This window comes from Chionomys nivalis, chromosome 23 (assembly GCF_950005125.1).
Source record: "Chionomys nivalis chromosome 23, mChiNiv1.1, whole genome shotgun sequence".
NCBI lineage: Eukaryota > Metazoa > Chordata > Mammalia > Rodentia > Cricetidae > Chionomys > Chionomys nivalis.
In genome coordinates this window covers 1,902,622-2,024,739 of record NC_080108.1, presented here as the reverse complement: position 1 = coordinate 2,024,739, position 122,118 = coordinate 1,902,622, and the positions used below count along the sequence as shown (strand labels likewise).

The following is a 122,118-nucleotide window of genomic DNA, read 5'->3' as shown; positions in this document are numbered from 1 at the left end:
TCAGGCAAGAGCTCCATGGTGTATCTCACTCCGCCCTTCTTCCCAGCATTCAGTTCTGTCTTCTCCGCCTACCTAAGTTCTGCCCTATCAGGCCAAGCAGTTTCTTTATTGATTAACCAATGAAAGCAACACATAAACAGAAGGACCTCCAACACCACCACTCCCAATAGCCTGTGCCTCCAGCTACAGGAGATCCAATGCCCTCTTCTGGCCTGTGTGGGGACCCTATACACATGACATACTCCCACACAAACACTAAACAAAAAGAACTTTAAGTTAAAAAAGCACAGAGTGCTTTCCAACTTTTTTTTTCTTACCAAGACTCACCATGAACTCTATTCCTGTCTCCCACCTCCTCCTGTTTCCACCTTCCCTGGAGGAGCTGGAAACAATGGGTGGGCTCCCAACCAGAAGGCACCCACTCCAATCTATCCTTTCCCCTTCTTTTCCTTACATAAAAGGCAGCTTATGGTGGCTATGGTGGTTTGAATGACAATGGTCCCTGTGGTACTAATTCCAATTGGTATTAATAATAAAAACTCAGAGTCAGATATTATGGGTGAAAGCTGAGAGGTTGAGAAACAGTGCAGCCAGCCACTAGAGAGACCCTTTCCTGCTGTACCAATCCTCAGACTGTACGGCCAGATTGCCTTGAGCTCCTATCTCCTCCCACCATATATTCCTCTCTCCACCATATCACTCCTGTCTCCACCTCTCTAGTGCTGGGATTAAAGGTGTGAGCCACCACCACCTGGCTCTGTTTCTCTTTGAGACTGGATTAATCTAGTGTAGTCCAGGGTGCTCTTGAACCTACAGAGATCTGTCTGCCTCTGCCTCCCGAGTGCTGGGAATAAAGGTGTGTGCCACCACTGCCTGGCCTTTATGGCTATCCAGTGGCTTAGCTCTGAACTCTGACCTTCAGGCAAGCTTTATTTGTTAGACTGCAAAGCATCACTTTAGGCCCCCACAGGCTCAAGAATTTGAATACTTAGTCATCAGAGCGGGACACTAATTGTAAGGGTTAGGAAGAGCAGCCTTGGAGGAAGTGTGTCTTTGAGGCTGGTCTCTGATGTTTCAAAAGCTGAAGCCAGGCCCAGTGACTATCTCTTCCTGCTGCCTTTGGATCTGGATCTGGATATAGAACTCTCAGCTACCATGTCTGCCTGAGTGCTATCGTGCTCCCCACAATAAGGATAACAGGATAAACCTCTGAAACTGTAAGCAAGCTCTAATTAAATGTTTTTTTAATTTAATGAAATTTATTTATTTTGCATCCTGACTATAGCTTCCCCTCCTTCTTTTCCCATTCCCTCTTTCAACGTCCTCTCTGCACCACCCCCAATCCATTCCTCCTCCATTTCTGTTCAGAGAGGGGCAGGCCTCCCAAGGGTATCAACGAACATGGCATATCAAGTTGCAGTGAAACTAAGCACCTCTCCTTGTATTAAGGCTGTGCAAGGCAACCCAGTATGAGGAATAGGTTCCAAAAGTCAGTCAAAGTGTTAGGGAGGGACTCTCACAGATAGACCATGCTACACAGCTGTCACATATATGCAAAGGGCCATACAGGCTCTCTGGCTGTCAATTCAGACTTTGTGAGCTCTTATGAGCCGAGGCTAGTTGGTTTTTCTTGTGATGTCCCTGATCCATCTGGCTGATACAATCCTTCCTCCCTCTCTTCAGCAGGAATCCCTGAGCTCAGCCTAATGCTAGGCTATGGGTCTATGCCTCTGTTTCCATCAGCTACTGATGAAGTGCCAGGGACCACAAGAGCTACAGCAGTTGACACTAGTATCCAGATGTCAGCCCATCAGAGGAATGGTTATCTGATAGAGGTTAGTCCTGTCCAGACACTCTGCAGGACCATCAACTCTGGAAACTGTTGTTTACTTTTGTTAAAATAGCTTAGTGTCTCTCTAATGTCTGTATTGTAGTGTGTAATCGCACGTGATGTGTATATGTAATCTCATGATTACACCTTAATCTTATGGGTACATATATCTGCGGGTGGTCAGGAAGATGATCTTTTCTGGGTGCATAATTTTGATATATAGAATATATATTGAGACATGTTTCATAATTGGATCTATTTGTCCCACAAGGACTATGGACACTTAAAAGTCTGTCTTGTTCTTTTATTTATTGGATGACTTTTCTCCACTCTGCGAGACTACCAGTGAGAGAATTTAGTCAGGCACTCAAAAACTTTGGTTCCCATAGTCAAATCTCTGCTCCATTTCCTGAGATAAAACTTAGAAGCCAGCTTCCTATAATTATATTTTATTTGGCAGGACATTTTGGTCAGTAGAGGACTCTTTCAAATAAATCAAATTTAGGACCTTTAAAGATAGGGGTGCGGCACATTTGAGCTTGTTTGATTCATAGTCCTTTATGATAAGGAGACTGGATGTCCCAAAGTCTCCCAGAGTTGACTTGGGAACGTGTCCACCTCAGCTGACCCCCAGCCCTAACCCTAAGACGACAACAACAACAACAAAAACTACTACGCTCCCTATACCCATTCTTACCTCAGTCTATCAATACAGGGTTTTAACCTAGGAATATAACATCAAACACAAACTCCCCTTCTCCTTAAAATTTGAAGCCTCCTAAATCATCTTTTTTTGCATCTGAGCGCTGCCTGAGTGCCCTTCTAAACATGCCTCTCCAGGGGCATAAAGACGCAGGCAGTAGTGTCATTTGGGACAGTTCTTATTTGCTTTCTGACCCTGAAAATTCAAGCCCTGTTACTTGCCATTGCCAGAAAATTGCCTTTGTATGTATGTGTGTGTATAAACTGGAACCCTTACAACATGGGCGAAAGAATAAGAAACACGATTTAAACAGTACGTGTATAAACTCGCTCAGTACTTCTTAGACCAAGAATTGTTTAAGTCCTTTCACTACACTGAGGCTGCTGACCTAACCCTTGGTAGGGGATCAGTTAGAGCTGGACTCTATTGGCCCCTGCTAATGAAGACTCTCTGATGACAATTGGGGCAGGCACCAAGCTACGCATATAGCAGAATACCATTAGGCCGTCATTGCATTGACTTTTTTTCTTCCTGTAACCATGTTTGGTTCTATTCTAGGTCTTTGGGCCATCTGTCCTCTGGGTCCTGAAGGCAGCATCAAGGGTGGGCTCACTCTTGTGGCATGGGTTACAGGCTGGACCAGTCGTTGTTTGACCCCTCCCACAATCTCTGCTCCACCCTAACCACAGCACATCCCATAAGCAGGACAGGCTGTATAAAAGGTTATGTGGCTGGGTTGGTGCCCCAATCTTTCCACTAGAAGTCTTGCCTGGCCACAGGAGATGGCCAGTTCAGGCTGAGAATCTGCTCTTGCTAGGAGTCTTAGCTGGGGTCATCCTTGTAGACTCCTGGGAGTTTCCCTTGCACCAGGTTTCTGCCTGATGTGGAAATGCCCTCCCCCGCTTCCAGTCATCTCTTTTAGTTCTCTCCCCCCCCATCCAAGTCCAATCTGATCCCTCAAGTTCCTATCCCCACCTGGCCCCAATCCATCCACGAAATCTCTTCTGCTTCCCTTCCCAGGGAGATACGAGCTTGCCCTTGCCCTCCTGGAACCTCCTTGTTACCCAGACTCTCTGTATCTGTGGCTTGTAGCATAGTTATCTGATGGAGGAAGGTCATTGGTTAAAAAATAAAAGAAACTGCTTGGCCCTCATAGGTTAGAACATAGGTGGGTGGAGTAAACAGAACAGAATGCTGGGAGGAAGAGGACATGAGCTCAGACTCCATAGCTCTCCTCTCTGGGGCAGATGTGATGAAGCTCCGACCCAGGATGGACGAAGGCTAGAATCTTCCCGGTAAGCGCACCTTGGGGTGCTACACACATTATTAGAAATGGGCTAGTCCAGGTGCGAGAGTTAGCAGAGAAGAGGCTAGATATAATGGGCCAAGCAGTGTTTAAAAGAATACAGTTTGTGCGTTGTTATTTCGGGGCATAAGCTAGCCAGGCGACCAGGAGCTGGGGTGGCAGGAACACAGCCCGCAGCTCCTCCTACTACAGTTATCCTTTGGTTTACAGCTGATATCCATTTATAAGTGAGTACAAACCATATTTGTCTTTCTGGGTCTAGGTTACCCCCTCAGGAGTTTTTTGTTTTGTTTTGTTTTTTTGTCTTCAAATTTCATGATGCCATTATTTTTAACAGCTGAGTAATACTCCACTGTGTAAATGTACCACATTTTCTTTATCCATTCTTCACTTGAGGGGCATCTAGGTTGTTTCATGTTCTGGATATTACGAATAAAGCTGCTATGAACATAGGTGAGCAAGTGTCCTTGTGGTAAAAACCAGTAGCCCTTTTATGTACAAATGGTAAACAGGCTGCTGAAAAAGAAATCAGGGAAATAACGCCCCTCACAACAGCCAGAAAAAAATATAAAATATCTTGGGGTAACTCGAACCGAGCAAAGGGAAAACCTGTGCAACAAGTCTTTGAAGAGGTAAAGTGGAGAAGACACCAGAAGATGGAAAGATGTCTTAGCCAGTGTTCTACTGCTGTGAAGAGACACCATGGCCACAGCAACTCTTATAAAGGAAAATATTTAATTGGGGTGACTTACATTTTTGGAGGTTTAGTCCATTGTCATCATGGCGTGACATTGTGGTGTGCAGGCAGACATGGCGCTGGAGAAGTGCCCTACATCTTGACTTGTGGGCAATAGGAAATAGTTTAAGACACTGGGCATATATGAGCGTAGATGAGACCTATAAGCCCGCCTCCACAGTGACACACTTCCTCCAACAAGGTCACACCTCCTAATAGTGCCACTTCCTTTGGAGGTCATTTTCTTTCAAACCACGACATTCTACTCCTTGGCCCCCAAAGGCTTGTAGCCATATCATAATGCAAAAATGCATTCAGTCCAACCTCAGAAGTCCCCATAGTCTATCACATTCTCAAATTTATTTCAAAGTCTAAAAGTTCAAAGTCTCTCCTAAGATTCATGCAACCTCTTAACTGTAATCCCCTATAAAATCAAAATCAAAAAGCAGACCACATACTTCCAACATATAACGCACAGAATGTGCATTAACTTTCTAAAACATAGGGAAGAAAACATACTGAGGAAATACTGGACCAAAGCAAAGCCGAAAACCAGCTGGACAAACTCCAAACTCTGCACCTGCAGGCCTGACGTCAATACGCTCCTCAGATCTCCAACTCCTGTCAGCTCTGTTGACTGCAACACACCTCTTTCTCTTGGGCTGGTTCCACTCCCTGTGAGCAGCTCACAGCAGGTTCCCACGGCTCTGGTATCTCCAACATCTCAGGATCTCCAAGGTAACTCAAGCTTCCACTTCCCAGTGTCATGTGGCCTCTACAGCCCTCTACTCAGGCACACCCCGACTCATGCCTGGCCTCAGCAGCTTTCCTTGGCTGTGGAGACAAAGTCTGTAGCCCCTTTCTTCTATCCTTAACCCTAGGACCATGAGGCCAAAGCTGCCAAGCTCCTCTGTCTTTTGCAGCTGGAACACAGCCTCCTTGTTGAATTCCATCTTCATCAATTTTCTGCTTTCGATGGTTTCTTTCACTAAGCCTGGCCACACTGCCCCCTCCCATGCTGGTGAAAGAGTTCCCTCCGCCTGCCCTGGGAGCTGCATGCCTCAACTTCTGGTCAAACCTGACCAAGGTTTGGCTCCAAGGGCCAAGGACTCTGGATGTAGGTGTTGTGACGCTACAGCCAGACTTCCCTCCACCAGAGCTGCTTTGATCATTCAGATCCAGTGGGCCATAAATATCCGTCATCATTTATAGGGGAAGGTTACAAATTAATATTGGTTAATGTATAAAACAAAACTACTGTTGGTCTCAAATGTTTCATACTGGTACAGGATTTTATGTGATGTAAGTTTAAAGTTATTTTTGTTATAGTATATGCACGTTTCTGTTCTTACTTATAATATTGTAGCCATACATCATATACCACTGAGGAAAACCACAAGAAAGACTTCGATAAGAGATTTCATATTGTCTAAAAAGCGAGAGAGATTTTGGTATGCTGTCTAAAAAGCAAGAAAGATTTTGGTATGTCGTCTAAAAAGCGAGGGAGAAAGCAGGAGACTAAAGAAATAAAGAGAAAAATGGATTAAATGTATATAAAAAGTTGGCGGTGGTGGCGCACGCCTTTAATCCCAGCACTCGGGAGGCAGAGGCAGGCGGATCTCTGTGAGTTCGAGACCAGCCTGGTCTACAAGAGTTAGTTCCAGGACAGGCTGCAAAACCACAGAGAAACCCTGTCTCGAAAAACCAAAATAAATAAATAAATAAATAAATAAATAAATAAATAAATATAAAAAATAAAAAGTTATAAAAGGTCAAAAGGGGATGTAAACTATGTTTGTTGTGGTTTCTCATACATGCAAATACTAAATATGCTTGTTTTGTTAAAAAGTGTGTCTATGTCAGTTTTTTTGCAAGCATGGAGCTGAGACAGAAATGGTCTATTTGTGCTGTTATGGGTCTGACTTCAAAACTTTATCACTGAGCTCTGATTATTAAATTTGGGTTAGCAGAAATTCAGACGACTTTTTGGTATAATGTTAAAACTGCTATATGCTGTTTTTTAAAATTGTATTATGGCTCTTCTTCTGTTAGACCCGTGTTTTATTTACTTAAAATCTATTCATGGGTAATTTTAAAAAATCATAAGGCATAATTCCATTTTAAATTTTAAATTGCCACTTTATTTTGCTAGAGTTAAAAAAATGGATGCCACATGATTTCACTGCCATCTTGATTGAAGATGACTACGTGGAGTGGACCTAATTAAAATACACCTCAATGTTTTTGTTTTTTTTTTTTTCGAGACAGGGTTTCTCTGTAGTTTTAGAGCCAGTCCTGCCAATCCTGGAACTAGCTTTTGTAGACCAGGCTGGCCTCGAACTCACAGAGATCCGCCTGCCTCTGCCTCCCAAGTGCTGGGATTAAAGGCGTGAGCCATCACCACCCAGCTAACCTCAATGTTTTTGTACTCAAAATGTACCTTGTTCTGCCTGCTAGACTTTGTTAAGAGTCACCCAGGTGATAATGGTTATAAAGACATAAAGGGATCATTAAAAAAAAAAAAAAAAAAAAAAAAAAAACCAGCTAAGGTTTACAAATGTATAACAGGACTAGAGTCCCAGAGAATATACAGTTGCAACAATGGACCTTAATAGTTTTAGAAGTGCCAGTGCCAGGTGATCATCACCAGAAGCACCGGGTACAGTGAAATGGAGCAGGCTGAGATCTAAAAGTCAGGCTATGTATGTGTTGTCGAGGATGGGACCAAGGAAGTACTACTTTATTTTTGATATTGCAGAAAAACATTTAAGAGATTTTAGGTTTTAAAATAAATTTATAAGGCTGTGAGACATCTGTGCTATCAAATATATTATATTTTATATTTTTAGGGTTTAAACTATTTGGATAAAGTGAGTCATAGATTTTTGTATTAATACTAAAAGGTTTAGACCTCCTCTTCTGGGAAAAGAATGCTGTTTCTATGTCAATCACTCTGGGGTTATTAAGAGATTCAATGGCCTTGCTAATGATAGAAAACAGAACGCTCACACTGAACGTAAAAACTTGTTCAACTGGTCTCCTCGATTAACAACCCTGCTTCCAGCTCCAACAGGCCCCTAATTAGCTGCTTCTTATCAACAGACCAATGGCTTCTGTTCGAGAACAGGTCAATACTGCTCAACTGATGGTACTGAGGTTCCAGTATCACCCGCTTGAGCCCCTGGACAGACAGGACCCATGATTGAGTCCTGTCACTGGTACTTGTGAAGGGGGAAAAATGTTGGGCCCAGGGCAGCTTTCTCAGGTCAACTCGGTACACACCTGCTAAGATGGGTTCTATAGATCAGCCGGAAGGTAGGCCTGAGTCTCAGTTTGCCCAAGGGCAATGCCAGCCCTTAGACTCCCTCCTGTTCCCATATCACCCTGGGACCTGTTCCTTGCCTTTGCAGGAGACAACATTAATAATTAGATATAAACTTGTTCTGTGTTTACCCTTGGAATGACTAATTCAGTTTCTTTATTAGGTTTAATTCAAAGTCATGACAGAGTGTGGAGTTCTAGCCTTGTAAAAGCTGCTAACTTATTATAGACTGTCAGAAAATACAAGTTAGTCAGTCATCTTTAAAGTACCGATATGATTAGTTACAGAAATAAACCTTATTTAGTTCCCTATATATGTTTTCAAAATCAAACTTAAAACAAAAACAAAGTTTGTTTAATTAGACATACCTCGGCAGCCCTCATACTTCAGAGATCTACTGAATATGGCATTACTTCCTTAGCAATCAGGAAAATGCAAATCAAGACAACTTTAAGATATCATCTTACACCTGTCAGAATGGCTAAAATAAAAAACACCAATGATAGCCTTTGCTGGAGAGATTGTGGAGAAAGGGGAACACTCATCCATTGCTGGTGGGAATGCAAACTTGTGCAACCACTTTGGAAAGCAGTGTGGCGGTTTCTCAGGAAATTCGGGATCAACCTACCCCTGGACCCAGCAATACCACTCTTGGGAATATACCCAAGAGATGCCCTATAATACAACAAAAGTATATGCTCAACTATGTTCATAGCAGCATTGTTTGTAATAGCCAGAACCTGGAAACAACCTAGATGCCCTTCAATGGAAGAATGAATGAAGAAAGTATGGAGTATATACATATTAGAGTACTACTCAGCAATAAAAATCAATGACTTCTTGAATTTTGCATACAAATGGACAGAAATAGAAAACACTATCCTGCTAAGCCAGACCCAAAAAGAGGAACATGGGATGTACTCACTCATATTTGGTTTCTAGCCATAAATAAAGGACATTGAGCCTTTAATTCGTGATCCTAGAGAACCTAAATAAGAAGGTGAACCCAAAGAAAAACATATAGGCATCCTCCTGAATATTAACCTTCATTAGGCGATGAAAGGAGACAGAGACAGAGACCCACATTGGAGCACCGGGCTGAAATCTCAAGGTCCAAATCAGGAGCAGAAGGAGAGAGAGCACGAGCAAGGAACTCAGGACCGTGAGGGGTGCACCCACACACTGAGACAATGGGGATGTTCTATCGGGAACTCACCAAGGCCAGCTGGCCCGGGTCTGAAACAGCATGGGATAAAACCGGACTCGCAGAACATAGCGGACAATGAGGACTACTGAGAACTCAAGAACAATGGCACTGGGTTTTTGATCCTACTGCACGTACTGGCTTTGTGGGAGCCTAGGCAGTTTGGATGCTCACCTTACTAGACCTGGATGGAGGTGGGTGGTCCTTGGTCTTCGCACAGGGCAGGGAACCCTGATTGCTCTTTGGGCTGACGAGGGAGGGGGACTTGATCAGGGGAGGGGGAGGGAAATGGGAGGCGGTGGTGGGGAGGAGGCAGAAATCTTTAATAAATAAATAAATAAATAAATTAATTAATTTTTAAAAAAAGGAAAGTAATGAAATATAAGCTGATATTTCAAGTCTTGGATAAATAAAGGCTAAATTACAAATTAAAAATAAATAAAATAATAATTAAAAAGTCTATTATATTAGACAAAGACTCTGAGATCCTAGCATTAACCCAAGGTCTCCAGAGAAGATTATGGACACCATGATGTCTCCACCTGGATTATGACGACGCTGACCACTGGACGAGATGTCCCAGTGCAACACCAGCTGCCAGGACCCTGTCCAGACTGTGGACAAACAGCCAGACCTTGGAGAATTGATTGCACCACTTTTGCCTAGACAAAACAAGGTCCGTCTTTTCCATGTCCCTCTTCCACAGAAAAGGAAAAATTCACCTTCTGGCTTAGATAGTTGCTGTTCTGGATATTTCTGTCTCCAATGCTATGGAGACCTGGCATGACTAACCGTATATGGACTTTGGTTCCTGTCATTTTTAATAGATTTAAAAGCTATTATTTGGTCTGTACTCAGATATACTTTATTTATCCTTCGGAGATCTCTGATAGTATTAACAGCTAGGGCAGTTATAATGTCAGTTTAGCAGCAAAAGGTATCCAGATTCTTCCACAAATCTATAGCCAACTTGTAAGCTCATTAAAAAATGTTTTAAGGCCTGAGGATATAAAAGTTCATAAGCTTTGAGAGTCTAAAAGAAATAACTTAAGATATGAAAAATGTTTCTAATTCTCCCCATGGGAGTTCTAATAAGCTAATAGAGCAATGACTACTTACTGTGTGGGTCACAAGCTCAAGATTTTAGACCTATTCTGGTTGCCATTTAAATATGAACTTAAAGGTGTTTCTCACTGGGCCAAAGACATCCCTGTCAAACCAGACATGGTTCTCTGAACAGCAAAAAAATATACATGTTTCTAACCAAAATCTGTAGTTTTTGCTAGGACTCAGGTATGAGTCTATTCCTTCTGTTTAAAGATACCCGTTATCTGCTCTTTTTCTACAATATCGGTTTTTTTCTTTAAGTTAAATTTTAACTCTGTTCCCAGTTTAAACTTATCTCAATTGGCTTCCACTTGGCTGGCAGACGTGTCTAAGCATCAGTTGCTGACTACAACGTGCTCTGAATGGTGGCGAGCCCTGGACTTCCCGAAAGCTGATGTGGACCAGTCCAGCTGATATGAACACTCCCTGTTCCTTCAACGAAGTCTGACGAGTGCCCCACTGCCTAAATGTCCCCCGCCCCACCTTTGGCTAGCCTTTCACCTGCTTGGGCCTGGATAACAACGCCCCATGTCAGCTGTGGAAAGGAACACATCGTTCCATACCCACTGACCAAAACAGGTTGAAAGGCTGAGACAAGGAGAAACTCCCTGGCACGGGGGACAAGATAACTAATTTAAGTGGTTCCATGCCTCCTTAAAACCAGGGGCAAGCAGGACCCAAGACTGGGTCCTATCATCTGTGCTTGTGAAGGGGAAAATGTGGGAGCTAGCCATAATAAGCAGGTCTCCCAAAGGAAGTTCTTTACTTCCAACCATCATCACCTGCCAGCGTAGAATTCCAGCCACTGGTAAATTTAAATGGAGGTCTGGGTCTGAGTAGCTTACCCTGAAGGGGTGCCCGGTTGCAGGAAGGACCACAAACTGAGATTACCTGAGCACCACCCAAGGTCAGACCATCCACAGGAAATGCCTTAACATTCCAACTGCTGTAGACTGGACCACCTGCCAGCACACTCACCAGGACACCCTAGACAAATGTCAGTCAATCAGAGGCCCTAAACCTCAGAAACTCCTCACCCCCACCTTTAATACTATAAAAACCTATTCTAATTGAGCTCGGGGCTCTCCATTTATTTCAATACCTTCGACATGCGGAGAGACCAAGTTTGCAAACTTGATTAAAATAAAGGCTCTTTGCTTTTACATATGGGACTCGGTCTCCTTGTTGGCGTTTGTGGGGACTTTGTGGATTTGGGCATAACAGAATTTATTGGCACAGAGGATGACTTCCTGAACAGAACACCAATAGCACAGGCACTAAGACTGACAATTAATAAATGAGATCTCATGAAACTGAAAAGCTTCTGTAAGGCAAAGGACTCTGTCAATAGGACAAATGGCAGCTTAAAGAACAGGAAAATATCTTCACCAACACCCCCATCTAATAGAGGACTGATTTCTAAAATAAAGAACTCAAGAAGCCAGACATCAAAATATCAAATAATCCAATTAAAAATTAATTCTCAACTGAAGAATCTCAAGTGGCAGTGAAACACTTACAGAAATGTTCATCATCCTTAGCCATCAGGGAAACGCAAATCAAAACGGTTCTGACATTCCATCTTACATCTGTCAGAATGGCTAAGATAAAAAAAAAACAAAACACAAATGACATGCTAGAGAGGATGTGGAACAAGGGGAGCACTCCTTCATTGCTTGTTGGAGGGCAAATTCATTGTTCATTTGAATTAGAACTGCCAAATCTTGGGCCAGAGGAGCAGAGACCTGTTCCTGTGCTCTTTTGGCAACATGTACTTCCCTCCTGGGGAATCCCTTTGCTGTGTTCCCACAATGACATTCCCTGGCAGTGAACCAAGCCACCTGTCCTATGGCATAGCCATTCTCAAATGCCCACACCTCATCCCCTGCTCATGGATGGACTGGATGCAGAATGACCTTTGCCACCGTGCCTGGGCATCTAGGGCTGTGGAACCAAAGTCATAAGGGGCGGGGATGGCATGTTTGCTCAGAGTGGAGTTTATGTCTGTGAGATCTAAGTGTTCATTCAAGTTTAAACTTTGCCACCTTTCCCAATATGCCAGTTAAAGACTGTAATAGTTAGGGATTTATTTTTTTAGTTAAACGTATTTATTTAGTGTGTATGTATGTGCCATGGCACAAGTGGAGGTCAGAGAACTTCCTGCAGGAGTTAGTTCTCTTTCGATTACATGGGTCCCAAGGTTCAAACTCAGGTCATCAGGCTTAGCAACATGTGCCTTGACAGACGATGTCATCTCACAAGCCCAAAAGAACAGATTTAAACATGGTCACACTCAGAGAATGAACAGAGAGGGATCTGATGGTCCCTGAAGCCCCTTTTGCACCCTGGCATGAGCTTTAGACTTAAATAAAAAAGGAAGAGACAACATTATCTGGCTGATTGTTTTCTCAATCCAGGCTCTACACGATGGCCCAAATAGGGAATATTTGATCCCACCACTAAACGGGAAGATCCGGATAACAATTAAAAATGACAAATGGATAGCTTACTTTAATTGAAATTTCATTTTATTTTTGGCTTTTCGAGACAGGGTTTCTCTGTGTAGCCCTGACTGTCCTGGAACTCACTCTGCTTCCAGGCTGGCCTCGGCCTCACAGAGATCCGCCTGGCTCTGCCCCCTGAGAGCTGGGATTAAAGGTGTGTGCCACTGCCACCAGGCCTAACTGAACATTTAAAACATCTAAAGAAAAGGCTGAAATTTTAATTTACAGTTAATAAGAGTTTTAAATCTACATCTAAGATAAAGAAATGTTTAAAATGAGTAAGAAATCAACAAAAAGTTGAAAGATTGTATAAGAACTAAAGATAAATTCTAAAAAAAAAGAATTTAGTCATTTTCTCCAGCTGTGTTTTCTGCTGACTTTTCCTTCTTTACCTTCAAACAGAATGAAATTTTCTATGGAAAAAAAAAAAAGAATTGTGCAGCCTAGAAGAGATCCCATTCTAAAAATTTCCCATCGTGAAGGTGACCTCTCTTGATTATTAACTCTTAAACAAGAAAGGAAAATAAACTAATCTTACCTTACAGCTTTACCTTGGAACTGTCTCCTCTCACTAAATCTGTGTCATGGTAACTGTCTTCATGCAATTCCTTTGTCATTTTTCATTCTGAGGAAGAACTTAAACCTGTGAGCATCTCATTTATCATTTAAAAACCTTTATTGTGTGCTTCTCTTAGTACGACTAATTTTGTTTTTAAGATTTATGTTATGTGTGCAAGTGTTTGGCCTGCATGTACGTAAGTGCACCACATGTATGGCTGTCACCTCAGAAGAGCCATTGGATCCCCTGGAACTGGAGCTATGAATGGTCATGAGCACCCATGGGCGCTGAGAATTGAACCCAGGTCCTCTGCAGGGGCAACAAGTGCTCTCAGCCGTTGAACTATCTATCACTCCAGCCTCAACGCCAGGCTGGATTTAAATGTGGGTAAATATGAATGTGTGAGAGACATATTAAAAGGCCTGAAAAATACATACTGCCTTATGATAAATATAGGTACTCCTAACTCCCTGAGACCTACTAAATTGTATTTTTTTGCCTATCAAATGTTTCATGAGCCCTCCAAGTGCTATTTGCGTCTATGAAATGAACACCATCCACGCATCACAGCGTAGAAGCCCTATTAAGTCATCACACGGGACGTGCCGATTTTAATAAGGACTGTCTTCCAAACTGGTACTGGAAAAATTAAAACTTTATTTTATTTTTTAAAAAAGGTCAAAGGTAACAAAAATAAAACAGCATCAAAATGCTTTATTTTGACCCAGTTCTTTGGACGCTGTGTTGAGAATTCTGTTGGACTGGCTCCTCCTACAGGAGGGCTCCTACTGTACAGTGATGGATGTAAGACTTTCAGTGAGGCTGAGACACATCTAGAATGACGCACAGATTTGCCAAAAAGCTTTAACTTGAACTTCCTTTCCATAATGAAAATTATAGAAGTTACAATATCACCAAGCAGTAACATCAGACTGGGTATACTTAATCTGTGTAATAAAAAGGACATATTATTAAGTCTTACCAAAACAGGGAAGTCTCCCTTATTGTGGTTAGAACTCAGTGCACTGCTACAGTCTTACTTCTCTGGCGATCCTCAGCAGAGACAACAGACTGCACCTGACAGGGCATTAGAGCTGTTAAAGACGGGCACTAGATGTGTGGAGACCGGATACAGCCTGTGGGGGTCATTCTAAGGAAGTGGCACCAGTGTCCATGAGACCCAAGTCTGCACAGCCTCAAGAACACCTTGAAGACAAGGCCCCCTACTCCTAAGCTAGGAAAAGGCTGAAGGACTTAAAGGATCTCTCCAGACAACAAACGGGATGCTTTCACTTTTTAAAGGCAAAGATAAACTCTATTACAAATCTACCAGTAATTACAACTGTATGTTTTGCTTTTTTTCATTATTTTTCTTTTGGCACTGCTGGTACTCAGTGGTTACAACCCATAATATCTATCCTCTAATCTATTCTACTACTGGATTTTTTCCTAAATATTTTTTTTTTTGTATTTTACCATGATCTCAATATATAACCATCAGTTGGGATTTTTTGTTTGCTTGTGTGTATATGTGATTTTGTTTTGCTCTGTTTTTCAGCAGTCTAAAGTACCATACCCAGAACAATTTACACAAGCATAGCTTTGGTTTTCATGACTCGGGTCCCTCCTGGGGCCACTTCTGGTATAATCATATTGTTCTTGCACTGACAACTTTTCAGAGATTTATTTACTTTAGGTGTATGGATGTTCTGCTTGTATGTGTACCATGTGTGTGTCTGGGGCTTGCAGATGCCAGAAGAGGTCGCTAGAGCCGTAGGAACTGCAGTGATGGAAGGTTGTGAGCTACCATGTGGGTGCTGAGAATCAGACCCAGGTCCCCTGCAAGAGCAATTAGTGCTCTCAACTGCTACACCATCTCTTCAGCTCAAATTCTTGCATTTTTAATCCTGTACAATCTGTGTCTTCTAGGACATGACAGTTTCAAACTTAACTCATTATGATAAAGGGATTTAAGTCAACCCCCACAACAAAAACTCCAAAGCCTCCTCTCCAACCAACAGAAACGACAGGAAGAGAGCTTTGTGGTCTCTCTTTGGCAAGGATTACACTCCTCATCAGCACACAAATTACACAAAATAGACTATTAACCTTTAGCCCCTCGGAAAGTGTTTTGGGACCACAGCTCTGAAGATGGGGTAAAGTGAGGTAGGCGAACAGGAAGTTCTAGAGGCAAACAAACAAAAAGCAACCCCAAGGAAGACTGGAAACCTCTCCAAATTCGGTATATGCATAACAAAATAGCGTGCTTTAAAATAAGCCCTACCTCTCTAATTGCCAAGAAAGATGGAGGCTCTGCTGGCCAAGGACCTTTGCCAGTCCCATTCCTAGTGAAAGATCTCTATTTCCATCACTATCCATGTGTCTTTGGTCCAACTCTTGTTCCAGGACACAGGAACCTGGGCATCTCAGCGGGTGCACTCTGGACTCTGACCCATGCCTACAGCAACAGTACAACTGAGGTTCTCTTAGATTATGTTTTGGCATGTCTTGCTTTCATAAAGGTGTGTTTGTTTAATGGTCATCTGGGAAACATTTTTGGTTTTAAAAAAGTACCAAGACTACCTAATGAAAAACCAAATGCTTTTTGTTTGTTTGTTTTTTATTGTTGCTGTTTGTTTTTTTTGAGACACAAGTCTCCATAGCCTCAAGAACACCTTGAAGACAAGGCCACCTTTACCTACAAGCTATTAGATTTATGTTTTGGCATGTCTTGCTTTTATAAAAGGTGTGTTTGTTTAATGTTGGTCTTTAAAATGTACCAAGACTACCTAATGAACCAAATGCTTTTTGTTTGTTTGTTTGAGATCTCACCTTGAAGGTGTTCTGGAACTATGCAAACCAGGCTGGCCTTAAACTCACAGAGATTCGCCTGCCTCTGCCTCCCGAGTGCTGGGGTTAATGGCGCGCATCACCCTGCCAGGCTAAGGCTTCTTAATGACTATTGGAAAAATGGGAAAGTTGCTTTTATCAATTTTGCATGAGAAAAAACCCCTACTTTTCCTATGAAACCTTAGCTCAGGATGCAATCAATAGATACATGACCTTTCATTTCTTGTTTGTGACAATCAATTCAATTTCCTGACACTCAGACTAGACCTATCTGCCTCCCCATGAGACTTGACTGCTATTACTGACTTTTAAAGTTTTAGATGCTGCAGAAGTTACAAGTCAGCACTGTTTCAATACTTGTATTTCTTCTCTCAAAAAATGAAGGAGCAAATACTTTAATAAGCTTTATGCAAAACAGGGTTAACCCGACACATGTGTCTGGGTATAGCCATGACCTCTCTGAGAACTAGAAAATACTGCACAATGCAAGAAGTAAAAAACGCCCAACTTTGCCTGGTAACTTCATTTAAACTATGCTGGCATACAGAATATGGGTAGGCCAGATCACCAGTTAAATTTGCTAGACGCAAAAATAATAATAACTTGAAAATCAAAGAAAGCAAAACAACAGACTTTAACTGGTGAAAGACAGGAGCCCTGAAAGAACTCCCAGCAGGATGACAGCCGGCCGGCCCCTTGACTGGCTGTGGGCTCGAAACAAACTGGTGGAGGTGAGAACAGAGCCCACGCACTGGCAGGTCGGAGTCTGCTTACAGCGGTCCAGCTAGCACCAAGGCAGACAGTGAGGGGCTACCCAGGCAGCTACAGCCAGGGCTTTCTTTTCCTTTTTAACATTAAAAAACCACGTGAGGTTAATATAATAATATAAATCAAAGCTGACACAGCTAAGTACTGGCTCACAGTCAACCATCTGGAAATGGGATTTTGTCAGTCCTTAATGACTTTGTTCAATATTTAATCAACAATTAGGAAAGGTATAATTAACATGCAACTCTTGTAAAAAAAGAAAATAAAAAATAATAACTTTTTCCATGAATGACCAGCACAGACTGTTACCTGTTAAGAAACGCCCAACTTCTCCCACTCCAGAATATAAATATACACCCATCAGTTTTTTTGTAAGCATCTTAGGTCACAGACAAATGAGATAAAGCCAGGAGCTAAACAGTCAACAACCTGATGCTCATTCTGTGCGGCTGAGTCATCCAGCTCTTGTGACGGGCATGGTGTCTGAATGTGCACGTCTTTGGGGACTTCTGGACCATCTTGCCAGAACTACAGCAGGTGCTTTTGTTTCCTTGACAGAAGAATTCATCAGTGTTTCCTCTGAGGTTCAAACATGACCATGGGCCAGATCCCAAAGAGAAACTGTGGAGACAGGTGAGGACAGGATGAGAGGAGAGGCTGCTCTATGCCTGAAGAGGAAGGAGGATTAACACATCCTGGCGTCTGCATGGTAACACGTGTTAGGCTGTTAGTATGAGCAGCCTGAGCACAGCAAGGGCCTTCCTGACATCAGCTCTCAAAATCTACTTTTAGCTCATCTATGCAAATGAAGTAGGCATGTAATCTATGTAATCTGTAACTCCTAAAGGAACTGGGGGGCAGACTTGTGTGCACACACACACATGTGAACACAGTGCTTGTGCAAGTCAGAAGAGGGCACTGGGTCCCCAAAGCTGGAGTTAGAGGTGGTTGTGAGGCATCTGACATGGGTGCTGGGAATGGAACTTGGGTCCTTTGAAAGAACAGGACATGCTTAACTGCTGAGTCATCTCCCCAGCCCCTTTATCTTCAAGTCTTAAAATAGTGCTGTAATGTAGCTACCAACAGCTCCATTGTGTTGAAGTAACTCAGGTTTAAAGAAGCTGCCTCTCTAAGATCACAGAGTAGAAGATGCAGAGCGAACACTTCAGAACTGATGTCTGCTGCCCTCTACTGCTCCATAGCTCTGCTGTCTCTCACACCCACTTCAACTTCTACCAACACCCTGCCTCACAACAAGACTTACCTTCACTTTTGGCCTGTATCTCAGGTAAAGTGTTCTTGTATATAAACTGAAAGAAAAGTGGAAAAATTTCTTAGACAAATCAATTCATAGACTTTAACTTCAGGTGTCTGTACTTTAGACCAAGCATCGCATTATAATGCCCCACGTGGCTGGTATCACAAGTCCACCTTTGCAAACGCAGCTGTAAGCATTAATTAAATAAAGGCATGAGAAACCCAGAGAGTAACAGTTTCGTTGGTGTCTGTCTTTAAAGTGAGTCTTAATTAAATAAAGGCATGAGAAACCCAGAGAGTAACAGTTTCGTTGGTGTCTGTCTTTAAAGTGAGTCACTGCTGGAGCTGAGATTAGACCAGCAAAGCAGAGCACACACAGACACTGGGCTGTCAAGAATACACCACAGTTTTATGTACACTACACTATTTAAATGCATTGGAATAGTGACAAAAATACAAAACATAATTTTCTAATATTTCTAATAAGAATGTAAACGTTGCAAGAACCTACTTGTTAAATTTGTAAAACTTAGTGTGACTATGCTACATTCTCCTGCACACATGAACCCCTCAGTTTTGTTTCTCGTGCACCTTCTGGTCTTAAAGAATACATGATTACATGATTTTCATTCTGTAGTCTGACCTTCAACCTCCATCATTTGTCCCTCAAGATCAGACCCAAGCCACCATGAATTTCTGGTTCAAAGAAACGTTTTTTTTTTCTTTCTTTTCTTTTTTTGGAAAGTTCTGGTTGTCCTGGAACTCACTCTGTCGGCCTCTGCCTCCTGAGTGCTGTAGTTAAAGGTGTGTGCCACCACCGCCGAGCTTCTTTTTCCTATAAACATTTCACTTTGTTCCCACAAAGATTCTGAGGCTAACGTGCCATTGGTGAAGACATGACCACGTACACATTCGTTCATTAAAGACATACACTGGTTGCTGACTACACATTAGGTGTTATTCTCACATCTGAAAGGTGGCAACGGATGAACTTATACCCGGCGGGGAGGAAGATGAGTAAATACAAACGTAACTCATCATAAACACTTCGAGGGGTAACAGAGACAGCTCAGCACTGATGGCTCATAACCATCTGCAGCTCCAGTTCCAAGGGACCCGATGGCCTCTGCTGGCCTTTGCAGGCACCAGGCACACACGTGGCACACAGAAATGTGTGCCAGTAAAACATAGTAAAATAAATTAAAAATATATGTGCAGGCAAAGCAAAATAAAAGTTTTTTTTTTTTTAAATCAACCACAAATAGATGATTTGACGGAAGATAAGGCCTAATAACTGGGGAAGGATGCTATGGAGGTGTGACTTGTCCATTTTTGCCAAAAGTGTCTAATCATAAACAGTTTCAAAGAGAACAAAGTGATAACCAAGTTATTTCTGGAAAAGGAGCCTTCCATCAGAGAAGGTCTGGACTGAACACTCTAAGAACACACACCCTCACACCTCTTGTGGAGACTTGGGTGTGAACTAGTCAGCTGTCAGCCACCTACTTCTGGAGTACACGAGAGAATCCCCAGCTACCAGCTGCTCCTGCCCTCATGCACATGACACACACGACATAATGTGAGAAGGGAAGGAAACTCTTTTTTCAAGGATTTCTCTGTAGCTTTGGAGCCTGTCCTGGAATTAGCTCCTGTAGACCAGGCTGGCCTCAAACTCACAGAAATTCGCTTTCTTCTGCCGCCCGAGCGCTGGGATTAAAGGCGTGCGCCACCACCATTTGGCTGGGAAGGGAATTCTTATGGTCACCCAGTGGCAAAGGCAGTGCTGAAATGCTGATTCTGTCTCCAACATTTTATATTTACACCTTCCTTCTTGAAGCATAAAGTCAAAAAAAAATAGGCAAAACTCTTCCAATACTACATCAAAAAGCCTTTATTTCCTACCTGAAAAGGATGTGAAGATAAGAGCCCAGGCCAGTTAAAATATGCCACCATGCATGAAACTGTGTCGTGACACCAAGGATAGGGGGCGCTCTCTTTCGAAAGTTCCTGCGTGGAGAAGGGGGAGGGCACTTTTATAACTGAAGATATGTTACACTTTGAAATATTGTAAAATATGGAAATTATCTAAGTTCTGTACAGTCACTGTATTGTTTTCTAAAAGGGTATTGTGGAACAAACAATATTTCCAAAAGGTTCATAAAGAAATGACTCAAATTAATGTAGAAGACAATTTATTGACCTCTTATTAACTTTAATGTATTTAATTAATTAAAGGTTTTGAATAGTCTTACCCAGAATGCATCCTTCTGTTCCAGGTAACCACTAACCCATGGAAACTGTTTTTGTTTTTAAGTAGTACTCTATTAATACTTAGGAACAGCTATTTTCTGGAACTCACTTTGAGAAACACGAATACAGTTAGCTATCTGCTCAGGAAAGAACACACACGCACTTCCTTTCATCTCAGTATACCACTATATAGCTTATAAATTCTTTTAATATCTATGGTTTCACATCTAAGTGCTTTTTGAGGAAGTGGGCATTAGCAAAACTATATGTGGCAGGAACTTAAAATCTGTAGATTAACATAGTTCCCCAAGTAAGTTACCTGAGTCTGGGTGGGTCTCAAATTCTTTTGATTAAATAAGTATATATCATACTAATATTCACTAGAGAAGAAAACCAATGTGGAAAGCCAACTTGAGGCCACCATACGAGTTAGTGGGTCACACCCAGGGATGGCTACCCGCTCAGCTCTCCTAGGCATGTTGCTGGATGTTTCTAGTTCAGAAGCATGCATCTAGATCTTAGTTTCCCAGGGTCTCAAGTAGTCTAGGCTGGCTTTCATGTCTTGAACCTCCTACCTAGAGTGCTGGGATTATGGGCATTCACCACCATATCCAGCTTGATCTTAGTATTTAGTATGTATTTATTTGTCTATATTCACATAACTTTTTAGTATAGGGATTTAAGAAAAGTATACACTTACTTATCTACATTTAAAGTTCCACATGTACATATAAAATGGGAATTATAGAGAATCTCAAACACAGGCAAAGGTATGCAAAGTAAGAGCCATATGTGGCGGTGGCATCTGCTTGTGATTCTAACACTGGGAGCTGGAGACAGGATGTAAGGAATTCAAGACCATCCTTGGTTACTTAGTGATCTCAAGGCCAACCTGGGCTGTGTGAGACCCTGTCTCGAAAAAAACAAATCACCCTCCTCAAAAGTAAGCTAAATAATGATCCTTACAACCCAACTTCAATAATGATCCAATTATGCTAAATCCAAGTTCAGAGAACCTTCATCTATGTCTCTCTCCCACGTTACTTTGAGGAAAAGTCTAGACATATTTTATCACTAGATATTTCAGTATATGTCACTAGAAAAACTTCTTTAAAACATAGCTACAATACTATTTTCATATCTAAGATATTAGTAATAACCCTCTAGTATAACAACTTAATTATTAATCAAGTCCAATACTTGTGTTCATGTCTTCATAGTGAACCAAGACCACAAAGGCTAATAATGACATTGTTAACCACTGGCTTTGGCTTTTGGTGCTGGTGACCCAGTTCAGGGTCTCGTGCATATCAGACAAGCGCTCGACCATCTGAGCTGATGTTAGCATAATATCTCTCTCAAGTCCTTTAATCTTAGGCTATACCTCCTTCCTTCTCCTTTCCTGTAATAAATCTGCAGAGACCAGGCCACACAACTTCCAGGTTTCTAACAGTCTAAGGCCTTGCTGACTGACGCCGTCCTTGGCAAGGTTAACATGCATTCCGATGCTTATGTTTACTTCATGAAGCAGATTAGGCCATTTCTTTTCTTTTTTCTTTCTTTTTTTTTAAAGACAGGGTTTCCTTGTGCAATAGTCCTGGCTGTCCTGAAATTCACTTTGTAGACCAGGCTGGCCTCGAACTCACAGAGATCTGAATGCCTCTGCCTCTCAAGTGCTGGGATTGAAGGCTTGTACCACCACACCAGTTTTCAAAGATACAGTAAATCTGTGATTAACTGTATAGTTTTTGATACACAAAAGATTATAAAATATTCTGAGGTTTAAACTTTCAGGCAATGTAAATAGGTATTCCCAGAGTTTAATTTTACTGTGCTATACAGTGTCAACACTGGTAAAATTCATTTTAGGACACTAAAATGCCTACAAAATTCTCTGCTAAATATAATGCTTCCAAAATTATTTTCTAGGAATGAAAATATATCTTACCTCAGTGAATCACAGAAGATGTTATCTACATTCCACAATAAAAATCCCAACAAAAAGACAGTCAAGGACGTATAGCCCAATCCTCTAAGCCATGGATAAACCCTGCAGGGAAAAGAAAAGCAAAATGACAAGTCTTCAAGTCCAGATCATGTGACAGCTGGAAATCATCATTTTTATGAGAAAGAAAAGTCCTCAGGAGACGAAGAGCAAACCCATTTATTAATTTAATGTCTTTGTCAAACATGTATTACATACTTTAAACAGATTTTTTGAGGAGAGTCTTGCTATGTTCAGGCTGGTCTCAAATGTCTGGGCTCCTGCAGTTCTCTTGCCTCAACCTCCCAGGAGCAGCGACCACAGCAGGTTCACCACTGTGCCTAGATAGTTGCTGAACGTTTAGCTATTTAAAGGTTCTGAGAGCGAATGGTCCATCAAGACTGTTAAGTATATGAAGGAGATAACCCGATATAATTGCCCAACAATTTTTCAGTGATGGGATTTCTTACTGATGGGAGAACTATTAACATTGAATCACATTTTCTGCCAGGCACTGAACACACACACACACACACCTACATCACAGAATATACTAATACACCTGGAACTGTTTATGTGAACTTCTTTGGCCTGCTTCCCCAGTGCTGTGATTAAAGTATTCACTGTTATGCCCAGCAAATACCACATTTTTTACTAATAGCCTGAAAATATTTTGATTGTGATTTTTTTTAACCTGTAGACAAAGCTGGAAAACTGACACCTTAATGATACTAACTTTTCTAACCTGTAAGGGAGTATCTTTCTCAGAAGGAGCATCTTTCTCAGACGGAGTATCTCTCTCCATTTACTTAGAACTTTAGTTTCTCAGGAAAATACTGTTGTTTTTAATGCACAAATCTGGAACACTGTCCAAGAATGGAGTTGTGTGACAAGAATTCTGAGTACTTCTGAGAAAACAAGACAAGGGTCTTACGAGCTCAGTTTCTTCAAAAGCACACTGTTCTTGGAATGTGTTTCTGTAGCCCTCTCTGGTAGTAGATGGGAGTGAGTTTCCTCCAGAGCACTCATTACCACTGGCTACTACTGTCTGTTTACATGTCTCTAGGGAACAGCATATCTTCGCCATGGGAGGCTTCTCCTGTGACTGTACACTTTACTATGTGACTCTTGTACACGCTTGTGTTAGCCTCAAACACCATGTTAGACAGGACTCCCATCAGCACAATTCTGAGTAAAATGGTGATACTATAATAACCTTATTTTATTTTAACTACTATAGGAATTGAAAAAAAAAACCTCATTTTAGGTATGCTATATGCTACAGAATTTATAGGCTAAGAAAATTCCTTTTTACCACTAATTGGTAAGCTCTTTTGTTTTTAGATTGCGAACATGTATTGAATTTTACAGGACACTTTCTGTAAATCTACAGTTATGTAGTTTTTACCTTTTATTTTTAAATATGGTAAATAGTAAGAACAGATTTTTTAAAAAGATTTTTTGTTTTGGCTGTAAATATTTACATGTAAATAGTGATTTTTTTTTATGTTTTTACCTATGTTTTGAATTTTTTGAGGCAGGACAGCCATGTAGCTAAGGTTACCCTGGAACTTATAGTGGATGACTTTGAACTCTTGGTCCTCCTGTCTCTGTCTACCAAGTGCTAGGATTAAAGGTATGTGCTACCATCCCTGGATCAATGGTGTTTTTCTAAACTTACCATAGCCAATCAGCAGCTCTCACGAGTAGTACAAAGCAAAATTCTTCAGTGGGGTGAAATGAATGTCTTTGGTTATTCAGGCAGCAGGGCGCGAGGAGAGAGCAAGAACTCTATCAACACATGATCCATGCCGCTCAGTACAGACAAGGTTCTGGAGGTACACTACCCATACAGCTCAGGGTATGAGGATAAAATACATAAAGTTCCCAGAGTATCTGTGTCTGATGTCATAGGCTTTACGTTCAGCCTGCCTGCCTGTGTAAGCTATCATCTGAGAATGGCTTTCTCTTCTCTCTCCCTTAGGAACTGCCGTCAGCTCTCCCCTGGGTTGTTCTGTCTTGAATCCCACGCTTTCTTCCTTTTTCTACTGTTCTTTTTTTGGTGAAACAAATTTTCTAATAGGAGAGTAGTCTTGACCAACAGTTTACTGGATCTAAATTTCTTTTGGAAACTTTAATATATGAAAACATACTTTTCTCCACACCTTACTGATAGTTTGATTGATTATAGAATTCCAGGTTAGAAATTTTTCTTCAGAAATTCAATGGCACTGGTCTACTGTCTTCAAATTTCCAATGTGGCTTTTGGAAATTCAAAACCATTCTGATTTCTAGTTATGTTTCTCAAATATTTCCTAGACTGTGTGTTCCTGCTACTTGTCTGATACTTGAAAACATGAGCTTCTTGGCTTAGGATGTTTCTTTCTAGGTTAATTTAATGATGTTAGTAGAAATCTATTTACCTTCCAGTTTTGAAGGTTTTACTCAATCTTTTCTTTGTGCCTTTATGCTTTTAAAATAAAGGTTTCTATTGTAGTCCTAGTGCAGTGCCAGGTAGAAGCAAAGTAGATGTCAATACCTTTAAATACCATGTGCTTTGGTATTTCTATCATTCATTTCCCTTCAGGTTTACTATAATCATGATTTCTAGTTTGTTGTTTTGAAGCAGGGTCTCATGTAGCCCAGGCTGGTCTTGAACTTGCTATGCAGCCAAGGATAACACTGGACTCAGGATCCACCTCCCAAGTGCAGGGGTTCCAGGTGAGTGCCACCACATTGGGCCTTTGATTTCTAATTCTTGACATTGAAAGATTAGTTCAGTACTTCTAACTGCCCCCATGCCATCCTTTCTGAGCTGGGTTCTCACTACACAGTCTTGTTTGGCCTTGAACTCATAAATACTCCTGCCTCTGCCTCCCAAGAACAGGGATTAAAGTCGTGTGCTGCCAAACCTGGCTTCCCTTCTTTTTCATTTTGAGAGAGGGTACTGTTAGTAGCCCAAGCTAGCTTCAAACCTGCAGTCTTCTTGCTTCAGTAGAGGAAACTTTTATTACCTTCTTACTTCACGTAGAGAGATTCTGATCAGCTCCTTTAATGCACGCCCTTCACTGTGTAAGTAAGCATTACAGACTGACGGAGATCTACCGATGGTACCGTTCATTCCCAGGGGAATTCTGACCACAGGGACTACGGACCTGGCTTCCTAAGGCACTTTGACCTCGATTCTATTTTGTCTTTTCTTCCACATTTTGTTAAGGAGGGGAAGGCAGTTCTTGAAAAATCATTTAAATTTCTACCTTCTAAACTGCACAGTAAAGCGGATATTCCAGATGAACAGTGAGTACCCTCTTGCAAATTATCTGCACAAAACTGGACAGTGTCTACCCCACTTGGTAATGTAGTATGGGAGCAAACATGAACAACCAGCCTCACTACATTTCTTCACAAATTCTCAAAGGAGTCGTGTGTGTGTGTGTATGTGTGTGTGTGTGTGTGTGTAAAACCTAAAACTTTAGACTGAAAGTTACCACCTTCTTTTACTGGAGGGCATTTGCTTTTAGTATCTTTCTGGTTCTAGTTCATGTGACATGGTGATGGAAAAAGAATTCAAATTATCCAGGTTTTTAAAAAAATCATTGTATATGTATTTATTTTGTGTGTGCATACATACAGGTGTACACATGCAATGAGTACCAGGGTATACATGCGGAGGTCAGAGGCCAATTCAAAGGATTTGGCTCTCCTTTTCCACCATGTGAGATGGGGATTGAACTCAAGTAATCAGGTTTGGCAGCACATGTGAGATGGGGATTGAACTCAAGTAATCAGGTTTGGCAGCACCTTTACTCGCCAAGCAATCTTTTAGGCCCTCAACTAGAAATCTTTGTTTTCTGTTTATTCTGAGGCTCTTGATACTAAAGATATCAGTGTGCTAGCATCTTCCAGGGCCTTCAAGCCAACTATTATACACACTCATTTATCTCTACAGCTCCTTCTTTGAGCTTGATGCTCTGGAATTCTTATACCTTTTTAAACTAGATACATTTATTGTGTTTTATTCAGAACTTTTTAGTGTTTTGTTAATGAAGGAATTTTAAGATCTCAGTCACATTTGAAAACAAAATTTGAGAATTTCTATTTGATATTAAGAACCTTTACACAGAAGTATTTTCCTGGGTTCTAGTGATTATCAAGTTAACTAAGTCTTAAGAAGCTCACAATGAGCTCAGAGGAGGGGGTACACTCCTTTAAATGCCCTGAATCCCAGCACTGGAAAGGCAGAGGCAGGCAGATCTCTGAGTTCAAGGCCTGCCTGATCTACAGAGTGAGTACCAGGACAGTCTTGGCTACACAGAGAAACCCTATCACGAAAAACAAACAAACAAAACCCACCACCACCAACAACAAAAAACCTCATAGTGTAGTCAGGGACAGGTAAGGAGAAAATGAACAACACTAAATGAAGTCATTACTAAACAGAGATACAAGAAAGAATACTTGCAAGGCAGATAAAAGATTATTTTATTTCATGAAAATTGTTACAAGTAAATACTTAAAAATCTTTTTATTATACAAAGGGGGTGGGTCTCTCTCTCTCTCTCTCTCTCTCTCTCTCTCTCTCTCTCTCTCTCTCTCTGTGTGTGTGTGTGTGTGTATGTGTGTTTTGTTGGCACCTTGGCATGTTGCTTTTGGTGGTTGGTTCTCCCCTTTTAAAAGTTTAACATGTTGGTTCTGAGGACTGAACTCAGATCATCAGGCTTAGAGGGAAGAGCCTTTACCAAGCCCATCTGGCAAGTCCTTTTCTAAAGGTATCTGTGTTTCTCAGCATGCCTATATCCTGTCAGACTGAAGCTGTTTCATGTCTTGACATCTCCCTAAGGCACTCAGATTACAAACAGAATAAAGTAGAGACTTGTGCTTCTGCAAAAATGGAATAAACTGAGTTTTTTCTATTCTTTCCACTAAATTCTGCAAAATCGTGTATATTACATGTAATATTAAGCAGACATCAGAAGACTTTGAAAAGTAGGGAGAAGGAAATAGGCTAGGTATGGGCTCTGAGACCTGGAAGATGATAGTGGTAAGCTCCCTGTGCTTTCTTTTAAAATTAATATTTTAATTGACACATTACAACAAATTATGATTATATATATTTATGGGACACATCCTCGTGTTCTCTGTATACAATGTGGAATGACTAAATCAGGCTAATTAACGTCTCTATCTCATTTGCCATTTTCTGTGGTAACATAGTTGACATTTACTCCTTTGAGCTGTTTTGAATGCACATCACTAACCACTGCAAACTTGTACAACAGAACTCAAGAACCTCTTCCTCCTGTCTGACACTTCGCACCCTCCCACCAAGATTTCCCCCAATTGCCTTGCTGCCCCACCCCAGACTCATACAACCACCATTTATTCCACACTTTCAAGAGTTCAGCACTTTCAGTTTCTGCATGTAAAAAAGACTGTGTGGTATACTTGGTATTTTTTTAAAAAAAAACTGATTTTGATGTTTTTGGGGTTTTTTTTTTTTTGTTGTTGTTGTTTGTTTGGTTGGTTGGTTTTTCAAGACAGGGTTTCTCTGTAGCCCTGCCTGTCCTGAAACTCACTCTGTAGACCAGGCTGGCCTCAAACTCACATCTGCCTCTGCTTCCCGAGTGCTGGGATTAAAGACATGCTCCACCACTGTCAGGCTAAAACTGATTTCTTAAAAATCACATTTATTATTTACTTATTTATTGTGGTGTGTGCACGCAGGTACCACGGGGCCCATATGAAGGGCAGCTCACAGGAGTTGGTTCTCTCCTCCCACCATGTGGCCCCACAGACAGAGCGCAGATTACAGTCTTGGTGGCATTTACCTTTTACTTGCTAAGCCATCTCACCAGCTTGAGTGGTATTTCTACGTAGGCCCGGCTTATTTTATTTAGCACAATACTCTTCAGATTTACCTACCATATGCATTCTTTTTTTGTTTGTTTGTTTGGTTTTTTGAGACAGGGTTTCTTTGTGTAGCCCTGGATACCAGGTACTAGCTATGTAGACCAGGCTGACCTCGAACTCACAGAGACTCGCCTGCTTCTGCCTCCCAAATGCTGGGATTAAAAGTGTGGATGACTACTACCCAGTACCATATACATTCTTTTGGGCTAGCATACTCTGGACTTGGAAGGGAACTAGCCAGCATGTGAAGTCTAGGCACAGACAGAAAAGTTCCCAACAAAATCTACTTTCTACAGTCAATAAATCATGAAAAGGGCCAGCCTCACAAGACAGAAAACTTAAAATAATAACCACCTTTTATAGTCATACATCACACACACACACACACACACACACACACACTGTAGTTCCTTCCCAAGCCATTTAGCAAATTGGAAGTTCAGATTTCAATCCTTATTAGGTATCCAGGAAGAAGAGAAGGATCACAAGTTCAGGCCAGTCTGGGCAATATAACAAGACTATCTTGTCTCAAGTGACAGAACCAGAAAACATATTTCCCTTTCCTTGAGTTTTTAAAGAAAATGTACTACAACTGAGGCAAAAATCATAATGTTATCTGATGTGGTTCTAAATTTATGTAGAGAAAATATTTTAGGCAATTATATTTTAAATGGAACAAGACATGTTAAATTATTCTCGTCTCCACCTCCAAAATACACTGAATCCCTACCCCTAGTACTTCAGAATGCGACTTTATTTCTAACTAGGGTCACTGCCGATATCCCAGACGAGGCTAGACTGGAACAGACCTGTATTTTGAGAAGACAGGTGTCCTTACAAGAACATGGCCATGTGAAGACACAAGGGGAAGACCAAATGACAGCAAAGGCAGAAACTGCAAATGAAGTAAGGCCAGAGTTGCCAGCCAACTTCCAGAAGACAGGGTGCAGTGGGATGCACAGAGATGCCTGCAATCGTAGTCACAGGCTCCAGACCCGAGACGCAGCAGATCCCAAATGTCCCCAGTAAACTACCACGGGCACAGAAAGAAAGGTAAGGCTTCTGCACCACACTAGAAATGGACAACATTAGACCTTAGTGGGTTGTATACACACATGGAGAGCAAACAGAGCACACTATAGAGATGATGGAATGGAATCTAAAAAATGGCCAGGCTATACATTAGCTGGCTTTTTAGAGCCAAATCCCTATGGTGGGATACCTTGTTCAGCCTTGATATAGTGGGAGGGGCTTGGTCCTGACTTAACTTGGTATGCCAGACATTGTTGACTTCCCAAGAGAGGCCTTACCCTCTCACAGAAGTAAAAGGGTGGGGGAGGGTGGGATGAGGGGGGGAGTGAGGGAGAACTAGGGCTGGTATATAAAATGAAAAGAAATTAAATAAAAATAAATAGACAAATAAATAAATATGGCCAGGCTGGGTGTGGCACACACCTTCAATATAAATATGGCCAGGCTGGGTGTGGCACACACCTTCAATATAAATAAGGCCAGGCTGGGTGTGGCACACACCTTCAATATAAATAAGGCCAGGCTGGGTGTGGCACACACCTTCAACCCCAGCACTCGGGAGACAGGAGTAGGACGAGCGCTGTGAGTGCGAGACCAGCCTGGTCTACACAGCGAGTTCCAGATCAGCCAAGGATACAGAGCAAGAGTCCATCTCAGAACAAACAAATAACAAAAAGGAAATCTAAAAATATAACATCAAAATTATGAATATCTGGTTGCTAAAAAGATTCTGGGGGCTGGAGAAATGGCTCAGCAGTTAAAGCACTGGCTGTTCTTCCAGAGGACTCAGGTTCAATTCCAAGCACCGACATGACAGCTCACACCTGTCTGTAACTACAGTCCAGGGCTTCTGAAACCCTGACAGAGACACACATGCAGGCAAAATGCCAATGAACATAAAGTAAAAATAAATTATATATTTAAAAAAGGTTCTGAAAAGAATATGTAAGACAAAGTCAGATTGTGGGAAAATATTTATAAATTATATATTTGACAAAAATCTTAAAACTTGTAAACACAAGAAAATACCCTTGTTAATTCTTGTAAATCCAAGAGAAAATGAGCAAAGGCACAACAAACATTTTACTAAAGAGAACACACTAAAGAAAGAATATAGGAAAATTTAACATGATTAACTATTAGGAAATGCAAATTAAAAGATACTAGTGTGTATCTTCATGCCTTCATGAGATAAAAATTGTTGATGAGGATGCAGAGAAATTGAATCACTCATACATTATGGGCAAAAATGTAAAAGCCATGCTGGAAAACATTTTTTTCAGTTTTAAGAAAAACTAAACATACAATTACCACACGGCCCAGCAATTCCAGTTTCTACAAAAACACAGATTCTCACAGTAGCTTTACAACAGCCCCAACCTGTAAGTTACTCAACTGGGGTACATCTACACCATGGAGTACAGCAGCAAGAGAAAGTTCACACTACCATCCAGAGATTATACTGAGGGTACACGTTATCTGCTTTTATTTATCAAACTTTCTTGGACTGACAAAACTATAAGAAAGGACTAGTAACTGCCGGGGGTGAGCGCAGGGAGAAGTGGAGAGGGGTAAGGGCACAGCACGCACCCTTCTGCTGATGTGCTCTGTATCTCAGCTGTGCCAGTGTCAGCTCCTGGCTGGGATACTACGTTATACATGCATTTCTACATGATCTCAAAATAAAAGGCTTATTTTAAAAACAAAAACGGGAAAACTGCACAGAACAAACCACTTACAGAGCTGAGCGTGGACTGTATGGTTAGGGTCAATTTAAGATAATCTCATGAGTATTATTTAATTTTAATATATATATGCTCTTAACCTCTGAGCCATTTCTCCAGCCCTACAAACACATTCCTTTAATGTAGCACTTTTCAAGTCTTTAACATCCTAGTCAATAATATACATATTCAAGCAGATATCTCATACATAGTTTCCTTCAAATTTCTTTAATTTTAGAACTCTTGTTTTTATATGATGCACATTAGTAAGTATATGTCATAAATGTTGGGTTACAGTTTCCTAGCACTGTTCTGCTAGAGTTAGGTTTTACTGTATTCCAATTTAGGCTATAGATTTACTGTTATAAGCCTGAGTTTATTTTTATCAGAATGTTGGTGGTAGTCCCAAACTACTTACCACGTGACAATATAAATAGAACGGAGTACTAATGTAAAGACCAACATTCCATACATGACCTGAGTAGGAGAGAAAGAGAAAGTGGTCAGTAAACTCTTCCTGCCTACCTACCCATCCATTCCATCCATTGTACGTCTGTCCATCCGTCATCCATCCATCCATCCATCCATCCATCCGTCCATCCATCATCCATCCATCCATCCATCCATCCATCCATCCATCCATCCATCATTCATCCACCCATCCCGTGGTGACAAAGCCTGGACCAGAGCCTCACACGTACTAGGGAAGTGTTCTGTCACTGAGCTACTACAGCCTCAGCTCCCATTTTCTTTTATTTCACACAAAGTCTTACTGTGTAAATTAGACTGGCCTGGAATTCTGGATCCTCGTGCCTTAGTCTCACAGGTGCTGGGATTATAGCTGTGTGCTACCATGTCCAATTTAAAGTCAGCTTTAAAAAGACGAAGAGTCAGGTGCGGTGGTACCCACTTCCATTACCGAGTACTCCCATCATGCAGGAGGCGCAGGCAGGAGGTCATTAGTTAGACGGTAGCCTGGACTACATTGCTAGACCCTACCTCGAAGTCAGTCACCAACACACAACAATGATCTTTCTCATAATAAAAGATTCCAAAGTAACTGGACACCAGAGTATCACATAATAATATAGGCTGTGAAATAAAAAAAAAACACTTTTTTTCTAGCTTTGCCAATAATCAGATGAGGAAAAGCAGACCAATCATTTATCCTTTCAAACTCTCACTATTTCATTTATAAAGAAAGTTTCATTTAGTATGACACTGGTTAATCCAATCTGCATAATATGCATGAACAGATAGCCATACTACATGTGTGTATATTTATATACAATGTAGCATATAGTTATATTTTCAAATGTGCTTATCTTCCTTACAGTCCTAATTAGTAATAAAATGTATAAAGAAGCATAATAGAAAAAAATTTAACTCAAAATGCTTAGTCTTGCTTTTCACAATGTTTACACAGTGTGTTTTTACAAAGCCTGAGGGTCAAATGAGAAAAGACAAGATTCCGTGCACTGATGTACTACACCTGGGAGTCATCTGCAGTGGAAATCTGTCAGGAAAATGTAGTTACCGGGCTCCTTGAGACAGCAGAAGGTCTCTCTCAGAGATATCAATTTGCTGCTAAAAGGCTTCACTGGCGTCTTAGGCTTTTTTTTATCTACTCTTATATATGCTTTTCTTCTTGTTCCCTTGCTTTAAGCTATGTTGGTATATCTAATGTGGCAGTTATGTAATCAGGGTATTACCTTATTTTGAAAGACCATCAAATGTGGGCTCTCATTTGGAGATTTCTGGGTCACCTTGGACTTAATAGTGAGTAAGAATTGTTATCAGTACTCTCCTTCTCAGGAAATTCAATCTGTCTAGCAGACACCTTTGGTGTTTATTAACTCTTTCCTTTTAGTTTTATTGTGTTACTTATCTCTAAAGCTAAGTTAAATATCTTTTAAAAGTTTTTCACCAACTATCATGGGCAGGAATTTGTATGTCATTTGACATCTTAATACATAGTTTGTAACATATTCCTTTATTTTTATGAATGCACATGGTTTCCTTGTATGCATGTGTATTATGTGCATGCCTGGTGCCTGCACAGCCAGAAGAGGGCATCAGATTGCCTGGCACTGGAGTCACAGACGGTTGGTTCTGACTGCCACGTGGGTGCTGGGAACTGCACCCAGTTCTCCATCAGAGCAGCATTGTTCTCACCCACTGAGCTTCCTCTCTAGACCTGTGCATGGTTAGCATCAATCTGATTATTAAGCTTGCTGAATACAACCACATCGTTTTCACATGACACTTACAAAAATGATACATTTGCTTCAACACTTTAAAATGCTTGTAATTTATTGTTGTTGGGTGTTTGTGTGTGAGAGACGCAGGCGAGCAGAGGTGCCCCCTCGTCATGAGAACCAGGGGCTGAATTCAGTAGTCAGGCTTGCACCGCAACAGTGTTTACCTGCTGAACCATTTTGCTGGCCCATTTTCACTATTTTTATACATCAAGAAATTAAAAGATTAAAGACTGAAGAGATTTCTGATGACTTATCAAGTATCAAGAAACCAAGACTCTTAAATTTCAAAACTGGTGTTTCTTTAGCTAAGACTGCTGTTTTCAAATAATGGATAGTGTGTCACCATCAAGAGACCAGACAACTCGTTCACTGTTCTCTGTTTCTTCATGCGCTAGGGACTGAACCCAAGGCCTTCTGACTGCTAGGCAGATATTCTCACCGAACTCTCACTCCAGCCCCATTAACCATTCATCTTAAAATTCAGACATCAGATTCACCAGAAGACACCATTAGAAGAATGAAAACAGGCGGGTGTGGTGTACACATCTACTCCCTACATCTGGAAGGCTGAGCTAGAAGCTTCTCCAGTTTGAAGACGACTTGAGCTATACAGTGAGACCCTCTCTAAATAGAGCACAACCCAGAACAGACAGTGAGAACAAGTGCTGCAGAAGAGAGGGGGATCAATACCACTTAGCACAGCTGTTCCCAGACTCGGCAGCAGTCAATACTCTGCCTCATTCTCTGTCTGTTCCTCCCTTCCTCCCAACTCCCCTCTCTAATTACTTACCTATAACTAAACACTAAAGATATTTTATTATATATCCATAGTACAAACACAAGGAATTACGATAACCGTGGTATGACACTAAACAGCCTTAATCAAAAGTTACAGTTGTCCTAATATTTGTAATAGGCAAAATCCAAACACAAATAAACCAGGCATGGTTGCTGATGCCTTTAACGCCAGCACTCAGGAGGCAGAGGCCAGCCTGGTCTACACAGTGAGCTCCAGGTAAGCTAGCACTGCATTATAAGACCCCGTCTCAAACAAAACAAAACAAACAAAATATTACACGGGACATTAAAGATGCATTCAGTTATCACACCTCTCAATTGTGCTGGCCAGTTTTTTGTCAACTTGACATAAGCTGGAGTCATCTGGGAAGGCAGAAACTCAATTAAGAAAATGCCTCTGTAAGATTGACCTGTAGGCAGGTCTGGAGGGCATTTTCTTGATTGAAGATTGATGTGGGAGAGCCTAGCCCACTGTGGGTGGTGCAACCCTTGAGCAAATGGTCCTAAGTTATATTAAAAAGCAAACCAAGGTTTTCCGTAGTAGTCTCCATCTGTTGCAAAGGGAAGGTTCTCTGATGAGGGGTGAATACTACACTTATTTGTGAGTATAAAAATAAATGTTCATAGATTGCCATTAGGGATTAGGCTGTGATTAAGGCAGTGGGTGTAGATTCTCCCTCCTCCAATAACCACAGCCAATCAAAAAGGCAGAGTTGTGGATCCTAGTTCCAATGGATACATCGACAAAACAATTCCCGCACCTAAGGCTCAGGGAATATTGCACAAGAGATGGAAAGACTGTAAGAGCCAGAAAACCAGGGAGTTTGCTGTGAGACTGTCTCTCCTGGTAGTATCAGAAGCTACACCCATAAAGTCTCACCAACATGACTGTTCAAATATGAGCTAGACCAGGATGGCAGCAATGCACATGCCAAACTGGACGGAAAAAAGCTCATGAGGCCTGAAGCTTACACAAAGAACACAGGCAACCGAGGGAAGGTGGGAATGGGAGAAGCAGCGTGCCCAAGGAAGAGCTTGTCCGGTGCCAACTGATCACTCTGAAAACATATATACAGGGAGCAATATACGGACCGAATACGTTATATTTAGGAATATAATTGTATACACATATGCATATATGCATGCAGTAACAATTAGTCTTTCTTTCTCTCTCTCTTGGTAAAAAGAGGCCATGAATTTGAAGGAGTGGGAGGAGTATATGAGAGAGTTTGGAGAGAAGAAAGGGAATTAAATTATAATTGCTCTCTTTTTTGTTTGTTTGTTTATTGTGACTGAGTTTCTCTGTAGTCCTGGCTGTCCTGGAACTTGCTCTGTAGACCACGCTGACCTCAAACGCAAAGATTTGCCTGCCTCTGCCTCCTAAGAGCCAGGATTAAAGGTGTGCATCACTACTGCCTGCCTTAGAAAAAAAAAAGCAAGCTGAGAAATCCATGAGGAGGAAGCTAGTAAATCTTACACTCTCAGCTTAAGCACCTACCTCCAGGTTCCTGTTTGAGATTCTACCTTGACTTCCCTAAATGACAGACTATAAATGGTAAGATGAAATAAACCTTTTCTCGTAAGTTTCTTTTGGCCATGGTGTTTATTGCAACTGTTTGGTAGTTTATTATTAAAAAAAAAAAAAAAAAAAAAAAACAGTACAAAGGATGCAGATGAGAAAGAGGAGGTATGGCAGAAGGCACACATATTTTCCACGCCCAGCTGAGCACGCCACTGTTCCAGTCTCTTGAAGCATGTCTTGTCTTTGTATGTCTGCATGTGTGCACACGAGTGTGGCACAACCTGAGGACACCAAGTTATCCTGATTGTTAACCTCTGGGCCGAGGGTAAGAACCACCATGGGCATGGGTAGTCCACCTACTCCCACTTTTACCAGTGCACATTATTGTTGTATGTGGGGAAGAAAACCATAACTTCATAACCTCCTGATCTTCACAGGCCACAAGCAAGCATATGGTACACAGACATACATGCAAGCAAAAAACACTCATATAAATAACATGAAATAAATAAATCTTTTTAAAAATTACCTGATGGAATATAGGCTCTTTTACTTTTAGGTAAATCTGAAAAATATTATTAGAAACGTAAGTGAAGGAAGGGATATAAATCTATTCTAACCACTCTTAGACCCCAGCCCTCTCCTTCCCCATGTTATTCCAACTAGACCCCAGCTACATAAAACCAATCGAATGGAGGGCGAGCACCGACAGACAGCTTCTCCCAAGCCAGCCTAGCCACGGCCAAGGAAATGACTATTCAGTCAGAGGTGGACTACATCAGCACTGGTCTTTAGGTCACCACTAAGGAAGGTGGAGGATATAAGGTTATTCATGAAGGGTAAACAAATTAAACAATTATGTCGACAGTCTCTGTACCAGCAGAAAGAACACTGCAGTTAGGGATCAGAGTCAAATTTCCAGCTCTTCACTTACTTGCTCCAGGGTGTCAGCAACTGTCAATTAACTTAAAAGACTTGGTGCTTACCTGCAGAATGGAGGACGTAGCATGGAGAATACTAAGCTACGTGAAAGGATCTAGTGGAGCCACTTAAACAAATTCCTTGTACCCATCTCTGCCTCCCAACTATTTACTACCTAGATACACCTTTAGTTACACAAACCCAAGTTTCAGGCTCCCAAATCTTGTGGGTGTTAAGTTCAATGCTTTTGCAAGATTTAATATGCACATATTGTCTACAGAAGCACACTTCTAAATGACACAGTACAAAGGAATCAAAACTCAAACAACCCTTCAATGACTCTTGCCCCACCACAACCAAGTTCAGGCTCCTGTCTCCCTGCAGGGCCTCCCTCTGGTCTCCAGAGCAGAGCTGCTTTGATGTGCCGTCACTTTCAGCCTTCTGCATCTGAAACACTGCTCTTCACTGTTCAGAAATCCTCCACAACTCACAAGCACTTTTGAAAATTCAACACAGACTATTCCTCCTTCAAGTCTTTTCTGATCTCTTCCATTTCCAACAGAAGCCACCACTCACCACCTACCTATAAGCTCTGCGGCAGTGACCCTCAACACAGTTCCTCATGCTGTGGTGACCACCAACATAAAACTCTTCAGTTGCTACTCCATAACTGCAATTTTGGTACTGATATAAAATGTAATATAAGTATCTAATATGCAGGCTATCAGATATGTGGCGGTGACGACCCACAAGCTGAGAACTGCTACCTATGGCATTCTACTGGTTTGCTGCTTTCCCTGTAAGCTGATAATCTCTTTGCTATCTAGAACTGAGCTTAGATATCTTTACATCTTCATTTAATGTAATAATCTAATGAAATTTCATATAGTTTTAAAACTTAGCTAAAAATGTATTTCTGAAATGTTTACTATAAAAAGACTACAATTATTTCCTGTAAGTAGTCAAAGGGTTTTGACTGAAACATTTCCTGTTAACTATAAATTTAATGAAGAGAATGTGTCTAATTTGTGTCCTTTCTTCAAAATACTAACTGGAACTCATGTATCTTAGGTTAGCCTTGGGCTCACAACCCTCCTGCCTCTCTATCTCATGAGTGCAGGGATTATAGGTGAGCACCAATAGGCCAGGCTTAAGGATATGTCTCTTCAACACTCTCCTTTCCAGGCCAAGAATTGTGGAGTCCTTATTATGTGCCAGACATTAACATTATAGCTAGTATAAAACGTTCTATTTTATCTTTATTTTTATCATAAGAAAACTAAAGCGAGAGAGCACTAAGTAAAAATATTAGATTCAAACTCACATCCAACTGATTCCAAAGCTTGCTGGGTTTGCTTCTAATTATAACATCTCTTAGCTTACAAATGGGTCTAATCTTGATTTTGATGCCAACTTGCTAGATAAACTTAGCTAGCATTCTTGACTTATTTCCTCTGTTAGAACAACGGCATGCCTTCTTTCCATTTCTGCAATTGTAGGGTTCTTCCATTATTAACCAGTACAGAGTTCAGGCAAAGGAACACAGGACTTGGTAAACAGTGAATATTCTGTTTACCATCTTAACACCTGACAGTTTCCTTTAGTGGGTTATGCTTCCCTTTCCTTTTTCTTTATTTTTCTTTTTTTGGTTTTTCGAGACACGGTTTCTCTGTGGTTTTGGAGCCTGTCCTGGAACTAGCTCTTGTGGACCAGGCTGGTCTCGAACTCACAGAGATCTGCCTGCCTCTGCCTCCTGAGTGCTGGGATTAAAGGCGTGCGCCACCACTGCCCAGCTATGCTTCCCTTTTCTTACCTACTCAGAGACAACCAATAGCTGCTTTTGTTTTTACATTTCTTCATTGTATGCATATGACATCACGAGGTGAGGTCAGAGCGCAGTTTATGAGGGTGAATTCTCTCCTTCCATCCCATGGGTTCTGGGAGTTGAACTCAAGTCGTCAGGTCTCAAGGCAAGCACCTCACCTGCTAAGCCATCTTGCCATCCTCCCTGTTTACTGTTCCCTTCCAGAACAGTTTGTACTCTGTGACATGAGGCTTTCTTGTCTGTCCTGTATCTCTGGTGTCTGTTTTCAGTCTCCTTTGCTGGCTACAGTTCTCCATGGTCCTCAAATGTCTGCATTCCATAGGGTTGTATCTTTTTAGTCTTAACGGTGTGTTTTACTTTGGTACCAGTTCACGGGTCTCCGTATTTCTGATACAACCTACACCCCAAACAACTCCCAGATCTGTACCTTTAGTCCAGCCTACCTACCTGTTAAGCCTCCAGTATCGCTAATACTGGATACTTTAACTCAACATATCATAAACCAAGTTTATTCCTTCCTACATCACAGCATACGCTTACTAACTATCTTTCTGAACAAGATGTTTGTGGTTCAATCTGCAAAGCAGAGGACACCTTGTAGCTGTCTGCCATTTTGCTGGTCCAGTATATTTATTTTTTTAAAAACACATAGCCCAGGGTGGTCTTAAGCTGATTATATTATTAAAGATGACCTCAAACTTCTGATCCTCCTGCCTCCACCTGTCTAGCCTAGGTTTTGGGAATGCAGACATTGACCAAGACACTTGATTTTACTCAGTTCTGAGGACGGAATCTAGGGCTTTCTGTACACTAGGCAAGCACTTTACCAGATGAACTACAACTACAATCTTATTATCTTATATATATTTTAGCTTTTAATTTTAACATATTTTTTGTTTTGTTTTGTTTTTTTGAGACAAGGTTTCTCTGTGTAGCCCTGACCGTCCTGGAACTTGCTCTATAGACCAGGCTGGCCTTGAACTCAGAGATTTGCCTGCCTCTGTCTCCTGAGTGCTGGGATTAAAGTTGTGTGCCACCACCATCCAGAAATTTAATTTTTATATTTTAAGACTCATGTAGCCTGGCCCTGAATTTGCTATGTAGAAAAAAAAAATGGCCTTTAACTCATGATCCTCCTGCCTCTGCCTCCTGAGTGCTGGGATTATAGGCTTGTTCCAACATGCTGGCTCCATGTTTTAATTTTAAAAGAAGGTCTTGCTGTGTAGTCTATGTTAGCTTCAAACTTGGGATTCCATGCCTTGGCCTGCTAAGTGCTGGGACTACAGGCATGCACATGACTTACATGGCTACAGGTTCTGTCTTTGTTCCCCTTCTACCCTCTCTAGTCAATAGGCCACACATCCCAGACTGGGCACGGCTGCTTCTTTACATCCTCACCACAGTTACAGTACTTCAATCTTAGCCCCAAATTTTATGAAGTATGAAAAGTTCCTGTATTTAATCTCCAGACTCCTTTAATCTATCTTCTGTAACACATAATTTTTCTAAAACTTGTCTGATTACATGTTTCTACTTTATGGATCAATACTACTTAGAGAACAAATTTAATCTCTTAAGCACAGCACATATGGGACGTTATCCCCTGATAGACTGTCTCATTCACTAGAGCCATTTACTACTTCCCTACCATAGGGCAATTACATACATCAAACCTCTCTCAATCGTGCCCATGGTAACTTAATTAGACAATCAAGGCAAAGTATTCGTGCCCATGGTAACTTAATTAGACAATCAAGGCAAAGTATTCAGTAAACATCTGGCACATGGTAATTTTCAAAAAAGAGCAATTCACTTTGCTATTCTAAGGTCTGTGTGTATGGAAATACAAAAGACTAAAAATGCTTTGCCACACTGTTGCGCAGAGGCCTGAAAAAACCCTGCTCATAGTTAACATCTAACTTAGAGACTCCTCTGAAGCTTCCTGACCGACTCAAACAGTATTTTCCTCTGGTTCTGTTTTCCTTCCTCAGACACAGTCTTTTGACATAGCCCAGGACAGCCTCAAGCCTTCATGCCTGGTTCAGGCAGTAATCTTTGTTTTTGTTTTCTAAGTTCTAAGCTCAGAACAAAACATTACATAGCCCAGGATGGCCTCAAACCCATGTGTGATCCTCATCAAGCAGTATTTTTTTAATTAAAGTTATGAAGGAAGTGGGGGCATGCTGAGACAAGTCAGAGAGCGGAAGCTGGCCTAGAACACACGATGTGGCTCAGGATGGCCTCAAAGTTCTTATCCTTGTTTTAGGCTCCAGGTGTTAGGATAACAAACACACACATCATCTTGGCTTCAAGAGTAAATTAAATTTTAAAGCAATTTGTTTTTATAATGCTTAATTATTTGTCTGCATGTGCACACATGTGAACATTCCTGCACACGAGTGCAGGTGCTGCGAAGGCAACAGATCCATCTACAGTTAGAGAAACGGGTCTGTGAGCCCCTGACAGAGGGGTGTGCACGCTAACTACTGAGTCATCCCTCCAGTCCCACAGTTAGCGCTTACAGATGGCTCCTAAAGACAAAAGACACACATGTATGGTGTACTAAACGCGCTCACGTGGTCCTACCTGAGCCTCCTCTCACATCACTATAGGATGGGTCCCTTACTCTCGCAGTCACGATCTTTGATCCCTAGTAGAATGAGTTCCCTCATGGCTACTGAGGGCTTCTTAGTCACTTGTACTTCTAGTACCTGGCACAGATTTCCAAAGAAAAGTCATAGTATGGCCAACGGGGAAAACCTCACTTGTTGTTTTTAACAAGAAAGAGGGAGTAAGTTCATCCTTGGGACTGCAGAGGTGAGAGCACTTGTTGCTCTTACAGAGGATCCAGATTCAGTCCCCAGCACCTACACAGTGGCTCATGACCACCTGAAACTCCAGGGGATCTAATATCTTCCGACCTCTGCAGGCATCAGTCACACAGATGGTGCACAAACATATAGACAGAACACTCAAATACACACAAAAAAATAGAATCTAGAAACAAACTTTTCAAAGCTTTTTTAAATTAAAAGTAATTTTTGAAAAGGAAATAAAGGTGCAAAGTCTAAAAATAAGACATCCCAATTGCATAAAAACATCTCAGTCTGCATGGCTTGACGCAAACACTGGACGCTAATTACTCCAGTCTCCTACACGGCACACTTTACTGGAGATTAAGTATGACTTACCGTGGTTACTATTAAACTGAATAGGACTAGGGTAAAAAGCAGATGGTAGTTTATTGAGCTCTTTGTCTTGAAACATTCAAACCTTTAAAATAAGAGAGAAAGAAATTTACTTTACAATGCACAACCAGGAACAACTCTTGTGATCCAGCAGTACTCTCTGTCTCTACCTCCCACCCTCTGGGTTAGAAACACTGAACTGGACACAGACTACAAGAGGCTGTCGGGATCAGCAGAGTAACGTTAACTTTGCCTGAGACAGTAAAGTTCTCTCCTGCAAGTATGAAGTTGGGGAGACAACAAAGTCAATTAAGTAAAGGGGTCAAATGTGGTATCAGATAGTCTACAGCTGGATCTGGAGGCAGCGAGGTGAGCAAACAAGGGAATGAATGAGCGGAGGAATAACCTGGATGAAAAGAAAAATAAAGTAGGTAGAAAGACTTGGAGCCATGCGGAGAGACAGGATGAAGAAGACGGAGGCACAAAGACAGTCCTTTCCAGGTCTAGGGAGGCAAGGCTGGACTCCCTCTATGGGGTCACAGTTTCCTCGCATCCTGACAAAAGGGAAGTCTCTTTAACTCCAGTAGCTTTGTGTATTTGTTATCCTACAACAATGCTCTCTCTGAATGCAGCTACTGAGATCATTGTGCTGCTAGGCATGGTAGCTCATGCTTGCTACCCAGCACTCAGGAGGCCAGGACTGGAGGACAGTCCTGGGCTGCAGAGTGAAATTCTGTTGAGAAGAGGAGGAAGAGAAAAAGGCATTGCATTATACTTGGTTTTCCTATGTGTCTCCCCAACTAGACTGTGAATTCTTTATGTACGGTGATGAAATCTTACTATATCTGCAGACAATTACTAGGTCAGTGCCCAATGCACAGGAGATAGCATGGGGGGGGGGGCAGCGGGCTACCAGTAAGCACTCAACCTTTGAGGACTGCATTAGAACAGCCAGCCAGCAGTGCATTCTCACTTTACTCACTGAACTACATGCTTATCTCCTCCGTAAAGAAAGGAGACTGGAATAGGTCTCTATGCTCTGTCACCTTTAAATTCTATGGTTTTATGTCTCTGAACATACAAATATGAGGCAGGATCTTACTTTTAAATTATATGATTTTATAATTGGATAGAAAAGTTAGTGTATTTATGAATTATAGTTTCATTTTTGCTTTGTCTACAGCTGAGAAACTTATATAGAATGTTCTCAAAGGATAGTGTGAAGGCATCAGACGGCAGCTCACAATTGTCTACAATTTCAGTTCCGGGGATACAATGCCTTCTCGGTCCTCTACAGGCACACACGAGGTGCACAAGTCATACATACAGGCAAATCACCCATATGCACAAATGTTACCACTTTATTTTATGCACTGACTTTTTTATATATATCCAAGATTTACTGGATGGTTTCCACTTGTCTTGAATCAGGGTGCTTTCAGAACTACTTTGATGTGGGATTCCCCTCTGTGTGCTGTGATTACCATTGATTAATAAAGAAACTACTTTGGATCTATAGCAAGGCAGAACTTAGGTGGGGAAAACTAAACTGGATGCTGGGAGAAAGAAGGCAGATGCTGGAACTTTACCTGGTAAGCCACAACCTTGTGGCAAAACACAGATTAATAGAAATGGGTTAAATTATTATGCAAGAGTTAGCCAATAAGAAGCTAGAGCTAATGGGCCAAGCAGTGATTTAATTAATACAGTTTCTGTGTGGATATTTAGGGGGCCTCCTACAGCACTACTTCCTCCAGAAGGAGCACCCAACCCTTTGTAAGCTGTGTTGTCCCCTCTGGCTGCCAGAGGACAGTGGAGCAGCAAACACACAGACTGTGTATAGCTGAAGGTCACAGTGATTCTATAGCCTCCTGGGTATTTCACACCCGTGATGTGGAAACTCGGGCTCTTCCTCTTTTCCTCTTCTGGAGAGGGATGAAGGAGATCTTTACAAGAGGTGTGTCTTACATCACCACCAGGAAGGCTATCACTGCTTTCTGATCCTGGCCCTGTTCACAGAAGGTTAGTACTTGACTCTTTTGCCTTCTCCTTCCATGTTTACCACAAAGGCTTTCCAGCACATGCTTCACAGATGTAAGCACACAAGGCAAGCAGGTTTAGAAACAGCTGGAGGTCTAGACTGCTTTGAGTACTTGATATGGTCAAAGAACATCCTAGAACCAATTAAAACAAAACAAAAACCATTCAGAGTCAGAGAGATTATGGCCCTTGTAATTTTCTATCATGGGCTCTTTCCAGGGATATTTTAGTGTCCTTCAGAGACTGTGAACCTGTATAATATAACGTATGCCTGACATGCTTATTAATGAAGATACACTCAAATCCTTGAGCAGGTTGCTAAATTTCTCGTGCTTTACTTGTGTATAAAACCAGCTCAGCACCTACTGTCGTCATTAGTGGAAATCTGGAGACGGGGGGGGGGGGGTCACAAGGCCCCATCACGGCTAAGGAGCTGCTGGGAAAGAGACAGTCTGTATTCTTTAATGGTATGGCCACTGGTACGTCACCTGCACTGTCTTAGAGAAAGCCCCACATCCAAGAGCAGCTGATCAACACAAGTGGACCTGATAGGTTAAAATAATAATAATAACAACAACAACAACAATAATAAAAATAGAACATGAAACTGGGTAGTTAGGGAGATAGGAATAGATCTAGAAGAGTTCAGAGAAGGGGGAACAGATGATCAAATTACAGTGTATGAAATTATCAAACAACTAATAACTATGAGTTACTTCACTTTTCGGGTAAGCTTTTATCAAGAAACAGTTCATGAGCTAATGAAATGGTTCAGCAGGTTAAAGCAATTACAGTTCAAGCCTGAAGACAATGTTCAGCCTCAGTTTACCAGGCTGGGAGGAGAACCCACTTCTGACCCCGGCATGTACACTGTGGTACACACACACACACGCACACACATGCACACACGCACGCACACACTAATCAACAAGAACAACAAAGGAAACTGGTGCTCGCTCAGCCACTAAGAGTGCTCGTTACTCCTGCAGAAAACCTGGATCCAGTTCCTAGCACATGCGTGCTGGTTCACAACCCTCCATAGCTCCAGTTCCAGAGATTCAATCCCCTCTTCTGACCTTCTCATACTAGGCATGCACATGGCGTACAGACATACATGCAGGCAAAATGCTCACACACATAAAATAAAAATAATATTTTTTAAACGCAGTAACTAAAAAAGAAACCACTCATACTACAGTATAGAGAAACTGCTCCAAAACTTTCATGGCACAATTTGGACACATTCTTCACTCAAGAGAAGTCACAATGCCTATTTAAGTCAAATTAGGATCTATCTAAACTGGCATTTAGGGTTCTGAGATTACTGTAGCTTCCCAGAAACTAAACTCTCCACTAATGTCACAATTTTTTTAATCTTACGTATCCTAGTACCCACACGGAATTGAATTTCAAATGTCAGTACTCACATGCAGTACACAAATACACAGCAGCTGTAAATCATGGGGAGCTCATCCAACAGCTACATGAAGCAGAGAGACAAAGTGTGAGCATAGTACAGCTATAGTTATGGACGTCAAAATAAAATTCCTAGTGCTCAGTCCTGATTATTAATTCTTATTTAATTTCTTTTGCTAATTATTTAATATATGCACCACCATCTAATTTCCTTGTTAGTTGTTTTCGAACCATCAAAGTTATCTATTCATCCCTTCTAAGACAGACATCGAAGTCTGACTGACTTATCCCAGAGAGCAGAGTCCAGGCCAAGAAAATAATAAATTATAAATGTGCAGATTTGGTAACTATTTAGAAAGTAAAATAAATAGATATTTGTTATTAATTTTATAGAAAGGTAAGGAGAAAGAAGCTAAAAATGATACATCAAGCTTCTTGCCTAACAATTCAGGATACAGTAGTTCAGGCGAAGGAGGTTGTGAAAACAGAGAAAATGGCAAGAACCATTTCAGCGTTCAGACACAGATATTAGAAATGTCCATCAGGTAATAAGACGTACAGATCTGTGGCTCAGGAGAAAGGCATGGACTCCAGATATCTGTGGCTTATTTAAAAGGACTACATTTACAGAAATATAAATATTCACCCATTTGTACGTGTGTGCGTGTGTATTGTGTGCACACTCATGGAGGCAAGTGGTCAACCTTTAAGTGCTTTTCCTCAGGCACTCAAATCCTGTTCCTGACTGACCTGGAGCTTGTTGAATAGGGCAAACCTGATAGCCACAAAGCACCAGATCTGCCTGTTGCCTGGAATGGCAAGCATAAGCTACCATTCTTGGCACTTTTGCGTGGACTTTGGGACTCAAACCCAGGTCCTCACACTTGCAAGACAAGTGCTTTACTGACTGAAACCTTGTACCAGCACCTACTTACTTATTACTGAGCAGAGAGAGGGTACTGTTGGGCATGCGTGTAACTGCACACATGTGGGGCTGGAGGACAATGTCTGGAAGTTGGCTCTCTCCTTCCACCAAGAGGATCATGAGGATAAACGCAGGTGGCTGGGCTTGACAGCAAGCACCTTTCTTTGTCCTGTCTCACCAGTCTGCATCTTATCGCTTATTAATCTTTTTGTCCAGTTTTTAAAAAACATTAATTTTATTTGTGTAAGCATTTTGGTTTCATGTACTTAGTACCATGTGTGTGTTTTGAAAGAGTTTTTGGATCCCCTGGAACTGGAGTCACAGATGGCTGTGAGCTGCCATGTGAGTGCTGAGAACCAAACCTGGGTCCTCTGTAGTTGGTATACAAAATAACCAGGTCTGAATTTCAGAATGGCCAGTCTACACTAACTCTGCTTCGTTAGAGATGATAAGCCAACAGGTTCAAATGACTAGATAGATAAACTCTTCACACCAAAGACTGGAGGTACCTAAGAGTATGTTTTCGTGAATAGCTTACTACCTTTTAGAACACCTCCACCTAACAGCTAATGCTGTTTTAAAGTTATATATGTCTGCCCAGAATTGGCATACACAGAAAGCCATACTACTTCTTTATACAGTCAATCTGAGTCCTTTGACCTGAAGGGAAAAACTTCAAGAAGACAAGCCTCCCCCATCATCCTTTAGTTATGTGTTCTTTTCTCAATTTGGAGGTGTCTCTAAACTGAAAGAACCACTTTCTTTTGCCATTACTCACCTGCATTTCATACTTCAGAGTCATGTGGAAACACCAGGAGCCCATCCCCACCACTGAAATTAAGACAGGCAAATAAAAGGATTAGCAAGAAATTATTTGGGGGTCAGAGTGACTTCAGAAGACAGTAAGACATTAAGTACTAAGTCCTGAGGAAAACTAAGTCTATAAGTTCTTGTGATACAGGACACAGACGATGCTGAGTTAGTGCTTTGACTGAGGATTTTGGCATAGAAAAAACAAAAGTAAGCACAGTATAATTTTTCTAAAATTCTCCCTACTAAGTAGTTTACTAGATTAACAATACTCTATTTTTCTATAAAGTACTGGGTACGCAGGACCAGCTTTCATGTGCATAGTTGGTCAGCTTCCTTTAGCACTCTCTTGTACTCCTCTGATCCACAAAACCTAGCAATATAACTTAAAGAGCCACAATATCATATAGCTAAAACTACTGTCAGACACCTAAATGTTCTCTTTTGAGAACTTTCTTGAGAAAGTGTACTGCAGTCTCTATGTGTAAATAATTAAAATATTAACTCTGCTTCTTTCTGACTCACTCTAATTCTTTCTGTGGTCTATAGTCCACAGATCCAATGAGCCAAGGGAGCACCTCAGACGCTGGTGGCCGCTTTGGGCTGTCTCTCCTACAATAAATAGTTCTATGCACTCAAGTTTTATGCTATGCCAAGTATGCTGACCATTACAAATGCTCTAGGCCCTTTCGTCTTTACAGAATCATTATCAGTTACCATCTGGACTTCATGCAGTTAATTGACAATGAAGGTTCACAAATGCCATAGCACTATTAAGTAATAAGGAAGGAATTCTAACTCAGGTTCTTTTATAAAATATTTTATATACAATTTACATATCTAGGAAACAATTACAGAGCTATGTACAGAAAGGCATAGAAGACATTTTCAATGTTCTGGCTCAAAAGTGGACTTTGTAAGCCTAGCTAATAAACTTTTGTAGTTACGTAGGACTTTTATAACAAATATTATGTCAATAGTCCATATATTTTATTTCATGCTAACTGAAAGTCCCTCTTTTGGTAGTGCTGGGGATTGATGCAAGGGCTATGTTTATGCTAGGTAGATGCTCTACCCCTGAGCATCCCAAGCCAAAAGAAACTGTAGCTCAAGACAGAGCCTAAGTTGTGTAGGTTTACTTCACACTCTGTATTCAGGCAAGCTCCCAAGGGGCTGGAATTACATGTGTGCCCCACTGCACCTGGCCAGATGTGTAGCTCAATTTGTCCATCTTTCCTTACACCTGGATTTAAATCACAGAAAGCCTTTCCAAAATGCTGGACATAAATTCACACATTTTCTTTCAGCATTTGTAATATTTTGGTTTTTATGTTTATTATTTTGATCAATTGATAATTTATTTTTGTGTATGATGCAAGGTACATACAATTATTTAGCAATTATTTTTCTAGCATCAATTATAAAAATATTTTACCTTCGCCCTAATGACTGGAGATGCTATTTTATCAATAAGCTATGTGTCCAGAAATTTGTGTATTTCTATTTTATCCCATCTGTTGGAACATAACTATTCATAACAGTTCCTTATGACCAGGCGATGGGCACATCTTTTTCCCAGCACTCAGGAGGCAGAGACAGGTGGTTCTCTGAGTTCAAGGCTAGCCTGGTCTACAGATGGAGTTCCAGGACAGTCAAGGTTACATGGGGAAACCCTGTCTCAAAAACCAAAAACAACCAGAAAAGTTCCTTATGATTCTTTGTATCACTGTGTCAGTTGTAATTCATCTTCATTTAACTGATTGTATGCATTTGTCTCTATTTCATTGTTTCTTCTCTGGTCTTTATTATCTCCTTCCGTCCATTATTTTCAGGGTCTATTGTTTTTCTTTCTTAGGATGCAGTGTTAGGGTTACTTGAGCTCATCTTTTCTGAATGGCTTTTGCTGTTCCCTATAGGTTTCATATGCTGTGTTTCCATTTTATTTTCATTAATTCACTCTTTATTCAGTAGCATATACCTTAGTTTCTGCATATCTGTAGAATTCCTAACATTTTTCCTGTTATTTATTTGTAGTTTTACACCATTCTTATCAGAAATATACTTAAAATCATTTCAGTCTTGAATTGTTAAAGCTTGTTTTGTGGGCCAACATGTGCCCTGTCCTGGAGAATGCTCCATGTGTGGTGAGGAACATATGTGTTCTGTAGCTGTTGGGTGTACTGTTCTGTAAATGTCTGTTAGGTTCATTTGGTCTATTCTGCAATTTAGATCTGCTGGGTTTTTGTTGTTGTTGTTGTTGTTTTTCCTGGATAGTCTGACAATTGCTAAAAGTAGCTGCATTATAGTCTGACTGGTACATGCATTTGTGACTGTTGAATTGCCCTGTTTATTATTATGTAATGAGCATCTTTGCCTCGTCTTATAATTTTGACTCAAGTATTCTGGCTGAGCTCAGTGCAGCTACTACTTTTAGAATCCATGTCCACAGACTGGCTCAGCTGGAGGCAACATACAATTCCCAGTTTTGTTTCGTAATCATTTAGCTATTCTGTGCTTTTTAATTGGAGAGGTTAATCAATTTACATTCAAGATAACTATTGATAAATAAGTACTTGTTACTATATTTTAAGCCTTTTAGTAGTTTTGTATATACTTTTCTTCTAGTATTCTCTTTCTTTGAGGTAGTGACTTTTCTCTAGTATATTCTAACTCCATGTATTTTATTTTTAGTGTATTAATTAAGATTTTTTTGCTCTATGGCTACTATGAAACTACCAAGAATGTCCTACAATTATAATAGCTTGTGTTAAACAGATTAAAAACTCAGTTTGACCACATAGAAGGAAGCAAAAAAAATCATTTTGTTTGTTTAATTTTGTAGACAGGGTTTCTCTGTGTATCCCTGGCTGTCCTAGAACTCACTCTGTAGACCACAGTGGCCTCGGACTCTCCTGTCTCTGCCTTCCAAGTGCCAGGATTAAAGGCATACACCACCACTGCCCAGTTAAAAAAAAAAAAAGAAAGAAAAAAAAAAACTCCATATTTTAATTTTTCCCCTTCCTAAATTTTAAATTTCTGATGTCACAATTTATATTTTATTATCCACATAATTATTATAGTTACCATTACTTTAATACCTTTGTCTTTTATCCTTCATACTAGACCTAATTAACTTATAGCTCACTATATATCATAGGGAAATCCTAAATTTAACTGTATACTGTATTTGTGAGTTGTATACCTTCAGACGTTTAAATTACTCACTGATGTCCTTTTCTGCTGTTTATACAGACTCTCCTAGCACTTCTTTTTTTTTGTTTTGTTTTTTGTTTTTTGTTTTTTGAGACAGGGTTTCTCTGTGGTTTTGGAGCCTGTCCTGGAACTAGCTCTTGTAGACCAGGCTGGTCTCGAACTCACAGAGATCCGCCTGCCTCTGCCTCCCGAGTGCTGGGATTAAAGGCGTGCGCCACCGCCGCCCGGCTCCTAGCACTTCCTGTAAGGCAGGCTTGGCTGTGGCAAATTCTTCAGCTTTTACTAGTTCTTACTATTGCCCCATTTTTGTAAGATAGCTTTTCTTGATTGGCAGGTATTTTTTTTAAAAAAAAAAAAACATTCTAATCTATTACCGTATTCCCTGGCTTATAAGGTTTCTGTTGAAGTTCACTGAGGTATATTAAGAGTCCACTTTATGCTACTTACTTCTTTTAAGATATTTTGTCTGTTGACAATTAGATTATGTGTAGTAGAGGCCGTTTGTTTGTTTCCCAGCCACCCAGACTCTCAAATAACCACACAGAAACTGTATTAATTAAATCACTGTGTGGCCTGTTAGCTCTAGCTTCTTATTGGCTAGCTCTTACATATTAATTTAACCCATCTCCATTAATCTATGTATCACCACATGGCAGTGGCTTACTGGCAAAGTTCTGTCCAGTGTCTGTCTCTGGCAGGGTTACATGGCTTCTCTCTCACTCCACCCTTCTTTCTCCCAGCATTCAGTTTAGTTTTCCCCACCTAGCTCTGTTCTACCCTATCAGGTCAAGCCAGTTTCTTTATTAACCAACGGTATTTACAGCATACAGAGGGGAATCTCATATCAATTACATGTCTTTTGATATTTAAATTTGGACTGAATCTGATTTGTGATCTCCTACTTTCTTAATATTCTCTCTACAGATTTAGAAAGTTTTCTGCTATAATTTCTTCTCTCCCTTCTCCTCCTCTCTGTGTGTGTGTGTTGCTAAAGACTGATAATTAACTTGTGATTGTTAACTTGTGAAAGTTAAGTGCCCTACCTCAAAGCTACATACCCAGCCCTGCTATATATTTTTTTCTTTCTCTTTTTGACAGTCTCATATGGCCTAGGAAGCCTCAAACTTGCTATGTAGCAAAGGTGATCTTGAAATTTTGATCCTCCTACCTGCTGAGATTGTAGGCATGAGTCAGCATATCCGCTTTACACAGTGCCTGGGATAAAAGTCAAAGTTTGGGGCATGCTAAGCAAGCATTCTACCACCCCTATAATTTCTTACCTTTTATTCCCTGTCTTCTTCTATTCTTTCATGACCTCAAATAACTCATAAATGCTTTTTGATGTTATTCTACAAATCCCTTAAACCTTTTATTCCTCTTTAGTTTCCTCTCCTGACTGACTATGTATGTTTAAATAAGCTGTCTGATTCACTGCTGGTGTTCTCTACTATATGTTTCATATTTTTTAGCTGCATAATTTTTGTTTGATTTTTAAAGTGGTATTTCCATCTTTCCTTTAAACTTCTCTAATACATTTCTGAATTGTTTTTACTAAGGCTAGTTAAGCTTCCTTTAAAAAAATTGTTTAAGATATATTTATGTGTATGAGTGTTCTGCCTGCATGTGTGTCTGTGCACCACAAACATGCCTAGTGTCTGCAGAGGTCAGAAAAGGGTGTCAGATCCCCTGAAACTGGGGCTATGGATAGTTGAGAGCTATCACGTGGGTGCTCGGGACTGAAGCCAGGTCCTCTGCAAGAGCAACAAGTGTTCTATACCATGGAACCATCTCTCTAGGCCCCATGTCAAGATTTCTGACAGTCTTCCATTCTCCTGGGGTCAATCACTGACAACTTACTTTGTCTGTGGTGAGGTCATATTTCACTGCTTGTTTCTGATGCTTTGAGACATGAGATGTTGTCTTCTCTTGAAGAATTAGGTGTTGTTTCAGTCTCTGTCTGTACGGCTTTCTTTGTGCTACCCTTCTTCCCTTAAGCAGGCAGATGTATATTTCCTAAGTCTGTGACCACTGCAGACATTTCAGTACTCAGGGGTGCTCTTAGACTGAGGTGTTATAAGACTGATGGGGGAGCCTAGCTCTACAGATCTGCAGAGGACGAGAAAGTTTCAGAGGGACTCAAAAAACCTGTTGTGGTCGAGAAGTCCCCACAGCTGGGACAGTTCTGACCGCAGCAACAGGAGCTGGAGCTGACAGGGATCCCTTTGAGTAGCAGGTGAACCTATGCTGGTGCCCAGATGTGCACGCACCTCCCACCAGCTCCTCACAGAGTCTGGGCAGTCCCCAACTACAATGAGATCTACATCAGAGTTTTGAGCCAAGCAAAATATAAATTTCAGGTTCACTGTCAGGACCAATGTCAGAAGGCAGATAAACCTCTCTGCCACTGCTCTAATAGATGTGATTTCTTCTGAACACTCTGGCATATCAAACAAGCCCTTAGCGTAGGCCTGAACTCAGGAGCACAGCTGGGTGTGGGTGTGCACTCTCCAAATAATCCTTAGGTCTCGGGCTCCACTACAGTCGCTCACCTTCTTACCAACGCCTGAGGCTTTCAGAGAGACTCTTCTGTGGACAGGTGTTATGAGACCTCTTATTACACTTATGGGCATTAGCTCTCATATGCTACAGCTTTTGGTGTGTATTTATTCACCTGAGACTGTTCACTAGCGTACGGAAGACTATTACAGCACACCACTGTTGTCAGATGACGCCGTCTACGTACCCGTGAGCGCTAAGTAAGCAGCAATGTACCGCTTCTCCAGTCCATCTCTGATGCTCTGAACTGCGCCAAAGATCGGAGGTATGATCATAATCAGGTTGCTCACTGTATTCCCTACATGGGGAAACACAAGAAAATATTAGTTAACCAGCGACCTTAAGAACACATTCATTTCGTCTTTAGCAATAGTTAAATAAGGAACTCACTGGAAAGACTGTGATAAGATATCATCAAGGTACTACAAAAAAGTCTTTATTCAATACAAATTTCTCAAAATAATCAAATAAAACAAAGATACTTCTTGAAAAATGAACCTAAGGATGTTTTAGAGTATACCCACTTAAGGCGAATTTCTAAATTCTAAAAGCAAGCAAAGAAAGGATCTCAGAAAAACCTCGGAAATACAACAGTAAGTTAGGTAAAGCTGGAAGTTTATACTCAAAGTGTGGTTCTCTGTAAGTGAATGATAACATAAATTCTGATATTATAATATCACATAATATAAATAATTGGGTTATTTATTTTGGCCGTGGAATTGAAAAGCAATGAACTGAAAGTTTACATTTTATGTGTTTTTGTAATATTTCATTTTCCTTGTAGTGCTTCCAGGACGTGAGACAATAGATTTTTAAATTTTAATTTTTCTGTAATGCAGTGGATCTTATATAATTTTTGTTCTCGTTTTTATATTTTGAAAAAGTTCTCAGTGGGCAAAGGTGTGTCCCCAAGCCTGATGGCATTACTCTAATGTCTGGGGTCCATACATATGGTGGAAGAGCAATTCCTTCACACTGTTTCTGATTTCCACGTGTGTTCTGGGATGCATGTGCACACATGTAGATAAATAAATAAAATGTAATGAAAATAAAGTTCAAACATGAATAGCAAAAGAATAAAACCAAGTTGTAAGTTGTTAGTAAAACTAGGAAAGAAATGATAAACAATACAGTGTTATGATAGGCAGAGATGAGCAGCACATTTTCATGTTTCAAGTGAATGATTTTCAATATAGTTACTAACATCAAGATAAATTATCAGCAAAGTGAAAAAGGAGAATGGAGATATTTTCTCAAACAATCCAGGACTGAAAAAGTATATTTGCAACACGTCTTTTCTCTGGATCAAACTAGATAATGTAAGAAGCCAAAACGAGGACATTACTTATGAGAAAAGATGAGACAAAAATCTTAGAAACAGGGGCTGCAACACAGGAAAGTGAAAGACCAAGAGCTCAAGATATCAGTGATGACGCAGCTGGAAATAAAGCAAAAACTGCAGGAAGTTTCCAAGGAAAAAGAGGTAATTAATAAGTCAAAATGTTGGTAGGATATCTGATAAAAGTATTGGAAATCTGTACTAAGTTCAGTCAACCTGCTCTCGACTGAACCAGGCATCTGTTGCTGAATATTAGGCTACTTCAATTGTATTACTGTAAAGTATAACCACATACTGTTGGTCCTCCATATCTGTGAACTCTGTATTATTCTGGAAATACTGGAAATATTTTTAAATGTGAATATTTTTTTCTTTTTCTTGCCATTATTCCCTCAACAATAAATTACAGTAACTACTTACACAATATTTGCATTGTGTTAGGTATTGTAAGTAATCAAGGGATCATGGTGCATATTGAAGGATGCGCACAGATTATATGATTATATTATGCCATTTTACATAAGGGATGAGCATCTGAAGATGTTTGGAAGAAGGCACAGGTCCCCTGGAACTAGTGAGGCCCCATGCGGTGCTGGGCCCTGTGCAAGAGTAACAAGTGCTCTTAGCCTCTGAGACAATTTTCCAGACATATGTTTTAGAAAACCGATTTAGGAGCTAGGAATTTAGCTCGGTGGTTCAGTGCTTGCCTAGCAAGACCTGGTTAGGGACTCAGCTCAAGCGTGGGGAGGAAGTAATGGAACAAAAAAAAATGAAAAAGTTGATTTAAAAATAGATATAAAATTGCTCTTTAAATAGGAAATTATATAAATGATAGCAAAATAATATACATGATTGCAGACTTAAAACTTTTTTAAACTGCTATTGATCGGGTTCTAACCAGAATCGGTAAGCCATGGAGCAATTTGAGCAAGAAAAGTTTACAATAAAAATTGCTGAAGAGGGAGAGATGTACCTCAGTTGGGAAAGTTCTTATCTATCATGCATGAGAGAGACACTAGATGCTAGGAATTGACTTCCAATATCACACTAACCAAGTGGTGCATGTCTATAATTCCAGCACTCAGCAGCATGAAGATCAGACGTTTAAGGTTATCCTTAGCTACATAGTGAATTGAAGGCCAGCCTGGGCTACATGAGATTCAGTCTCAAAAATAAAAAATATTGGAGCTAAGTCACCTGATATATGTTGGGAGGCAGAGATAGAAGGATCTCAAGTTCAAGGACAGATCACTAATTAAAAGAAGGAAATGGAGTAGCCAGTAGGAAAGAAGCAAAGAGAACTCTGCAGAATAAAGGAATAGCAGGTACAAGGAGACCGTCCCTACTCACTGGGGTAAAGCGGTGAAAGTGGATCCCTGGGGCTGAGATGCAGACCAGCACCCGTGGCACCGCACAGTAGAGAAGCTGCTGTGTGACATGCTACCAAGCTTGCTGAGATCCACCACTGAAACCTGCCAGAGGCTGGGGGTACAGGCCCACTGACAGCGTTTGTCCAGCACAGAGCCCGAGCACAACTCCCAGCACTACATAAAGTCGGTGTGGTGGCTATGTCTATAATCTTAGCACTCAGGAGGTAGGAGAAACATCAGAAGTTGAAGGTCATCTTCCACTGCATAGAGAATTTGAGACCAGTCTGGGATACACGAGCCCCCGTTTCTCTCTCTCTCCTCTCTCTCTCTCTCTCTCTCTCTCTCTCTCTCTCTCTCTCTCTCTCTCTCTCTTTCTCTCTCACACACACCACACACACACACACACACACACACCTCTCACCATCAGAAAGAAAGCTGTCTTCTAAGATGCCAGCAAAAGCTGACTGCCCTGTGAGGGTGGGGAAAAGTTCCTGGTACTATGTGCTTTGAACTAACTTCAGGACCCGGGTAGAGAAGCTTCCTGAACTTGCAGGAGCACATGGTACAAGTTTCACCTGGACTTCAAGAACCGGCACCAAGACGTTGCCTGGTCAATATACCAATACCAGGATGGCAAAGTCCTTCCTCCTGTGATGTATCTCTAGTGCCCTCCACTGACACAGTTTAACTCCTGCTGGCTGTCAAATGAAGAGTTAAAGATAGTATAGAACGGAACCCTGAATTTGGAGGAAAGAGCAGGCCATAAGGTGACTGTGGCAGTTAAACTTTCATCGGCTGTGTCTGGACTCGGCTATGGCTGCTGAGGCGCCCTAACAACCACGTAAAAGTAGGAGATGAGGTGAAATCATGTTTTTTTCCTTTTCTTCTCCATATATTTTTATGTGGCTATGGTGTTTTGTAATTTAAAGTGTTAAAAGGATGAATGATACATAAATAAAGGCTAAATTACTTCTGCTAAAAATTTAACTTGGCTTGGAATTAATTCCTTGAAAATTATATAAAAAAAAACAGCTTAGTTTCTGGAAATAAAATACATTCATACACCACACAATATTTATTAAATAAAAAATTCTTCTTGGATATATATTTAAATGAATTTAAACAATCTTTTCAAGAAGGCTAGAGAGACGGCTCAGTAAGTGAAGTGTTGTCTGTGTAAGCACGGGGTCATGAGCTCAGCTCCCCATGAGCCATCGAAGGACTGAGTGTGGTAGTGTGTACCTGGAACCCCAGCTACTGGGGCTGGAGCTGACACTGCGGATCTCGAGCTAGCCAGGCGGACAGTAAGGTGGAGAGCAACTGTGCACAACCCTGGAGCTAACCTCTGGCCTGCACACCCACGTGCGAGGGTGAGTGAACCCTCTTACACAATGCACACACACAAAAGGAAAAACACATTTTAAAGATCTGAAACGTTTAACCAGTCTCTGTATATGACGCCATTTATAGGCCAGGCTGGCAACATTCTGGTACCTTCAGAATTGCTTAACAAAGTCATTTTTTTTTCTCAAGAAAGACTCATATATTAAAGTACGGTGCTATGATGAGAAGTTGAAATAGTTCCCCCACAAGCTCACGATTTGACCATTTGTTCCCCTGCTGGTGATGTTATTTTGGAAGGCTCTGGAATGTGTAGCTGGTAGAAACGCGTCATGAAGGGCAAGTCCTTGAAGGTTATGCCTAGCCCCTTGTTTCTGTCACAAACTTTGCTTCTTGGCCCACAATGTGAAGAGCCCCCACCGCACTCAGGCTTCCAGCTGACCCCGCCAGGGTGAGCTGAAGCTAGGATACATCTTCAGATTATGTCTGTCAAGCATTGCCGTCACAATGACCACAAAGCAACCAATAATACACAAGGGAAAAGAGAAAGACAGGAGGAAAATCAACAAACAAAGGTAAGTTTAGAAGGGAACTCAGACAGTAGGTGGAGCCAGAGTGCTCGCAGGCCCTGGGGTGACTCGATGCTGCTGCAGTTTAAGAGTTTAGATGAATCTGCAACTACATAACCATCTCTAAGAGCTAAGGATCAAATATAGACACATTAAAGGCTGCAGAAACAAACCCACTGTGCTTTACTGGTGCTTCCAAGAGCTCCTACCGTCAGCAGAGGAGCTACGTGAACACGGTAAAGTAACCCTGAACTCTCCCCAAATTTCATTTTGCCAAATATTTCATGAATGTCTAAATAATGCTAAAAACTCCCAGGACTTCAGAGCTGGAAAAGGACAGGGAGATCTGGGAATAATCTCTCCAGTTTATAGTAGGCAACACACTATTCTATGGGGGCAATTTATTAACTAACACCTGAATTTAAAAATGTATAAATAAAAATATTTAAACAGTTATATATCTAAGAAATACAATCAGATGATATGTATTCAGTCTCAGCATATCCAGTATCTTCTGAGCCATATATGGTGGTGCACACCTTTACTACCAGCATTTCGAAGGCAGAAGTGGATCTCTGTGAGTTCAAGGCCAGTCTGGGTCAGCAGGACCTATCTCTGGAGAGAGACCCTATCCCAAACCAAACCAAACCAAACCAAACCAAACCAAACCAAACCAAGGCCTTCTGACCTCTAAGGTACCTCACTCATGCACATATCCACATGGGGACACAAACAAAAACACATAGTTAAAAATGAAAAATTAAACAAACAAAATACTGCACCATGGCTTATGAGAAGTATTTTTCACATTTTTAAAAAGTTAAAGCCATACACTATAAAAATGAAATATACAATGGAAGCAGAGTTTAGGCTTGTGAAAAAATACAAGATGATGTTCAGTGGTTAAGAGCACTTGCTGCTCTTCCGGAGAACCTGGGTTCAATTCTCAGCACCTCCACAGTGGCTCAAAACTGGTCTGTAATGCCAACTCGAAGGGGAGCCAGTGCCCTCTACTGGCCTAAATAAAATTTGAAAAAAAAAACCAGCCATTATTTTAAATTTGTCCAATTAAAATTAACGAAGTCATTCTTTTCTCCAAATTTCTTTGGTGTAACAATTCCATACTTTAACTTCGTCCAAAGTTTTCATTCACTCTTCATTATTTACAAGAGGTGGGCAGTGGTGAAGAGAGCTGACTGCTCTCCCAGCACCCACAGCGGTTAGGTCACAACTATCCGTAACTCCCCTCCAGAGGACCAGGCACTCACTTCAGACTGCTCCTCTTCTGGATTCCTTAAGAACTTGCACTCACATTTAAATATGTACACAAAAATGATAATGCATTTTAAGTTTAATTTATAAGATGGGACTAATTAATATTGCTAAAGTTCCACCAAGGACACCATTCTTCTTTTTTTAATGTGCACTGGTTATGAGATCCCCTGGAACTGGAGTTACAGACAGTTGTCAGCCGCCATATGGGTGCTGAGACCGAATCTAGGTCTGTAGAAGAGCAGCCAGTGCTCTTAACTACTGAGTCATTTCTCCAGCCCTTACACCATTTATACTTTTATGATTTATTTTCACTAAAGTTTTTACTTTGCAATGATTTCTTATATTGTCCTAAGATATGCAAAATCGTTTTGTTTTTAAAATTTTGTTACACTGACTTATTTGTGTAGGGAGCAGACAGGGCCTGAATGCCAAAGACACACAGATATTTGCAGGACTCAGTTCTCTCCTTCCACCATGTAGGTCCAAGATCAAACTCAGGTTGTCAGGCTTACAACAAGTGTTTTTACCCACCCTCTGAACCATCTAGCCGACCCCAAAAAAATTTTAAAATAATCTTAAAGTAGTCACAAGAGGGAAAATATTTTCCTTTATTCTTCAAGACTGTAAGGATTCCCAAAGATTAGTAGTCTAGGTTCCATAACTTAAAAATAAAAGTACCATTATTATTTTTAATATGTAGTAGTGATGTTACTACTTTTTAAAGATTTATTTTAAAATTATATGTGTGTGTGGATCTGCACGTGGGTATGTGTATATGTGTGTTGGGGCCTGTGGAGGTGTCTTAGTTAGGGTTTCTACTACTGTGAAGATACCATAAACTCTTATAAAGGAAAACATTTAATTGGGGCTGGCTGACAGTTTCAGAGGTTTAGTCTATTATCATCATGGTGAGAAGCATGGTGACACACAGGCAGACACTGCGCTGGAGAAGGAGCTTGAGAGTTCTACACTCAGATGGGCAGGCGGGCAGGCAGCATCAAGAGCACAGGCTTGAGCTTCTGAGACCTCAAAGCCCTCCCCCTAGTGATGCATCTCCTCCAACAAAGCCACACCTCCTAATAGTACTGCTCACTATGGGCAGCCAGAGTCAGAATCTCTGGAGCTAGTGACAGGGCTGAAATACAGATTCTAGAAATGAAACTTATGCCCTCTTGAAAGAGCAGCACACACTCTTATCTACTCTGTAGCTGGGTTCCATCTCTCTAGCACCCTACCACTGCTCTTAAAAAATGATTGCAGAGTCTCACACTGTATGTGATATTACACACACACAAACACACACACATGCATGCACACAAAATAAAAGTATGCTAAAAGCTTCTTATTTAAAGAGGTTTAAAAATACTTTGAATCTCTGTCGTCCCCTCGGGCTGCCATAACAAACGACCATAGCCTGGTGTCTTTATGAACTGAGAAGCTTAGAAGTCTTAAGTCAAGGTGTCAGCAGAGCCTTTTCCCTGTGGAGATCGCTCCTCTGAGCTTTGGTGGCTGCTGGCATTTCCCTGGCACTCTGGTTGTAATGCATCATCTCGGTCTCTACCTCCACTCTTGCCTACTTCCTTCTTTCTGTGTCACTGTGATGTCGTGTTCTTACAAAGATTCCAGTCACTGGATCTACAACACCCTAGCCGGTATAATTTAATCCCAGGATTTCAATAACATCTGCCAACACCCTATATTCAGATCAGGTCACACTCTGAGGTGCCAAATGGACTTGAACTTCTGATGAACGTTATTTGCCACCACAATATCACTGAACAAATTTTTATATTTTTGGTTGTGAGCCTAGTCTTTAACGGCTGAGCCATCCCTCCAGCCCTGAACAAATTTTTAAAAGAAAAAACATAACATATTTTAAAGCAGCAATTCTTTTTTGTTGTTGTTGATTTTTCCAGACAGGGTTTTTCTGTGTCACCTGGCTGTCCTGGAACTCGCTCTGTAGACCAGGCTGGCCTTCAACTCAAGAGATTTGCCTGCCTCTAACTCCTGAGTGCTGGAATTAAAGGTGTGTGCCACCACTGTCCAGCTAAATCAGCAATTCTTTTTCAAACTATAATTTTTTAAACTAAAATATAATATTCACATGGTTTATCAAAAAGTGAAACAGGCCAGGTGGTGCTAGTGCACACCCTTAATCCCAGTACTCAGGAGGTAGAGGCAAGTGGATCTCTGTGACTTCGAGGCCAGCCTGGGCAACAGAGCGAGTTCCAGGACAGGCGCCAAAGCTACAGTGAAGCCCTGTCTTGAAAGAAAAAAAAAAGTGAAATAATAACAAGGAAATTTTCCTTAAGAATTCCTTAATCACCATATATAATATAGTAAACATGGTTTTTAGAAAACATTTCTTTTCAAATTTGTTTTCATTTTATGTATATGAGTGTTTTGTCTATGGATATGAATGTTTTGTGCAACTGTGTGTGTTGTGCACCACACAGATGCAGTTCCCAAAGAGGCCACAAGAGGGAGCGAGGAGTTACACATGGTTGTGAGCAGCTATGTGGGTGCTGGGAAGCGAACTCTGATCCTCTGCAATAGCAGCAAGTGCTTTTACCTGCTGAGCCATCTCTCCATAATATTAGAACATATTTATCTACACATTTTATTATCCCACAGGTTTAATTCCTATGAGTATAATCTCCTCACGAAGAAATACTGCCCAGCATTTCTTTTTAATAGCTGGTCCCAGAGTGGGAAGATTGCAAGCTATAAGAGCGTCTGCATTCCTACACTCCCTGGCCAATTCTCACAGCAATCCAAGACTCTCTGCTGCGGAAATCAGAATCAGCTGCAATGAAAACAACACTCTTTTGGACTTTAAGGAAGTTGGTCTAGTTAATGCCTGGGCATCCATATTTCAAGTGTGTTGTATAAAATAGCAAAATCAGAAAAATGCCCTATGAAACACCGCATGGCAACCGGGATTGAAGAAAGCATTCTCAGCAACGAACTGGCACTGGGAGCTCCTTTCTATCTGAAGCTCTGGTTTAGGCTGGGTTTGAACTCCAGGAGGTCCCTGATCACCCAGGAGGCTGGGGTGGCTACAGGCAGGTTGGTAAGTAAACTGGGTTTAGGTAAACCTCAAGTTCTGCGTGTTTTTAAGAGTTGCACTCCCAGCTCTTGAGTATACATCTATTTAATGCTCTGCCATGGAATTATCATGAAATAAAATTTACATAGACAACTACTACATACCCAAGTTTGTAGTCATCAGATTCACAAGGCTGTTCTCTAGGAGAAGCATATATGAGACTGTTTTAAGATTGAGTTTAACTACCTGCTTTTTTCATGAGCACCATTTTAACTTGAAAGAATTGACAGGTAAATTATGATTATTTATTCTTGGGAATATGGAAGTTCTTTCAGGAAATAAGCAAAGTGAATGTTCCTTTGAGATAAACAATTTTATGGTTTTTTCCTAATGACAAAATATTAGCTTTTCAAGCAAAACTCAGTTTTGAAAATCCTGTAACTAACTACCTCTGTGAGACTGACACCCTGACAATACTTATAGGCTTATCCGGCAATACCAAGGCGTTATATTAACAGATGTGATTTTTAAAGATATTAAATCAGTACCTTATATCTAAAAGTCCTATATCAACAGTGAACCTTTTTTTCCCAAATGACTGAGGCATAATCCTTATAAAATCATACGATTTGGTAAAAGATCATTTGAAATGCAAGTAGAACTGATGTATTTTGATGTGGCACACTAAAGCAAGTCAATGATACAGTCAAGGAGGTCTACGTTCTAACTTATCATAAGTCTACAACAACTTGTTAAATTTTAGTATAGTATCAAAGAACACCCACAATTTTTGAGGAAGGCTAACAAAATACTTTTTTCCAACTAACTGTCTGTGTTTAAAGCCTAATATTTTTATACACTTGATCCAAAACATTATTATAGACTAAATGCAAAGGAAAAAGGGAGAATCCAATTGACTTTTATGAAGTCTAAAAATGTAAAGAAATAGCACTCTTGCTGATTTAATTGTTACTGTGTGTGCACATGTACACGAGGCGTGTGGTAGGGCACCTGTGCCACAGCCTACATGGGAGGTCAGTCTTACAGGCTCCAGAGCTAAGACTGCACCTTAGTTCATCCCCAGCTCATCAGCCCTCTCAGTAACTTTTAAGAGCAGGAAGAGGAAAGATTTCCATTAGCGGTGGAGGTCAGTGACAGAATCTTGCCCAGTATGGAGGTCACAGGTTCGATCCTTAGCATTTGAAAGAAAAGAACACTCAGTTGGAACAGTAGCAAGGGTACCACAAGTCTTTTACAGGTCATTAATCATAATATAAGAGAAAACAACAACAACAAAAAACCCAAGTCATGAAAATCCCTGGTGTTGCTCTGGAGGCTGGAGCTTTGGATGACAATAGATGATACAAGTATAAAAATGCTCCAAGAACGCAAACCCTTGAAAACAATCATTTCTTTGCAAAGTTCCTTTCATTCTCCAGCAACAAAGAAGCTTTCATATGCTAAGCACCAGAGATTTAAAGCAGTAGAATTAAAAATAAGTGGTGGAATAAAGGGCTCACAAATAGCTGTAGATACAAGAGCTTTTTGTATTATACAACTCAAGAGTTCTTCATATCTCAGTTGATGGCTGTGTTTGTTTAGTGATAGGAAAAAAATGCAAATATACAGATGGGCCTAAGCCAAAGCCCTGATCATGTTTTCAATATTTGAAATAATTTCATTTCATTTTACTGGCTTATAATATTTTAATATAAAACTACATAATATTTTATTCACATACTTTTCTAGCAATCAATATTTAGATTTTTTCCATTTTTTACTATAATGGTCAATGATATAATCACCAAAGCAAGTGTGCACGCACACATACAAAATCCTTTTATAAGTATTAAAAAATATTATTTATGGCAGGCTGTACACAGTTACAATTTCAGACACAGGCATTTGTTTTCACTTCTCTCTACCTCTATGAATGCTTCAACAGAAAACTTAAGGAGCATTAACCTAATAGACTTTCCTTTGTTACAAATGCGGGGATAGAATTTCCTACATTTATACAGGAAGCAAAAAAGCCATCTCGAACTAGTGTCCCGAGTAAATGTCCCTTTCTTTAGCCCTATTCTACTTTTCTTCCTGTCTTAAGATATGTTTTGCAATAACAAAACACCAGGGACTGGACAGCTTATTTACCTCACTGTTCTGGAGGCAGAAATTAGCAAGGGCTTCATGCTGCATCATAACCTGGTGGACGAAGGGAGAGCAGTGTACACAAGAATCAGGGAGACGTCAGGCTCACTCTAAGATAAGTGATCTGTGCTCGGAATACCCATGACCTAATGACTTCCAAAAAGTCTCATCTCACAATAATGGTAGATTGCAAATTTAATTTCCACATAAATTTTAGTGGGCATAAACTATATTTAGACTGTATCATTCTCATTTTTCCCTTCCTGGTTCCAAAAAGTATCCAATAAAATTATGCTCTCTCACTGTTGGCCCTAAACTATATACAAAGACCTATTATCTACCAGCAGTGTTTTTTTCTTCTGGTGACAGGGAACATGGGTACGGATACCGAAAGTAGAACCATAATTGAAGCAATTAAGAAGTTATATAAAAAATTAATTAAAACAGGGCAGCAGACACAGTTCAGTGGTAAAACACTTGTATGGTATGCATATGGTCCTAAGCCTAAGACAATATAAATGCACACATATGTGAGTGCACACTCGAACACACACAAATCACCCAGGTGATGTGATGCTGGAACAAGAGAGCTCACCAAGATCGACTGGAAGGTCCAGGCACAGACCCAAGCACATTTAAAATGGAGCATACAATAATGTTGGTTTTCAAGTTGTTGGAAGAATTTAGCAAATGGTAAAAAGTAGCTGAACTAAAATCCATCTTAAGAAAACTTAAGGTCAATATTTCTCCCCATATCTTATATTAGGTAAGTCAAATATAGTTTTGAATATGTAGGAGTAAAGTATTAAGAGTACCAGGACATGAATTTTAAAAAATCACTACATACTACTTGAGTAGCAACACAATACGACCCACTGTGAATCTCAACGTTGAGTTCTCCTGAAATCTAAATTTATAGCCGAGATCCTACTGGTTCAGTGCAGAGACAAGCTAACGGGCGCACACACTAGGACCCTGTGATGTCTCCCATGGTTCAGTGCAGAGACAAGCTAACTGGAGCACACACTAAGACCCTGTGATGTCTCCCATGGTTCAGTGCAGAGACAAGCTAACTGGAGCACACACTAAGACCCTGTGATGTCTCCCATCGTTCAGTGCAGAGACAAGCTAACGGGCGGACACACTAAGACCCTGTGATGTCTCCCATGGTTCAATGCAGAGACAAGCTAACCGGTGCACACACTAAGACCCTGTGATGTCTCCCATGGCTCAGTATCTGCCTTACCTTGCTCTTGTTATGCCCTCTCAGAGTCCTTTAAATAAAATTCTATGGTAAACATGTTTATGAAGACGGATGAGTTCTTTAAGATAGCCAACCTTGTGCAATCTTTATAGTAATATTTTCTATAATTTTCACAAGTGTTGAAAGGAGGTCATGTAGCCAGTTCAAATTCAATATTGTCTACACCTTATACTTTTCCTCGTTTACAATAAATACATTCTAATCTACTGATATTCACTGCCCAAAGCAACCCTCTAGATGGATAAATGTATGAGAATACTTATTTACTAAGACATTGAGGCTCAGAAGAGAAAATGATTTAGCCATAGTTATTCAACTGAGAATGCAATAGATTCAAACCTAGGACTAAGTTTGTACTGTATTGCTTCCAAAATATGAAACAATTTATACCTATGCTATCTCCTCAATAGCTCTGTGGGTTTAAGGTAACACCTCTTGTGCTAGGGAGCCTATCTCTACTTACCAATTAAGAGTCAGTTAGTTCTTAATAGCAATATATAATGCTGATGCTAAGAACTAAACACCTTCATCCCTTCACCCTATGAGCCCCTGTTAGAGGGCTGAGGCATTGCCCTAATAAAGCTTTTAGGAAAACAGACCTCTCTGAGAAGAAATCAAATAACTTTTCAGTTAAAAAAAATAATAATAATTTGAATTTTGAAGATTTTTTTTTTGAGACAGGGTCTCACTCTGTACATCAGGGGCTAGTATGGAAACCACAAAGATCCACCTTGCTTTGCCTCCAGAGTGCACACTACAACCCGAACTTATAGCAAAGCTTTAAACCATGAACCAATATTTATGTGCTCCTTTCAGGTTATGAAGTGATTTTCCTTATCTAAACTGTAAGGTATTAGTAATCTAGTATGACAGCTCAAGAAAAATTAAGCAGTTTGTCTTATATAAAATATTTCAGCCAGGCAGTGATGGTACACGCCTTTAATTCCAGCACTGGGAGGCAGAAGTAGGTGAATCCCTATGTTCAAGGCCAGCCTGCCTATAGAGCGAGTTCCAAGGCAGCCAGGGCTACACACTACACAGAAAAACTATGTCTTGAAAAGAAAAGAAAAGAAAAAAAAAAAAAAAAAAAAAAAACCTCAAGAAAAAGTCAGGATTCACAAGCAAGGACACTGATTATAAAGTTTCTATTCTCAGGGCTGGAGATGGCTCAGTGGTTAAGTGACTGTACTGCTCTTTCAGGGGACTGAATTTGGCTCCCAATACCACGTCAGGTGGCTAACAACCACTTGTAACTTTGGCCCTAGGGGACCCAATGCCCTCTTCTGACCTCCAGCAGGCATTGCACTTGTGTGAGATATATATATATATATATATATATATATATATATATATATATATATATAAAATTTTAAAAAAATCTTAAAATATCTACTCTAATTCCATTTTGTGAACTATTTTTTTATTTTATTATGGACTGCATGTGTGTGCATGCATGTGTACGTAGTTGTTATAGTTTAGAAAATAAAAAATTCAGAAAACCTTTGCTTATTTTATAAAAAAACCTACTGATTTCACATTTTAAAGTAAAATAAGTTACGGAAATGTTTTAGTAAAGATTTTATTCTCTTCATGATTGATGGCTATAAATTTTATTATAAATATATTCAATATAATATTCTAGTATTATTCAATATATTTCAAACATTCTAAGTAATATAACAAATGAACAAATTCTCTTAGCCAGCTTCCCTGTGACATTTAGATACACTGTTGGAGGAGGCTGCTTGTTGGTTCCCGGCAGCTCAGCCCTGAAATAATCACACAGAAACTGTATTAATTAAATCACTGCTTGATCCATTACCTCTACCTTCTTATTGGCTAACTCTTACATCTTAATTTAACGCATCTCCATTAATCTGTGCATCACCATGAGGTCGTGGCTTACCAGCAAAGTTTCAGCACATCTGTCTCAGGCAGAGGCTCCATGGCTTCTCCCTGACTCCACCCCCTTTCTCCCAGCACTCAGTTTAGATCCCACTCCCCACCCCCAGCAGCTCTGTTCCCCTATAGCTCTGCTATAGGCCCAAAGCAGTTCCTTTATTTATCAATGGTAATCACAGCAAATAGAGGGAAAGCCCACATCATTATACAGAAAATAAGCTGTGGAATTCTGCTGAAAATGTGTTAGTGGTTGTTGATGTGTACCAATGTTTTAGTCTTCAATTGTATGTGCAGCTAAGTATTAGTTTTAAAAGAATACTGCTGAGTGGTGGTGGCACACGCCTTTAATCCCAGCACTTGGGGGGCAGAGGCAGGAGGATCTCTGTGAGTTCGAGGCCAGCCTGGTCTACAAGAGCTAGTTCCAGGACAGGTTCCAAAGCTACAAAGAAACCTTGTCTTGAAAAAATAAATAAATAAATAAATACTAAGTAAAAAATAGGATTATGATTATTTAACTAAGTTCTTTAAGGGTATTTAAATGATTCCTCAGTAGTGGGGGAAAACATAAAATTATAAATGTAAGTTTACTTATCTTTTTTTAATTCTCAAATCTCTCAAATGAACCAAGCTACTTCTATCAGAATTTCTGGACCAAGTTCCACGGGAACAAGATATTTTCCCCTAAGGTTCATTCATTGCCCAAGTGTCAGCTCAAGGTCTGGGGGAAACAGAAAAGCGAATGCTTTAAAGAAAACAGAGCAGGCCAGCTGAGTCAAGTGAGCCACAGTACCAGACGGAGGCTTCTCTGTCATCCAACTAAAGCAACAGTATTATTAATCACACACATAATAATATTTCCATGGTATTCCCATTAAGTTACAATCTAAATATTGACTTTCATATTTGACTTGAAATAAATAGAATTAAAGTGAAAACAGAAAGCTGATAAAAGCAAAAGAAACAGTTTTTATATTCTTGGAATCATAATAGTAACTGTATAAATATGGCAGCCTTTGACATAAACTGTCATCTGTGCATTGGGTATTAGACCCTTATTTTACTTATCAGAGAACTTGATCCCCAGAGATGTTGTACTAAGAGCGGTGGGCTAAGTTCCTAGCACCCGGCCGCCCGCATGGCTAGCTTATGTCCCGAAATAATTACACGGAAACTGTATTCTTTTAATCACTGCCTGGCTCATTAGTTCCAGCCTCTTATTGGCTAGCTCTTACATATTGATCTAACCCATTTCTAATATTCTGTGTAGCACCATGATCTGGTGGCTTACCAGGGAGATCTTAACCTGCGTCTGTGTCTGGTGGGCGAATCATGGCGACTCCTGACTCGGCTCCTTTCTCCCAGCATTCTGTTCTGTTTACTCCACCCACCTAAGGGCTGGCCTATAAATGGGCCAAGGCAGTTTCTTTATTAAATGAAAGTAACTCCTCCATCACAGAGAAAGTAAATAAACTGTTCCATTGTATTGCTGTTAGAACAGAATATCTGTATTTAAGTTCATGCCAAACCTCTTTGACAACAAGCTATGTCCATCTATCACACTAGATGAAAAACCAATGAAACATACAGAAGACACAAGACAGCAAGAGTTACTCTCTACTAATAATTCTAAAGGGCAAACAAACCACATTATATATAAGCAGGAACTTATCCAAACTTATGCTTTATAACTAAAGAAATGTCACTCTCAGAGAATTTTTGGCTGCTCTAAAGAACCACTTACGGGGACTGGAGAATCGGGTCAGTGGTTCAGAGCACCTGCTGCTCTGCCAAGGACCCAGGCTTGGTTCCCAGCACACATATGATGGCTCACAGCCATTTATAACTCCAGTTCCAGGAGATTTCACGCTTTCTTTTCACCTCCATGGTCACCAAGCACAAACATGGTGCACAGACATACAGCAGGCAAAATACACACAAAATAAAATTAATATATTTACTACAGAAATTTAAAAACAAAGACAAAAGAATCATTTATCTTTGTGTCATTCACCTTCCTTTTTTTAAACTTTTTATTGATTCCTGTGGATTTCACATCATGCATCCCAGCCCCATTTATCTCCCTGTCCCCTTGCTTCTGCCCTCTGCCTCTGCAACCTGTCCCACAAAATAAAATAAAATAAGATTTAAAAGGAAAAAAAAGCCTCTCATCGTTGGGCAGTGGTGGCGTGTGCCTTTAATCCTAGCACTGAGGTGCGCGAGGGGGAGCGGGGAGAGGCAGGCGGATCTCTATGAGTTCAAGGCCAGCCTGTTCTCCAGGACAGGCTCCAAAGCTACACAGAAAAAAAAAACAAAAAACAAAAAACAAAAAACCGTCTTGAAAAAAAAACTCACCCACAAAATCTCGTCATGGAAGCTGCACTGTGGCACACTGTGTGGCATGCAATGGACCCTTTAGTCCATACCTTTACTTGCAAGTGTTCACTTCAAAGAGCCATTGGTTCAAGGCCTCTGACTTCTGCTGGACCTTCACTGGGATTCTTCTTGGATATCCTGCTGTTGATGCACTCCAACAGACCACAGCAGGGGTGGACGTTAGGGTGGACCCGCTTACAGCCCTAGTTCTCGGCATGGTCAGCCCACCAGCTCTTCCTCATCCTCACCACCCGGGCTAGCTCACTCTGCAGCAAGCAGGAAAAGGCAAGACTAGTGTCTCCTAATCTCACGCCCTCACTCGCACCTACATAATATCTACAAATCTCTACAATAGTATCTACAAAGCTCCACAAAGCCCCACAGAGTATCTACGAAGCTCTCAGTGCCAGCTCACCTGTGCTGCCCAAGTGAGGTGTAGGTCCTGCTCTCCCCAGCACTGCAGCTGGTAAGAGGCAGGGGAGAGGGCAGAAAGCATCACAGGCAGTGAGGGGCATCCCTCACCCACACCACCTTATGGCAGATGAGAGGAGGGGCCAGGTCTTCCTTGCTTACATCTTCATGGCCAGCTCACCCCAGCTATTTACCTTTTTTTACATTTTTTTTTTTTTTTTGGTTTTTCGAGACAGGGTTTCTCTGTGGTTTTGGAGCCTGTCCTGGAACTAGCTCTTGTAGACCAGGCTGGTCTCGAACTCACAGAGATCCGCCTGCCTCTGCCTCCCGAGTGCTGGGATTAAAGGCGTGCGCCACCAACGCCCGGCCTTTTTTTACATTTTTTTAAAAGTTCAAAGTTCAATGAGATAAAAGCCTATTGTATAACATTGCAAAGGAATATACATAAACTAAGTATAAGAACCAGCAAAACAGGCTGGAGAGATGCTCAGCTGTTAAGAACATTGCTGCTCTTGCAAAGGACCCGATTTTGATTCCCACCACCCACACTGGGTGGCTCACAACTGTGCATAACTCCAGATCCAAGGGGTCCAACAGACACCAGTACTCACGTGCCATACATTCACACTAACACACAAACACATACACACACACACACACGCATGCATGCATGCTGGCACACGGTGAAAAGACAGTCTTTAAAAGGGGGCATTAGAAAAAATCAAGAATCACACAAAGATGAAAAAATTCAAAATATGAGTATTTCTTTTAATGTTTAAAGAAATAAAAGGTAACCACAAAAAACAAGCACAAAAGCAAAAGATAATGACCAACACTGAGACAGATTTAGAAAAAAAATTAATCCTCTAGAAATGAAAACTTAAAAAAAAAACTAAAATAAGTTGTAAATTTAGAAAACAACCAAACTAAGGCTGAATTAATCAGGTAGAGGGGCCGGGCAGGACAGGGCAGGACATTACCAATGGAAAGGCCCATCTTTCCAAGACATGAAGCAACGACGCTATGTGAGTCTAAGGACATCAGCAGTACAAGGCACAGGGCACAAGGTGAGGTCACGTCAGAGGACGCAAAGGCCGGTTATGAATGCCTTCCTAGGCTAGACTCTCAACACGGCATTCCTGGGATGCTGATACTGCTTAAATGATTATTTTTTCACATTAAGAACAATTTCATTAGGGCTTAAACGAAACGCCTGCAAAGCAGGCAACCTGTAAATGTCAGAGGCTGCCAGGAGAAGACTGGAGGTGAGAAGAGAAAGGAAACCACGGAAGGAAGGCACATGACAGAAAGGACAGTTTTACAGAGAGTAACAAGACCAAAGTGTTAGGGGAATCGTGCTTAGAAAAGAAAGCAATAGAGCTGATTCATATTGATCCTGTTACAGGTAAAATAAATAAATAAAAACACAATGGGAACAATAATTATTTCACTTGGGAATATAAAAACAATGTATGTATTAGGGTTTGAGGTGTAGTCTTGTAACTTCAACTACTTGGGTAGCTAAGATAGGAGAGTAGAAAATTCAAGACCTGCCTAGCTGACAACGCGAACTCAAGACTAGTCTGGGTAACTTAGGGAGCCAGACCATGTGTGGAGGAGCTCAGTGGTTAGGAATGTGCCCAACAGGTACCCCAGGGCAACCATGAACTCAGTCCAACCACAACAAAACCAGAAGCTTATTTAAAACATTATGAAGGTTTTAAAATATTTATCGTGTGTGTGTGTGTGTGTGTGGCGTGTATAACGGAGGGTATGTGAATGCCATAACACATGTCTGAGGCCAGAGGATGAAGGCAGAGGTCACAAAATAATCCCACACCAGTTCAGAATTATGAATAAATATGAATAAATAAATTATGTTTAAATAAGAGAGTTCCAAATCCAATACAAAACTATATACACTAGGAACAGATATCAAGTTCTATCTAAGGAGTCTAAGTCTTATATAGGAAATGGCTTGGCTAGATCATAAGAGGACGGTAACTATGACTATTTAATCTTCAACACTATCGAAGGCTTGAGAAAGGAGATAATATTACTTGAGCAGGCAAGAAGTACAACCAAGCAGCTTCCAAAAAGAGCAATAAATGACGGAGACAATTAGCTATCTGAGCAATCACCCAAAGTCTCATTTGCAGCGTTGAAGCCATCAACTCTGGCCAAGGCCTAGTGTAACTGACTGACCATTTTCAGAGGCAGGAAACTTTTCTTATCCTGTTTTGGCAAGATTTGACAGTCTGGATACCATTTATTTTGTCAGTGGTAGAGGTATGGGCGGTTCCTTGCCCAAAGGCCATTTGTGCCAAGAAGAAAACAAACTCCGAGTGGAGTGTCCAGTGCTCAACATTCTCTCGGGAATAGATGGGTGCTGTCAGGAGCAATCAAGAGCAGAAGGAGTTCCCACAGCAAGAGGACAACTCTGGGGAGTCAGCGGATTGTATCCACGCTGCCAGGCTCATACAACTTCTACCTGATGAGCCGTATTACAGACTTACAAAGGGTTTGTTTGTTTGCTTTTTAAATTTGTCTTAGTTAGGGTTTCTGCTGCTGTGAAGAGATGCCATGACCAAGGCAAGTCTCTTTTGATTTTTCGAGACAGTGTTTCTCTGTGTAGCTTTGGAGCCTGTCCTGGAACTCACTCTGTAGATCAGGCTGGCTTCAAACTCACAGACATGCACCTGCCTCTGCCTCCCGAGCACTGGGTTTAAAGGAGTATGCCACCACTTATTAAGAAAACATTTAATTAAGGGTGGCTTACAGTTTCAGTTTAGTCCATTATCATCATGGCAGACGCATGCAGGCAGACGTGGTGCTGGAGAGGAGCTGAGAGTTCTATATTTTGATTCTCAGGCAGCAAAAGCAACTGTGTGCCCTACTGGACATATCTTGAGCAAATATGAGGCCGCAAAGCCTGCCCCCATAGTGACACACTTCCTCCAACAAGGCCATACCTCCTAACAGCGCCACTCCTTAAGGGTCAAGCACTCAAACACGTGAGTGTTTGATACCTATTCAAACAACCACAGGTTTGGTTTGGTTTTATACTTTTAATTCTTTTTTTTTTTTTTTATTTTGGTAACTCAACATTGTGAACTTATGAGATGCCATGTCTTGTCAAAAGGTTGAACAAAAGAGGGAAATCAGTGAACCTACTAGACTAGCTAAAATACCAGATGTAGAAACACATAGCTTAATTAATTAAAAAGACAACAAGAAAAGAATGTTTTAAAAAAGCAAAGAACAAATGCAAAATAGTAAAAAAAAAATGATAACCAAATCACACAAATAATGACAATAGCTATAAACAGACAACATCTGCCAATGAAAAAGCAGGGATTTAAACCAGGTGTGGTGGCTCATGCTTATAATTGCAGTACACAAGGGGCTGAGACAAGAAAGCTCTGAGTTCAAAGCCTACCTGGACTATAAAGTAAGAAGTTATGTCAAGAACAAAAAATAAAAATAGAGAGAGATTGTTAAAATAACTGTGGTGGTTTGGATAATACGGCCTGTAGTGGGATATTTGTTTACACCGCATGCCTCATCTGCCTAAGGCACTGGTCAATTTAACAGCGAACTGACCAATAGATGGCAGGAGAAGACAGGCAGGACTTCCAGGAAAAGAAAGAAACCAGGCCTGTGAGAGACACAGCAAGACACAGAACAGAGGAAAGGCTAAAAAGCCATGGCAGAATGTAGATTAAGAGAAGCTGGTTAATTGAAGTTATAGGAGCTGGTTGGGAATGAGCCTAAGCTAAGGCCAAGCTTTCATAATTAATAGTAAGTCTCCATATCTGGGGGCTTTCTGTCCAAAATAAAATAAAATAAAATAAAAAACCAACAAGAAAGTCCTAGTACATACAATGGCCCCATAGACTCACATGTTTGAATGCTTAGACCATAGGAAGTGGTACTAGTAAGAGACATGACCTTAACCCAGACCCAGAAGGACAACTATCACATGTACTCACTCATAAGTGGTCTTTAAACATAAAGCAAAGAAAACCAGCCTACAAATCACAATCTCAGAGAACCTAGACAACAATGAGGACCCTAAGAGAGACATATGGATCTAATCTACATGGGAAGTAGAAAAAGACAAGATCTCCTGAGTAAATTAGGAGCATAGGGACCATGGGAGAGGGTTAAAGAGGGGAGGGGAGAGGCAGGGAGGGGAACAGAGAAAAATGTAGAGCTCAGTAAAATAGAGAGAGAGAGAGACAGAGACAGAGACAGAGGAGAGTTGTTGGAATAGGTGTGGCCTTGTTGGAGGAAGTGTGTCACTGTGGGGGTGGGCTAAAGATACGCCCAGTGTGGTACACAATCTCCTGCTGCTGCCTGCAGATCAAGATGCAGAACTCTGAGCTCCTTCCCTAGCACATGTCTGCTGCACACTGCCATACTTCTCGCCATGATAATGGGCTGAGCCGCTGAGCGGTGAGCCAGCCCTCATAAATGTGTCCTTTATAAGAGCTGTCACAGCCACGGTGTCTCTGCGCAACAACAGAAACCCTAAAAAGACACTGACAAAATGAATATGAGTCTATTATAAATCCTATAGAAAATGTGCTTTCAATGTAAAAATATAAGATAGGCCAACATTTAAAAGTTAGGAAAGAAGAGTCATCCAACATGAGCTATAAAAAGTTAGGTGATGCACTGGTACCAAGCAGAGTCCATGATTTAGCTATTACAGAGAAAGCGGATGCCATGTCAGAGGTAAAGGGTCAATAGAGCAAGTGTATCAATGTGTACACGGTCAGTGCCAACAACAAATTTTACTACGTATAATCAGAGTTCTGCTTGCTCTTCTAACTGTTAAAAGCAGTCTGTCTTGAGAGATCCGAGAACATATCTAAGTGCTAAGAGCACAGATCTAGGATGAGTCAACAATTATTCCCAGTTCTGCAAACAAACTATTTCAACTTTGGGCTACACTTTCATTGGGTAAAATACCTCTTGATTATTATTCATACATTAAAGGGATCAATAAAAGGATGCTTATAAAATTCTAGGAAGATAAAACAGCTTTCAAAAGCACAAAACTTAGTTCTTATTTTTTTTTTTTAGTCTCGACATCTAAGATTTTAAAAAAAGTATGATACAATTTGGCATACCAAGTTTACATAATAGGAAATCAAAATTGCTCAAAACTCAACTTCAAACACTGTTTTCAGTTACTTATTGCTAAAAAAAATCCATCCAAACTGCAAAATTTCCTAAGACAAGTGACTCTCTCTCATAGAACAACGTGAACAACAGAAGGGCATGGGTGTGTAATGCACACGCGAATAGCCAGCTTTGTAGTGTGCGGGGGGGGGGGTGTGGAAAAAGACTGACCACCTAAGAATAAACAAACTAGATATCGTGACATATGAGTATGCATTCACCAGAACAATTAAAGTGAAAATAACTGAAGCAAAACACTGACAAGAATGTGAACCAAGCTGTATGTGTGAGGCAAGCATGGTAGGTAGCACAGGGCTCTACTCCCAGCAGTCAGGAGGGCCAATGTTGAAGTTTAGCCTGGGCTACATAGCCAGATGCTGTCTCAAAACCAAACCAAAACACTACACTATCACTGTAAAATGGAGAAAAGCCTCGTAGTTTCTAATGCAACATATATATATATACTCTATGTCCCAAATATTCCAACTATAGGGATCTGCCTACAAAAAATAAGATGGCTCTCCTAGGCAGGAGTGATGACACAAGCCTGCGACCCCAGCACTTAGGACGCTAAGGCAGGAAGACTGCCACAAAGTCAAGGTCAGGGAGGGCTAAAGAGCAGGTCAGCTAGGAATGTACAGCAAGACAGTCAAAACACTAAACAAGCAAACAGGTTGAAAATAACAAAAAAGCATATGTCCACAAAACACTTGTCCAATAATGTTCATAACAGTTCTATCGATAATCATCAAAGTCCAAAAATAGTCAGACGAACACCCCAGCCAGAAAATGGGTTCTGTGTTTCATTCATAGTAAATCACCACGACACAGCAGCACAGATGAATCTCAGAAACATTCTACTGAGCAAAAGAAACCTGACATCAAACAGTAAATACTGGATGATTCACTCCACTTACATGCAGCTCCAAAACAGGCCACTCTACTTTATGGGAGGGGGAAAACATAAGAACAATGGTGGCAAGGGAGAGGAAGGAGGAGATGACTACGAACACAGAGGGGCATGAGGTGCATGGCAAAGCCCCCATCTTCTCTCCCCCTCCTCCACACTTGCTGGAGAGAACAGAAGGCTTCTAGGGCTTCAGGTATGCTAAGCACTCAGTGTGCCACAAAGCGACATCCGCAACCCACAGCTGCGTATCTCAACAGCAGTTTTGTTATATAGGTGTGCTTATTTTTCAGCAAATATAAGTTTGATGTCTATGCATTCTATTGAATGAAGACTTTATACCAAAAGAAAAACACACAAAAATTGAGCTTTATATAATGAAACAAATGTGAAAGGTTTTTTAGGGGAAGTGTACTGTGTCAAAAAAAAATAATAATAATAAGATGATAGGCAGAGCGAAGAACCAGTAAACGACCAGATGTGTGATGGAACGGGTGTGAAACTGTTAGAGGAGAGCAGGCAGGGGAACGGCCATCCTCCGTGGGGTTCCTCCAAGTCTGCTGTAGGTTTGTTTGAAATTTTTACCTAGGGAAAAAAACAACATTAAGCTGGGATGCCGAAGAGATGGCTCAGTTGTTAAGAGTACTGGCTGCTCTTCCAGAGGACCCAAGTTCAACTCCCAGCACCCAACTGAGGCTTACAACTGTCTGTAAGATAGTCTAGTTACAGAGGATCAAGTCCTCTTCTGGACTCATTGCATATCAAACATGCAAGTGGTACACAGACATACATGCAGGCAAAGCACCCACACACATAAAATAAAAATAAACAAGATACAACAATTAAGATATAAAGTGCAGTGGTGGTGTACATCTTTAATCGCACCACTCACAAGCAGAGGCAGGTGGATCTCGGTGAGTTCAAGTCCAGCCTGGTCTACAGAGTGAGTTCCAGGATAGCCAGGGCTACAAAGAGAAACCATGCCTCAAAAAACCAAAAACAAACAAGGATATAAAGTGCTTACTTCACATGGCTGAGATCCTGCATTTTATAAAAAGTAAAATGATACAGAGAATAAATGATTTACCCAAAGACACAAGCCTGAACTGGAGCACAGTTCCAGACTCTAGTACATAGTAAAATGTCCAGGATTCTCATGTAACTGTCCTTACTGCCTCTTTCTGGCTCTGTCATCTTGTTGAGTTCTAAACATGTCTGTAGCCCAACACAAAATTGTAAACTTATTGAAAAACTGAGGGGTTTTCGTGTGTGTGTGTGTGTGTGTGTGTGTGTATTTGTAGATGACAGTGCAGTGTTGGGGTGTTACAGTATCAGAAGTCTGGCACATCTATAAGTCTTTCTAACCTGTTTCAGGCTTTTATTAAGTATCATTTCATTTTGTCCTAATGTACCCATAAATACATCCACCACAACAACCAAAACCATTTACTTGCAGTCTCTGAGCTGGATATATTAAATCTAAATCTTTTTTACACTACATTTGATCTTTCATTTGTCCTTCCTTCTTCGGCTGACTTATGGAACTTTTATGCTGCACGTTGGATGCAGTGCTGCCTGTCCGCTTTTCCTTAGGAAAAGAATTCTCTAGGGACAATGGAAATGGCTCAGTGGACAAAGGCACCTGCCATCAAGTCTGAGGACCTAAATTCAATCCCAATGACCCAGATGGTAGAAAATGAACTGACTCTTGAAGGTGTCCTCTAATAGCCGAAAGCACATGCATACATATACACTAAATAAATAAATAGAATATAGATGTAATAAAAATTTTAATGAAAGAGTTATCTTCCTGAAGATGACAGCAATGTCACCTCTGCCAGCCCACAGAGACCCAGGACTAAGACTCCTGATGTGTACTCACATATATCAAGAAAAATGGAAGGAGCCTGAAAAAACAAAAGAAAAAGAAAGGAAGCCAAAGAAACTAGATACCCCTAGTGACATGTGTACAAAAGACAACTGGTTAAAGCCTTTCATCATAAGCTACAGAGAAGAAACAAACTCCTTTCTCCCATCTGCGTGAATCTTATAAAAAGTCATAAAGACCAAGGACATTTAGGGCTGCCTACTTCCCTCTGCCTGAATCCTACAGATAGGACTGGAGAGTGGCAACAAACCCATGAGGAGGAAGAAATAATACTTAGCTCAAACCATCTCAACTCCAAAATAAAAGGAAGATGGCAAGCTGGTCATATTGTCAGCGGCCAATCATGTTACCTCCTCTGGCGGAATTACCAAATATTCTTTAACTCCTATAAAATGTAAATTCTCAGACATTCTTCTACCAAATACATTTTAAAATGAATCTCGCTGGGCAATGGTGGCGCACGCCTTTAATCCCAGCACTCGGGAGGCAGAGGCAGGCGGATCTCTGCGAGTTCAAAACCAGCCTGGTCTACAGAGCTAGTTCCAGGACAGGCTCCAAAGCCACAGAGAAACCCTGTCTCGAAAAACCAAAAAAATAAAAATAAAAAAATAGAGCCTGGCGGTGGTGGCGCACGCCTTTAATCCCAGCACTTGGGAGGCAGAGGCAGGCGGATCTCTGTGAGTTCGAGACCAGCCTGGTCTACAAAAGCTAGTTCCAGGACAGGCTCCAAAACCACAGAGAAACCCTGTCTCGAAAAACCAAAATATAAAAAAATAAAATAAAATAAAATGAATCTCACTTGAAAGGAGCAATGTAAACAGGCCTGGTATCTAAAGTCTGCGACACAGCTACGCAGAAGGCTGACACAGTAAGTTCAAGGCCTGTCTAAACTACAAGCGGTGATTTCAAGGCTACCTTGAACAAATCAGTGAGATTCTATCTTAGAATAAAAAACAGAGAGTTGAGCTTAGCTCAGAGGTATAGACAGAGTCAGAGAGAGAGATTCAGACAGATATGTAGGCATACGGGCATAGATAAGGATATATAGACATATCTTCAGCACACATGCAGCCCTAGGTTCGGTCTCTAATCTGGGGAGGAAAGCATGCCTATTGATATTCTACTAGCCTTTCCAATACCATGGATAGAAAGGCCGCCTATACATAGCAGTTTTACAGTCTGAGGTAACTGACAAAATAGCTCAATGAATACTTACTGAATAAATGAAATATTCAGAAAAAAATTAAAGGCAGGGTCTCTTAATACCTAGGGTGGACTTAAACTAACACTGTAGCCAAGAACAGCCCTGAGCTTCTGACTCACCTGTCTCTACCTCCCAAGTCCTGGAATTGTAGGCATGAGCCACCACACCCAAGTATTTAAATAATTTTTAACTGAGTAATTTCTTCTCTGAGGCGATAACAATAGCTTAGGACGCTCCTCTCCTTAGGCACTGTTTCTTCCACCAACTACTAGCACTTGGAATGCCACCTCCTGCATCTGTGTGCCATGGCAGAAAGTGTCGGACCTATGTTTGAACACTGTTTATGCCACTATTAGTGGTACAGATATATGCCACTGAGGAGGTAACTTCTTTCTCTTTTTTAAAATGAGGTAGCATCGCCTACTTAATAAAATGTTTTGAGGATTATTAATATATAGGCATCTTCACTCAGCAGAGTTCCAATATGTATATGTCTTAGTTTGCCAGAATTGAATGAAATAATACTAATCCAAATAAATATACTACAAACTTCACTGTTAGATCTTTAACCCATACATAATCACATAAACTTTTTTTAGTGACCAACTTAGTTAATTCTTTCAAAGCTGGTTACTTTCAAACTCATTTAATATCTGTTATTCAGTCCATGTACAGAGAGCAAAGCACATGATTGAGTTTTATCTTTTTCTCCTGGTGACATCTTATAAAAATGAGTATTAAGAGGGAACTGGCCAACAGTGGGGAAAGGGCAGCAGAGAAACAAACTCCAGTCAACAGAAATTCCAAACCAGTGTAAACAGAGTTATGAGAGAAACAGAAAACCGTGGAAATGTGCTATGGGATGTCTGTACATGGTGTGGAGGTGCATTGCTGACCAGCCAATAGCTAGGCAGGAGGTATAGGCGGGACTTCCAGGCAGAGGGAGGAGGAGGAGGAATCTGGGCACGCAAGAGAGATGCGAAGAGACACAGAGGAAGCAGCGTGGGTGGTACATGACAGAACGTAGATTAATGGGTTAATTTAAGCTCTAAGAGCTAGTAAGGAGCAAGCCTGAGCTATAGGCCAGGCTTCCATAACTAGTAAGAAGTCTCCGATGGTGGCGGCACAGAAAGACGCATTACAGAAACGCTGACGCTGCTATCACTTAAGAGGCTTTAGAGATACTGCCCGAGGAACGCAGTTAAGGCAAACTATCAACACACTGAACACAACAGTTGTGGGGAAACGAAGGAAGATAACCCAGAAGAATAATAGCAGCCAACAACGAACAAAACTAAGTCAATTCTAATTAAAGGAACTTTGGGAGCTATTTCACAATATAAAAAGTGCAAGGAATAAAATGCTAAAAGACTGTCCAAACTCAGAGAGGACTTGTCAAGGCATTGGAAATGTGTTCACTCCAAGTTACACGATGAGAAAGCAAGCACTGTTTACGCTACACTGGATAATAAGTTATTGCACAGAGAAACAAAACGCGCTTGTGTACGTGGCGGCAGGAGGGCACGGGAAAGGTCAGATACTCGTGGGAGTCAGTTCTCCCTACCTTCTAGGTTAGGGACCTGAACTCAGGTCACCAAGGTTGGCGTAAGTACTAGGTAAGTGAGCAATCTTGCTAGCCCTGTTTGACGAAAGCTTTTAAAGTTCACAGAACAACTCTGACTTTTCTACTATTAATTACAAGATTGAATTGAGTTTGGTCCCTGGAGCCCACATGGTGGAATGGAAGAACTAACTTCCGCAAGTCATTCTCTGGCCGCCATACAATGTAGGGTGTATACACCCCCTCCGCCACATAAACACCCAAACAAAATATCATTAGGCCAGTTTCAGCTTGCGCTGTTATTTGTATAGTCCATATAAAACAGGAACCACTTATCCCTATAACTTCTAGTACATCAAGGGGCTTGCTATTTCTTATCTAAAGAGACTCTCTTCCCTTCCCCTTGGTCCTTCCAATCTTTTCAAATAAACAGACGTTTGAATCAATATGGGCTGATGGCTTTTAGCCCAGCAGTGTTTGCACACGTCTTTAATCCCAGAACTCAGGACACGGAGGCAGGTGGAGCCCTGAGTTCAGGCTGACCTGGACTATACAGCAAGTTCCAAGACAGCCAGGGCTACCTATAGAACCCTGCCTTGAAAAACAAAATAGACAGGTAGGTAGATAGGAAGATAGAGAGATAGATGGATAGATAGGTAAGTAGATAAAAAGAAAATTTAATTAATTAATTAAAAAAGAAGATAGCTTTGCAGGACTGACAGTTACCACAGATACAACTGTGGTTCCCCAAATTCAATTATTATCCAAAACACATACTGTAATCCTGAAAGATGGCTGAATAACTTGAATGGTCATTCAGTTTGTCTTTTGTGATAACATAGGATTTCATGTCTGTTCTCCCTTGAAGGCAAGAGCAAAACAGTAAGGGTAATAAAAGCAATGACGGAGAAGAAAAGCTGCATAAGACTACACCCTCAACCTGAATAGTATTTCAGTACTCGTTACAACTTTAGATAAATTATTTCTTAAAAACAGATGTTCCTGGGCCCGAAAGATGGTTCAGTCATTAAGGCCTAGGCTCACAATCAAAAACACCAGAAATACATGCTTCTTCCAGGGACTGGGGCTCACTCCTATGATCCTAGCACTTGGGATGCTAAACCTGGAAGAGTGCCAAGAGTTTGAAGTCAGCCCAGCATACATGCACACTGAACATCTGGCTGGGGTGTCTGGGCAACAGAAACCCCTTCGCAAAATGAAAAAACTAAAAGTTAAAAGGATATGAATGCTTTGAGTTATTAATCTGTGAAATGGGCATAATGATACCTTCAGCGAATGACTGTAAAACTCAAGAGAGAAAACATATTAAAGGCTTTAGCAAATTGTGGCACACAGATAATAACACTTATTTTTCTTGATAAAACTATCATTAAAGCTCATTAATGTAAATATGATAGAGCTACAATGTCAGGAGTAGTACACAGTACATAGTTTAGATGTATTTATATAGCTTTTACTTATTTGGTTGTTTTGGTTTCGTTGTTGTTGTTTTTGAGAAAGTGTTTCATGTGGCAAAGTCTGGACTTGAACTCCTGATTTTCCTGCTCCTACCTCCCAGGCGCTGGAAGTAGAGGCATGTGCCAACACATTCAGCTTTTTAAATCTGCATATTATTCAAAGGCCAAGTCCTTACACTCCAAATTACGATACCCATCACTATGTTATATATGGTCAGACAATCTGACTCAGCCTCCCTCGGGTCATTTTCTCCCAAGGTTTGTACACAACAAATGGCCAACACACTCACTGGCCCTCTTCACGCAACCCTTTTGATTGCTGTGTCCAAACCGTCCCTCAGTCTACTCCGTTTCCTCTTCTGAGCACATGAAGAAGTAGAGCCGTTTCCCATTTCTCGGAGCTATTTGCCAAAATACAGTATCTTCCTCTCTCACAGTCCGCATGACTCAACGGCCAGTTTTCTCTTTTGATTCTAATCTAAAACCTTGGTTCTGAACCAAAAGTCTTTATTGCCTATATATATAAAAAAAAAAAAAACAAAAATACTGAATAGAGCTAGGTCCTTTACAATTCCTCTTAAAATACATGATTTGGGTGAGCAATGCCTATTTTAGCACTTTCTGTGACACAAAGCTCTTGCTCCCTTACCCCCATGCCAACCTGTTCCGAGACAGCATCACTGGTTAGGACGTCTTCCCTTGTGCCGAAGCAAAAACCTTTCCCCTTCTAGTTATTTTCTTCCACCCACAATTCTACATTCTAGAGAAAGTGTGTGAACTTCCAGCCCATCCAACATCTGAAGACTCCTAACAGGGGAAAAATAAAAGGCTACAAACTTCCAGTTCAGAGAAGCATGATTTTTAAGTCTCTCTGGTGGTCATGAGCCTCTGGTAGTCTTGCCAAAGTGATCTAAAAACGAACTGGCCAAGGGCTCGCTTTGTCGATGTTTGGGCTGCCAAGTAATTAGCCTATAAATAATGACTCTGCCCATCTTCTCCTTTACTGTACAAAAACTATTCATTTAAACTAGTCATTCAGAGAAAGTGATGCTCCATCTCAATCATGGCCTCAAGGGCATGGGACTAACATCCTGAAAATGGCAAGACTGCTGCAGGATCAGCTCACATGGGAATGTGAGCTAAGAAGAGTTTTCCCTCGTGGCCTAGTAAAGTGGGTCCCGTTCAAAAAAAAGGCAGTAGCAACCAAAGACTATTCTCTGCTGTTTGCCAAAAACAAACAACAAGAAAAAAGAATGATCAAACACTGTGCTCGCAAAAGCTGACCAAACTGGACGGAAGAAGTGGCAGATTTCTTTCTAGCATGCTAGAAATAATCATCTAGGAAATACACACACAAACAGAGAGAGAGAGACAGAGAGACAGAGAGAGAGAGACAGAGAGACGAGAGAGAGAGAGAGAGAGAGAGAGAGAGAGAGAGACAGAGAGACAGAGAGACAGAGAGACGAGAGAGAGATTCCCAAACCGGACCAGCAATGCTGGTCTAGCAGCAACAAATCGCGGTCTCTGAAGGTGCATTCATGGAAATGAGTGTCCTCGGATGACCATTAACCCCTAGAAAGCCCGATGCGCTAGACGCAGAAGGTAGCAAGGAGACTTAGTCTCTCATGCTCTTGGGAGAGTGGCTGGAGCAGGAAGGTAGTGATTCGCTGCTCCGGCTTTCACTTCTGGGGCAAGATGAACAGCGATCCCCTGCACTTGCAGACAGCGGGGTGAGGGTGAAGGGGGGCGGGGGCTTAGCTCGGAGAAACGGTAACTGTTCCCTGGAGGTGAGCGAGGTCTAACGAGAACCGGAGAGAGGACGGGAAGGGCCCTGAAGAGTTTCCCAGGCTCGGGGAGGACGAAGCCCGTCAGCGTCCCCCAGGGGTGCCCTCCCGGATGACTGAGGCGAATGGCAGCAGTCGGGCCGGCGTTCGGGGCCCTTACGGCAGAGACCTCGGGACCGGCAGCGCCCGGCCTGGCCGCAGCCGCGCTCAGGTAGGAACTCCCGTTCCCAGCCGCGCGCCTCGCTCTCTCCTCTGAGGTCCAGGCGCGGTTCCCACGTCCCTTCCGTCCCCGACCCGAAAGCCCCCCCTTGAAACCAGTCCGGGCACACCGGGCAGGCCTCGTCGGCTCCCCGGCTTCCCACCCCACCCCACCCCGATCGCGCACGCCCAGCCGTCGCCGCTCCCGGGCCGGGCCTGGAGCCTTTCGTGGCGGCGGCCAGGTTCGCCCTCCACGTTCCTCACTCGCCGCGTCGTCGCCCCTCCGCGCGCGCCCTCTCTCCGTCCCCGGTCTCGGGCCCCGACTCACAGAACTCGGCGACGAACAGGGTCACCGCATAGTTCTCCTCACACCAGTCCAACGTGGAGGTCGTGGGGCCCCAGTAGCCTTCGCGGTCCCCAGCCGGAGCCATCGCGCCGACGCCCAGCACACTCGGCTCGGCCGCTCCCGGGCCGGCTCAGGCAACGCGCGCTCTCCGGCGCCCTCCTCCCGAACCAGAAGGGCAGGGGCGGGGCTAGAGCCGTCACGGGAGCCGCCCCGCGGCAGGCCCCGCCCACCGCGCCTCCGGACCGCCCCCGTTTCTGCACGGCCCCGCCCACCGCGTCCAGGGAAGGCGCCCAGGGCCCATTCAGAAGGCGCCTGGTGAGTGAGTGACCCTATCGCTCCTGGGCCCCGGGGAGTAGTGATCCACGGGAGGAGTTGGAAAAGTGGGGAGTCCGGCCGATCTTGACACGCCCTTGCGTAAGGTTGGAGGCGTCTAGCACCCTCTTTTAGGTCTGGACGCGATCAAGCCTCTATTAGTGTGTGGGCGAGAAGGAGATGAAATCTTTCTCTGTCAAGCCCGGGGCTAGATTAAACTTGCACAGTGAGGCACCTCAGTGTCTGGACTCTGGCCACAATCCTCAAAAGGAGGAGACGAAAAAGAGCACCTACCTAGCCAGCTCCGGCGATTCCTGGGAAGTCACTCTGAGTGTCCTGTAGAGAAAAAAGAAAGGGGGCAACCACTCAGAATGAACAGAACAAAAAATAGGTGTTGGCATTCTTTAAAAGTAAATGCTGGATAAAGCACTAGAAGTTTGTGACTTCCCTTCGGGTGTCTATGCGTGGTGTTTCCTGCCTTCTTAAGTGAGCCTGATTCCATGACTCCCTTGTCAACCACCTAGCCTCCCTCTGTTCCAACATCAGGATTGGAATATACATACATACCTCAGTCTCCAGATTGTGCTATTAAGAATGAAAACACAGGCCTGTGACATGGCTCAGTGGGTTTGGCTAAAGACATTTACCATGTGAGTCTGGTAGGCTGAGTCTTATCTCAGGAACCATGTAAAAATGCAAAGAGGGAACAGACTTCACAAAGTTGTCCTCTGACCTCCTCCATACAAGCAACATGGTACACGTGTCTGTCACGCATGCACGCGCGCGCACACACACACACACACACAGTAATAATAGGTAAAAATTTAAAAATAATAGGCACATCCTGTTGCCTTTTGCGTTCAGTTTCAGTGAACTCTCCTCAGGTCAGGAAGATGCCGCTCAGCTTCCATGGTCCTTCCTTTGCTTCTGAATTTGGCCAGCTCCCCACCGTTCCTTTAAAACCCAGCTCCCTGAAGACCTCCCTAACTCTCACACCCACGCACCTCTTTGCCCTTCATTCTTATTCTACAGTCATGACGCTGCAAATAGAGGCCTTGCTTTCCATACTTTGAGCTCCAGACTGCAAGAGTCTGCCAGGCCACACTGTACGAAATGAAGAACAGAGATCAAGGATTATACAAGTGTTGTTTTCTAAGGCAGCCAGATGAGCTGCAACCAAAGGGAAAAGAAAAACGGAGAGATTAGTCACAAGGGTTTATCATTCACATAGGTTTATCATAGTTCATCCATTATAAGTCAGGGTACATCTGTATTTTCCTTTTTAAAAATTTATTTGTTAAACCAGGTGGTGGTGGCACACAGCTTTAATCCCAGCCTGGGGAGGCAGAGGCAGGCAGATCTCTGAGTTCAAGGACAGCCTGGTCTAGAAAACTAGTTCCAGGAGAGCCAGGGCTACACAGATAAACCCTGTCTCGAGAAAGAAAGAAAGGAAGAAAGAAAGAAGGAAGGAAGGAAGGAAGGAAGGAAGGAAGGAAGGAAGGAAGGAAGGAAGGAAGGAAGGAAGGGGGAGGGAGGAAGACTTTCCATAGTCCATTTTTTCTCCCTATGAATTATGAATGGCACCTGAAGTTTACCATTGGCCTGCATACACACACTTATTCACATGTACTAGTCATACACTCACACAAGATCATGTTACGTAGGACCTGGCAAAAATGAATTGAACCTCTACTAGAAACCAAGGCTTCAGCTCAGGGGTGGGGATGCAGAGTAGAATCGCAAAGCGCCTGGATTTCAGCCTGAGACCAATTTAACTGCCAAAGTGGAATCTGACAAGACACCCTGCCTAGGTGAGCTAGCAAATTCATTTCACAATAAACACTTAATAAACATCTACCTGTGTCAGACGGTGTTGTAGACAATTGAAGAAGACAGAACAGATATACGTACCCAGTGGGGCCAAATGGCTGTAACCAGCATAGCCCCTAATAGTTACAGTCACCTGCTCTGAGAGAGTTTTGAGATCTAACAGTCCTACAAAGCACTGCCTTGATCCGTATGGTGAAACTGACCTGGTGAGTTAGACATTTCTCCCTCGGACACCCAGATAACAAGCATCTGGGCTGAGGCTGGGACCTAGGCAGTCTAGTGTGAGGGCCATATTTGGATCTCCTGTGCCCAGCTAATCTTCTAGGGGCTGAGCTGACAAGAAGACCACGGGCTCTCTAAGGGCCAGCACGGGATTGGGTTCCGCTCCCCACCTGGTATGGGGAACCGAGGCCTGGCAGACCTGCAGTAGCAATTCCGTTTGGAGCCCAGTGGATTTGAACAAGAGCTGTATGTAGCTATATTGATAAAGGGAGGGCAGATAACAATAATGTGGTTACGTTTGCCGAAGGAAGGGCAGATCAGCACGACTGGGCAAGACCGGAAGCTCCTGGACGCGTGAGCAGCGCTGCGGATGAAGAGGGGGCGCAGTTTCCAGATTGTTCCCACACAGAAATCAACAGGGTTTGTAAGGAACTTGAAGGAAGGGTTAAGCGAGAAGGACAAGATGGGGAGTTGGGCTCTAGCCATTCCCAGCTGCTAGAAAAAGCAGAAAATAAATCTGGCTGCTCTGAGTTGGGCAGTCTGTAAGAGAACGTATGGAGAGACATATCTGGGCAAGAATACAGCCTGCGAAGGCTTGAAAGGGCAGGAGAAATGGGAGCAGAATGAGGCATTTAGAGCATTGTGTTTGTGTGTAGAGGTGGGGGCAGGGCAAGAACAACTACTAGCCTGAGGATTGAAAGCCCTGGCCTAATATACTGTAATGAGACCCTTGCTATGTATCCTAACAAGAACAGAAGGGGGGGGGGGGTAAAATGGCCAAATCTGTGGGTTAGGCAGAATAGGTTTCCAGGTCTGTGGTGGGCAGGGGCGGAGGGAATCTTACAGTGGGGCAAGATGGGGAGAAGAGAAGAGCCAGGCAAGTCAAGGGGCTGTAACATTAATCTTCACAAACGCTGGCCACTTTATTAGGATACAGCGTAGCCCTGGGGAATTCTTTTTTTTTTTTAAATATTTATTTATTTGTTTATTTATTTATTATGTATATAATATTTTGTCCACGTGTATGTCTGCAGGCTTGAAGAGGGCACCAGACCTCATTGCAGATGGTTGTGAGCCACCATGTGGTTGCTGGGAATTGAACTCAGGACCTTTGGAAGAGCAAGGCAATGCTCTTAACCACTGAGCCATCTCTCCAGCCCGCCCTGGGGAATTCTTGCACCAGCTTTCAGGGACAGACCTCCAGGGCTCACTGATTTGTGAGAAGGGGAGGCTAGCAGCGGTTCCCAGATCAGCTCCTGAGCCCCAAATGTGCCACCCTGGGAGATAATCGCTACACAGGACCAGAGCTCGCAGACCTTTGGTTAAGCACCTTGAACGGGATAACGAAATAATGTCACCGGGGGTTGAGTAATCACTAAATAACGCAAAAGGATTGTTTCATTTTGAATGAGATTGTAGAAATGTCAGCAATGCGAAAACAACCTAAGGACCCCTGCTCTACGAACTGGAACGCGTCCTCTCAACGTCACCTAGGAGCCAGCCTTCTCAGAGGCCCACATCCACCTCAGAGCTGTCGGTTATTGCCTCTATGCTGGCCTGAATCTCAATCTCCTACCCACATCTGTCTCCAGGGCTTCAGCTCTTGAATCAATTAAGATCATATTTTTTTTTTTTTTTTTTGCTACGAATGACAGAAAAATAGTTCCAGCACCCTAAGGAAAGAAAAAGCTTTTTAGCTGGCTAGGGTGGCACATGCCTTTAATCCCAGCGATTAGGAGACAAAGGCAGGTTGGCTTCTCTGTGAGTTCAAGGCCATTCTGGTCTACAGAGCTAGTCTATAAGACAACACAGGCGGTTATACAGAAAAACCCAAAACAAACAAAGAAAAAGGATTTTTTTTTCTCAAGTAGTAGTCAGCCCAAGTTTCTACCTCAGCTGTCCAATGCAAAGCGTCTGCTTGGTCTTCAGCCCCATGGTCAGAAGATCACTGCTGCTTGTGCAAGCATCCAACTGTGATCAGGCAGGAGGAAGGAAGGGCAAGGACAGGGGCAAAAGGCACATACCAAGCCAGGCCTGTTCTTTGTTATCAGGAAAACAATATGCCTTCCAGAACCTTCACTCAGGGATATCTATTTAGAAATACTTGGCCAGAAGCAACTGTGGGAGACCAGAGACAATGATGGCGTTTGGGGAAACTGGCAGGAGAGCCTAGGAGAGAGTTTGAACTGGGCTGTTACCCCAAACAAAACCGACACCTGTTAGGGAAGAACTCATCCAGATGACCTTCTGAGCAGGTCCATCAGTTATTTCACAAGGCTCTCAGGTTCCGTGTGTTTTAAGACTGACCCGCCACTTCCCCCCACACGTTGGCTTCCCTCTCAGTGGTTTCTTTTCTATGGTATTGCAATACAGAGTCATTGACCCAGTCTGCTGAAGAAAGAAGCTACGACTTACAGCCAGTTCTCCCATCCGGTCACCTCCAATCAGTGACCAGCTTCTGTGGGTTCCTTCTCTGTCCATTTCCCTCCTTCTTCAGCCGTACGTACCTCAGGGCAGGCCGAAGAAAGTCTTGTCTTTTCCCACCTCACAACTTCTTCCTGCCGAAGGACCTGTTCTTAAACTCAAAGTTATCAACATCCTCCAAGTACTAACAACACTCCGGGATTTTTCCAGACTTTCTGACGTGACCCACAGAACTCTCTGTCACCTGGTCCCTGCTGACCTCTTAGGCCTTATATCACATTTCCAAAACATCCCCTCTCCCTCTAGAAAGGACTCTTGGTTTCCTCTTACTCTTGGGCATGTGAGCATATTGTCCCTTAACCTCCAACCTCCCTTTTCTTTCTTCATCCTGCACCTTCATGGCTAGCTTCTTCTGAATTCGACATCTCTGCTTAGACCTGGCTTCTTGAGGAGACTCTCCCGATTCTTCTGTAACTTCTCTCCCTGCATCTGTCTCTCTGTTCCTCAAACTTCCCAGCAAACCCGAAGAAGCAGACTGCCCCGTGGACTGTATGCCTTGAACAGCATGTCTTCAGAAACCAGGCCCCAGGACAAAAAAGTGTCTTAGTCCCCAGCACGTTCCCAGTGCGCCAGCACAGTCCTGGCTGCAAAGTTAACCTCCTGTCTACCCCCCAACGACTGGCCTTACTCTCCTCTGTGCTGTCTCACCTACATAAAATAATGCCAGCTAGTGACAGGGCAGCAGACTGATATCAGACTTACCAACTGATCAGCCAGCCAATCTCTTCCTATAGTCCTTGTGATCTTCCTGCCTATATATCCCAAGTGCTGGGATTACAGCCAACTGTTATTTACTTGGCCTGTTTTAATTCATCCTGGGGCTTGAACCCAGGGTCTTGTGCATGCTGGGCAAGCACTCTGTCAGCATGCTACAGGCCCCAGCAGTGCCTTTCATTATCGCTGAGGCTTTCCCAGCTCTAGTCTTCAGCCCCTTCACCTAAGATTCATGGATATTAGCAGCACACCCTATTCGGATTGCTGTTAGGAGTAAATAGGATAATGAACTTCAAGCACGAAAGAAAACGTTTTATCCAACAGCAAGAATTTAATTATACATTGACCCATTTTATCATTTCTACTGTTATGACTATTGTTCACAGAGTACTTGTTGAATTCCAGCTAGGCATTTGATTGAACTTATGTAGATACATAATTTCATTTAATTCTCCAAGGAAATATAAGTATTACTATTCTCATTTTTTAAGATTTTATTTTTTAGTGTGTGTATGTGTGTGTGTGTGTGCATTAGATCCCCTGGAACTGGAGTCACAAGGTGGTGTTGAGCCACCCGACATGGTTGCAGGGAGCTGAACTCAGGTCCTGTACTCTTTAACCACTGAGCCACTCTTCATTTTACAGCGAGCAAAGTAATTCATACTGGGCTAGCAGAGAGGAGCGGGTAGAAAAGACCGTGAGCAGCAGTGGGGTTAAGGCGCCTTTGGAGTCTCTCCAGAGGACTTCACTGCAATAAATGATCTCAGAGAAGTGCAAGGCTGAGTTTGAGTTTAAATACTTGCAAGGGAGGCATTAACACACAAAAAAAAACCAGGAAGATGTTAACAGGTTAACAGGAAGATGTCTGGGGAAAGGCCAAGACACACCTAAGGAAGGGTCCCAGTCAAGTGTCTTAGCAGCTGCGGTTTGGAGGATCTTGGAGGCTGTGGAATAACGTTGTTCAAAGGGTTTCTAAGGGATCTTCTTTCTTTTTTTGATAAATGAGATTACTGACTGGTTCTAATACCTTGATAGGAATACAACATGATGTAGTTTTTTTTAAAAAAAAAAAAAAAAAAAAAAAAAAGCCGGGCGGTGGTGGCGCACGCCTTTAATCCCAGCACTTGGGAGGCAGAGGCAGGCGGATCTCTGTGAGTTCGAGACCAGCCTGGTCTACAAGAGCTAGTTCCAGGACAGGCTCCAAAACCACAGAGAAACCCTGTCTCGAAAAATAAAATAAAAAAAAAAAGAAAGAAAGAAAGAAAAGAAAGAAAGAAAGAAAGAAAGAAAGAAAGAAAGAAAGAAAGAAAGAGTCAGGCGGTGGTGGTGCACGCCTTTAATCCCAGCACTCAGGAGGCAGAGGCAGGTGGATCTCTGAGTCTGAGACCAGCTTGGACTACAGAGTGAGTTCCAGGGCAGCCAGGGCTACACAGAGAAACCGTCTTGAAAATCACAAAAACAAAATATAGCAATACTTCGGGGTCCAGAACTGTCCCAACTCTCTCTTGAGCCATCCCTGCCTCCTGCTGCCTGTTACTACCCGCCTCTCCGGCTTCTTTGACTGCATGAGATCTACCCTTTCAGGGACTTTTGACCTGCACTGTCTTCTGACTCAGAGTCTAGCATGCTGGGCATTTGCATGATCTGGTCTGTAATTCCTCCCACTCCCATTCTGGGCACACTAGCTCCCAAGTGCAACTGAGCCCCAACCTAGAGCCAAATTCGTTCTGGAGCCTTGCTGAGCCAGAATCTACATCTGACCCGCATTGCCCGTCCAACTTTGACCAGAGTGGAGGCCTGAGCTATGAGAAGGCGGAGGTCAGCAGCCCATGTACCAATCTTGCCAGCTGGGCCTGCCAGCTCTGTGTCTGCTTCAGGAGCCATGCATGCCCTGTGGTGAGTTGTGCAACCTCAGCCTTGCTGTTGCAAACCTCAGGCAATAACAAGGTGTTCACAAGACACCACAAATTCCCATTTATAAAAGGGTAGGCGAGATGGCTCATTGAACTTCCCACCAAGCTGACAACCTAACCCCTGGAACCCACAGAGTAGAAGGAGAAGCCCCATTTGTGAGTTGTGGTACACGCACGTACACATGTAATTAAAAAAAAAATGGGGGGTGGTTCAAGATAGGGTTTCTCTGTGTAGCCCTGGCTGTTCTGGAACTCTGTGTAGACTAGGCTGGCCTTGAACTCAGAGATCCACCTGCCTCTGCCTCCTAAGTGCTGGGGTTAAAGGCGTGTGCCACCACTGCCCAGCCCCTCCCCCCAAAAAAATTAATGGAAAAAAAAACCTCATTTCAGCTTTTTTTTTTTTTTTCTCATTGGCTGTGATCAAACCCAGAACCTCATGGAATAAGGCCAGCCACATTTGTGAGGTTACACTTAATCTCAATGTCCCTGCCCTCAGTCACCTCTTCTGCCCAGAGATAACTGTGTAGGGACGTCGTCTGGAAAAGAGGAAAGAGGAAAAAATAGTTACCATAGTCCAAAGGCCAGAAATAGAACAGGGAAAACGAGGCTGCCATTGCAGCTGGTTCAGGAGGTTGAAATGCGGCTGCAAATTTGAGGTCAGAGTCAGCTTGCATTACGTATGGAGACCCTAACTCACTTCTGCAAAGGAAGGAAACAGCATGGCCTGTTTGACGACATTAGAAGTAGCTCAGGAGATGTCTGATGGAGTGGCTGAGTGGAAAGTCAAAATCAGATCCAAGAGGAGTGTGGCAGAAGCTTCGTGTGTGGCAATGGGGTGCTTGTGCAAGGCCGGTGGGTGGAGGAGGAAAGCCTGGTCGAAGGCTGTTGGCAGAAGCCTGCACACAGGACGATATGAGGCCTGGTCGAAGGCTGTTGGCAGAAGCCTGCACACAGGACGATATGAGGTCGGTCGCAGCAGCAGCAGCAGCAGCAGCCTGGGGGGCAGGAGACTCTTTCAGGACAGACTGGTGCCTCATCTATTAAAAGTGCAGTACACTTGGGTGTGTTCAGGAAAACACAAAGAAGTGTGTGTGTGTGTGTGTGTGTGTGTGTGAGAGAGAGAGAGAGAGAGAGACAGAGACAGAGACAGAGACAGAGAAGGGAGGAAAGGAGGTGCAGGAGGCCTGGGGAAGTAAAAGCAAGTTCCTGACTGCTTGATCCTTTGTGTTCTTTGAGTGCCCATTTGATTGACAAATGAAGATAAACACACCACAGGGCCCCAGGAGGCTCACGGCTGAGAAGTGTTGCAGTGAAGTGCTGTGAGAACCTGGGAAAAGGACCTTGGAGTCTTAGGGTGCACCAGGAAGGCCATCCTGGCAGGAAAACACTGTGAGCAAGGGCACAGAGATGTCCAAGTCCAAAGAGTTGCTGTGTTTGGAGCAGAAGGTTACAAAGGGGGGCAGACAGTGAGGAAACGACATCGAGGAGCAGGGGTGGCAGGGCCACGAGGCGCATGGGGGCACAGTACAGCCCACTGGGGAAAAGTCAGAAAGGAAGCCACCTTATTTGCCTTTGAATAGGTTCTGGGGCCCATGCCAAACACTGACACACCATATGGGTGGTCCCCTTCATTAAGAGTGTTGCAGTCCAATTCCAAAGGGTTGTTGTCTTCACCTTGGGTTGGAAAGATAGACTCTCAGGGGCCAACGTTATACGGGCCGTGCAGGCAAGCCCTCCAGAGATAGCGTTTTATCTCCTATGCCAGGTATCTTCACGGAAGGCACCCAGATCTTTCTCCCACTCCTGATTACAGATTCAGTTGTCAGTAATGACATAACTGGGTAATAATTCACAGGCCTTGGCAACCGTTTCAGGTACTTTTTCCATATTTTATGTGCAGTAGCTTAGTATCTACAACAAATCTACAACTTAGATACCGTACTATCTTCATTTTAATCAGGAACCAAGGTACAGAGAGGGCAAATAATTAAAAATATTTAAATTATGTGTATATGTATGTGTGTACACACGTTAGCACACGTGCCCTTGAAGTCCAAAAGAGGGCTCTAAATCCCACGGAGATCAAGTTACAGGCAGCTGCCAGTCAATGGACTTGGGTGCTGGGAGCCGGGTTGGTTAGTTTTGTTGTGACACAAAGCTAGAGTCACCTCAGAAGAGGAAATCTCTACTGAGAAAATACCTGCTTCAGACTGGCCTGCAGGCCAGCCTGTGGGGCATTTTCTTGATTGAAGATTGATGTGGAAGGGTCCAGCCCACCTGGGCAATGCTATCCCTGGGCAGGTATAAGAAAGGGGTACATAAAAAACCAAACTGAGCAAGCAGAGCAAGCCGGCAAGCATCATTCCTCCATGGTTTCTCCCCGCCCTGATTACCCTTCATGAAGGACTGTAAGAAGAAATAAGCCCTTCCCCTCCAAGTTGTTTGCAGTTGTGGTACCCTAAATTATATATTTACCATAGCAACGGAAAGCAAATTAAGACAGGAATCAAACTCAGGTCCCCTGGAGGAGCAATGTGTGCTCTTCACTTGCCGCCTAACCCCTCTCCTCACAACAGCCTGGTGAGGCCAAGGAGAGGAACATGGGGGGAGGGGGAGCCCTCTGAGATGTTGAAGGTCCCCTTGGTGAGAGGAGACAGGGACCGATGGGAAGATAAAGTCAGGGAGGTGAGCGGCACAACACAGGAGGCTTCCTGCTTCTGAGCAGTTCTGAGAGTGAGCTCTGCCCAGCAGCAGGACCTTGGGGAAGGATGACTGCCATGACCTGAACGTTTATCCTAAGGTAGGCGTTTCCTAAGGCTGTTGCACCAAACTCTTATCAAGCAGCATGAAAGGGGATTTTGAAATCCAGTGTACAGATAAGAGGGTGACTGCACCTATAACCCAGTGCTTGGAGGTGCTGGCGGGACAACTAGGAGTTCATGATCATCCTTAGCTGAGTAAATCTGAGGCAGTCTGAGCTCCGTGAACTCTGTCTCAAAAACCAACTAACAACAAAAGAAACTCAACAGCTGGGTAGGAACCTGAGGCCAAGGGAGCCTTGGACAAGGTCATAGGACTTATGAAACAAGGACTGGCATTTAAATCCATCTCTGGTTTTCTTTGATGCTAAGCGTACAGTCACCAGTCTGATGGCGCCCACAGAGGTGCTGAAGCTGAAGAACAAGACAGCTGCCCCAGGGGCTGGAATCCACCATGAAGGTGTTCAGAAAGCCGAGGCACTGGAGGATGGTGAAGGTCACACAAGGGTCCCACAGGGAGTGGAAAGTGCTGTCCACCTCTGCCCCTGCCGGCACTCTGTCCTTACTCCACAAAGAAGGGCATGTGCTCCTTACTTAGACCAACAGAACAGGCCTTCAAGGGAGCCATCTGGAGAATACGGCTGTGCGCCTTGGTATTTAGGGGGTGCAGGGGCTGGGCCCCAATCCACACTTGAGTGTGACTATGGTTGAGAGGATAAGAGAGTCATTATACAGACTGACCTAAGACTCTTGCTGGGCAAGGATGCTTGGGAAGGTTCACATCCCAGATGTGCCACACTGCAAGGTGCTGGGTTAAAAGGGTCAAGAAGCCTTTCTAGATGACCCCTGGGGAGGGATGGACAAGAGCTGGGCTGAGGGAAGAGACACAGAATCCAGCAAAGAACAGAGACAAGCCAGAGTGCTGGGGTAGGAGAGGTGGGAGGGGATGGGGGTCCTCACAAGACAAACCTTAGCGATTGCACAGCTGTCTGGAAGACCCCAGTGTCAAGGTGTGTTTACAGCAGTGGCCTTGAGCTGGGGAGGTCTAGGGAATAAATGCCCCTGTACCAAGCCTGCTGATCTGAGGTCCATTCACAGAACCACATTGTGGAAGGAAAGAACCAGTTTAGGCAGGCTGTGCTCTGATCTACACAGGGTGTATCAGGGTGCTTGCAATGTGTACATGTGTACACCACACACACACATCACACACATACACATCACACACACACACACCACACACATACCACACACACACACCACATGCACACACCACATACACCACACACACATCACACACACCCCACACACATACCACACACACCATACACAGGCACCACGCACACACACACGCATCACACATACACATCACACACACACACCACACACATCCCACACACAACACATACATCACACACACACCACACACACATCACACACACATACCACTCATACCATACACAGACACCACGCACACACACCAAGGGAAAACGTTTAGAACATAGGCTTCACCTGTCCCTTGTCTCTTCCACCCACCTTCCCTTCTGCATGGGGCGGTGGGAGAAAGCAGACAGGACAGCACACCAGACACCAAGTTCCAGCCAGTTCTTATTCTGCTCAGAGTCTGCTTAGCTTCATCCTTCTGAGGTCAAAACACAATTATTCAAACAGTTAATTATCACATAGTGAAAAAGTATCCATATGATGAACTGGTATTTTCAAACTTTGTTGCCTTTGCTAGGTTCAGCAATATCCCTTGAAATTTTGGCCTTCCCCTATCCTGGGAAAGGATACGGGAGGTGCCTGGGATGGCTGCAGCTTAGTGCTTGGCTTAGTCCCCACCATCTGTGAACCCAGGGGCTCCGCGAAGGACTCTCCATGACAGAGAGGAGAAGGGGTTCCTGATGACACCCTAACATCACCATCAACTTTGTCCTGGGAACTTCCTCACGCTACCAGGTGTGCAGTGGGGAGGGAGACATTTGTACAGAGCTTCGGGGAAATTCCTGCCCTGTTAGGTGGGGCTCCTGGATCACAGCCCCAAGTTATTGTGACCCAAGTCCCCTGCAAATACCCAGAGCTGCTTATAGCTTCACATTCTTGTTTGGTGATTCACTGGGGTTAAATTACTGAGGGTTGATTGTGTTCTTGGGGAATTGTGGCAGACTAGCCATGGACAAAGGAAACCCCAAATCAAACACCAGTTTGGGGTAATGGCTGTGTCTTGGAATTGAAATGTTGGGACCACTTGGGGGAGGGGACAGCAGTGCTGCCATGCTGGGCTCTGAACCTGGTTCCCTGACCAAGGCCAAGGTCTGGTTTCACTGCTGTCTGCATCTGGGGAACCAAATACTCAGAACCCTACAGAGACTGCCTGGCAAAGCCTGAGTGGCAGAACAGACTGGCCCTGCACCTCCTGACATCTGCTCTGGGTGCCTGATCCTGGAATCAGTTGTGAAATTTCTTTACTGACACCTCAGGCCAGCCTACTAGGAGGTCACAGCATTTGAAGGGACTGAGAAATTCAAGATGGATAATATGGCATGGTGGCACACCCTTATAACCCCAGCACTTGGGAGGCAGAAGGATCAGGAGTTCAAAGTCAGCCTTGGCTATATATCTAGTTCCATGATGACCTGGGTTGCATTAGACTCTGTCTCAGATAAGTAAGCAAACACAATACAAGGCAATGGAATACAGTGGACTCCTTGTTAAAATTCTTCTTTTTATTAAGTAAGTCACGTGCACTCCTGGTAATGCAAACAGATTAGGCCAAAGAAAAGTGTTTTGACCCTTCGTTTTGGTCTGCGGTATAAAAAAAAAAAAAAGTCTACCATTACATTCACTGGATTCCCAACACACACACACACGCACGCACGCACACACGCACATGCACACACACACGCACACACACATACACACATACATACACGCACGCACACACACACATACACACATACATACACACACACGCACGCACGCACACACACACGCACACGCACACACACATACACACATACATACACGCACGCACACACATACACACATACATACACACACACACACGCACGCACACACATACACACACATACATACACGCACGCACATGCACACACTCCCTAGCCTCGGACAGCATAAAGAAACTGCCTGAAATCTTTGCTAGGATGTCCAAGCTAAGTTCTCCCTTTATCTGAGAGAGAGAACCGAGGCGCAGAAGTTCACGATCCTCCTAACTCACAGCCTCTGGGAACGGAGGTAAAACCCAGATTTGCAGGCCTCACCCCAGGACGCTGAGTCAGTAAGCGTAGGCTGAGGTTCAGGCTTTTCAGCAAGCACCTAGATGGCACTACCGCAGCTGCCAGGGTGCCTCACCCCAGGGGACACTGTAGAGAAAGGTGGCAAAACACTATTGTTCCTCTGGAGCGTGCAGACAGCAGTCCACAAACAAACCCCTCTCAGGGAATTGGGGTTCGTCAGGCAGCTGCCCTGCAGCCGAAATAAAAACCCTCTCTTCCTGGGAGTGTTTAGGCTATGCTGACTTACGGTGTCTACTCAGAAAGTTCTGGAGAAAACAACTATCAAAGAGGAAATCCTCGCTTTCCGCATTTGCACATGGGGCCATGTCAAGACCCGAACAGGGGCCCCAGATTTCTGTGGTCGTTTCTTCCGGGCTGTTCCTAGGGACATGGTCTTTAATAAATCATAGCTGACAGGGCTGGCACCTTCAGCTGTGTGGTTCCTGCACACAGGGATTCAAATACCGCCCCCCCATAGACTTCATGTTGAAAAATTTCCATCTATAAGTGTCTCCTGGTGGGCCTCTATGAAGGGATTAGGCCAATGCATCTCTTCAGATGCCACCCAGGAGGCTGAGGGGTTGCCAGCTCTGCCTCAGAGCCTAGCAAAACGACACTCAGATGGAAATGAAGTTGTACAATGAAGTTGTACGTAAGCCTAAGTTACACACTTTCCCAGATACCTCAGGCTCTGACTAGGACTCATGCACTCATTAGTAAGTTGTGTGTGTGTGTGTGTGTGTGTGTGTGTGTGTGTGTGTGAAAGTCAGAGGTCAATGTCGATTGTATTCCTCAATCACTCTATTTTATTTGTTTATTTGAGACAGGATCTCTTGCTAACCCTGCCTGGAAGTCACTGATCCAGCTAGACTGGTTGGCCTGTAAGTCCCAGGATTCCTCCTAGTCCTGCTCACTCTGCTGAGATTACAGGCACACAGAGTCAAGCTTGGCTTTTTTTACACGGTGCTGGGGCCCTAACTCAGGTTCTCATACTTAGCCAGCAAGCACCTGAACTGACTGAGCAATCTCCCCAGGGCCAGTGATTCAATTTAAATCCTTATCTCTCAGGCGAGGCTGGGAGGGAAACAACGAAGGGCAATGGCTCAGAGACACAGAGAGAAATCGGCTCAAATGTCAGGATGACTAGACAAGAGTTGGTCCAAAAACTGTGAAGCACCAGCAAATCAAACTCCGCGGGGTGGCTGGCAGTTCCCAGGGCCGGCAGCTAGAGAGGCCGCCACACTGAGACCATATAACACAAAGTAGGCAGACTTCGGGGAAAGGAAGAACATTATTAATAAAGCTTCTACTGGGAAGAGGGCTGGCGCTTCTTGCCAATTTCAATTAAGGTCATAATGAACGCATAGACCTTCCATAGGTCGGTGTGAGAGTGCACTCTGGGTCCGCAGACTGGGTAAGAAAGGCGCCCCTCGGTTGCAGAACCTGGCTCTCAAGGAGCCGGTGTGCATCTTACCCAACGGACCCTGTCCGAAGCCAGCACCACTGATCTGGGGCAGTGATAACCACGACAAAGCATTGATCTCAGTAATTTGTTGGTTTTTCAAGACAGAGTTTCTCTGTGTACCCTTGGAGCCTGTCCTGAAACTCACTCGATAGATCAGGCTGGCCTTCGAGCCCACAGAGATCAGCCTGCCTCTGCCTCCCAAGTGCTGGGATTAAAGGCGTGCGCCTCCATGGCCCAGCTAGTAATTTCTTTCCAATTCTGTTTCAGTTTGAAACTGTTTGAACAAAGTCCCAGTGTATTCAAAAGATTCTCAAAATCGTTTCCCATCTTGATTAGGAAACTTTCTGTTTGTTGGCGACAGAGGTGTGAGACAGGGTCTCAGTTGGCCCAGGTGGGCCTTGAACTCCTGGTCTTCCCATCTCTACTTCTTAAGTGCTGGGGTTACAGGCACGCACCCCCCATGCCTGGTTTCAGCAGGTTTACCTTGAGTAGCTACTATGTGTCCTGTGCCAGCTCAGATTGCCTCAATTTAATCTTTCCTTTTCTGGACTTTTGGCCTTTGCCAGTCATCTTTATCCCGCCTGGAGTAAGTTCCATGAGCCCTTCTAGGTCAGAGGTCATGATGCAATTTATTTCTGGCTTTTGTCCCAGCTGGGCCAGGGCATGAGAATCCAGAGGAGTAGATTATCCGTGAGCTCACAGGGCTATCTCCCCGGTGGCTAAACACCCAGAGTGTAGGCATCTTCTTGGACACTTATTCAGACCCTCTGTCATTGCTATGAGAGACTGTCCGTTCAGATTCCAAGCCTTTACAAATCTACTCTGTCAATTTCCCATCGGGGCACAGGCTTTTTATTGTTATTTTGTTCGTCTGTTTGTTCGTAGACAGAGTTTCTCTGTGTAGCCCTGGATGTCCTAGAACTCGCTCTGTAGACCAGGCTGGCCTCGAACTCAGAGATCCACCTGTTTCTGCCTCCCAACTGCTGGGATCATCGGCGTGCGCCACTGCCTGGCTGAGAGGTACATTCTTTTTTTTTTTTTTTTTTTGGTTTTTTTGAGACAGGGTTTCTCTGTGGTGGGTACATTCTTAATCTTTCTTCAGATCCCATCCCGAAACCACTTCCTCCATCAGGCAGACCTTGTGCTGTGCGGGCTGGGTTGATTCCTTTTCTCCCCACTCCCAGCTTCATCACCACTGTCATGAGTGCTCCTGGGAGCCAGGCCCTGGCTGACTTAGCTCTCTGACCTCTATTCAAAAAAGAAGGAAGGAAAGAAGGGGAAAGAGAGGAAGGGAAGAAGGAGGGGAAATTGAGGGAAGGATGGGAGATCATTTTATGGAACAGTAGCCTCTGACTTGCTCTCTGCTTTTTGTCAAGGGCCTCATTTTCTCCTGAGTCCTTTCCCACCCCTGATCCCTGCATCAGCTATGAAGTGGTTTAGGGCAGAGACTCGTCACCCTGCCAAGGAGGAAGCTGAGGTCCCAAGAGGAGAAGTGACTTGCACCAAGTTGCCTCTGGACTCCCACCAGGACCTTCTCCTTCCTTCTCTCCCTCTTCCCCAGCTCCTCCATACTGGCTTCTTTCCATCACGACCACAAGGGCAGAGTTGGGGTCCCCAGGGAGTATGAGCACGGTGAGTGTGTGGGTGGCTGTGTACGGTCTCCCCTGAGTGCAAGGTGTGAAGGTAGAGGACTGTGGCTCCCACAGGACTCCACGTCGGGGCTGGCACTGAGACATTTTGTCTCCGTTCTGCTCCCTGCCCATGAAAGGGGGACTTCATGTTCTACAGGCAACACTGCTAGGTCATAGTAGACACCACAATCACAACTAAGGCGGAATCTGAGCTTGTCAGGTGACCACGAGTAAGCCAGCAGCCTGTTCTGGTCCTCACATCTGGATCTGGGAAAAGAGAGGCTTAGAGTCCCACCCCTGGGAAGAAGGAATTGAGACAGGTATGGTGTCTCCCATGCTCTTCGTGGCCTCTTCAGGGAGAGCATGACATTGGTCAGTATACAGGCCAAGGAGCAGGATAAGGAGAGGTGAGGGGGTGGAAGAGCTCGGTTGGTTGGGGAAAAGCTGAGTTGCTGAGGAAGAGCTAGGGCAGTTCCAGGGTGAGCTCCCTGCTACCCGTGACGTGCCAGACGGGACCATCCTGGGGAGCACATCCCGGGGAGCACATCCCTGGGAGCACACCCCGGGGAGCACATTCTGGGGAGCACACCCTGGGGAGCAGCACAGAGGATGGTGGGGTTAGGCTAAGCGGCGTGTGAGGTCCGACCCTGGGAGTTTGAAGTCTCTCCGTGCCCAGTGTGGTATTTTGCTTAGAGCAGCAGAGTGATGATGGAGAAAGCTCAGGAAAAGACCAGGGGGTCCTGGGCACATTCCTTACACAGGGCATGACTGCCCATATTTGGTCTAGTTTCCTAACAATAAGAGGGGCGTGACAAGATCAAACAGTGATTGTAAAACAGAAAAGTCCATAGAGATAGCAAAGGTTAGCTTTTAAAAACAACCTTTTTTGGTGCCCCCCACCAACCTAATGTGTATCTATCACGGCAAATATAGAAAGGCCAGAGGGGACATTTTTAGCTAGGTGCGATGCTCAGAGATAGCACATCTTCCTTTAGTAATTTCTTCATGTAGATTTTGTCATCTAATGTGCGCTACTGTGCACCCTGCTCTCGCTCGGTCTCTCTCTCTCTTTCTCTCTCTCTCTCTCTTTCTCTCTCTGTCTCTTGTGGGAGTTTGAATAAGAGGTATCCTATATTCTCTGGCATTTGAGTACCCGGTCCAGCAAATTGTGGCACTATTCGGGGAGGCTTAGGAGGCATGGCCTCCTGGAGGAAGTCTGTCACTAGGGAAAGGTTCCGAGGTTTCGGAAGTCATTTCCACTTCACTCTCTCTGCTTCCCATTTTCCTTCTGGAGATGGGAGCTCTCAGCCATTCCTACCACCATGCATGGTGCTTGCTGCCACACCTCCCTGCAGTGATGATGATGGCCTCTCATCCCCTGCAACCATAAGCCTAAGGTGAACTTCCTTCTGCAACATGCCATGATCATGGTGTAAAATGCCATGGTCATGATGTAACATGCCACGATCATGGTGTAACATGCCATGATCATGGTGTAACATGCCATGATCATGGCATAACATGCTCTGGTCATGGCGTAATGTGCCATGGTCATGGCGTAACATGCTGTGGTCATGGTGTAATGAGCCATGGTCATGGTGTAACATGCCATGATCATAGTGTAACATGCCATGATCATGGTGTAACATGCCATGATCATCACATCACAGAAATAGACACAGGGCCTGGGTGTGTAGTCCAGACTAGTCTGGAGTTAGAAATCATCTCATATCTACCTATTGAGTGTTGGAATTAGGTCCATGAGTCACCATGCTTGTCTTGTAGCCTGTTTTCATTTCCAATGAAAATACATACAAACATTCTAAGATCCTTGCATACTTTTCTGCAGGCCCAACACTTTAAAACACCCTCTGAGGCTGATGAGATGCCCTCATGAGAAAAGGTGCTTGTTACCAAGCCTCGTGATCTAAGTCCAATCCCTGGGACCCACATGCTGGAAGGAAAGAGTGGAATCCCACAATTTTTTCTCTTATATCCACATGGGGTCATGATACATGTGTATGAGGGGACACACACACGCACGCACACACACACGGAATTATAAATGTTAAAAAAATTCACCTTTTATTGAAGCATAAAAGAGTCATTAAGAAGGCTCATGTAAATATTGAGCCTGGTTGGACACACGTGTAATCAATCTCAGCACTCAGGAGGTGGAGGCAGGAGGATCAGAAGTTCAAGGTTAGGGTTTGTGAGGCGGTTCAGCAACTAAAAGCGTCTGCCACCAACCTTGATGACCTGAGCTTGACTCCTGGGACTCGCCTGGTGGAAGAAGAGACAAAAGAGAACACAAGAGTTGTTCTCTCACCTCCCCACACATATGCATGCGTGTGCACGCGCACACTCACACACACACACACACACAAATAACTTTAAAAAAGGTTCAAGTCATTCAGAGCTACATACTGCCTGGGTATACAGATCTTATGTCAAACAACAGCAATAATCAAACAAAAACACAAAGGGCTGAAGAGTTGGTTCAGACATTAAAGGCTACGTTCACCTCCAAAACGACAAAAACAAGCAAAGCCCAGCTCATGTGTCCTAAGTGTACATACAGCTCATCGCTTCTTCATGAATGGTGTGACCAGCCCCTAGATCATCATCGCCACTATCTTGGCTCACAGTCTCAGAGACTTCAGCCCATCATGACATGGCCCTGTCTCTGGGGCCTGTTGTGAGGCAGAATATCATGGTAACAATCCCAGCAAGAGAAAACTCTTCACCCTTAACAATCACAAAGAAAAAAGAAAAAAGAAAGGGGCTGGTACCCCCTTCAAGGATGCACCCCCCCCCTTAGTAACCTAGCTTCCTTTGAAGAATCTGCCCCTCTTCACAGCACCAAGAGATGGTCACTGAACCTTCAACACAGAACACCTGGGGTGGGGTGGGTACTTCAGCTCCAAATTAACATGGTTTTGATAAGGTCTAGTTACATTTTTTAAAATGGTCCACATGATAGGTTTAATTGTCAGCCTGACACAACCTATCACCTGGGAGGAGAGATTTAATTAAAGATTGTTTACATTGTGTTGGTCTGTGAGCATATCAATGTGGATCATCTTAATTAAGTTAACTGATGTGGGAAAACCCTGCCCATCGTGGGCAGCACCTAGGCAAGGGGTCCTGAACTGTATGAATGGAGAAACCAGGTTGGGTTTGAGCAAGGAGGCAAGTGTATTGTGTCTTTGTTTCTCTCTGCTCTTGACTGTGGCTGTGACGGACTAGAGGTCTGAAGTCCCTGCCTTGACGTCCCTACCATGATGAATTGTAACACACAATTGTAAGCAAACTGTGATAACTTCTGACACCTCAAGCTGCCTTTTGTCAGAGCATCTTCATCACAGCAACAGAAACGAAACCAGGACAGGCTGTCCTTCCAATATGAAGTCTAAAAGGCTATTTTTGCCCAACCCTTGATCTTAAAAACATTTTCCATATTTTTTTTCCCTAAGAGTTGTATTTTTATATAAGGTATGAGGTTTGGATCAAGGGGAGTTGTTTGGTTTTGCCTATAGGAAGCTAATTGTTATGGTTAGGCAATATCCTATCTCTATTGCTCTGTAAGTTACTTAAACAGTTATGCTACTGGTAAGTATTTAGATCATTTTCAATGTTTTTGGAAATAATAGAAATAAATATTCTTGTCACTAGATTTTTTTTTATCTAGCTGTGATGGTTTCATAAGAAGAGGGTTTTGCTGTTTTTCTTTTCCTTTTCTTTTTTCTTTTTTTGGATTTTTTAGAGATGGATCTTACTAAGTTGCGCAGGCTGCTTCAAACACCTGGGCTCTCAACATCAACCAACTCATCTTTCCCAGTAATTGAATAAGCTGGGACAGCAGGCAAGTGTGTGCCAAGCACACGTGTGGAGGTCAGAGGACAGCAGGCACGTGTGTACCATGTACACGTGTGGAGGTCAGAGGACAGGACAGCAGGCACGTGTGTACCATGTACATATGTGGAGGTTAGAGGACAGCAGACACGTGTGTACCATGCACACGTGTGGAGGTCAGAGGACAGCAGGCATGTGTGTACCATGTACAAATGTGGAGGTCAGAGGACATCAAACACATGTGTACCATGCACACGTATGGAAGTCAGAGGACAGCAGGCACGTGTGTACCATGTACACATGTGGAGGTCAGAGGACAGCAGGCACGTGTGTACCATGCACACGTGTGGAGGTCAGAGGACAGGACAGCAGACACGTGTGTACCATGTACATGTGTGGAGGTCAGAGGACAGGACAGCAGACACGTGTGTACCATGCACACGTGTGGGGGTCAGAGGACAGCAGGCACGTGTGTACCATGCACACGTGTGGAGGTCAGAGGACAGGACAGCAGACACGTGTGTACCATGTACATGTGTGGAGGTCAGAGGACAGGACAGCAGACACGTGTGTACCATGCACACGTGTGGGGGTCAGAGGACAGCAGGCACGTGTGTACCATGCACACGTGTGGAGGTCAGAGGACAGGACAGCAGGCACGTGTGTACCATGCACACGTGTGGAGGTCAGAGGACAGGACAGCAGACACGTGTGTACCATGCACACGTGTGGAGGTCAGAGGACAGCAGGCACGTGTGTACCATGTACAAATGTGGAGGTCAGAGGACATCAGACACATGTGTACCATGCACACGTATGGAAGTCAGAGGACAGCAGGCACGTGTGTACCATGTACACATGTGGAGGTCAGAGGACAGCAGGCACGTGTGTACCATGCACACGTGTGGAGGTCAGAGGACAGGACAGCAGACACGTGTGTACCATGTACATGTGTGGAGGTCAGAGGACAGGACAGCAGACACGTGTGTACCATGCACACGTGTGGGGGTCAGAGGACAGCAGGCACGTGTGTACCATGCACACGTGTGGAGGTCAGAGGACAGGACAGCAGACACGTGTGTACCATGTACATGTGTGGAGGTCAGAGGACAGGACAGCAGACACGTGTGTACCATGCACACGTGTGGGGGTCAGAGGACAGCAGGCACGTGTGTACCATGCACACGTGTGGAGGTCAGAGGACAGGACAGCAGGCACGTGTGTACCATGCACACGTGTGGAGGTCAGAGGACAGGACAGCAGACACGTGTGTACCATGCACACGTGTGGAGGTCAGAGGACAGCATGTTGGAAGTGGCAATACTGTTGACATTTGGGGACTATGGGTTCCAGTTATGGAACTGCTCTTCAGCAGAGCTGTGCCAGTCCATGTGCTTGCTATCTGGGTCTGGAATCGCCTGCTCTCACCTCCATGTGCAGGGTGTCTCCTAGAAATGCAGGGGAAGGCTGCAGATGGGGAACCCCGACTCCCAGCATCCCTCCGAGACCACATCTCCTTCCTTCTTCCTGGTGTCTTTCCACCCACCGCTCTCAGAAGGCTAAGTTCAGGGCCCAGACCTGTGCTTTCTGCTCTCCTGTCTCTCCTGGCATGTAACCCTAGACCACCAAGTTCCCTTTCAGACCATGGCTGGCCTCATCTACAGGGAGCTAACAGAGCCAACAATGCTGCTTCCTCACACGGCTTTTAGGGAAAATCAAAACCTATCACGGATGTGCAATAACTCTGCAGGAGACATGCCAGCACCACGGGTTTCCTCTTATATATGGAAATGAGATTTAAAATGACTTCTGCTTGTGTGTGTATTTATACACATGTATCTGTTTATGTGTATGGACGGGTCATGAAACTAGAAAAGAATCACAAGAGAAGAGGAAGAACTCTGGAGGGAGATGGGAAGTTCAGGGGGTAATGGGGTATGTGTCATAAGAAAGGAGAAGGGGGACCAACTTGGGGGAGGAAGGGGATGAGTTGGAGGGCGGAGGAAGATGTCCATGGTGGGCAGGGGGGAGGGGAACCGAGAACAGTCTAATGACACATATGTACGAGGAGGCTGCGACAAGACTTTTTATGCTCACCTAAAACATTAAACAAAAGAAACAGGATGGGCCAGGCCTATTCCAGCCCTTGGGAGGCAGATGATGGATTTCTGTGAGTTCAAGGTCAGGCTGGGATACATAGTGAGTTCCAAGCCAACCAAGGATACCCAGAGACCCTGTTTCAAAAGAAAGAAGTAGAACAGGGGAAGAGAGAGGAAGGAAGCGAAAGAAAGACACCATTACCTGGAGTTACTTTTCGTGCATTTTCCTTGCTCAGTTTCTCCCTGCATTTGGGGTGCAGGATATTTGGTATTGGCACACCCCCCACCCCCCGCTGACTGTCCACAAAATAATGGCCAATCCTAATGAGTCAGGGTGATATGGCTCCGTGTGTAGGGTGAGGTCACTGCATCTCAGTTTCCTTTTCCAGGAAGTGTCCCTGTGGGGTTGGCTTGGCTTCCATCCAGACCTCAGCCCATATGTGAGAACACTGAGCCCCGATTCAGTCCTACGGGCATCCCTTATGGGCCTCTGTACCATTCTGGCAGCATTTATTGCGGTCTTGTTAACATGTCCAGCCAGGGGACTATGGTGTAGCCCTTCCCCATTGGATGCCAATCTCTAGGACATCGGGTACTTTTGGTCACTCCTCTCTCCCCAGGACTCTGTCTCCTGGGTCTGGGCACAGGAAACACAGAAAAAAAAACCTACTATGTATTAGGGGAAGCTGGATTAATGTTTCCAGTTCTGTGAGACAGAGAGCGAAAGTTCTGGCAATACAGGGGATAATGTGAAGACGGTAACTGTAAGCTGCTCATCAAATGCGCACGCGCTTCTGAGTTTGCCCTCTGCTCTGGACCTGTGGCCTCCTCCACCTCACCTCTTACTTCCAACAGTCCGAGAGCAGGATGGAGGTCAGGATCTACCACTAGAGTAGGAATCACAGCGCCACCTGCCGGGCATCCGCTCCATGACAAGCTTAGCAGGCAGCTCCCAGTCCCGCCCTCTCAGACCAGGGGAACTGAAGTCCAGGTCCTGACGACCCAGTCACTCTTTTGCTGTCCTCTGGCTTCTTCACGAGACAGGGAGCCATGGGCCAGGGCTGAGACCAACCTCCCCCTGGGTATCCCGAGACTAGCTGCAGGGTCTCTACTAAATGCAAGACTTTGAAGGCCGGTAGGGGAGGCATCCAAACTACAGAGGGCTGAGCCCACCGCATCCCCCACCCTTCTGCCTTAGAAGTCTGTCTCCTTTGTCCTGGAGTTTTATTATCCTTGTCCTCTCTCACAGGTCCACTAGAGAAAGGGTTTACCCTAAAGAGTTGGCTTCCTGCAGGCTGAAACGAGAGCTTCTGGTCGGCTGTCAGCTACATCATCTTAGCGTCCTCTATCTCTTCCTTCCTCCCTCCCTCCCTCCCTCCCTCCCTCCCTCCCTCCCTCCCTCCCTCCCTCCCTCCCTCCTTCCTTCTTTTCTTCTTGCCATGTCACTCAATTCACTCTAAGGAGAGAAGAGGGAAGTTTGGGTGGGAGCTGATGAGTCCCTACCCTGCCTTCCTCACTAAAAGTTGTGTAAGATCTGTGCAAACTCTGACTTCAGCCACCCAATAGAATCCTCTGATCTGTTTGTTTTAAGACCCAAACCCCGCCCTGCTCCCACCCCATCCCACTCCCTCCCAATCCCCACCCATGGGAAAGTTTAAAGATTATGTAATCCTGCAGTTAAACTGCGAGGCTCCTGGGAAAATACTGTGGTTTCTGGAGCCTTCTGGTGACCGGTGACGGCAATCGCATTGGTTCCCTGTGCCTCTGCTACAGACAGCCTGGAGCTGAGGGATTACCATCCTAGCAGGAACAAAGATATTCCACCCTGTGCCCCCTCCCAGCTAGCAGATGACTGAAAGGATGGATTCCAAGAAACTAGAATTTCCCCCAAGAGTCTCATCCCGGGAAAAGGAAAAGGCAGGGACCCTGATACTAGACACAGGAAGAACGTATTCCCAGGAAGAGGCTTCCTCCAGTTTTTACAACTTGTCTGGTGATGTGGGATTCCTCTCTATATGCTGTGAATGTGTTTTGATAATGAATAAAGTGGCTTTGGTCCTATAGCAGGGCAGAATAGAGCTAGGCAGGAAAACTAAGCTGAATGCTGGGAGAAAGTAGGCAGAGTCAGGGAGATGCCATGTAGCCTCTGAAGGAGAAAGGCATGAGCTACCAACCATAACCTTACCTGTAGGCCACGAACCTCATGTAAAATACAAAATAATAGAAATGAGTTAATTTAAGATATAAGAGCTAGCTAGCTAGCTTAAGTGATTGGCCAAGCAGTGTTGTAATTAATACAATTTCTGTGTCTGGGTGGCCAGGAAACAAATGAGCAGTCTCCGCCTAGAAATTGGAGGGCCAACATGGGCCAACTACATCCACATAAAGCCTGAGAGAGCTTGATAAGGAATTCTAGACACACACACACAAAACAGTTAAGCGCAGCTTTTTAGTAGCCCTATTTTTTTTTTCAGATGGGCTCTGTTTGCTGGCAGCGAGTGGGGGTGCCGTGTCTCCTCTAAGAGAGGTCTTCCTAGCCGGGCGGTGGTGGCGCACGCCTTTAATCCCAGCACTTGGGAGGCAGAGGCAGGCGGATCTCTGAGTTCGAGGCCAGCCTGGTCTACAAGAGCTAGTTCCGGGACAGGCACCAAAGCTACAGAGAAACCCTGCCTCGAAAAAACCAAAAAAAAAAAAAAAAAAAAAAAAAAAAAAAAAAAAGAGAGAGAGGTCTTCCTGGTTCAGCATTAGCAGCAAAAACACCTGTGTGGTTTCAAAACAGTGGCTTCCTGGTTCGCGCTGCCAGCATGAACTCTGACTCTTTTAGGAGGCTGAGCATTTGAATGGGGTTTGTAAGCAGAGGGCTACATGGCAACATAGACCTGCTGTGTGCCTGGAAATGGGGCTATGAGCATGGCTGGCAGAGCTGGCACTGAACAGACCTCCGCCATGTTGGACTGGGCAGAACCAAAAGGCAAAACTGCCTTAGTCCTAGCCATGCTGCTTAGCATTTTAAGAAGCGGTCCTGATCAGAAAAGGATTACAGATATGCAATAGGACAGATTCAGACATAAAACACCCCTGAATGTGACAGTGTGTTAAAAAAATATACATAGGTTTGGGACAGAGAAGAAAAAGAGTATAGAGAGTTATAAAAAGAAGTAAAGCCTTTAAAGAGACAGAGAGTCATAGATTAAAGGAGTAAAGAAAAAATAAACCACACAAAGATAGAACATACACAAAGGGTCTGGATTATGTTTATTATGGTGTTTTCTTTACATTTTTGACTGTGGATGAGCTAAATGCAGAGAGACATTTTATTATACGGGCTGCTACACTAAACCTATGTTACCTTGACTTCAAAATTTGGGTCTAAGGATTTGTTACTTTGGAAAAGAGGTTCTGCTTTTGTTTCCATAGAGGATAAAACCTGCAGATTCCTTACTGGCTAATATAGTTTGATGGAACAAGACCCCCTGAAAGGTCTCTGTGAACCCCAAAAATTACTTCACCCAACAAGAAGCAGAAAGCAGTTTGGAGAGAACTATGCCCGAATTCCCTAAGTGATTGTTTATAAATGTCTGTTTACATTTAAAGGGGGATATGCTTTAGAAATGAATACTTTGCATTGGTATGGATCTTGGTTTATTGATATAAATTTAAGGTCAATTTTGTTATATGTATATTTCTGCTCTTGATTAAGGTATCATGTTTCTGCAGCTCATTTAAAGATGTATTGTATAATTAAGAAATACAGGTTAAGGGCTGGAGAGATGGCTCAGCGGTTAAGAGCATTGCCTGCTCTTCCAAAGGTCCTGAGTTCAATTCCCAGCAACCACATGGTGGCTCACAACCATCTGTAGTGAGGTCTGGTGGCCTCTTCTAGTCTTCAGGCATACACATAGGAAGAATACTGTATACATAATAAATAAATAAATATTTTAAAAAAAAGAAATACAGGTTAATAGAGAGTCATCTATAATAGTCAAGCTTTGTAGTCATGTTAGTTAGGTTTTCTAGATGTACAGAGATATATTTCAGAAAGATAGGAATTCTTCAAACCTTTCAAATACTAACAGAATATGGCATTTAAAATGTTTTAAGAACTTAGGACTTTTCATGACAATGAGACACATCTGCTCCTGGCAGCACCAATCTACTTCAAGAGCAAGATGGGCACCAAAGAGGTTCCTTATGGAGTTTGTTAGCCATTTGGGCAAGAAACTGCTCTTGCCTGACTGCTTGATGGTATGCTGTATGAACTGGACATGCAGGACCCACAGAAAAGTGACTGTTAGACTTTCCAAAAGATGGGATGTTGCTTCAGGGCTCCTGCTTCACAGAGGAAACTGCCAGACATTCTGCAGGACACAGAAGAAAGCAGCTGATGAACTCTGCCAGGACACAGCATAAGAGATCTTCAGAGTTCCTGCTTCATACAATCGCCTGGAACTGGAGTTAGGGGAGGCTGCGAACCACCATACAGGTGCTGGGAATCCCTGGTCCTCTGCGAGAGCAACAGGTGCTCTTAACCACTGAACCATCCCTTTGGTCCCTCAAGCTTTCAATTTTTAGATTTCTTTTCATTCGTGTGTGTGTGTGTGTGCACAAACATGCAAGTGCCCATGAGAGCCAGAAGAAGACAGAGGACCCCCTGGATCTGAAGCTATAGGTGGTTGTGAGGCACCTGACGTGGGTGCTGGAAACCAAACTCTGCAAGAGTAGGAAGCACCCTCAACCACTGAGTCATCTCCCCCGTCCTGCAAAGACTGGTTTCTGCCCCAAGCTTGCAGTTCAGCTTTGAGAAAGCTACTAAACCTCTCTTGACCCCCACCTAACCACCAGCAACTGATGTGTTTATTAATTCACCAGATTTGTATGCCACCACCTGTCTCTGTATCAGGCATGAGTGTTAAGGACCCTTTAGGAATAATAGCCGCTGTCTTCAGTATATGGAGGAAGCCGGTCAAATAACCACAGAGTGTGAGGAACACCACCCTGCTGGGAGGAGGCGGCCAGGAGGCTGAAGCAGGAAAGGAAGGAACTGATCTGGCTGGAAACTTGTAAACAGTGAAGCACTCACTACCCCTGCACCCCAGACCTCATGGGGCTGTCTTCCTTCACAACATGCCAGCAAAGTGAAGGTCTGTGTAGACGCCACCCCCGAACATACTCAGAGGCAGAGCCCTTCCTCCAGCCGCACAGGTCACCCTCATGAACTCTGGAGTGTGAGACAAACGGAGTGACCACAGAATATTCAGAGCTTGAGCTAAGTATGACTTTGCTCCCGTCTGTGGGAAGCAGAGAAGCTTTGACTTTGCCAGGGTGCTCTGGGAATGGCTCTGGGTTCTGACAAGCGCCCCTCCTCCCCCGTGCTCACTCGCTCTTTGTCCTGTCCGACCCCCACGAGTCCCTCAGGAAGCCCCTGGGTGTGAGAAAATCTCTGGGCAGGGTGAAGACAGCCAAACAGAACAATGGACTCTGGTCAGCCTGGCAGGGAGAGGAGACAGACGGGGCGGGGCGAGGGTAACAGGTGCTCCGTCTAGAGCAGAGGCGGGGAAGGGCTGAGCTTGCAGGGTGGTTATGATGTATGCAGGCAGAGGTGAGCCTCCGGCTGAGCTGGTCCCTGAGACACTTTAAGCCATCATCCAGGTATGGCTCTTGACGATGGTAATGTTCCAAGAGCATGTCCTTTTCACCTAGAACTTTCTCTGTATCTTCAACCACCCCCTTTCCCATGGCTACATCAACAGGAGGGCAGGAATGTGGCAGCAGGCTGGGGGTCTCCAGGGGGGCTGTGATGTGGGCTGAATTCATTATGGGCTATGCTAATTCAGCATCAATTTAGAACAACAGCCACGTTATCTGCTTTTGATTCTGCAGCGGGGCAGGGGTCCCCTGGTTGGCCCTTCGGCTTTTGCTGCCATTGGCATGAATTCAGCTGGGGCCTTCCACTTGCTTGGAGAGAAACTGAAGTTTCTCTTTCCCTTCACGTAGTTTTGGGGCCTTTCTATATGTCCTCAGTAGACTTTGCAAATGACAGTCCAGAGCTGCCAAGGTAGTGAAGTCAGATCCTCTTAATATTTAGGTCTTATGCTGAGAACACACACACACACACACACACGTATCAGTGGTGGAAAATTTGCACGTTCCAAGCTCCAGCTTCAATTCCCACAAATTAAAAGTTAAAGATAAATAAGTAAGTAAGAAAAGACTTAGGTTTAACATGTACCTGCTTCTACATCATCCTGTATTTAAAGTACATTACCCTGAGTCAGGCAAGGAAGGTGTCATATGCCTATACTCTCAGCACTCAGGAGGCTGAGGCAGCAGGCTGGTGAACTCCAGGCCAGTATGGGCGAGACCAAGAAATGAAACACGGGCCAGCAAAAAACTCAGTAGGTAAAGGTGGTTGCCATTTGATGCCCTGAACTCCATCCCCAGGACCCACATAGATGGAGAGAACCAGCTCTTGCAAACTGTCCTCTGATGTGTGTGAACCCACACACACACGTGAAAATAAATTTAATTTTTGCAAAAAAGAAACAAAATGAAAATACACTGTCCTAATCAAAGCCATAGGCTCAGCCCAGATTCAAGATGAGTGTGAAGGCCCGGCTGTGAACCCCAGGCACCGGGGTTTCCTGGGACCACTGTTGGATGAGGATATCTCATTGATAGGAGAGAGGCCATACGGGGACGTGGCCCTGTCATCCCACCACCTTCTCTGCGGGCCTGGCCCTCTCACCTCCTGTGTTTCAGTCTTCACCTTAGAAAGCATCTCTAGGGAACACACACTTTGACAGTGGGGCAGACACCTCTTTGGAGCCTTTCGAAAGGGAGAAGGATAGGGTTTCCCACTTCTCTCAAGTCTAGCACATCAGCTCGAACTCCTGCACCCAACAGAGAAGTTGCCAAGTCTGGGGCTGCTGCCCATGTTGTCTCCCCTGGGCATCGACAGTCCCAAGAAAACACAAAGAAGGAGGAAGAGGAGGAGAAAGTGAGGAGGAGAAAGTGAGGAGGAGGAGGAGGGGGAGGAGGAGGAGGAGGAGGAGGAGGAGGAGGAGGAGGAGGAGGAGGAGGAGGAGAAAGAAGGCTTATAGATTTGGCCAAGGTGTGTGGGGGGGATTCAAAATAAAAGATAATATTTCACTGATATAGCATCTAACCGTACTGCGGCGACATGCTAAAGTTTGCCAACACGACCTCCCTAGCAGGAGCCACCATCACTTTTACAGACAGGAGACTATGGCTAAAAGACAGGGTGGGTGAATTTCCCCAGGACTCAGAAGTGCCAGACTTTGAGGCCAGGTGACCTGCTTCTGGATCCCAGGGGCTACCCAGGTACCCTGAGTCACTGTCCTTGCTTCATTGGGGAACTCAGCTTTTCTTTCCTCCTCTTTTTTTGTAAAGCCCAAAGTGGGGCTTTCCACCCTCTGTCTTAGCAGGAGAGTCGAGCCTCCCTGTTTGTCACTCTGCTTAGTAACTGCTTCTAAGAATCAGTTAATTAGAAAAACATCCTCAGCTTGATCCTTCAAGTCTTCAACCAGTGTCTCTTCTTCTGAGTCTTCCTGTATCAATGTACACAATCACCACACACGTGGTACACACACACACACACACCAAGAAGCGTGGCATATGCTTGTCTTCCCAGTTTGGAACATTTGCCTAATGAGTATGTGACCTAAAATGACAAACAGGGTTGGAAATCAGAGACTAAACACAGGAGGAATTCCCCCTCCAAGCTCGACAAACACGATAATACCCACAAATATAACCAGTAGTACTTACACCAAGAAGAAAAACCAACAGAGGTACATGGCTTAGCTGAACGATCATTTTTCTACCGCTTGAAGGTGCCCTGTGCACAGATCCTGAATGCTGTGCACAAAGCATAGTATCAGTTGCTACCTGGGACACAGACAGGGCAGCGGTGTATGGCAGACACGGCCATTGGACACCTCTTTGTGGATACTGGCCATGAGCGGAGTCACTATTGACAGGATAAACACTAGCTACCCAGTGAATGTTAACCAGGAAGGAATGTCGACTCTGATGGGCTAGGTCCCGTTAGCCTCTGATGACCTCTACCGTCCTTGACACCACCCCTGAAGAGAACCAGGTGTGATGGACTTCACACAGTATCAAGGCCTCTGCCTTTTACATCCTTGGGTCTTGTCCAAATGAGCAGCCTGTGGACTGGTCTGACGGCGCTTGGGAGTTTCTGCCTCTGCTATTCTTTCTGAGAACATTTTGGCCATGGCAGTATGGAGGAAGCGGGGTGGGGGGTTGTGGCCACACCGAGAGGGGAATTCCTATTCAGAAGGTTCCAATGGGGTCTCTGAACCAGATCCCGTTCTCTCATGCTCCCCAGGACTAGGCACGCCCTTAGCTTTCCTACTAATGAAGCGATCAGAGCCCAGGAAGGTGGCTTCACAGATCATGGGACCTTAGGGGGGTCCTGGGCTTGCTTTTCAGCTCTTTCCTTGCCATCTTGAAGTTCTTAAACACTCTGAACAACAGACCCACGTGCCCATTGCACTTTGTGTCCCAGATTGCGGAGGCAGTTCTATGATACACGGAACCCTGGCATCTGCTGAGACACAGAACCCTGGAACCTCCTGAGACACAGAACCCGGGCACCAGCTGAGACACAGAACCCTGGCTCCTGCTGAGACTCGGAACTCTGGCTCCTGCTGAGACACGGAACCCTGGCACCTGATGCGGCACGGAACCCTGGCACCTGATGCGGCACGGAACCCTGGCTCCTGCGGCACAGAACCCTGGCACATGCTGTGGCAAGAAATCTGGCATCTGCTGTGGCAAGAAATCTGGCATCTGCTGTGGCACGGAACCCTGGCTCCTGCTGCGGCGCAGAACCCTGGCACCTGCTGCAGCATGGAACCGTGGTACCTCCTGAGACACAGAACCTTGGCACCTGCTGAGGCACAGAACTCTGGCACCTGCTGCGGCACAGAACCCTGGCACCTCCTGCGGCACAGAACCCTGGCTCCTGCTGAGACACACAACCCTGGCCCCTCCTGTGACATAGAAGCCGACTCCTGCTGTGGCACAGAACCCTGGCGCCTGAGTCTGCACTTAAGAGCCTTCAGTCTCACATCTGTGAAAAGGGGCCTGGGGAAAATGTCTGTAACTTTGACCTTGGCCTTTTCTGCTCTAGGGTCTAAACTCAATTGTCTGATGGGATCCACTGAGAGCTGTATGATCTCCCCGATTCATTTGCAACAGAGAAACAGCTTCAATCTAGTGGCTTTGGGTGTTTCTTCTCTTGGACTCTCAGAGTGCAGTGGTCCCACTCAGGAGCAGTGACAGACAAGGAGGGAATGATGGTACCCGACAGAGGAAGCCAGCCCTGGGCTGGTTTCCTCGTCTATGCGGTGATAAAAGTACTCGGTGTGGTAAGGAGAGAACAAACGGCACTTCTGGGGCACCTTATTTTGTGACCGGCACAGTTTTTGATCCTACACAAATGTGACTTGATTCCCTCTTGTGGACAGAGGTATTTTCATTCTCATTTTTCAGGCTTAGGTAAGTCACACAGTTGGTTTGTGATGAATCCAGGATCTTTCGTGATGAATCCTATCAATTCAAAACAGAATCTTGGCATGAAACTGGAGAGCAAATATTCTGAAGCCCTCCTCCTAGGTGCCAGGATCTCTGGAAGGAGAGTAAGACCCTGTAAGTGTTTCTGAATGGTGGGAAGCAGAAAACAGCTTTTCAGGACTTGTTCTGCCTGCCGGCTCCGACCCGGGGTGTGTGACCACCAGGTGGCGCTGTGGGCCAGGTGTCGCGCCAGAAGCACTACCCGTGAGGCTTTGGTCTAAGGCAGGCAAGAGGCTAAATAGAGAATGTTCTGATGTCTCAGGTCACAGGGCGAGGCCGCCCCCTCTGTGTCCCCATCCTCACCCCAGAGCCTCCATCCCTGGCCCGTTTTTGGGTTTGGTTTTTCAAGACAGGGTTTCTCTGTGTAGCCTTGGCTGCCCTGGAACTCACCTTGTAGACCAGGCTGGCCTCGAACTCACAGAGATCCACCTGCTTCTGCCTCCTGAGTGCTGGGATTAAAGGCATGTGCCACCACCGACCAGCTTGTTGGGTTTTTTTTTGTTTGTTTGTTTTTTTGTTTTGTCTAATGCAGCGCAGGCTCACCTCCAACCTGGCTGCCCCAGACCATCACGACAACCATGATCCTGGCTCTGCTTCAGGAGTGCCAGCATCACCGGTGTGCACCACCAGCTTCCCTGCTCCGGTTGCAACCCGAGTGCTGAGATCTTTCCCTACCCCCAACCCAATCCCACATCTAGGCCTGGTCCCTATCTTTAATTTTTTTATGTGGCTTTTTTAAAAAAGTTTTTTTTTTTTTTTTTTTTTTTTTTTTTTTTTTTTATGAGGTTTCCTCTACCCCACCTGAGGAAATACAGGGACCGGGACCCTTCCTCCTCAGCTCTTTCTGCAGAGTCCAGAACACTCCAACAACGGGCATCCATCCAGGGAGTTAGATAGATATTCTTGCCAACGCAGTCGCCATGGGAGATTTATTAACAAGAAACCCAGGACTTTGTGCCATTGACCCCCCCCCCCCCAAATCCTGGACTCTGTGCCGCTGAACCATGACCTTTCCTAAGTTCTGGTCTACCTCTCCTGAGATGTTCTGATCCTCCACACAGTTTAAACTTTGACCCCCAGGTCAGAGACCCCAGGGGTTATACTTTGCAGCTCAGCGCAGTGCCTGGCATTGTAGTATCAGCAACAGACGGCTGTCCGTGCTGACGACAGTGGTGGATACCTCTCTAGACTGGCCAGTCACAAGAACCAACCTGCCGACAACCCAAAGCCTCTAAGGAGCCAGAAGTGAGCTGTCAGTCAAGTGTGCGGTCACTGAAATGTGCAAACAGGAGTTAGGGTCCACAGCAACTCAAGGCCCGTGACGGCCAAAGCTGACAAGAGGGAGCTGAGGGAGACTTTGGAAAAGCTTCTAAGGCACGTTAGGACCTGGATGTCCTAGATGAGAGAGAGTTGAGGGACAGGGTAAGGACAGTGTTCCACAGCTACAGCCGGAACCGAGACAAGGGTGTGTGCCAGGGCCTCACGGCTGACGATGCACAGACGGTGGACGGAAGTGGGTAACATGGATGGGGGTGTAGAAAGTGAACAGCGTGTAGGCTACAACGCGAGGGTTAGCCCACCCACATACCTGCCTTCCGTATGTCGTCATACACACCCAAATCTGGAAGACTCTTGGCCTTTTAGGGAGAACAAGCTGCCCAAGGTGGGGTCTAGCTTGTCCTCGTAGCCCCAGTCCTGGTCCAGCGATCGTCAGCAAATTCCGGTGCAATGATGGGACGAAAAGCATTCTTCTATGTATTTATTAAACCAAGGACCACTCAGGGGCTGGGCGGAGCTAGTGTGGGAAGACAGAGCTCTCACTGCCTCGTGGGCATCTCCGGGGCCAGCCCCAGTGCCCATGTGGTCACCGATAGCTGGCTTCTTCCCAGCACCCCCAACACGAGCCCCGAAGAGTCTTACAAAAGTGAACAAATCCGTTTCTCTTCATTTCCATCCCCGGCCAGCAGAGGTGGGGTTAAAGGTAACAGTTGAAGAAAAGGCAATGACAAGATGAAGAAGACAAAGGAAGGGACCCAGGGCTGGAGATCTGAGATGTGACCCCGGGGAGAAACACAACGGGAAGGGGAAACCCTGTCTGTCTGCCCCCCTCCTGGAGGACAATTCCACGGACTTCTCAGGAAGCATCTTGAGGCAGGGTCTCTGGGGAGAATCTGTACCTTTCCAGTCTTGATGCTAGGGGGCCCCCACCTGAGAAACTGACGGGCTTGGGACTGGTGTGTCCCGAGCTTCTGAGGCTCTGAAGGGCAGACTGACTTTGCTCGTATCATAAACTGGCCACTGGACCTAGAGTCCCATCCCCATGACCTTGTCGCTGCTGCTGGGCGTGAGGAGATAGAGCATGGACAAGGTAATAGGGTGCCCAGCAAGACGGAGGGATGGATATCAGAGAGGAAAGTACACAGCCCCCAACCTCAGCAGGAGGCTGGGCTCTCCACGCCTCTAAAGACCTCAGGTGAGCATGTTTGCTGCTCCCGGTCCCTTATTCCCATCTGTCCTCCGAGGAGGCCAGATTTGATTTTCTCTCTAAATCTTTCTATATAATTAAGAGTCTACCCAGGATTCCATGGGAATGGGGAAAAAGCTGGCCTCACAGGCCCAGAGCACAGACGATGTGAGGAGATACTGTGCTCAAAGGAACCCTCAGTCAGACGACCCGAGTCAGCATTTGCAACGGTGGCGCCCACCCACGCTCTCACGCCACGGGTCAGGTCAGCCTGGACCAAAGGGAAGGCACTTAGGGACAACTAGGGCAGGGGCTCGGGAAGGGACCAGAGTCTGGTTGGCAACAATGTCCCTCTGCTCACAGTTCTGGGAAGTGAGCCACTGAGACAAATGGGTAGATTTTGCTACTGGTTATAGGCTCCAGGTAGGAACGCTATCCCCGGCCCACAGCTTTACTGAGATGCTGCCACACAGACCTGTGGACCCCCACAGGCATTGGCACATTAAAATATAAGTTAGCTGGGACCTGAGCGAGCACAGGACGACAGTCTTTCCAGTGGCCCCAGGCCATGCCATTTGTCACAAGATGTCTGGGCCCCTGGCAGCAAACTCCTGCGTGTCTCCACAGTGTAGGACTACCTTAGGGCTGGAGCCAGGCTGCCGGGGATAGGCACCCTCCCGCACCAGGCGCCGGCACTGCACATCTTGGCCCACACTGACACTCTGTAAAGCAGGGAGATGATGGAGCAGCTTCTCAGGTAGGGGTACCAGACTGGTACCTGACAGGTCTAGTTCCTGCAGCAAGCCCAGGCCTGAAAACACCTCGGCTCCTGCCCACTTGAGCGTGGGGTTGCCTGACAAGTCCAGGACCTGCAGGCCCGGGAGCTCCCGGAAGCCATGGGGTACTAACTGGAGGGCACTCTGTAGGCTGGCCAGGGACAGGTGGGTGAGGCCCGCCAGCCCCATGAAGGCACCTGGGTTGATGGCAGTCAGGGGGTTCCCATCCAGGCTGAGGTAACGCAGGGGCAGGTCTCGGAGATCAGGCACGGCGCGGAGCCGGTTCCAGGCCAGGTTTAGGCTCTGAATGGTAGGTGCAGACAGGCTGACCCGGGGCTGATGGGGGAGCAGGCGGTGGATAAGGTTGTGGGACAGATCCACGTGCAGTGCCCGGCCCTGGCTGTGGGTGGAGAAGGCAGATATGGAGACTTCCCGTAGTCGGTTATGGCTGAGGTTGACATCACTCAGGGAGGTGGTAGTGAAAACCTCAGCCGGCAGGGCTGCCAGGCCGTTGTGGCTGAGGTCGAGAGACTCCAGGTAGCGCAGGCGGGAGAAGGCAGTGGGTGCGATGCTGGTGAGGAGATTGTGACTGAGATCCAGGCCTGCCAGCGTGGTATAGCCCGGCCCCCCCAGCACCGACTCATTCACCGTCTCCAGCCGGTTGGAAGACAGGTCCAGGTGGGCTGTGTCCAGAGGGATGGGCACAGGCACAATGTGGGGGCCCAAGCTGCTGCAGTCCACCCGAGTCAGGCTAAAGCTGTCAAAGAGGCCGAAAGTCTCCTCCTCACACTGGCACCCGGGAAAGCACGGCCGGGTGGTCCGCACTCCGCCGACAGCCAGGAGCAGCAGGAACAGGGAGCACCACATGGCGGCACCTGGAAAGAGAGCCACGGGTAAGGGGTGAATGTGCCAGACACGCTCATCCTGCCCTGTAAGGTTGACGCATCCCAGCTCCTGAACACTCCTAACTCCTACCCTGATCATCTTTTTTTCTGGCCTCAATCTTCACACCTGCAAGGTTAAAGGGGTTAGGTCAGGGGTACAGATCTTCAGTTGGGAGCATCAGATGCAAGCGGCCTGCTCTGGTTGAAGGGAGGGTACCCGGACATCTTGCCGTGATGCTGCTGGAGACCCAGGTATGCCGGAAAGGCGTGCACAGTACAGGGGCCAAGTTAGGGGGCTTCATTAGCTTTGACCGAAAAGATGCCACAGGCTGGGCGCTGGGTTGGCCACCTCAGGGCACGGTCTCCTCCAACCCTCACAACCATCTACAAGGTGGGGTCCTGTCTCGATATGACAAGAGAGAACTGAGCCTTGAAGGGCTGGAGCAAGCCTGGATGCAGCTAAGCATGGTGGTGCCAGGTGGAGCACACATGGATGCAGCTAAGCAAGGCGGTGCCAGGTGGAGCAGGCATGGATGCAGCTAAGCATGGTGGAGCAGGCATGGATGCAGCAAAGCATGGTGGTGCCAGGTGGAGCAGGCATGGATGCAGCTAAGCAAGGCGGTGCCAGGTGGAGCAGGCATAGATGCAGTTAAGCATGGTGGTGCCAGGTGGAGCAGGCATGGATGCAGCTAAGCATGGTAGAGCAGGCATGGATGCAGCTAAGCATGGTGGAGCAGGCATGGATGCAGCTAGGCAAGGTGGAGCAGGCATGGATGCAGCTAAGCATGGTGGAGCAGGCATGGATGCAGCTAAGCAAGGTGGAGCAGGCTGGATGCAGCTAAGCATGGTGGTGCGAGGTGGAGTAGACACAAGAGCCAGGATCCTTTTCTGTCAACGGCAGGGAATGAGCCCACTCCTCCTGCAGTGACTTCCCTTATACCTCCCACCTTAGCATCTTCCCCTCTTGGAGACCCGGTGTCTAAACTCCCAGAGATGATCGCGGGACACCCATCACCCTAAACCCCTGCTTTCCTGCCTGTGCCCTACCCAGCTAACAGCTGGCTGACCTCTCTGTCCCCTCCCCCTTTAACCGCAAAAGGCAACTGGCTTGTTACCCCACTGTGCAGAAGAAATGGGGCTCAGGAAGAACAAGGACCTTGCCAACAAACTAGCACAAAACAGGGCTTGAATTACACCTAGGCCTGCTCAGTTCTTCTGCCTCAGTCTCTTGCCTCCAACAGGCCTGGTGGGAAGCAGGGCAGAGTCCAGGAGGGACATCCCTCACTGATGCTGCAGCTCAACCCACAGACCCACCCCTCGACCTCAGTTCCTTCTGTGAGATTACAATAGAAGTCATTACATATGCCTGACACTATGTGTATGCTATCACATCTAAGGGTTGCATAGGTCAGGCACACTCAAGGTCTGCATTCACGTCTAGTTAAAGTCTTGCGGCACAGGTGCCGCTGTGAGGTTTTAGCATGGGCACGCACAAGAGGGTTATGCAGTGAGGACCTCTAAGTGGCCCCCTCCTCTGCTAGGCAGTCACTCAGGAGATAGAAGGCTCTTCACTGGGTGGCCTGCCCTCCTGCCTGTCTCCCTTTCATGGGCCTCTAGGGAAGAAGATAGGGTGAAGTGGGAGGGGGTGAGGATCTGCCCACCTTCTAGACTGGG

The 122,118-nt window shown here is 43.9% G+C and overlaps 2 protein-coding genes across 3 annotated transcripts in view; both read right to left on the bottom strand.

Moving 5' to 3' along the window:
- Positions 1-13,909: 13,909 nt before the first annotated feature.
- Acer3 (alkaline ceramidase 3) lies at positions 13,910-84,287 on the bottom strand. Its single transcript, XM_057756171.1, has 11 exons — positions 84,102-84,287; positions 52,710-52,820; positions 46,722-46,774; positions 45,030-45,082; positions 41,566-41,647; positions 36,158-36,193; positions 31,466-31,524; positions 22,346-22,447; positions 20,050-20,154; positions 18,155-18,200; positions 13,910-17,511 (listed from the first exon to the last, which is right to left on the bottom strand). The coding sequence occupies exons 1-11, from the start codon at positions 84,202-84,204 to the stop codon at positions 17,458-17,460; spliced, it is 804 nt and encodes a 267-aa protein (XP_057612154.1). The 5' UTR covers positions 84,205-84,287; the 3' UTR covers positions 13,910-17,457.
- Positions 84,288-118,076: 33,789 nt separating this feature from the next.
- Tsku (tsukushi, small leucine rich proteoglycan) overlaps positions 118,077-122,118 on the bottom strand; it is an 11,573-nt gene continuing 7,531 nt past the window's right edge. For both annotated transcript variants that reach the window (XM_057756169.1, XM_057756170.1), the window contains exon 2: positions 118,077-120,435. In XM_057756169.1, coding sequence (XP_057612152.1) covers positions 119,363-120,427 — 1,065 coding nt within the window. In that variant the 5' untranslated portion in view covers positions 120,428-120,435 and the 3' untranslated portion in view covers positions 118,077-119,362. The remainder of the gene's footprint in view (positions 120,436-122,118) is intronic.

What these genes read in the sequence shown, in the direction of transcription:
- Acer3 (XM_057756171.1), bottom strand. Translation starts at nt 84,204, where the DNA reads ATGGCTCCGGCTGGGGACCGCGAAGGCTACTGGGGCCCCACGACCTCC. An exon ending in TGTGTATTTGTGTACTGCAT is followed by an intron (nt 41,648 to 45,029) that starts GTGAGTACTGAC and finishes CTTATTTTAAAG; the next exon opens with GTTTGAATGTTTCAAGACAA. An exon ending in TCAGTTTAATAGTAACCACG is followed by an intron (nt 36,194 to 41,565) that starts GTAAGTCATACT and finishes AATATTTTTCAG; the next exon opens with ATTTACCTAAAAGTAAAAGA.